Source organism: Chlamydotis macqueenii, chromosome 2 (assembly GCF_036417535.1).
Source record: "Chlamydotis macqueenii isolate bChlMac1 chromosome 2, bChlMac1.mat, whole genome shotgun sequence".
Taxonomy (NCBI): Eukaryota; Metazoa; Chordata; class Aves; order Otidiformes; family Otididae; genus Chlamydotis; species Chlamydotis macqueenii.
Genome location: NC_141557.1, coordinates 117,969,066 through 118,102,492, shown reverse-complemented (window position 1 = coordinate 118,102,492; position 133,427 = coordinate 117,969,066). Strand labels below are relative to the sequence as shown.

The 133,427-nt window shown below is 38.1% G+C and overlaps 1 protein-coding gene across 3 annotated transcripts; it reads right to left on the bottom strand.

Moving 5' to 3' along the window:
* Positions 1-11,734: 11,734 nt before the first annotated feature.
* On the bottom strand, positions 11,735-78,434 carry ASXL3 (ASXL transcriptional regulator 3). 3 transcript variants are annotated; one of them, XM_086742297.1, is made up of 11 exons: positions 78,326-78,434; positions 76,868-76,979; positions 67,082-67,203; positions 54,605-54,722; positions 53,546-53,665; positions 48,855-49,018; positions 26,622-26,718; positions 26,047-26,152; positions 17,875-19,828; positions 12,145-15,489; positions 11,735-12,111 (listed from the first exon to the last, which is right to left on the bottom strand). In XM_086742297.1, the coding sequence occupies exons 1-11, from the start codon at positions 78,401-78,403 to the stop codon at positions 11,782-11,784; spliced, it is 6,546 nt and encodes a 2,181-aa protein (XP_086598423.1). In that variant the 5' UTR covers positions 78,404-78,434; the 3' UTR covers positions 11,735-11,781. The 3 variants fall into 3 exon arrangements, with proteins under 3 accessions (XP_086598423.1, XP_086598424.1, XP_086598422.1); XM_086742298.1 differs by having other exon boundaries at positions 11,735-12,090; XM_086742296.1 differs by adding an exon at positions 69,246-69,248 and having other exon boundaries at positions 11,735-15,489; positions 78,326-78,427.
* Between the last annotated feature and the right edge of the window lie 54,993 nt (positions 78,435-133,427).

Below are 133,427 nucleotides of genomic sequence, written 5' to 3'. Positions count from 1 at the left end.
AATGTCTGATTAGCATTTGTTTCTTCTACACTCCTGCATCTTTCAAAGCTGAGACCTGTCCTGCTCGGCAGAATGATAGAGAATTTATTTATTTCCCACCACAGCTGCTTCTTGGCAAAGTGACAGCAGGCTTTACTGCGCCGGGCTGATAGCAGCAGCCGCAGTGTGGGTTTTTCTGCCCTTTGGTTGGGTGTTCAAATTTGGGGTCCTTCTGCATATGCATGCCAGTTCCAAACAAATCTCAATCTATTCCAAGCGAAAAAATCAAAACATAAATAATGCCAGCGGGTTTCTTTCTTTCCCGTGGATGTGCTTTGAATATGACTGTCCCTCAAACAAGAGTTTTCACTTCGTGCACTTGCAATGCTTTTTCACGAGGTGGCCCAAAACCACATATTAAGGCTAGAGGAAATAGTTTCTTGCTCTTTGACAAGTAACAGAGATCTTTACTCAGGTAAAACAAGCATTAAATTGATTCTATAATTGTGAACTGGTACCCATTTACACTTTTGAACACTGGAGCAAATAACTACAAGCTGTATAGCTGTGGAAAATCAGTCAAAAAATACTAAATTCTGCAAAATTGGTAGTAAAGGAAGAAAGTAACTGAATTAGTCCTTTGAAATGTATATTTTTTGCACAGTATCTAAGAGGGATTTGATCTATTATGTTCTCCATTTTTTAAATGATACAGACATTATGCTCATTATTACTTTATTGTTTAACTATAGCTCATTTTCTGGTGTTCAATACGGACCCCTCTTTTTGTTTCAGGACTAGTTGATAAGAAACATGTGCTGTGTCAAAGTACTGTTTTCTTCATAATGTGTCTTTATGATCTTCTTCCTCTCTTGTATATTATATATTATTGATCTTGAAGATCTTGAAATATATTCAGTCTTTTAATTTTTAGAACTTCTTAATAATGGTTGGTAAGTATTTTAATATTTAGTTTAAAATTACTTTATAGGCTTGGATTGTCCAGAGAGTTTTCTTGTGTTTGTTTTCAGTTTAACCAGTTTTGGAGAAGCAAGTCAATCTTACTGCAGAGAAGTGATAAGTATAGCCAGAGGACAACTTCTAATAGCACTTTCTCTTCATGAGCACTTCTTTCCTCGAGGAAAGGTAGCGCACAGAAAGTGGTCACCTGTAGTACAAGCATGTAAGGGTGCTATTGGAAAGGCCAAGCACAAAATTAGGTTTGACTAGCAAAGGACTTTAAAACCAACAAAAAAAGTCACTCTCGAAATACATCAGTAAGAGCAGCACCAAGGTGGAAGTTGGTAAGAGAGGGAAAGCCATCCCTAAAAATGTCAACTACAATCAGATTGACACAATTGCTACCAGAGACAAGAGGGTGCTATCTCAGCCTTGAACAGGTTAGAGAGCACTTGTATGAGCTGTATGTTTTAAAATGATGTGGGCATAATGGACATCACTGGAAGGCACTTGAAGGGGTAGCTGATTCAGTCGCAGGGCCATCAGGAGTTATCTCCCAGGACTTGTGAAAACGGGAGATGCAAGGAAGACTGGGGAAAACAAACATAAAGAACATCTAGATCTCAGAAGAGGAGGAATGAAGGGAACTAGTATGATCAGCTTCGTTTCAGTCTCTGAAAAAATACTAGCACAAGTTAATGGTTTATAAGCACCCCCAGAGAGAAAAAGTAAACCAGCTACAGTCAACATGAATTTGTCCAGAAGCAGCTGGGTCAACTCAGTCTAACTTATTTCCATGACAGAGTAACAGGCACCATGGACTGAGGAGCAGCAGATGTCACATCTCAATTTCAGTAAAGCTTTTAGCATTACTTCCATGATATTTTCGTAAGTATACTGGAAAAATATGGTCTAGACTAAACTGTTACCCAGATAGTCAAAAGTGGGTGGAAAACCATCCCCACACAGTCGTAGCAGCAACCATAGCATAGTCAGCTCTGGCACGGCTCCAGTTCCTTCCAGCATTATAATTAAGGAGTTGGGTGATGGAGTAGTGACTTCTGAGCGGTAGGCTGGGCTCGATGAGTGACTGAGGGCTCTTTCTAAAGGAACTATCCTGTGATACTGTGGTCCTGTCTTGTGAATATGCAGATAATACCTACCTGGGAAATGCTCTTAGCTTGTTGGTGGATAAGATCAGAATTTAAGATGATCTTAACAAGCTCAAGTTAGGATTTAAAAGCTTAGGATAGTACTAAGTACTGAGCAACAGAATATTCTATGCTTAGAAATAATTCAGCGTTCAAATATGGGATGGGGAAGAAGCAGCTAGAAGTAGTTTTACTGGTAAGGAAATCAAACACTGTTCTGGGACACAGGAGCAGAATTATAGCCTCTAAGGCAGGCAGACCAGTCCTACCATCTCCGCTCGGCCTGAGCTGAGATAACGTAGTCACTCTCGGGAACTGAACAGAAAAAAGGATTTTAACTAACTGGAGAGAGTCCAGAAGATCAACAAAAGAGGTTGGAAAACATGACCTAAAAAGAAAGATCGAATATTAGGATTGTTTAGTTTAAACAATGGAAAACCAAGAAAGACAAATTAACAGCCTATCTATCTAATAGACTGCTGAAAGAGGAAAGGAAAAAGTTATTTTCAATGTCTGTGAAGCATAGATAAGACTTAACAGGCTTAAATTGCAGCAAGAAAGATTTGGGTTAAACATTAGGATAACCTCTCTAATTGTAAGAACAGCAAAGTGCCACTGAGGCACACCACCCTCCGCAGTAGCCCGCGTCTGCTGGGGGACCGCAGGGACAAGTTGGCCTTCAGATTTCTGGTAATCCTGATTTAAGTGTACTTCATAGCCCACTTTCCTAATGCTTTACTCTCCTATGTATATATATATGTGTATATATATGTGTATATATATGTGTGTATATATACACATATTTTAACCACATCACAACCATCAGATGCCGTAAAGAATGACACTCTGTGACTGACACTTCACATGTATTTCTTTCTATTCCTCCCAAGCGTTACTTCATTTTCTGCTGAAGTCTCTAAAAATCCTTTTTTATTATTAACTATTCAAGTACCATTGGCACTGGTGTACATTATCATTCCTCTTTTCTGTCATCTACACACTTCATAAAGATCTTGATATTGTTTCTCTGAAAATTGAGAGGATGCAGAATGGAGAAGGTCTGTTCCTCAAGTCCAGTAATGCTCTACAAAGTCCCTTGAATTACATGGCTATTTTCACTGCCCTTTCATTCAATTTTAAAGGAGCAATTGAAAATTCAAATGCAGATTTCCCCCACCCAGATTAAGTCTGTTCTAGATAGTATGGCATATTGAACAAGAATAGGTAACACAGAATGTATTTCTAGATTACTTTTTGAACCATCCTACACAATGAAGAACATAAATCAGGCTTGTGTGACAATGCAAGAAAGGATTTTTAGAATCAGGAAACTAAAGTAAGGCTCTGAAATTCTTATTTTAGGAAAACAAAACAAAGACTCTTAATTTGAAAAATGCTGAGCATATGGTTACTTTTAATTTTCCTAACGAGAAATATTGTAAAATACCTCGAAACAGCCATTTTAAAAAAACCTAGCCATCAAGTTTTGTAAGTTTATACTATCAACTAGCTGTGGATCTATTTTTTTCCTTAAATGTTTAAACTTCTCTCCCAATTTATAACTACAAAAGATGTTCTTAGTATTTCCAGTTCTATACAGATACTAAAATTATAAAACAATTGACATGATCACTTGTTCCAAAAACATAACTAAACTTTTTTTACTAGTCTTACACTGATTCTCTCCTTACCTATACTTCTTTTCAGTGACAATCTGTCTTGGTTGTGTTTTCCTAATCCTCTGAGATAATTTATTTGGACTTGTTGAACTATAAATGCCCACCTCTGGACTGAACCCAGGACTACGGTCTGTTCTGGCTGCTCTGGGTCAGCTCCTGCTCATGCTCATTAAAACATCTGAGGCTTGGACTTTTCCACTCAAGAACCTAAAGGAAATCAAGGAACCTATGTTGGGATTATTGCATTTTTCACAGCTAATTTTCCTCTCTTCCCCAAAGACTGCGTACCACGCTGCCCAGTGCATAAGTAAGAGTGAAGGGTGAGGCCCCGCGTACAACTCTCTCCACCATCCCCTAGAATTGCTGCTCTAAAAGCCAGAAATGCATACACATCAGTAGCAAAGTTTGTGCACAATGGATGCTGGGCTGAGACTTTATAACTGGGAGCATGAAAAAGTGATTTGCAGAATGGATCTCAGCAGTTGGGAAAGAATAAGGAGCACCTAAGAGCATTTACAGCAAGGCTAAATATTTTCTAAAAGAAAAAAAAAAGTCTCCTTCTTTATATTAATATCAGTAGTAATTTATTTACTCAATATAGCAAGATTTCTTATTAATAGAAGTCAAATATCCAATACATTCAGCTTATTTTCAGATGTGCTTCTTCTAGCTGGGATTTTACTCTGTACCCTGTCCTGCTGCTACATGCATGAGGATGCTCAGCAACATTGGAAGAAAACTCTCATCTTTTTAATCGGAGAGAAGACTCCAAAGACTATGAGACCAGGACAGAGAACACAGAACAGAAGGGCCTTAGAAAGGTGACCCGTACACAGAAATTCACATTTATCCAGGGTGTTATCAGCTTCCAAAAAGTACAATCCAGGTATTTTTCCCCAATGGATCTGTGAAAAACCTGTTGACTTCATCACTGCTGGTGAGTCAGTAGGCACCTCCCGGGCTGGGAGCGTGAACTTTCAGTATTTTAATGTAAACTGCTGTAATTTGACTAAGAAATAACAAAATCCTCTCATCAGAATCTGCTATGTATTTGCAGATTATCAGTGTCCAGGTGTCTGAACGATCTCAACAACTGCTGCTTGTTTTATTTCCACAAAAAAAACCCCCAGCTGTACTAATAGGGTACTCTGCCGCTGGTACCAGTGCCTGTGACTCTGTTCAACTTCCTTATCGTGGAAAGCTGTCTCCAAGATGTGGTACACAAAGATATTGCTATTCAGTGGTCCTTCAGCTGCAAGCCATGCCACCCGACAAAGGCCAGGCTTGATAACAGCACACCCTCTGCTCACCAGGCAGTGAAAATACCTTCATGTTTGTTTGCGAAGTGCCTCGATAAAAAGAGCTGTGTTGCTGTCTCTCTTCACCCATGAGCGGCAAAGGAAATAGCAAGGGGAAAAAAAAAAAAGCACTGGCTCTGGCCTGGGGAAGACTTTTTTTTGAGTGTATCAGTACTTCACTTCCACAGACGGCACAACTCAGTGAGTGCTCTCAAAGGTTGCCAAAGTTGCCAAGTGCAGAAAAGGATGATGTGAGCCTCGGGGCATCATTTCTACTGAAAGCCAAGTTCCAGGACTGGGGGAGGGAAGGAGGGCTTGTTTTGACAACAACTAAAGCTCCACACTGAAGAAAGACAAACCCAGAAAGGCTTGTACTCGTGGTTGGTTTTCTCCATGCTCCTAGCTTTTGCTGAGGGACAGGAGAACTGACATGACAGAGCCCACAGCTGAGCGTTTTCTCCTGATGCTCTCTGCTGGCTGACTTGATGCCCTAAGTCTGGCCTGGCCTAACGAGGGCACACAGACTTAAAGGCCACCAGAATGCTTAACTTACTAATATTCATAAGGTCCTTAGCAAACACCAGAGAAAAAAACCACACATTTATTCTTTAAGATCGAATAAAAATGTGCAGATATATTTTACAGGTTTTAAGAAGAAAAAAGAAGGAAAAGGACAAAAGTGAATATTCAGCTAGTATAGATTTAAGAAACTGATCTGTATTCCATTGCTTCGATTAAAACTTATGAAGAGAAATTAACTGGAAAGGCTATTGCTGTCAGAAGCAGAGCTGGTCCCCAATTTTGTACAGCCCCATGCAAAACCAAATACCTAAGCAGAACTTAACAAGTTAAATAATCTGCATGCCAGTACTAGCTGAGGGAGTTTGCCAGGTGGATATGGGATATGAAAAAAAGGTCATTGGATTATAAACTACATGGGGTGGTATGGTCTTCGTTCTGGGTTTGAACAGATTCTGGTAGGAGGGGCTGCCACTTGCTGCTAACAAGACCCTGAGACGGTACCACATCTGAAATAATGACAGGAGGCTGGACAAAAGATGGTGTTTAGGATGTGCTGTTCTGGTATTTCTGAGCAGACCCATGAACAAGCTATGTGTTGCCCACGGTCTAACACCTACACTCTAACCACCAGAACTCAAAGCTCTTTTTGCAGGGTAAAATGATGACATTTTTTTTTCTTTTTTAAAAAAAAATTAACGTAATGGCTACTGAATTTCCAACTCAGGAAAGTCTTCCAGATCTCAGAAGATAACTGGTTTGAGAAATATAACTTTGACTGGTTGCCTTTCGTATACCATGGACATTTAATTTCTTCTGCTGTGGGGATGAGAAATAACCCAGGTGTATATGCCTGCATTGTTGTTGTTATTAAGCACGTTCTGGGTGGGTTGTAGAGGGAGGCAAAGTACTAAAGGACACCCGGCATTAACTACCCAAAGTAATATAATCACTTTCATCCACAAACTATTCTACTTAAAACACCTAGTTTTATTTTACTAGTATAAAGTGATTAATACTTGAGTTACATCAGAAGTCATTCAGACTATGTCTTACATCATTGTCAGTTAAAAATCCTTTACAAGGGACTGATTTTTCTCTCACATTTCTATTCCACCAACCTGTACATACAATGGATGTGCACAAGCAGGATCTCCTGCCTAAGGCACTGAACATAAAATAAATAAACAAATGACAAATATTATTTGATCTCTTTATTTTTTTTCAGAATATTTTAATATCGAAGCCCAAGTTATTATTTTCAAGGGATAGGGAAGGGGAAAAGGAAAGGGAAAAGAGAGAAGTTATGAAGACAAATTATTTTATTTAATTTATGATTTTGTGAATGGTCATTTCTGTAGGCAACAAAATGTTGTTTTCTTAAAAAAACCCAAAACAAACAGCACCATTAAAGAAAGCATGATCCCTGAATTCTAAACAAAACACTGTCTTGAAACAAAAAAAAATTGCTAAGATGCTTGTTTCACCCAGTCACATCTGGTGGGGTAACAAAGCAAAGCATAACAGCATCAAACTGTCACAATCCTGCTGAAACCAACTACACCCCCTTCTGAAGATTCAGAGAACCACTTTCTGAGCTTGTCCTGTGGGAATAATATTTTCTTTGGTAGAGGACTGAAGGAGGGTATTTACTTCACTGAATGCGGATAGAAAAAAATATCTATGCACATTAGGGATCTCCCCAATAAATCTGTATTTCTCATGCACGTAAGGTACGAGCGGATTTCACGTTGCTGTTATACTGCAGGAGTAATACTGCCCTATAAAGGCATAGAATGGCTAATGTCGAACAGATGTAAACATTCAGAATACTGACAAAAAAAAAAATACATACACACAAAAAACCCTGTACTGGAAATGTGAATCGAGTTAAGTTTCCGTAAAGCAGAAAAAATATTTTACAGCAGTACAAGAGAATTATGGCAACAAAGTAAAGCACTTTTCTTGTAACATTCATGAACAGTACAAATACAACAAAGTTATTCTACGGACTAAATTATTCTTTAACTATCAAATATAGTACAAAGCGAAATATTATGTGCTATAAAAGAAGCAGCTCCTTAAAGTAGACTAAAAAATGCTTTTTTCTCTTTTTGTTGGTTTTACAGTGACAAAGCATGATGATCGAAGACAACAGGATTTCATAGATCAGAAACATTTAGCTACACAGGTCCATGGTAAATTCACTGAATATTTTGTTGCTTCCCCCTCAGCGTTCTGCAGAGCCACAGAAGACGAACCGCTGCGCTGCTGCCCGGAGACTGCAGAAGTCATTCAGTGTTCAGAGCAGGGCCGTTCGTGTGTGTCAGCTAAAATGATCCCTTTCAGTGACGCTTCTCAGCTCGCCTTGAGTGTTTATCCTGGTACTTCACCACACCTTGGAGAAACTGCTAAACCAGAGGCTACAATAACGATTCTGAAATTGTGCGTGTGTTCACAAGGGGAAGGGGGTGCAGCATAAGGTAATTTTACTTCAGAAATTGCATTATAAAGCACCATATGCACCAGCTTAAAAACTGTGCAAGGAATTGCAGGGCCCTGAAAAAAACATCTGCACGTTCTGTAGCTTACCCTGACAACATGCACCACCCTCGAGAAGAAAGTCTATAGTACAGAGCGTATACCTTTTGCTTTATGGCTCAACCTTTAGTTTTGTCTTTTAAATGTTATTTCATGTACTAGACCTCAGCAGATAAATAAAATGCAAACAGGGAGCATCCAGTTCATCATTTCTTAATTTCTTTTTAAACATTATTTCAAAGGGAATTTCTGCTTGGAAATTTAGTTCAGAACAGAAACACAAAAACACACACACTGCAAATGCCCTAACGTTATCTGCATATCTCACAGGTATGCAATTAAAACAATAAAGAGAGAGGAAAGAAAAAGTGTTTCTCCCTCTCACCCAAAAGTGCTGCTCCAGGGGTAGGAGTGGGGGAACAATTCTGGAGATTTAAAAAAAAAAAAAAGGTAAACTATACATGCTGGACATCGGGACACATACGTACGTACACGCAAACACAGAGCAGTGTGTTCTTAAGCAAGTCTTTCACCACTTTTCAGTGCATAAACTATTAACATCCCATGGTGCAAACCCTATGGTCATCAGAAAACACAATGATATTTGGCCTAAAACCTGGACAATAAAACAAACAAACAGAAATAATTCAAAATTAACCTCTAAATGTGACTGTGTTCTTACTGAAGACCAAGGGTCACTCTCCCCCAAGCATTTGTGGGATACCAGAATCCAAGTAAGGCTTTCAGTCCCACTAGGATTCAGTCAGGCTCCTATATCGCCGCAGTTGCTTTTGAGTATTTTAATATCCTAAAATTATAATCTGTAACAACACTTCATGACTGCTGCTAACTCACTGGTCAAATTTATACCTGGTGCAACTCCAGTGACCCAAGAACGAATGGAGTGGAACTGCACTATGGAAGAGTTTGGTCAGTTGTGTAGTATAACATAGCACCATCCAGTCTAATGCCATTTTAAATAACATTTTATCATGACCTCACACATGCAAGTTGCAATCCTGATACAGAAATGACAATATGACATGAACGAGTTACCTACCACATTAGTCACACGCTTATCCTTCAAACAAGGTAAAACTACTTTGTGGCCGGAATTTATTTCTCTATTATGTCAGTCAATACAAGAAGTATTTCAAGATGCAAGTACAAACAAATATCGACTTACGTGCTGTGGACAGGAAAACCTGAGCTAGAAATAAGGATTCCCAGCAGGCTTATATAAACATAGGTTATTAGAAGTCTAAGACTGGTTGGTCTTTTTATTTTAAATAGAAGTATCCTACCTCTACCAAGTATAAATACAATGTAATACAATTCCAATACAAAGGCTCCTCAAATACAAATCTGATATGCATTAACTAACTACACTCATATTTACTCATGAGTATTTTCCAGTCACTGTTTTGCCAGCAGCTGGCGTAGCACTGGATGCTAATTTTCATGTGGTTACCTTTAGGTTTTTGCTTGGCTGGCTTATTTTCCTACCAGAAGACTTGAAAGTGCTGAGAAGCCATTTCTTAACTCACAGGTCATATTAAGGAGCACTTTTGTATAGAAAAAATATATTATTGTATCAGCAACAAATTTGTTAGTGTAAGTATAAATGGCCTTTGTACCACACGGTGTCAAAAATAATATTGATATGTTGCTAATTACAATAAAAGATAACATCAAGGTGCATCATAGAGCTTCCTATGACAGGAATGTATGTTGTAGGTATTCCAGCTCACTTTTAAGACAACAAATGGCATTTAACGTGTTTGTGAAAATGGTCCCACAAGAAAATAAATGTGGTTCCTCCATTCAGTAGAACCTCACTAATATGCACTCATGTCAGGGAGACCAGTTACAGCTTTTGAATAAGTATGCAAACAGAGATCATATTAAAAAAGTATAGTGTAAAATGTAGTATTGTTTTTATTTTTTTCCTAAACCTAGTTCTATCATTCACATTAATATTTCAGAATGCAACAGTATATGCACCATGAAATCCAAGCAGTAGTGCATCTCACACATTCTTACTACATTGCTCTCTGAAAATCCTGGAAGGAAAATCAGTTTTCTTGAGCAGACTGTAAGGTCTTTAGATTAGTGAGGGTCTACTGTAATGGTAAAAATAACATTTCTCTCAGATGCTGACATTTGGATAGACCCAACCACATACTGGCAGATGGATGACTTGCACTCCACATTTTATGTTCTCGAAGTGGGAGTAAAAAAAACCCAAGGTATTTTCATCTCCTCAGCAACTGCATGTGCTTTATCCCTGTATAATATTTTTCTTTTAGGTGAGTAGGTCCTCAAAATTATCATTTTTCTTCTCTGCTGATATGGTGGCTAGCGCATCTGGAATGCAGCTATAGTCCTAAATGTAAATACAGTACTGGATAAATACTGAAGGTTACTTTAAAGATGCAGTATCCCTTTAAAAAAAATGTCTTTTTGCTTCCAAATTTCTAAAAGGTAGAGTAAAGGGTCTGAATTCCTTTGAGAAAAAAAAAAGTTAGTGCTGTAAGTAATTCTAAGAATTACTTAAAATGGCAAAATTCTGACATGTTATTTAAACAGAGTAACTCACATAAGAGGAAAAACTGATAACTAATAGTCAACCAATATGCAATTAGAATCTTTCCTTATTCATCCATCATAAGAACGCATCATTTTTAGGCCACAAAAAACCTAAAACATCCAGAACCTATTAGAGAAGTTGGACTCCATATATATATATTTATTTGGGACAAACCAAGTGGACAGATTAGAGAGACAAATACAAATAAAGAATATTTGAGTGGGAAACAGGAAAACAGGTTTCTAATCCCCAGTAAAGAGGTTACTTTTTCCAGACTCTACTGAAGCCAATGGGATTCCAGTGTTGGTCCCACTAACCCATCGCCTATACGAATCTTTCTCAAGGAATCACGAAGAAGAGATGATGAGTCAGATTTGAGTTCCATAGTCCCTGGCAAGCAGGTATGGAAACTCCTCTAACAATCTAAATTCCTCTTTTTTGGGTTGGTTTGTTTTTTTGGTGTTTTTTTTTTTTCTTTCCCCTAGGTGAATTGACTATATTTTAGCCCCAGATAGTGAAAGTCAATTGAAGGAAACAATCCTATCACCAAAAAAACTGCAAACTGACTTAGAAGCTACAATGGCCAATACCCCACACCCTGCCACTACCCCACTCAAAACAGTCACTACTCAGTGCGTTGCTCATTCTGCATAGTTACTCCACTTCTTGCTGAGAAGATTCTTCCACTGATCTTTAACCTGCAGCTTGTATCAGCTATCAAAAAGTGGAGAAAAAACATGCTGCACTTTGTGCAAATAAATAGAAGCTATGAATGACATGCATTAATGCCTTTTTTTTTTTTAGCACAGCAAGAGAGCTTATAGAAGCTTCAGTAACAAGGCTTTATTTTTTTAAAAAACTTCTTCAGGTTTCCTCTTCTTCCCAGAAAATGGCACTCAGGCAGGAAGAACTAAATACTGAAAGCACCACTTGGAAAAAAAAAAAGAAAATAAAAATCAATCAACTGATTGCAAACCATCAGTGGCCTAACCTGTTCCAATTTCTCCGTTTCTTTATCCTGCTCTCCCATGCTGATAAGGGATACTGCATCTTTGATTCAGCTCCTACCGTACAACCAGACAAGCTACACACAGTTTGGAAGGCCCTATGCAGTCATCATGACAGAAGGCTCCGCAGCCTTTGCACACGATCATGGCTTTCAGCCTGCAAGAACATTTCAGTTCCAGTTCATCGGCATTGCTGCTGTCAGCAAATTTCTGAACCGGGATCTGCGCGTTCTGGTTAGACAGGCCTGTGGCAGTGTTTGAGCCACTTCCTAAAATCCCAATCGATTTCTCAATTGCAGACGCCGCCCTTTTGAAGCTTGTGCTACCGAAGTGTATTGTTGGGTAATTTCCACAGAGCTGCTGTTGCTGCTGCTGCTGCTGCTGCTGCTGCTGCTGCTGCTGCTGCTGCTGCTGCTGTGCGTGCTGCGTCTGTATTTTCTGAGCAGTGAGCTGGGTAAAAGGCTTCTGCGGCTCAGAAAGTAAATAGGAAGAGAAATCTGCATTTTTTAACGCAAATGCTTTTAACTGTTCTTTCACTTCGTTCTGATCATAGGAAGCTTGTTTCATGCCCAGTTCGCAGCTGCTGCTTAAACCTTCCTCAAAAGAAATAGGTTCAGATTTTATATTGCTACAGATGCTTGCTGGCTGAGGCCAACTAAGTCTTTTAGTGGTTTCCATAGTAACTGTCGGTTGTTTTTGATCAGAGGGGACTTCTGCATTTGGGTGAGGAGGGGGAGGAGGTGGCAGGGGCGGAGGGGGAGGAGGGGGATGCACTAATGTTTTACTCTGCAGAGTCTGAGAGGCACTGGCAATGTCATCACCTTCCTTAATTTGAATATTAGGGGAAAACACACTTCCTAGCCTCAACTGGTGAGCTGCTGTAGAAATATTCACATCTCCCAAGCCCTTCTGTTCCAGGTGCCTGCTAAAAGCGAACGCGTTGCAGCCAGGCAGGCCTTTTGAAGTAGTTTGCAACAAAGCTGCTGTAGGAATGGGGCCTCTCGCGGCCATGGACATTTGGTAAAAATGCTGTCTATGTGAGGTACTGGCTTCTGCATGAAAGCTGCCATTTTTATCAACGTGAAATAAGCTCTGCTGGAAACTGCATGACGGCAACGGCCTCTTCTGCTGCTTGATCTCTGGGCTGTGAGCAATTCGGCTCTGAATGGCGTGTTTGTTCAGCCACTCCTGCTTAAATGGCTGACCATGCCCTAGCTGATTCATGCTGGAACTAATTACACAAGGAGCTACTTTAACATCTGTGTCCATTGACACCTTCCCAGGCTCACATTTAATCTGAGCGTGTTCCCCTACAGTCCTGGCCATCCTCTTTTTCGGATGGTTTTCACGCTTTCTGATTTGTAGTGGGGCTATGCTGCCTGCTGTAAATCCTTTACCATCTGGATTAGGAGAGTTGGAAAGATGTTCGATAGTATTTCTCTCGGACACTGCTGTTTTGCATACTGAGGTAGTTTGTAAAGGCAAGGGAAGCCTGTTAATTTCTAGTTTGGCTCCTGATCTGGGCTGCGGCAGCACTTTCTCTAACGGCAGATTGCCTTGCAGTAGCTGTGTGACTAAAGGATTGTTGGCCTCCACTGACGACAAGCGACAGCTAGAGCCCCCGGCACTGGTAACTCTCTTGAGGGTTTCTGTTGTCAGGGACAGGGAGTCTTCCATGGAGTCCATGATGGATGTCTTGGAGGTCTGCGTCGGCTGCACACTCGTGGTTATTTCTGCAGTCTGGGCAGGAACTTCAGATCCTGTAAAATCCTCGGTGTCCATCCTGAAGCACTTGTCAGACTCATTAGTTTCCGATTTAACGGGAACAGCAATGCCCGTCAAAAGACTCCTGGATTGCAGATCTGACATTTGCGTGTAACTGGAAGGTTCGGTTTTGACATTTTTTAAGCAGTTTTGCTCTGTGTATTCCTTATGCTTACTGGAGTTCAGATGGCCGACCACTGGCTGGTCTGTACTCATTGCCTCTTCATCATGCCAACAAATTCTATTGTTAGTGTTATACTGACTGGCACAGGCAGCATCTGCTTCATTCTTAAATGCTGAAGGCCCCCTTAATTGCTCAGCAAAACCTTGGCTGGGAGTAACCACCTCAATCAATTTATCTGGAGGAGCAGGAGGCACTTCTCGAAGACTTGAACAACCTGCCTGCAAGTTCTTGCTGTCTTGCTTTGCTGTAATGGTGATAAAGCTGGAACTGTGCTCAAGGCTTTCATTAGAGACCACTTCAGGCCTGCTTATGACAGACACCTGAGGACAGGCTATACTTTGTAAGGCAGCTTCTGTCCTTACGGGCCTGCTCGGCAGGTCAATGCTGTTCTCTGCATTTTCAATAGAAGGAGGAAGCGACAGACTGGAATTCAGATTTGTAGTGTGGTCGACAATGACTTTGCAAGGTATAGACCTGTTCATGGCAGTTTGCGTAAAGCTCACTGGCTGAGATTTACCAGAGAGATCCATTCGGTTTCGTGCTCCAGAGCTTTTTTCTAAGAGATCAGCATTTAATTTAGTAGCATTATCGTAAGAGCTTATTGTCACCATGTTACCAGTAAACATTGAAATAGGTGGTCTTGCAACAGAATCTGCAAGGGCCTCACCACAACTTAAAGCTGACCTAACGGTAGTGTGAATGGAGACAGTGCTCTGCTCGTTACACCCAGTTATGGCTATCTTATCAGAAGAAAATCTGTTGGTAGTCCCCACTGGGGGAATCAGTACAGAACTACCAGAGAGATGATTTGGCAAATTATTTGCAATAGATGAAGCTGGCACAGTGGCGTAATGACCGGAGACTGCATTATTTGCATTGCTACTTGGTATTGGCAACCTTTTGTCATCGATGGCATTGGATAAGACTGTGTTATCTATGGAGACTGGCACATTACTGTTATCAATACATTTTGGTCCAATGGTTATGCATGGAGTATCAGCCCCTTGGATGGTTTTCAGCATATTTATATTACAAGCTGAAACTGCTGTGTTTGCACTGTCAACAGACATTAAAACAGAGGATTTATCAACAGAACTCGCAAAAGAAAGTTCTTTAATTGCTCCAGACATAGCAGTGCTGCAAACAGACACAGAGACTGAACTTTTATTATAAAGCACTGGCACACTGTTACTTTCAGTAGAGGTAGATGAAATAATTTTCTCACACAATTGTGGCACAGGTATATTTTCATCAGAACTGTGCACAGATAGCTCAGTAGCAGTTTCTGGTAACGTAGCTGTGTTAAGTGACTGCTGCAATAAAGCGGTAGTCTCACGGTGATGAGCAGACTTGTTGCTAGGGGACCTGCAGTTAGGATTAACTATAATGACGCCAGTAGAACCTTCAATCTTTGTGTCAGTAGAAGTTGGTATCTCCAGAGATGAGGTACTTTCCTTTGAGCTGAACTGTGATTTTGATTCTTTATTAGTCTGGAGTAAATGAGCTCGGGCTTGGTGCTTTGCAAATAGCTTGGCCTTTGTTTGCTCCTTGATGTGTGCCAGTGTTCTCGTCTTCCCACCTTCGCACGGGGTCCCCATTGCTCCAGAGACTATACTCGCAGCGGCTGCCACGGCTGCTGCAGCAGCAGCTTCTCTTTGGGCTCTTGCTTGCTGAGCTCTTGCTTTGATATCTGCAAGAGTTCTAGCCCCAGTGTTTCTCCCACTGCTCACTGATGTACTTGGGGAAACTCGAGGTTCTGGTTTAGAAACAGGCTGGCTCTTGATGATAAAAGGTGGTCCAATTTTCGAAAGCTGAATCTAAAGGAAGAAAAAAATGAGATCATTGACTCGCTAAAATCACCAGCTGTCTCTTAAAGGGTCAGAGAAACATAATGAAGGGAATTACTATTCAGTGCAGCCAGACAGAAAAATGCTAAAAATTAATGATATTTACACTTCAGTATTTTATCATCCTCCAGCATGAATAACTGACACCTGTACTAGCCTACTCACATTGATCCTTCTGACAGGAAGAAAGGCTGAACTGGATGACAACGTGATGCTTATCTGAAGCAATTTGTCAGACCTGTTTTATATGCAGTGTATCTAACTGAGAAGATCAACAAGCCCAGTGCAGTGATACTGGAAAAGAGCCTACAACTAAGCACTTGCTGCAGAAGTGTGAGAAAATAACAATCATGTAGTGCTTTTGCTCCTTGGTCTCCAATGAATAAGACATTAGGAACAGCCTGTCTTTCACTTATATACCAGACAGCAAATCTTGCCTTTAGAGAGGATGTAGCAGTGTCTCCACTAAGCCTGTTTTTCATGTTATGCTCAGAGCACTTTACAGAAGTGGTATAAAAGAAGAGAATCACCAAAGGATACGCCTTTCCCTTCCTCACTTGCAATGTTAGAAGATCCGCTTTAGTACATCCCCGGATACCTCCTACACTACTGCATTTCAAAAATGAAATCTTCAAACCTACAAATATTAAAATCCAAATATTAAAGTTTTAAATACCTAAAACTTTAAGCAAAATAATAACCTGTAAAATCACTGGGATTATTAGTATGTTTCCAGTTAGGCACATCTGTTTTCAAGACTAGAGATTAAGAGTCCTGGGACCATTTTATAACTCATACACTCTCTCAGAATACCCAAAGGTTGGCAAAAAAACATTTCAGTTTTGAAATGCTTGCCAATTTTTCCGTGTTCTCATTCACTGGCTGCAGGCTTCAGGAAGACTCAATTCTTAAGACTGTGCAAGACTGACAGCATCTGATTTTCCATAAAAGATCAGTGGAAATCAATATTGAGACGGTATTGTCATATATGTTACCATTTATATAAGCATACAATTCTATGCCTCTCTGGAGGAGTGGAATACTTCACTTTTCCTAGCAGTTAAACTTTGGCTTACAAATAAACACTCATGCCTAATATTGTTAGGCTTTAACACTTACATGAACATATTCTAACGAACAGCACAAACTCACAACTACTTCAAAATATTTTGCTGTTTCAGTAGCAACGTTTTTCAGTTTCCACTTTGCATCACCAGAACTGCTCAAGTTCTAAGTGCTTGATTATTTTTATTATTATACTCATGACTTTTTCTTATTCCCTAGAGATCTATTTTCCTTTGAGCTTAGAGAGTAATTAGAATTTATTAGGCTAGATAGAGACCTTCCCAATATGAAAGAATATCACTAAACTCAGAATGGGCTAACTTCCAGTTGCATCACTGCTCATAAAAATAAATTAGTTGAAGTATGCTGCCGCACTAGTGATTAAAACAGTTAGCCTGTTTGCCCTCCTGGCCATATTAACAATGCTCAGTGATTGCAGCAGTTAAAAATAAATGCAGAAAAGGGCATTTCTGAATAATCAGGAACTAGTATTGCAAAGTCAATGGCTTAAGTTCAGGAAATTGGATCTAAAACTTGGCTGATGTCATCATGTACAAAATTAAAAGGGTCAAAACGCTGAGCCTATATATAACTAGATCTATAGATCCCTGTGTTAGGGAAAAAAAAGCTTTCAACTGGAATTTACTTTCTTACCTAGCAGAATGATACACATAAAAGTATTTACTTATTTGGTGTACCTTTTTTACCTTTTGTTTTGCCATTAACAAAGATATCTACAAATATATCAATTAGACACCTCCCCCCGAGAGCCAGGTCTCTGTTTCCAATTAATTCTACGGGGAAATCTTATACTTCAGCCTACTCGAAGCCCTGGGCTTGCAAAGGGATCTCCAACTATTCCGACTCTAGGTTCCCTTGCTGGAACACTGGTTGTTTTTCTTAATATTGATTATGGTAACATTTATTATTCGTGCTTGCTGTAGAAGTAACCCGCGGGAGAACAGGCAGCTAATGCAGTTGGGCAATTACAAAAACAAGTAGCACTGCGTCAATGACGGGGAAGCTCTTGAATTAGATTAAGCCAATAGATCCTGGAAAACTTCCCCTCACACAAAAGCCATTTTGTAGCAAAGACTCTGAACAACCACAGGTATATTTGTATCAGAAGTAATGTGGCATGGTAGAAATGTAATAGTAAAGTGAAAACATCAGTACTGACACTCTTCACACCTCCACAAAATATACAGCACGCACTATGTCTGCATGCAGTCAGCAGGAGGGAGATAAACCTTTAGTTTCCAAGTCAGCCTGTTTATTCATTACTTTTACCTTAAGGGGTGGAACTCGGGGTTCTTCTCTGGGTGGCTGATCTTTATCAGACGGACTCGTTGATGAAGCACTACGGTTAGGCTGATCATCATCTATTCTAGCTCTCTTCTCTTTGCAGATTCCAAAACTGTGCTGTTCTGCTGTTTTCCTCTTTGGGATCTCTGGGTCTCTACTTTCATTCCTCACTTCAGGTGATTTTGTGGGTTCTAATGACTTGGAAGAATGTGAGCTCTCTAGACGGCTTTGGCTGCTGCCTGTTAGCTTGTGAGATTTACTTCTGCACACTTCAGAGAATGTAGCTTTCTCTAGAGATGAGGTATATAGTTTGTCATGTGGCTTTGATGGAAGCAATTCAGTATTTTTGCCAATTGATCCTTCTGATAAGACAGCTAGCTCTGATGGCAAGAGCGTACCTTTCTTGTCACCTCTTTGCTGAACACTGTGATTTTTAATTTTGATCACCTCTGGAGGAGAGTGTTCTGGGATGGATGTAATGTAGGATTTCTCAGTTTCAGAATGGGACTTACATGGTTGATGACTGAGGTTTTTGCTTTGAGGCTCTTCCAATACTGAAGTATCAGGTATAATCGTTAGCGGACCAACTTTGATATTTTCAGGTGCACTCTGAATTTGCTTTGGCTGAACAACAAGATTCTCTTCTTGAACTATATTAGGAACAGCAGAGCTTTCATCTTTTAAAGTGGGAAGGGAGTCTTCCAACAAACATGGTGATTTCCTTTGTTGCAGAATACGCCTTTCATTGTTTGGGGAATTAGAAACTGGAGATATCTCTGATGGAAGAGGCAAACTATTTGCGACAGATGTTTCAGAAGTTAGAACAACAGAAGATATAGAAGATGTTTCTGATGTTAAAGGCAAATCAGACATTGGAGATGCTTCTGATGTTAAAGGTAAATTAGAAGCTGGTGATGCCTCTGATGTCAAAGGTAGATTTGACATCAGAGACGCTTCTGAGGTTACAGGTGAGGTGGACATTGGAGAGATTTCTGACATTAAAGGTGTGTGCAAGTTTTCATCACTGGCCTTTTGCTGCATATCACCCTCAATGTTTTCAGTACTGGACACTTCAGATGAGCAAGCTGTTTCAAGAGATGCTGGAGTGCAGGGTTCCTCTGAAGTCGACTGGGTGTCTCCTCCAGGAGAAGCAATACAAACACATGGTCCTTCTGGACTTCCAGAGGAAAAGGAAGTTTCAGAAATACAAGCATTCTCAGACAACTGTTCCTCGGGGTCACTTTGAAGCTCCATATCCACCGCAATGCCTCCACCAGTGAACAAGGAGCCTTCCAGAGCAGAATTTTGCATTTCTGGTGCAATTAGCTCTTTTGCAGACTCAGAATCCTTCTCTGCTGTATCACTGACAGAGTTTGTAGATGAAGCTGATTGTGCTGGTGATACAGAATCCTCCAGCTGATCTATCACAACTGACATCTCCTCCTGAGGGCATTCTGACTTCAACTCCACTTTAATTTCTATGTGAGATACAGTATCAGTAACATCATTCATCATGACACAGGACTCAGTGCTGTCTGCAAGCTGTACTGCCTCTGTTTCTTCATTTGTGCCAGCTGGACTTACTGACTCCTCAGAAAACTCATGTTCTGTTTTATGGTTCTCCTCTTGGCATTCACAAATACTTGTCTCAACCTCTTCAGCAATCTCCTCCTGAATGATTGATTCTTCAGGTACCAGTATATCCTCTGAGTCTGCCGTTAGATCCTTAATAGGAACCTGTTCCATACTACAAAGAGATGGACAATAATCTTTCTCTGGTAAAGGTGGAATTTTAGCGCCTTTCTCTTCTTGGTCCTCAAAGGTTGCTTGCTTAGAAGGACCAGGTGTGCTAGAAGATCCACACAAAGAATTGCTTTCTTCTTCATCATTGTTCTGCGCTGCAGTGAGTTTCATTGATTCCCCTCTTGACATTCCCAATCTAAATAAAACCACACAAATTAAAAAGGTCTTTTCATCACAGACATGATAAAGGAATAGGATTCTCTTTCTTGCCACATCTTTTATTCACAAAAAGGACGTATTTTCCAATTTAAACCAGTGGTTTGGTTAAGTGATGGCTGACTAATTTATATATGGTTTTATATACTTTGGAAACCTAACTACCTAGATTTTCTTACTAGTATTAAAAAACTTAAATATTTTTAAAGCAAGCTACACTACTCATACTCTGTTTAAATTCCTGTGTTTGTTTTGTTGTTGTTTTTTTTTTTTTTAATACTAGCACAACACTGCAATAATAATACAGTATGCATTGCAGAGGAAAGGCACAATATATCTTCTTCAATCAGTAACAGTTCTAAAGGAAATCCCAGTTTTCCTTCTACACCTGTCACAGCCAGCAATATGGCTTCAATGCTGCGCTTTAAAGAAAAAAGCTTCGCCTAAAGCTAATTAAGACAAAGCATGCGTTTCAGTTTTGTAATTTGACAGTCCTTTCAAGTTTATGATGAAAATCCAAATAACTCCATTTCAGCCTCATTTTACAACTCAAGAGTCTATTATAAAGATCTCATTTGATAGCTTGTGTGTTTTTGCTCCATTCTTTCAGCAAACTTAATACTTCATTTAAGATAACACAATTTGTAAATAAACAATCTATGTATATACTATTCATTCCATTTCACTGTAATTAAAAAGAAGTTTAACATTCTTAAGGAGCTAAAAAGATGACATATATTTATAATTTATACATTCATTCCCAGGGATGAAGTGCAAAGGAAACATTCCTACGTATACTTCCCTTCTGAAGATTTTCTTACCTTTGATCCTGAAAATATTAGTTTTAAAAAAAGGTTTTATTACTTCAATGGAATTTTTTAAAACTCACAACAAACCAAACGAAAAGTGAAAGGCTGAAAAATGATTATTTTAAAAAAAGGTATGTCCTCTGACATCCTCATTTCCTTCTAAGGACAACAGGAGTATAGGTGTTCAGCATCAGTAAGATTTTCCAAGGAGACTTTGTGCCTCAGCAATTCCATAATAGTAGAAAATATACAAAATCTTAGTTGGAGGCCTTAAAAGAAATTTCATAGTAGTAAGGACCTTCTAATGCCATTAACAGAATTTTGATATCTGTTCTCATTTTAATCAGAAAACAAAGAATAATATGAAAATAAGAGAGCATAAAATATATTCAGAAATTATGGAAACCACACAACTTGGCAATGTGCAGCCAGAGGATACGGAGATCACAAAGGCCCATGCACATAGGAGTACAGAATAAAGATGGAAAAACCCAGAATCTGTGGTTGCCCATTTTAAAAATACTGAACAGATGCATTACAGTGATATCTCTGAACACAAAAAAGCCCCAAACAGTCTGAAATTGGCACCCAAAAAAGGACTCTCAGGGTAATTATTAATATTGCCTACTACTAGTCACTTAATATGCACGTAGTCTCCCTACGCCATCAATACGCTGAGGAAGGACCCTCTAGAGAGCAATTCAGAGCAGCAGATTTACATCTCCCACATTGAATGCACTTCAGAAGATGTGCCTTTCTTCTATAGACCTTACAGGGAACCTATAGCCTGCAAGTCTAGGTTATAAGTTTAGGTGAGTAAAGTTTAGTTTACCTAGGTTTAGGTAACTTCCTCCTCTGAAATTCCTTGTGTAAATGAGCAAAAGTTATCTCAGGAAAATGAAGAGGGGAAACAAATCCACTGCATTACTGAAAACTAAATCAGTGGTCTATTTTCTCTAGCTGGCTTACATCACAAAAAGATATTGCCTGATAGTTATCTTTATGGAATAAAAGTCAGCAAAGGAATGAAGGACAGGATAAAGGTGAATGTCACATAGACACTACACATATATACACATTCTAGCAACATATTGAAGAGGAAGAAGTGTAAGAAAAGTAAGATAATGCAGGATTAAGGCCAGCAGAACATGTATTGGATCTTAATCAACTTTATGCAGTATTTGAAATGCTAATATCTTGAAGAAGATACTGCAGTGAAGAAAAAGGCTTTCAAAAGGAGAAGGCTCAATATCAGGATATTTAAGGCAATCTCAGATTACAAGATAAAAAGCTGATCTGTCTTCTTCCTTTGAGAAAAAAAAAAACTGAAGTTTGCAAAACAGTTCAAAAATATGAGGACAGCAGTAAATGGCCATTAGTGAAAATGCTGATAAGGACAGGATTCAACCGGTAAAGTAAGGGCAGTCAGTCATCAAATAAAAAAACCCCAAACAGCTACTTAAGGACACAAGGACGATGATATTCTAGTGCTGTGATAAGCAGCACTGGGGAATTTTTTTTTTTTTTAAGAAGGAATAAATCAGCAGTAAAATTTAGAAGAGGGCTATCCAAAATTAAAGCTTTGATTTAGTGAGCTGGTAGCACTATCTTGACACGTCACTCTCTGAAGAGTGAGAGAAGAAATAATGTACTGAGACAATAGAGTATAACCCTTGTAATCCTGGGGCAACAAGCCAGAAGAATGTGAATTTCTGGAAACACACATCGGCTGATCCTGGATAAATGACTGCAGAATGAAGTTTCTGTTTGTGTTTGGTTTTTTAAAGAAAGTTAGAGAGAGGAAAAATGAACAACCAGAAGGAAGTGGAAAGAGAACATAAATGGATGCAAGTACAAGTACTACAACTGAGAGTCGCATGATCAACACCCTGGGTACAGGCAAAAGCAAACACAAGGAACATAATGTGTAGAGGTGACATGGAAGAAGCACTCTAAAGTCTTTGGTGCCATGAACTGTGGAGTATGTAAAAATGTTTACAAAGACGGTGCATCTGTTAATGGTCCTTGTTGTGGTTTTGTTAGTGAGGGGGGGCCTAAGGTGGTAGCTTCTGTAGGAAACTGCTAGAAGTCGCTCCCCTTTGTTCAGTGGAGTCGGCCGGGCCTAGGGCGGACCCGCTGCTGGCCAAGGCCAAGCTGATTGGTAGCAGAATGGTCCGTGATAACACCTCTGCGATAACGTATTCAAGAAGAGGAAAACACAAAAAAAAAAAAAGAGAAGAGAAGATGATGTGAAGAAGCTGAGCGGGGGCAGAGGCGCAGAGGGGGAGGCGCAGGCCTCATGGGCCTTGCAGGCCTCACCCTCTGGCCTCTCGCCAGGCAGCCGACTGGGCCCGACTCGGTCCGGCCTGGCTGCAAGAAGTGGAGAGGAGATGAGAAGTGAATAAGATGTAAAAAGGATCCTGAGAGGCATCTGCCAGCCTGTTGTGAGGAACGGCTGCAGACGCCAAGGTCAGTGAAGAAGGAGGGGGAGGAGTAATGCAGCTCCTGGCCAAAATTCCCCTGCAGCCTGTGGTGACAGCCATGGTGGAGCAGGTTGTCCCCCTGCAGCCCATGGAGGTCCACGGAGAAGCAGAGATCCACTTGGAGCCCGTGAAAGACCCCACACCAGGGGAGGTGGATGCCTGAAGGAGGCTGTGGCCCATGGAGGGCCCACTGGGGCAGCCGTTCTGGAGGGACTGCATCCCGTGGAAGAGATGACCCACGCCGGAGCAGTTTCACGAAGGACTGTGGCATATGGGTGGGACCCCACAACGGAGCAGGGGAGGAATGTGAGGAGTTCTTCCCCCGACCATGAAACAGCGGCGTAAAACAACGTGTGATGAACTGACCACGACCCCCATTCCCTCTTCCCCCCTGTGCCGCTCGGGGGGGGAGGTAGTAGAGATAATGTTAAGCTTGATAAGAGGGAGGGATGAGGGAAGGTTATCTTGTTCTCTGTCTCATTATCCTGCTGTTTGTAGTAATAAATGAATAGTTTTCCCCAAGTCGAGTCTGTTTTGCCCGCAACGGTAACTTTAAGGATTTTCTCCCTGTCCTTATCTCAAACCTCGAGCCGTTTTTCTTATATTATCTCTCCCTATTCTCTCGGAGGGTGGGGGGAGTGAGAGAGAGACTGCATAGTCTGGTCCCGATCGAGGCTGAACTATGACAGTCCTTTACTAAGTATAAGGTGAAACTTGAATTTGCTTATTGAACATCAGAAGATCAAATTAGTTGAAGTCAGAGCAAAAATACCACATTGACTGTAGAGTGAGTAAGTTAGACTGCAAGAGAGATCTACTTTGCAGACAGTGCATGTGAGAAATAGCTCAGGAAGCTTTCAAAATTTGCTACTTCAATCAAACTGAAAATAGACAAAGCCCAATCATACTCAAAGCAAGTTTAAAAAAAAAAGTGAAAAAAGGTGAGGGAACTTACACAAAGCAGAAACTATAGCAAAAGCTACCATTCAGTCAGTAAATAACGAGAAAAAGTACTTCAATCTCGCCAACCAGCCAAGAAATAGAATCTGCCTATTCAACAGCTAGGAAGAAGAACGCAAGTGAAACAATGCAAGCTGGAGAAAGGGCAGTGGGGATCAGATTCAATACTGTAGCCAAAATGGAAATGACGTGCAATATGACATTTTGCATAACAATGTTGATGTCAGAAAACTATCAAGCCAAATGACATGTATCACCACAGACTAATTATCTGCAAACCATTACAGTGTCCAGCATTAAGCGGGCACGGCAGGACTGTTGGCTCTGTAACATCAGGAGCATCGTTCTCTGTGCATGTGACAGTCATTTGTAACTGAGGAATAGGCTTCAGCTAGAGTGAGGTGCTCATGCGTTGCTGGTACTAAACTTCTACTTCTTGTGGAAGGCCCTATGCCAATACTTTACATACCCCTTTTCTACACGAAGAGTTGGTAACCAACTCTTCTCTTGACATGCATAATGAAAAGCCATTATGTTCCATACCTAAAAACCTAATTAATTTTTTTTTAATACTAAAGAGATCAACATGTGGACTACATTAAGGTCTCAAAGCTGTTAAGTAAGAAATTAAGCACTTGACAATAAGAAAGTCTGCCATATTAAGAACCTAGAATTTCCATTATATGTAAAGATCAAGTGGTATAGAAATAGTATTCACACTGGAAGAAAGCACCTAGCAAGGATGTGCAAAATAAAATACGAAAATGAAGCTGTCCATTTGCTACCTTGTTTTCACTACATTTCCCGGTGGTCCACAGCAGTGGACTGTGAGAAGTAGCATTCTTACTGCAGAAACACTTCAGTTAATGCCTTAATCTTTAAGTTAATCACTTAATATGAAGGGTTCCATCTGCCCTGTATTTCCTAAATAAAAAATATCTAACAACAAAACTAAGACATGTCATCGATGATGGTTCCCTTGGCACATTTTTGTCTGATAAGTATTATTCATAAATTCCACTAAAACATACCTGAAAATTAAAGAAAAAAAATCTGTAACTTTAAAATAATTAGTTTATACTTCATAATAATTAATACTTTTAATACTTAGTATATTTATATACAGATGTAATTGTAAGTATTGATGGATTAACTTTTTAAAGCAATTTTTTAAAGGAAGATTCTTGAATTTTAAAAACACAAGAATTTCCTTAAAATTCGCTTTTTAAAAAAACAGAATATAAGAACTAAATCTTCAGCTGCTGCAGAATGCTATCTCTGCATCATCATCAACAAAATTGTGCTGACTCACCCCAGTTGTGCACCTGGAGTGATACTATCTAATTCATTTTAGTCAGTTAGGGGTATTTATTTATTCTTTGCATCTCACTTCTAAAATTAGACTAGTCATTATCATTTCATCTGTCTCTAGTCAGTATTTCTTCTGTGTCTTCTATGTCATATATTCTACTCCAGCAAAGGTCCATCTTAGTCAAACAATAAAAAACCACTATTTGAGTTTATAAACTTTCCAAATAGCTTAGAAAAAAAAAGAAAATAAATAAAATCATACTACAGAAATATCTGTACCTGTCTTCTAGTCTGTAGAAGCTGTATTTATATTTTGCAAGAGGAAAGAATTACCCTAATGCAATCTTTTACAAGATAATAATAAAATACTCACATACTTGGGCCAAGTGTCTTAAGCTCCCCTTGGAATGAATTTTTATGGATGAGTTATGAACATTTAAAAATGCAATTGTAATACAAGTGCAGACACACCACTATAATTCTACCCACAACTTATACTGGGGAATGACTGCCTTTGATAACTCCTTTATTAAGTTTTACAGCATATGACTGTGCTATGTGAAGCAGAGAATTATATTTTCATTTCCTCCTAAAAGAAAATGAAAAAAAATGCCTTTATTTGCTTCAGTACTTACTTTTCACCATAAAACCTTTCAAAGAATTTTTCTTTCCAAGGTTCTGTTTTCTTTTCCTTTTCAATCTCTTGTCTGATGCGCAACTGCATTTCTGGTGTAAATTCTCCTAAAAAACAAACACTAACATATTGAATAAAAGTTGTCAAGGATTAGCTTAATATGGGTAATTAAAAATGAAAGATACAAAGATGACATACAGTGATTTTTGTTGCAGCCATCCAACAATTCCAAATGAAAATAATGAAAAACAAAAGTGAGTGTGACATAGCAAGATTTAATTTACCATATAACATCAGTATTTCAAAAGTATATTGGTGGGATTTAGTTGCATGCATATGTTTCCAAGGCTGGAAGTGATGAAAACGCTTGTTTTTTTTTAAACTGTCAAAATAAGCTGCCAGAGCAAGCTGTAAAAATGTACACTAAATTCAAAATGGAGTCATCATTTTTCCTTTTGCTGAATTACTGGTGTACTACACTTGCTATTCTGAAAGTACTTCTCAAATGTAGCAACAGAGGCATTCTTCATAAAAACAATTAACCTTTGGTAAATGTGAGAACAAGTGGAGAGTTACCTTCTGCCAATCGCTGTTTCCACCCTTGTGCTGCATATGCGAAGAATTCATTATTTAGAGCGGAACTACTGAGGCGCAAAACTCCATCACTTCCCATCTAGAAAATAAGCCGATGGTAGCAGAAGATAGTGTCAGAAATAGCGTCAGCTAAGATTACATAAAAACAGAGTTCCAATTAAGGGAAATGGGGAGGGATAGGGAGTGGGAAAAACAAAGAAAATTACCTACTACTACTAAACCAGCATTTTCATTATAGTCGTTACTGTAAATGCAAGTGGGCTAATTCAGCAGCAGCGTGCTCTCTTCAGTCATCAGTATTACTGATGATAACTCAGTCTACAACTGATTGATGTGTTTTAATCACAGCCCTCTATCTTGAGCCCATGTCTAGAGCTATTGTACACAATCAAAAATCAAGATCATTACTGTACTTGTGCATCTGCCTGGAATATGGTACAAAACAAATTAATTAAATGTAATGAAGACAGTAACTTTGCTGTTTCTAAATAAACCTAACGCTCATGTTAGCTAATATGCTGTACTTGCAGAAGAGTGGATAACAAGTAACCTTAACAAAATAACTGGTATAAACTCAGCACTAAAACTAAAAACAGATATACACATAATTCTGTAGGCATCAACAAACACTGAAAACTGTAGAAGAACATTATAATTATTTTTCCTTTTACATCTGTCAAACATTCAATGATAAAACACCATTAAAAGTCTTAATCACAATATTTTCTACAATAACTTTTAAAAGCAATCCAACTACGGAGCTTTCTTTTACCATAAAACTTAATGCTTATTTTCACGTTGTGAGGATATGTCTGACTATTGAAGGAATTCTCATAACTGAAAAAAGTAATTATATAAAACAAATTAGCAGTGGGTATCACCTCTAGTATAATAAATAAACAGACAATAAAACCAAATCAGCAAATAAAAAGAGAAAGAGAGGAAACAGCAGAAGAGGCAACGTTGCCAGAACAATCACTTTCACTGTAGTTCATTTTACATCCTTTAAGGTAACTAAGAGATAAACATTTGACAACACCATTTGTGATCTAACAGTAAAAACCAGCACATTTTCCAGCATATTAACACATGGTTTAGCTATGTAATATCCCCTAATTCTCAGTGCTTGTTTCAAACTGGAGCCAGAAAGAAGCAGACATGTCCAAAACATTAAACAATAATTAGCTTTATCTCCCTTTCTGAGCTCTGTATTTCACCAGTAATACTGGCCCTACTTTCAGAACTGTCTTTGCTAATTTACTTCTTGCCTAGCTGACATCCTGTCCCAGAATAATCTCACAGGAGTAAAACAGAAAGATATGACGCTGTAAAAAGACAAATAGAGTGAAAATAGACTCGGAAAAATAGGCAACGCTGAAGGCATTTGATCATAGCAAGAAAACTGTATGTGAATGGTACCAGGGTCCTTCAGCACGATATGAGCCCACAGTACCACTGTCTGAGATTTCCTGCTATATGGCATTGTTTCCCCAAAAAGTCACAGGATTTGCATTCATGTAGGGTGGATGTATAATGTTTCTACACTTCTCATGATGTGAGAGACGGACAGGCTATGACTAATGCTGAAACTGGAGAAAAACTGGAAAGAAACAGTGAAACATAGCAGAAGCAGCAGGAAAATAAAATTAGTGAGACAAGAGAAAGGCCATAAAGAATATGCAATTACTGTACAAATTAACTTTTCCAGAAATATTTAAACTCCAGTATTAAAGGGAGATTTTTAGACAACAGTGCCTCTTGCATTTGAACAAACCAACCAGTATATGGCCAAAATTAGTGTAAGCTAAGCACTTAGACAATTTCCCAAAAAGCTAAGACGAGAAGTTACAAATAAAAGAATCACAAGTCACTAAACAAACAGTTCTTTGCTCCTCAAAGAAAGTGCTGAAGCTAACTTTGGTTTCAACATAAAAGAAGATGAAATAATAAAACCAGTCATTTCAACATAGGTTCTACTCCAAACTTCAGTAAATTCAAGATTTTATCCCTAAGCCTGACAGTGTTTTGCAGGAAAGTGTAATACAGACATGAAATCGCTATTATATTTAACCTCATCTAACTGCAGGCTGCCTCTGAAAGGCACAGTCCTGCTGAAACTCCATTGCTCAGCTGATGGCAAACAGTGTAGCCATATCACTAGCCCGATCAACAAATCTCATAGGAAAGTAATAATTTGAGGACCATAATTTTCTGTTAAATCAGCAAAATGATCCAAGTTATCCTAAGGTCATACGATCATTAGGTCTCATGCGGAGTTGGAATGTACTGCAAGAGGCAGAAAGAGAATGTCGCTTTTCAGCAGCAACCCACTTTCAGATTGCCTTAAACATAGTAAGAAACTGTAGCCAAGTGTGATTGGGCTATTTCACTAGGCTGCACAAATCAAGAGCATTATGAAGACTGCCAAGTTATATTACCATGTAAATACAAGAAGAATAGTATTACCTTCGTCGTAACCCTGTTGTTGTAAGGACATGGGAAAAGCAAGTTTTGTAGGAGGAGTTACTGCATTATTTTACTGGCTAATATACTTGGAAAAAATCACCAAGTTTTTAGGTCCACAATTTCTTATAAAGTGTGAAAAAGAAACACACTCCAAGCTAAATGCTAGAAAGAGGTTCAACCAAATTCAAATGTTAAACAGTCCACCTGAGACAAAAGCACAGGCTGGAACTTCAGCGAATGTTAGCAAGGTCATAGGTAAAGTTCATTAGTTCTTGTGGACCATTAAAAATGCCAAGTAGTAAGTACCTGTCGAAGGAAAAAGGAATAGGGGAAAAAAAAAAACAGAAGGAGAACAGCAGAAAGGGAAAATGAGAAGATTGCAGTGGGTTACCTAAGAAGAAAAATTAGTATAGGTCAGCTAGCAATGGAACAACAGATCATTTGTGGACTGCATCAGAAAACAGATGCACGCTGCACTGACCACTTTAGATATTAATTGTAACAGCTTAAAAGTGTTAGAGAACTATGTCCACAAGATTGAAAATACGATGTTAAAGATGCTTAGGCTAAGAAAAGTAAGAAGAATAAACTCCAGAAAAAGTCACTGTTGACTTCATGATAGTCATTGCCTTTGATGAACTGGCAGAGGAGGACCTTTCCTGAGACCTATGCTCATGGGACCACACAACTTGTGGAAGATTTAAGGAGCTGGAACAGCTGAAATAGAGACAAAAGAGCATATAACGATATAGAAGGTGAAAACATATAATTAATTAATTAAACTAATTAGAGGAGAAGCTTCCAGTGATCTATTTTGACACGATATGAAAGAATCATTTCAGGCTAAAATACTATGGAGGGATGCATGAAAATAGTCATCATTATCTAGACGACTTGGTACACATAATTTAGAGTAAGAGATATGAATGGAAAAAATGCAGGAAATAGAGTTGGCCGGCCTCAGTGACTTTGCCAAACTTGCTCGGAAATTTGAGATCATGAAAACCTGTGTTGGGAATAGAACAGGAAGAATTTATTCAGTCAGTTAAAGCTCAAAGTGAAAAGGATGAGTACAAAAAAGCTAAAGAAACTCATAATGGTTCACTTTAGCTAGTGAACGAGACAGAATTTTTCAAAATGTTACAAGAAAAAAGTACTAAGCAGAAAGGAGATCCACTACCAAATGAGGAATACAATCCAAACTAAGCTAACAAGAAGTTCAATCTAGCTATTTTTGATTCATTTAAAGCTTTCTACACAACGAAAAAAAATTTGAACAAGTTAGAACAGACACAAGATAAGCAATTTTACATCTAGGTTTTTTTTAAAAAAGTCTATCAAAACCAACACCACTAACAAAGATGTTTTAGTCCTTTTCTCAATACCCTGGCCATGTGAAATCAAGCTGACATTTTTTTTCTGCTCTGCTAAACTTGGAAGGACTAAGAGGTCTTCCTCATACAATATCAGCTAACAACCTCTACTGAAATGTTCTTTTCTTACCTCACCCAGAGAATGCATTTTCACCTAAGTCAAAATGTTAAAGTGGAAATTGAAAATTTTTAAGCCAAAGGTTGTATTTACTTCTCTATGCTCTGATGATAGAGACAGCACAATTAACCCCTAGGTCTAAATTACAATCTGAAGAAACATGCCAATAAAGCAGTTCTTAAATACACTATTAATCTTTATGGTATTTTAAAAAATGCTGTCCAACAGAGACAGTGTGCTAATGAGCTGGAACAACAAACATTTATTGGAAAGTTTATGTTTTATTCTGTTGAGGTTTAAATTTCTGTTTTTCTGATTAAGCACAATGGTAGAATTATGTTTTCTAATTAATACTTCTGTGCAGAATTCACAATGGCTTTTAAAAGTTCCTCTTTTTATTGAAAGCACACAAAAAATCACCCAACCCCCAAACATATCTGCTAATAACCAACATCTGTTTGCATTACAAAGCAAATGTCAAACACTCTTATCAAAAGGAACTGATGATTCTACTTCAACTATTTTCCTCCAGCTTCCACTGGAGATGGCTGAACACCTGCCTGCCGATGGGAAGTAGTAAATGAAATCCTTGTTTTGCTTTGTGTGTGTGCATGGCTTTTGTTTTACCTATTAAACTGTCTTTTATCTCAACCCAGGAGTTTTCCCACTTTTACCCTTCCAATTCTCTCCCCCATCTCACTGGGGAGAAGAGAGCGAGTGGCTGTGTGCTGCTTAGTTGCCAGCTGGGGTCAAACCACTACACCAATTCACAAGCGAGTCCCCAGGTGATACTATCAAATATCCCTGTAGACCACCAAAACTGGATGCTTGTCACCTGTGAGCAGCGGCTTCAGGTCACTACTCAAAGTGCTTTTGGGATTCTTTGAGGGGGTGAATAGAAGAGATGACTGCTAACTTTCCTAACAAAAACAATATCCAAACTCATACTTTGCAAACTATAATTTGATGACAAAGATTAATATTTGCTATTAATGATTTCCATAGTGTTTGCGCCAAAGGCACGGGAGGGTGGTGGCATTCCTGGCTGGAATTCAGCTTAAGATTAAAACAACTAACGTAAATGTCTAGACATGGCCTAGGTTTCCAATTTCCTATGACAGTCAATGGATGTCTAGCTGATGCTGTCAATGGAGCCTAGAGGACTATTCAGCTGACCAGCAAGTCGACATCTACTTTACAGTGAGACAAATAGCTCTTCAGGCTCTTTGTTCACGTATTGACTTGATCTGCATCATCTCTAATGGCAGTTCAGACATTTAGCACACTTGCAGACATACAAATTCAGATGTCTTTATTTGGAGGTGAATCTTATGCTGCTCCACGTCAAGCAGCTCAGAAGCTGGATACAGGAAAGGAACAAAGAGGTAACACACTGTAACAACAGGAAAGTGGAACAAGAAAAGCACTTACCAAATTAATTCCTGTTAATGCTTATAAAACATAACAGAAAAGACGAGGCAACCAATTTCTAAAGGCTGTCTACCTTGTCATTAACTACTGAAAACTTCAAAAAGACACCCTTCTTCACACAGAGCAGAACTAGACACAAGCTCTGCAGATCCATCTGGACAAAATGTTCCAGGTATAAGCAGTCATAAACGTGCTCCTGAGCATTGATACAACATACCATAAGCCCACATCTGTTGCATTAGGCACCTAAGACTACATTCCTATTCCTCTTGAAACAGCATGTTTAAAAAGGGGACATGTAAATTTTAATTAGGCAGCTTCAGGCATCAGCAACTAGTTTACCTGTGCAACTTTGGCAAATTTGAAATTCATATATAACAGCAAAATGCACCCAAGCACACCATCAGAGAATAAAAAGCTCTCTCCACGCTAAACCCTCCAAACCTTCATATGATCTCTATACACAGAGAAAGGTAATCTCAAAATAAGAACCTGTTCTGGAAAAAAAAGAGAAGAACCAATCCCAAGAACAAATTAAGAAAAGCCAGTGCTCTCAGTCTCCAAGACAGTCACCACCTACAAAGAGGATTCCAAAGGGCAATGAGGACAATAGAGACCATGTGATTAACCTCATGAAGGTCTTGATAGGTATGATGCCTGTAAAATCTACCCATTTCACTGGTTATTTAACTTTGATGCCCATCTACCTTCACTCTAATGATACAGCCAGAAATGGGATTGAGTGGATCAGAAGTGACAAGGAGGCTGTAGGACTCATCATAGAATCTAGGGATCTGTCGATATTTTTATGAGCAGTGGCATATACTGGTAATGAAGTAGTGGTTTAATAGGTGCTATAGGCAGAACAACTTTGGCATCTTCACCCATGGGATGATGCCCCAATAAGGTTTAGAGTTATGGCAATAGATAAGCAACGATGGAAAATAGCCCTCCCAGAGGAAAGGAACATGCTGTGAAGAAAGACTAGCTAATTTCTCCAAAATCTGAATACTGAATTTATATACGTGGCTCCATAGTGTGGGCAAATAAAATAAAATAAAATATTGTTCTATGGACCACTGCCAAAACAAGTTTATTTATAAAAGGAGGGGTTAAAGAAGGGGCCAATGTGATGACAGTGGTACATTTATCCCAGTCTTTGATGCCTGAACACTAATGCAAGAACTACAAATGGTACGTAGGAGGACTTGGAAGATTTAGCTGACAATCAACATTTTGACTTAATTGGCAAAATGGAGATCTGATAATTCATATGACTGATAGTAATATAAAAGACTAAAGCTTGTTTGGGAAAAAAGGAAAGAAGGAATGACAACAGAATTTTTTTTTTTTAAAGTATTTAAAGTGGGCATACTTTCATAAATGCAGAATTAGTTAGGAGAATCCCCAATAATGTGGTGCTAGCGAAAAAGGAGTTGAAGAAATCTCACCATTCTTTAAATAAGCAATACTGACCACATGGAGTGCAAAGCCTCCTGCAAAGAAATAATGTGGTTTGTACAATGAGACCACATTGTCTTAGTTAGGACCTCACTGTTGATCTCACAGCATGCAGGGAATAGAAATGAGGTCAACTTACTAAGCAAGAATGCCACAGCAGAAGATGGTATGATGGGCCAAAATTAGACACAGTTGGCAAGGGACACATCAAACTCCAGAAGAAATAATTCCATATGCGCATTGGAGCAAGAAGATGATGAAAGAAAACTTTAGTCCACTGTGAAACACAGGGGAAAAACTAGAGAGATATGGAGACAAAGCTAATGTTCATACTGCTTTTTTTTTGTATCCATCTTTACCACAAATGCTGCATTGAGGTGCTTAATACAACTACCAGCAGTAACAAAAAGCAAAAGGGTAAGATCTCACCCCGAAACAAGCAAGGAGCTGAATAAATGTTACTTAAATGCATTCAAATCATCTGAGCTTGACAGACTGACTTGCTAAATCCCCAAATACGAATCTATTTAATAAATGTTAAAAGATGGATTTCAGAGCGGTAAGAGGAAAACGGCAAAATTATATTTGCCAGCTATATGTATACAGCACGTATGTATCACCTGTGTTGAAAGAAGGGGATAAGCACAGCTAAGGATTTACAGACTTAGCCAGCTTCAGAAGAACTCTATGGCCTACACATAGACAAGTGATTCTTTTCTGAGATGCCCTAGGGTGTCCTAAGATGTTCCTGTGGACACATTCTGGGCAGATACAACCCAGAACCAATAGGGGACCTATAACCTTTTCAAGAAGAAGCTGTGTACTAAACCACATACCACAGCACATCTCAATTGTTTAAATATCTTGCCTGGTCTTCCTGTCTTCAAGCTCTGGAGAATATGTGCAATGATTAAAGCAGAAGATACCACACTATACACAAATGCCTGCAAGTTAAGAAGGAACTGAGCAGCAGCCAACACGAATTTGTCAAGAATAGGTCACGTCAAGTCAGTCTATTTTCTTTCTGACAGCATAAAAGGCCTTGTGATAGAAGAGAAACAGCACAATTTTCGTATCGTGATTTTAATAATGCTGTGTCCCATGACATTTTCTTAAGCAAAGCCAGGATATATAAATTGTAATTAGGTGGCTACCGAATTACTCAGAACTCTTTACTTAGGGAACTATTGATTATTTATTATCAACTGGGAAGCTGTAGCCTCTTAATGGCCTTCTTGTGTAGTCACTCTATGCAATCTAGAGTAACTGACCATAGCTCATGATTCATATCTGAAACAACCACTCAGCTGGGCAGAATGCCCATCAGAAACACTGCAATTTCATAAGATAATGGCTTAGCTTTGCCTGCTTGCGATTTAAGCCTTAGACTGCAATTAGCTCCAAAATATCTTAAAAGGATGTCATAGCATGGAGCATTGCACTGTCTTCTGGCTCTGTTTGTATTGTGGACACATTCTCTCAGTTTCTGGAACCATCTTTCTCAAACATAAACCCATTGTATCAGCCACCACAATTATGCTTCATGACGGCTGGAAGGAGCCTTACTCACTCATCAAAAACTCCTTTGCTAGCAGCTGATAGCTTGAGGCATATTAAAAGCCAAGTTAGATACTTTCTGCTCTTGAGTCTGAGTGGCATCCCTGTAGAACAGACCTCACATTAAGCCCAAGAGTCAGAAATTATCACAGAGAAATACAGAATGGCTGCAGAGAGTAGTATTAAAAGGTCATATGCTTTGTCCATACCAATGTTGTCTAGAAAAAAGTGCTACCATTGCAAAAAGGCCAGGGGACTAAAAAGGGGAACAGAAATTATTACAATTATTATTACTTCTTCTTATTATATGTGCTCTTGTCAGTCTCTGGATTGTTTAAATTCTGACACATTCTTCAGAAACTCTAACAAGATCCACTTGCACTTATTTAAGCCTAAATTCTATATAATAACGCAAAACAATGATTCTCCTGTTCATTATTTTGGCTAATGATCGGGGATCCAATTGTGTCAAGGAGTTCTCCACGGCTAGAGCTCTCCGTGCCAAGTAATACTTAGCAATTATAAAACTTAACTTTTACCCACCTGAAAAATAATTTTAAGTGAACTTGCATGTATTTCTAGTATGAAAATCATTGAAGAAGTTTCTCCATCTCCTACAGAATACTGCTGACTGTTCAGGTATGCCATTACCTATCTATAAGTAATTTTTCCACTTATACAACTACCATTCAAAGCGATTGTGATAAATGCAACTAAACTAAAAGGATACTCTAACAGTTGGCAAGTCTATAATACAGAATAAGTGCGAATGCTCTTGGGTAAGAAAAGGAAAAGTAGCTGTAGTTGTCACCAAAAAATCTGTAAATTCTGTTAAACAATGGCTGCAATGTTAAGCCAAGATACTATATTTTTCATCAGTCAGTAATATGTGAGTGGTGCCACATGGTAATAATATCAGGTAAAATCAGAGGCTGAATGAACCCTTGATAATTGCAAGGAACAGATTATCTAGATGAAGATTGTGAAAGGTCACATAATAGCCAATTACTAGGAAAATTGTCAAATGAAAGATTTCTATTTCTATTTAGCTTAGCTGGCTAAGACTGAAAAGGGGGATTTTTATTTACCATAAATATTTCAGTCCATTTTATGTAACTGTGGCTGCTACTCATATGTATGCATCCACTATCTTCTGTTTGTATCAGTTAAACTCCGCTAGCAATCAATGCTAACTTTTAGTATGCAAAAGACTTCCATGGGTTAGTTGCCTATTGTATGAAATACAACATTTCATTGTAACTAAGTTGCCACTCTTCACATTTAATTTGGCTCTGGTAGATCAAAAAGCCCAAATCCCATAATTTTTCTTTAGAATTTTTTATGGCTTATGTAAATTTTGGTGCCCTTCTTCAGATTCTTTCCATAGCTTCTGAAGTGAACTGGCCATACTTAATATTCAAGATGAGTACTTAATACTATTTATTTAATTAAAGGGTATTTTCTTCACTGCAGCCTCCCTGTTGTTGTTGCTTAAAGGTTAACTGAACAGATGTTTCTGCTGAGCTGTCCATAATCATGACCATATCTTCTTTTCAAATCTGATTTAGAAAATAACAGTGGAATAACCCACATCATTATTTCCAGTCCAAAACAGTGTATGCTTTCCTGCACTACAGCCCCACTGCAACCATTAAGCTTCAAGGTCCAGCTTAGACTGCCTTACTGTAGAACTCCTCAGTATTGGATTACCTCTGAACTTCTGGGTGAACCTCAGATGGGAAGGGAAATGGCCACAGAAAGACAGAGCTCAAGAGTCCACAGGAACACCTGTAGGTGTGATAGATAATTCCTATTTCCCTCAGAACTTGCAGGGAAGCAGAGTTTGGAGATCCAGAAAGAGGAATTACATGGGATAAACCAGTGGCATTACCAAGCCCTGAAAAAAAACTGTGTGAAAGGCCCCAACAGAAAAGTTGAGAACAGCAAAACAAAAACATCTTGAATGCAAACTGCCACACAGCAAACAGCAAAATAAAACCACTGGACTTCAATAAACTATTAGATTAGTAGCTGCACAAGCTTGATTCAAGAAATTAAGAATTCTGTAAATTCTTCACAGAAATGACACTAAGGCAAAGTACACCCTTGCAAATTACGTCAGTGTAGGCGAAAAGAAAAAAAAAAGAAACAGGAACCTATCAGCTCAAAGCACAAGGTTTTCATTACTCTCCAAGACCAGAAAGAACTGTATTGAAAGTATTAACCTGTCTGTGTTATTAAACTATAATAATACACTTCAGATGGGGGTAAAAATCAGAAGCCAGGCAAAAAAAAAAAGAGATATACTAACAAAGGAAAACAAGAACACTAACAAATCCTCTTAAATCACATTCAAGAGCTAGTCTGTTACTGAACAGCTAACATGCTGTGCTTGTTCTTCTCCAGTTTTCACACATACAGAATGTAGATTTCAAATCCTGGGGAAAAAAACAACAAAGAACCCAGAAGATTATAAAGAAACAAGCACCAACCAGGACTGAGCTCTCAAGAAATCATGACATCAATTTAAATGCTTTCTCTGATAAGCGGTCTCACGAAAAAGGAGTAGATATCACCTACAGAATCATGTGAGTTGGGCACAACCTCCAGAGGTCATGAAGTTTTCAAAGCCATTCCACTTACAGTAGCTTGTTTAGCACTTGAGTTCAGAGTATCTCCAAGAAGAGAGCTTCCACAGCCTCTCTGGACAATGTCTTCCAGTGCTTAACTACTCTTGTCATGAAAATATTTTTTACTGATAATCAAACCAGAATTTCCCATGTTTCACCTTGTTTCCATCCTCTCTAATACTATTACTGTCTGCCTCCAGGAAGAGTTCTGTCTTCTGTACAATTTCCCATTAGCTAGCTGTGAACTGCCATGAGATCCCTTTGCAGCCTCCTCTTCTCCCGTGTGAACAAATGCAGCTCTCCTGTGTTACAGCCCCTTAACCATTTGGGTAGACCTCCACTGGACTTGCTCCAGTATGTCAACACCCTTCTTGAAAGAAAGGGTATCAGTGATCATTTCTCTTGACCTGCTGGCTCTGGGCCTGCTCATTCAGCCCAGGACACTTCCAGCCTTCTCTACCGCAAGGGTGCAATGCTGGCTCTTATTTAACTGGCGGCCTACCAAGACCCCAGGGTTCTTTTGGCCTTTTTTGAAGATGGGTGGAACATTTCCTTTCTCCAGTCATTGGTGACCTTCCCTGATCTCCAGGACCTTTCAAAGACAATAGAGAGTAGCCTTGCAAAGACATTACTCAGCTCTCTCAGCACCCTTGGATGCAGTCTGTTGCACCCCATGGACTTCTATGGGTCAAGTTCTCACAAGTAATCCTGACTTGGTACTTATCTACTGCTGGCAGTTCACCTCTTTGAAAGCTTTTACAAAGCTCAGAGGCCTGGGAGATCCTGCTGGTGAAAATGGAGGCAAACAAGGCATTATGTCAGCTGTATATGTGTTCACAGCCATTGAATCACACACCCCATTCAGCAATGGTGCCAAATTTTCTTTGTTCAGTCTACTACTACTTATTCTTCACTTCCCTCAGGATCTTGAACTCCACTCACAGTCACTATAGCTACGGCTAGCACGGTCATTTATTATTACACCCCCAACCAGCAATTCTATGCTATTGAAGAGTAGATCCACCTGTGCATGTCCCCCAGTTGCCTACTTCATTACCAGAGTCAAGAAGTACCCTGACACTCTCTAGAAATTCTCCCCATTTGCATTCCACTGTGTTGCCTTTCTAGCGAAGAAACGGAGGTTGAAGTTCCCATAAGAACCACGTCTGTAATACAGACTTCCTCAAGTTATTTAAACAAGAGTTTATCCATTTCCTCATCCTATCAAAGAATATATGAGGTTAGAAAGGACCTGTGGAGGTGGTCCTCTTGTCCAAGCCCCCTGCTCAAGCAAGATCACCTGGAGCCAGATGGCTTTTCAGTATCTCCAGGATGAGAATCCACAACCTCTCTAGGCAACCTGTGCCCTCAGTAAAAAAAAAGTTTTACCTTATGTTCATACGGAACCTCCTGTCTTTTGGTTGGGTGCCCATTGCCTTCGATCCTGTCACACTCAGCCTTCAGATATTTAATTTTACCAAGAGACTGGCAAGATTCCTCTGACCCTTCTCTTCTCTAGGCTAAGTCTCACCTCTCATAGGCTCTTCCTCACATGAGAGATGCTCCAGCCCCTTACTCCTCTCAGTAGCCCTTCACTCTAGTCTCCAGGAGCTTCATCTCTCTCTACTGGGGAGCCCAGAACTGGGCTGGTACTCTAGGTGTGGCCTGACCAGTGCTGAGTTAGACTGGATGGTCTAGCAAACTCCCATCACAATGGCGTCCATGCCACTTGCCTCTCCTCTGGCCCTGACCCCTAAGATCTGAACCAGACTGTAATCCACTGGGTAGAAGAGCTCCATACACATACGCTGCTCCCCTTGAGGGCAACCACTCCTCTTGTTTTCTCTGCCTGTCTTTTTTTAAGAGAAGAAAATTTTCATCAATGGTGTTGATACACATAATAAAAGGCAAGAGAAACATGTGCAGAGAAAGGCACAGTGTAATACTGGAGAGGAGCAAAAAAGGGAGGAGAATGAATAGTAAAGGAGCTGGTAATTACCAAGTTTAATATAAAATGTTGATGATTTCAGGTCTTGAGAACACAGATGGTAGGAATGTGGAAGGAGTAATGCAGTTGGAAGCTACAGAACATTTTAAAAAACAGACAGGGCTTGTCAAAAAACACTGAGACAAGAGGATAGCAACTGTTTCTTTGCCTGAAGATAAGGAACACTTGGAGGCTCATCTCCAACACAAAAATGCATGCACACATTTACACAAAGTGCTATGACTTTGCAGAAAAATCTATCTTTTCTTAAAATAGTTTCCATTTTTTAAAAACCAACAATGGAAGAGGTTCTGAGTTTAAAGTCGGTAAATAAGAGTACAAGAAATTTGCTTCTGACAAGATGCGACTGTCAGGACCTTTTTGCTGTTAGGACCACAAAACAGTTATAGTAATGCTGAGAAGTACACGAATGATAAGACAGATACATCCAGCACAAAAGAATATAGACAGCAATACATGGATCTGACTGAAGAGCTGGTCCCAGAACAGCAAACTCAGACACCCCAACTTCATGTTTTAGGTAGGTGACATGGAAAGATACCAGTTTCCACTGTGTTTCTCACAGCAATTCTGATGTAATACAACTTGAGTGCTAAGGTTCACTCTGTATAATCTTTTGTCCATGGGTCTCACCTTTTCGCAGTAGAGTGTAACCTGACCCAGAATACAGCTGGATTTTTTTTCAGTCCTGATTATACAGTTATCAATCCTTACAAGAAAAACTCCTGTCATTCCCAAGTGATCATCAACAAACAGTTTCTCCTCAAAAAATACTAAATGGAAAGACAGATTCTGAAGACAGATGGTGAAAGTAATTCTGAATATTACTTTAGTCCTTTAAAAAATAACCAGACTAAACTTAGAAGTAACACATCAAAGGATGAAAAAGAAAATATCTACTACTATAGGAATAATTGCTTCAGACAAGAGGAGAAAAGGAAGTGTCATTTAAAGAAAGAAACAAAGACCTTTTCCATCTTCACTAAAGTGGAAAATATGCTGAGAAAGACTGAAGAATTACAAACATATGTTTTCAAAATGAAATGTGACTTGTTAATTTAGAACTTGTCTAAATCAAGAAGACAAGTGGGATAGCTATATTCATTCCAATACACTGTAGTGTCAAAAACGACAACAGAATCCAATCTGGTTGAGTTCAGATGCAAGAAATTAAATGAAGAATTTAAGTAGAATAACATATCCGGCAAAGTGAAAAGATAAAGCATGTTTTGAAATCAAGCAAAATATAAGGAAAACCAGAATACACTGCAAACAATACCTTCTAACCGCATTCAAATTATAGAAATGACAACTAAAACTTATTTTTCTATTACATCCATCACACAAGTGCCAATCCCAAGTGTGTGTAGAACATGCAACAAACAGCAAATATTTATAAAGGTACTAGAAGAGGCACATAAGTCTGGAAAAATAAGTAAAATAGAAAAACATACAGAGATAATGATGAAGGCAAGCATGTACGAAACTTGTTTAGAAAAAGATGCTTGGAGACTTTAAGAAAGTGAAACATTATTAAATTATCCAACTATGCTCATATGTTGGGGTACGTGTAGAAAAAGAGATGTAAACAGCCAGGGTCTCCTTGTCTAGCTTTTGATAAAAATAAAAGACGTATGCGTCTGACCCCGAGAAGCAGAAGGTGAGGGGATGTTACACGTAAACAACTAAAAATGAGTCAGTCATTTTTTATGAGTGTCATAAATTAAAACTGTGCATCCAATTCATTTTCTCTAGACATTAGAAAACACTGCCCACCTATGCGAAAAAATGGCTGTATGTCCTTAACACAAGAGAGAACAAGCTAAAGGAAATCTGAGTTTAAGTAATTCAAGATGAAGAATAGCAATGTTCTGAAATAACTAGGGAAAAACCCCTCAACCTCTTTTTTTTCCTTTTTATTTAAGTAAAACAAACATAGTGAAGGGGGGGGGGGCAGGGAGAGGGAGAAAGAGATTGTTGCAGAAGCATGGATGGATCACTTCAGCTTGCTCTTCTTTTCACTAAACCTGCTTTCCAGATCCTGCTTCAAGTCCTTGGCTGTCTTCAGATTCAGAACTGTAAGGAACCTTCTATTCTCCATCTAATTCCAGTGCAGCCCTGCAGTGGCAACACTGGAGGCACTGCAGACCAGCTCATATCACTTAATTATTGGCACTTTGCGAGGACGGAACAGCTGGAACACTACACACTGCAGCAGTGCAATGCACCCATAACAGCCACATAATTTGAAGCATGTCAGTCCCTTGTGTCCATACATGTTACCATTTATGTCCATATTAGTTATACTCTCATAACACAGCACCTAGGAGAGTCATTTAAAAAAGCACTTGTGCAAGTGCTTTCCCACTGCAAGGGAGGTGTTTTATCAAGTATTTTCTCTTTTTAAAGTACTAATAATTCTGTCAAATGTAAATGGAACTGGTATTCCATACAAGGTCCTCTTTTTTTTTTTAAGCACTAACAGCTGTGTGCTGTACTTCATAAAATTCATTTGGAGGGAAGGAGAGGGGAACAAAAGCTTCACCAGTTTGCGTCAGAACAACCATGAGCACAGGGCCCCTCACACACTAGAATGACTTACGGAAAAGGATGCTGCAGAGACAGCTGTGTCTCTTGTATCTTCAGATTTCAGCGGCCACAGCACTATTGCTGTGTCCTACTAGATGTTCGGAGTTGAGTCTTGCTACAGACAAAAGCAATTGCAACAGTTCTGCTAACACCTCTGCAAAACTTGTTCGTAAAGGTGAGACATGCTTTAAGTGTGACAAGAGCTTGGAACTAGGGCTTCAGAAATTAAACAAGAACTTCAACAACATGGATGCTGCATGGTAGAAAACACTGATTCACACTTCTGAAATAGTGACCAAGCCTGCAAGAATACAAAAACATGACACTTAACCAAAAATGTAAAGCTTCTTATTTACATATGTAGAAGTACTGATATTGAGAAGGACCTCTAAGGATTATTGGAAAAAAAGCAAACAAAAATTCCACTACCAATCAACTGGAGCAGCCAGATTGCAATGCAATTGCACTGAGCCTTATGGGACAGCACTAGGGAAACTAAGAGTATTCCTGTAGCTAAAGCCAACAGGGATTTTTAAAGTAAAATCCTTCAGCCTTCAACTCACGTAAAGCGAAACTGATGTTTGTTGTTAATACATGACTGTGAAATGCGCAGATACACCATCCATACAGCTGCATTTGGTAAAAAAGGTATTAACTTGCAGCACAAAGACAGAGAGGCCAGCTGGGGGTAGTAACCTCTCTGAACACCCCTGGCTCGCTCAGCTCAGGAATCAGAGCCCCAGAATCTTACTGAAAAAGCAGCTTAAATGCTTTGGAATTTCTTCATCCATCTAGTCTACAAGATAACTATATTAAAACTACCCTAATAAAACTGTACAAATAAAGCACATTACAACAATTCCATGCTATCCATATAAACCAATAAAACCGAAGAAAGAAATGTCAATTAATGGGAGAAAAGTGACATAAAATGACCTTCAACTACTACACACACAGGGGTGCCAATTTAACAGCTTTTTAAATATGCTTAGATGTAGAAGACATATGTTACATTTAACCTTCTGCTGCAAATGTTCTCCTCTGAATTAAGTGCTTTTGTTACAACCCTAAAACTATTTCAGTGTAAAACTCAAACATTTACAGGAACACAATAATAAAGATTTGAAAGCTACTGATGGTAGAGAATTGAAAAGGACAGCAAAAAAGTTGCAGTATTAGCAGAAAAGGCAGCTAAGTAAGATAAGGTAACAATTTAGCTACTGTTACACAATAATTCCATGGAGAGAAACATAAAGCAAACCCGGGAGTAAATAATACACACAGGACTGATATCTACAGTTTCATATCTTATAAAGAAAATGCTGGAAAAGTCCAATGACAAATATAATCCTCAAGTACTGACAAAGTTATGAAAGCAAATAGGAAGATTATTACGCTGCTATGAGAAAGGAATTGTGAAAATAAAGCTTCACTTACTCTCTTTTAATAGAAAACTAATACACAGTAAGATATCTACTATTTATTTTATCCTTTTGATTACAAATAATAAAATAAATACTAAGTGTCAGCATGGCAGACACTAGACCTTGCACAGTCACCTTTTGTTATCATTGCTCCAATGGCAGGAACAGGTATTAAGCTGATTCATACTACACGAAAGCAAAGAGGTTTTAAAATGGAATTCTGTAGATAACCTCCCAAAATTACTTCTAACTATTTTAAACAGAGAAGATAACTAACTGACATCAACCTGTGCCTTTTTGCAATGCAAAGTGAGAGGGAATCTTTGCAAGGCGATACAATCAGCCTGGAAGCGCCAGCACCAACCTCAGTTGAGTAGGGCGAGACAGAAACACAGAACCTGCGCTGACGTTAAAATGACAGGACGCTGTAATGCTACTACGTAACAACAATACTGGCACTGACCCCAGAGACAGTTATTATTTTGGGATTCACTGATCTGAAAACTAAAAAGAGGATTAAGGTGGATTTTGACCCATTTTAGAATCTTTTGATTTATATGCCACGTTTTTCTTTTTAGTAGTCTAGCGTACTCTAAATATTCACAGACACTTCTGCAATATGACATGGCTTAAGTATTTCCTTAAGAATACTTAAGTTTAGAATTTTGAATTTAAGTAACTACCTCAACTATCTATAAACTGTAGATTGATTCAGAAAATAAAATAAAAGATTGCTAAATTTCATTCACAAAACAAGTGAAGCTAAGGCAAGACATAATTTTTACTAAGATATCCTTTACTGTTTTAAATTCTCTTCATGAGTAGGTTTGGTTAGATAAAATAGCACTGCTACCTAACACATAGGCTGGAGGAGGCTTTGAGATCCTTCGTTGATGTTTTTTCAGGAGGAAATTTCCACCCTGCGTGAAAGGACACGGCAGGTACAAACCACAAGAGGCTCAGAAGAACCCAATATTACCAGAAGAGAAAATACAGGACAGGGAGTTAAATTTCCAAAGATCAGAAAGTTGTTAAGCATTTGTGGAGTCTGGAAAGACACATTTTTTCAGAGCATTCAGGAAAGAACATTTTGTTTTAGCTCTCTAAGGATAAGTAAAATCACTTAAGCTTTCTACTACTGTTCAGAGGAGGCAGCACTTCTCTTCTTGGAAGCTTACTACATAGGTGTATTCCTCTCCCTTTTGCCCGTAACCCAGTGTTAATAGCAGGAATTTGACTCTCCAGCTGCAGCAAAAAGGAAAGCTGGTGTAGACAAGATATTACCAGCTGCCATTCCTTTTCAGCAACCTGTCATACAGACCTGTTACTCATCCTTCCACAACGTAAGTTGTTTAATTAATATTTAAAGAGGCACTGATGCATGATAGCAATCCATACACAGAGAGAAACCTCCTTCTTTGAAGATTAATATTTGCTGAGAGGTGGTCAGGAAAGCTTCTGTTACATGTAATTATCAGCCTGATGTATTAATATTAGAGGCAGGTATTTGTTTGATGAAAATTCCATTGTTCTTCAGCTGCAGAATGTTCTAATTAGAGCTGAAAAGAAAAATACTATGCTAGGATCTGTGACAACTGAAATCTTTTGTGCAGAAACTTTGCCTTCCATGTAGTTTCTATTCCAACATGTTTTCTTTATTGCCAGTTCAGTCATCTAGGTCTCCTGGGGAATCACCCAACAGGCTTCTGTATCAGCTGAGCTTCAAGGTTTTTGGAGCCTTTGAGTTCATATAGATGAACAAAGAGATGAAAATTTGTATGTTCGAATTCCAGACATAAGGTTCACGGTATCCAATATTGTGACATTTTGGAGCAGTCTGCTAAACAGACAAGTCTGGGTCATAGCTGCTTCTTTGAACAATGTCCACATACTATTTCACCCTGAACCCAAATGAAAGCAAATAAAATCCTTGATAAAACTTATCTACCATAACTGCCTACTTGCTACAATTTCTTTTATAGGCATTTTGAATACAGAAAATTACACGCAGGCCTCATTGCTGAAATATTATAAATATTATAAATATTGCTGAAATAAAATTTAAGCTAATATACAAGCTGAAATAAATTTCACATGTGAATAACTGATGACACAATTTATCTTTTCCTAATGAAAAAGAAAGGCAATGACCCTACACTTCCACTTTGTAAAAAATCTAGCTGGAGTAGGAAAAATGACAGCACCAACATCAGCAGACTTGGTCTCAGTTTCTTCCATTCTCGGGCATCTTTCCTAAGGCCCTTTGTTCTATGGGCTCCCATAGCTCTTGTTCCGTAAGGGGCTCCCACGGCTCCCTGCTAGCAACCACAAAACTTGAGAACGAAAGAAAAATCAGAAAACACATCCCATGAAGCTCTTGACTTGGCCCTGAACTTTTTTGGAATGTATTAGACTAACTAGGATTGAGAGAGAAGTCATTTATTTATAATAAACACTTGCATGCAAAAAAAAAGAAAAAAAAAGAAAACAGAAAACCTCAACTCCCTTAACTAATGGTTTTCTAAAAATGCTTATTCAAACTGACATATGCATGACAAGTTTCAGCTCAGTACGATTTAAGAAGGAGGAGTTATACCGCCCAGAAAAATGGTGTTTATGACAGAAATGACAAAGGATCATTCATCATAGGGTTTTTCTATGTGGTGCAGTAATAAAGCCTAAATGAGACTGCACTTCATTAGTAATTTATTTCACAGATCACTATATATACACAAATAGCATAACTCTATTACATTTTTATAGTGTCATTCATTACACTACTTCACATACTATATCCACATGACAACACAGAAATGTAGCTTCCTCATTTCTCTGGGGAAGACAGCAGCAGCCAACAGCAGAGCAGTGCACAAGGAGGAAACACTGCAGAGCCAGAAGAGCAGGAGCAGGAATTCTCAGGCAAAACAAGAAAAGGACAATATAAAACAACGAAATGGAGTCCTTGGAGATCGACAACTAATTCAAAGAAGAGTTTTACACCATTTCTGCTTGCTTGATACCCCATTTGATTTAGACAGTAGAAGTAAAAAGAGGAAGACTGAATACCCTTGCCTCGTCCAGTCAGAGTGACCAGAGATTCCCATCAGAGCTCCCTGGCTGGAATTCTCTCTCCCTCCCACTTGATCCTTGAGCACTACACTGGCATTTTCCACTTGCCACAGGAAGGAAAAGAATATGAGTTCAATGGCTTTCATCAGTCCGTATCTGGGATGCTACTCTTTAGGCATAGCAAAGGACATACTCTCAGATATCAAGACAAGGGATGCAAGTCTTTCTCTACTAAGACCTTTACAAAATGAGGATTCAGGGCTATTTCATTCTCCACCAGAAAACAATCCTCAAACTATCACACTTAGAGGCCAAACATCTCCAAACCCACAGAACACTGTGAGAAGATGACAGACAGGACATCTGTCAATGTCTCATGACAACTGCTGTGACTAGTTCACTTGTGAAGTAACAGTGTCCAATCATTTAGCATTGGGCCTTTGAAATAAAGACCTGCAATGTGTACATTATGTGAACACTTTCTGAAATAAAAATTAAAAAGAAATGCATTGCTTTTATCTAGTGATGTATGATTAAATTCAACAAATATTCTCTTGATTTTCTTGCCAAAAAATCTGCTGTAAGAACCCTGATAAGAAGGTAAATGGCTTGTCAGTTCTAGAGCCTCCATTTAAAAGAATAAATTTTGAAGTAAGAAACTTCTCAATAAGGCCCCTGTACTTGAAATGTGTTCATGAACACTGGGATCTTTGATGGTTGGTGAGAAAACATGATTTTACCATGCAGATTTTTCTTTTTTTAATCTCTTCTGGTCAATGAAGTAGGAAAGAGAAAAAAAAAATCAAAACTATCAGGAAAATGTTTGCTGGGCACTAAGTGAAAATCTGTTTTACAGCAGTGAAAAAGGTTTTTTTAAAATTTGTCAATATTGACTTTGACTGCCTTGAGGGAGCCTGAGAAGAAATACATTTACATTGTTTCTCCTGTGGCTCTGGTGTTAATGTTCTTTTTCAAACATTCCATTATCCAAGTGCATAGCGTTAACCCACAACATACAGTATCTAATTTGATAAGAGGCTGAGTAAATGTACATCAATACAATTTTTCCTTCTCTTTTTGTCTCATATTGCACTGCTTTTGCCTGTGTTACTGTGGTAGCCACTAACTACTACCAGTTCATTAAATGAAACCATGGCATTTTACAGACTGACTTAAGATGCAGGTTTTAATCAGTCATTTAAGTGACTTGCATTCTCTAGTTACGACATAAAGAGATGGATACTGGCTACCTGCAAAAAATATAGTGCCCTATTTGGGTAAGTCAATGTGTCTGAATTAAGTACCCGAGTATTCTCCACTGAAATTGGTAAGACTGTTTAAATCCAGAAGTGAGGCAAGTGCATAAATGAAATTGCTTTGGGCTCTCTTTGCTATTTTAACTGGACATGCTGGAAAGATTTTTTACTTGCTCTGAGAAGCCTGCAATCTGACCAGCAAATGCAGGAAGGATTAAAGACTGTAGGAAACAGCAGAAAATTGAACTTTTATTTCCACCCTGTTACTCACCAAATCATTCTCCTCAATGGAACTGATTAACAACCCATATGAGCCTACAGCCATGAGCTTTGAACAAGAGCTTCCTTACAGAAGGTGGGAACGAATGGATTCAGTGCACTGGAGCTGAGCAGATGCACATGTAGGCATGCGTAAAAAGTGAGGAGGAGAAGAAACTAACAGAACTAATATTGACCTGGATGTTGCTGGCAGAGTGCCCAGGAAGATCACAGATGAAATCAGACTCAATGTAAATAAAGTTGAAGATGAGAAGTTTATCTTCAACGCCATAGGTAGAAAAGCTAATTAAGAGATTTGGCAAGTTCAGAACATCTGCTGGCCAGTTTCCATTTAGACAAAACAGGTAGCTGCACAGTTTTCAGAAAGAAAGGAAGCAGGAGCTGGTTGACACTTAGATAAACTACAGTCATTCTACAGCTTTACCCAAGAAAGTATGGAAATTTTCTTCTTATTCTTTCCTGGAATAATTCCTAGTCAATCAAATCAGCCTATGCAAACACACTGTAAAAAAAAAAACTCATTAAAGATAGAAATATTGCACGATACTACTTACCTGCCTGTCTACTTCTGGAAGTAAAAGCAGGAGGTATTGTTGAAAATGCTGAGGTAAAGAAGCAAAGGTGTGTTTATTTATTAAAGCCCTCAGGTTAGTGTTCACTAGAATAGATCCTGGTGTTTCTATGTCAATATCCTCAGCTTTGGTCCATTTCAAATGTCCTGGAGTAAATAAACAGAAATAACTTTAAACATAAGTAAAGGAAGAGAGTAAGAACAATTCTTTTTACGTTTTCAGCCTTTATTGTACAATACAGTAAGCTCCAGAGAAATGTTACTCTGAGAAGGGTAACACAGCATTTTCTAGGTGTCTTAACAGCTTCTTTTATATTCCCCTGTATTTGTTTCTCGAGCTCTTACAGGATCCACGTTCCAGTCAACATGACAGCTGACACATTCTTACTTCCAGCTCAAGAGATCAACTCATCAGCAGCAGAGTATTTTCCTCTCACTTCACCAACATAATTATAAGCATCTATTTCCAAGCAAAAGGCTGCTTGACAAGGCTGATGTGAATCAACCATTACAGAGAGCTTCTCTCTCCACTGTGCTCTGCACCTGCCGTGCACTATGGCCTATGGAACTTGTCCCATAGCACTTGCTAAAAACTACCTGTGTGAATAGACAGTGATCACAGAGATGAGAATATTTAATGTGTTAAATCGGTGTCTGAAAACATGCATTTTTCAGAATTTTCATAAGAACCTATGATCTAAAATGGTCAACACACAGAAGGCGGCAGCAGGAATTATCAGAGATTTAGAAAACTGGGTCTGTGAGGAAAAATACAAACCGAGGAACGAGTAAGATAAAGACTCAACAGAGGGAAGGAGAAATACATAAACAGCTGATGCACAGGGGTGAAGAACAATGTCTTCTTAGAGTCCACAGCAGATAGCAAAGGTAACGAGCTTAAACTCTCGCACAGTAAGAAATATTTCTGTTAAGATACCGGAAAAAGAGAGCTTTCAGCCACCAAGGACAAGGAGATACTGGATTAGATTCATAGGGAAGCATTACAGTCTCCATCAGCGGAAATCTTTACGAACATGTTAGACAAATACCTGTCAGGAATGACAGATGTATAACTGATTTTGCCCTATGACTGACGAACAAATTAGATGACCACTGGCAGTCCTGTCTGGTCTCATTTTGTTATTTTTTTCCAGAATAATATTTAAAAGATACTTTTTAAAGCTCCTTAAAAAGCAATTACTGCTACTTGCTTCAGGCTATATACATACTGCTGCAATTCTTTTTTTTCGTCTCAGTCCTAACATATTATGATACTCAATACAGAAATGGAAAAAAGTGGAGGAGTCCACTGGCTGGAAAAACTGGAATGCTTCTAACCTCTCCTAGGAAACTCTTTTAGGTTTTGGTCTGTTGTACTTTCAAATATTTCAAAGATGCTACAAAAGGGATCTTAACTGAATCATACACAAACTCCATCAGAATCTCTAAAAAAAAAGCAATTAAAAAGAATATTCCACTGCTGTGAGCAATGATGGCATTTGGCATTCACATAGGATCTCTCAGCAAAGATTATAACTGACATGTTAAGAGTAAAAAATGTATTTTACAAATGAGGGAATTTGGGCATACTGATTATTAGGAACATCTCAAATGCTACAAGGTACTTAACAGTAACATTAATAAAAATAATGTAATTATGCTTTAGATTTCTTGGAAGGCCTACAGTGGTCTCCCCTTAAAGGCTGCAACATCACCCACAATATGTACAAATCACAGAAAATGCAGCAGATTTGTAAATTCTAAACACTCCTCTTCAGCCATAGCCTCCCACAAACATTCTTGCAATTTCCTTTTACTTTTCAGCAGACAATACTAACTAAATGAGACAAGTACTTTGCACTCAGCAAAAGATAACCTTTTCCAACACATTGTATTTCAGTACAGCAAAGACTCCATTACAGACAAATGAATGCCCTGTTATAAAGGACAATTGTATGGAAGAAGTGCTCATTTTCATGAATGCATCACAATAAACTGTCCTCACCATCTGTTCCACCCACTAAACATAAATGCAAAAAGAACACAGTCCCCAAGTGTAACACAAGAAGTAGGATGTATCCAATTTTAATGCCTGTTTGTATACTCTTTTCTCTAATCAATATAGAATACACATCCCCATCTTCTAAGTGACTCCAAATTGGCGTAACATTTTCCCAGTTAATGCTTCACATCCTACGGAAACACATGCACACAGAGATGATTCATACTACAACAAGATATATGACTGCAAAGTCAGTAACATCCTTCAGTGGCAGATATTTTAATAGTGTGAAATGCCCAGGACAGTATCAGAAAGTCAAACCTAATTCTGTGTGCCTGGGTCACACATTTTCTGATTTATTTGACCAACTACTGCTTACAGGCTAAATGGAGGTTTTATCAACCTGTAGAAGAAATATGTATATTATTCCTAGGATCACAGGCCAGGAGCTCACTGTGGATGCCCAGCATAGCTACACACTAAAAAAAAAAACAAAATCTTTTCAGAAAAACAACAAATTCTGTCTCCTGCACTTTTCCTATGGCTACTGCAGGTCTTAAGTTTGTAACCAGATTTAGCGAAGTATCTGGACATAGCACGGAAAGTAGTAGTTCTGGGGAATACAAAACCAGTATGCCACTGCTGCACAGCTAATCGTAACTCTGAGAGGAGTTTATGACAAAACACATGCCAATGTTTTTCATATTATTTTCCACAGAGAACGACATTTTGAATCCTTATATAGCTGCTACCAGCGTTTGGGAGGATCACTGCTCAGATCAGAAATAGAACCTGGAAGATGAGAGAGAAACTCAAGCTTACAGTGTTGCAAAGGAGAGATTAGTCTCCAACACAGAAAATTAACTAAGAAAATGATGGGAGGACCATGTCTTTACATCAAAGTATAAAAATTAAAATAGGAAAAGTATAGAAATTCCATAGTCAGCAGAATCAGTTAACTAAAAGGGGAAAAAGTAATAATATTTAATGGGAGTTCAGAAAGTCTACCAAACACAACGCACAGTGTTGCTGATCAGCAGAGTTTCAGACAATCAAACAATGCCTGGTACTGAATAATGCACTATATAGGACACCGGACCTATTCTCAAAGATGATCAACAACTGTTCTATTAGTATCCCAAGACATATTATTTCGTAAGAGAAACATTTCAGCAGGGACAAGAACAGAAACCCCTAACCTTACACAAGGTTCCCTTCATTCCAAGTCTGGTGTCCTAAAAGGCCAGAGGATTTTTCCTGAAATCCTCAAAGAAATCTAATGAATTCACTCTACATTTAGTATCACTGGCCAACAGTTGATGAAATATCTGGGGATGGGAGGGAATGTATACATCAAACTATGTATCTCCAGTCTGAAACGTAGAGAAAACTTACAGGAAATAATTTAAAATGCAACGTATCTTTGCATAGCAAAAGCTGTAATATTGAAGGAGTATTTTTGGTTTTGAATAATGCCATTTTCTGAGATTGATTAATAATCTGCAGAAAAGTCATATATGAAACCAAAGTACACTTTCATAGGAGGTTGTGATATAAGAAGGCTGGCAGGAAACAGTTCATCAGGAACTGGCAATAGCATATTTAACAACCAACCTATGATAAAGTAGAGAAGTAAAGTACCTTCAAGCTATTTTACAGAATCATTATATATAAAAATAGAACTAGGCTGCATCATTAATAAAGAAGAACAATATTATCACGACACAGACAGACATAAAATACTTTTTAGGATGATCCAGCCACTACAAAAAGCTTGTTTGCTAACTTTTCCAATATGGCCATATTATAAAATACTTCTCTAAATGATTCAGCAGTCTGCTGAATGCAAAAGGTCCTTTGTAAAGATAAAGAAACAGTTATGTAATTACTCTACTTTACTTTAGCTGAGACAAGAGTCTTAGTGAAAACTACATTTTCTGCTCCTTAGGGAACATTTCCAATTATATTTCATGCCGAGCAGGAAAATCTGCCTATCACACGGAGCTACTGAGAATTTACCCTTAGCATCTCTTCAGAGAAAATTCTTCATTAATTACAGATCATCATGTATGAATCTTACTAAAAAACACAGAAAATAACACCAGAAACTGTATCTACCACCTCAAGAGATGTAGCTGTAAAATAATTAAGGATCCAACTGAAGAACCAAATCAACCAAAGACAGAGAATTGACCATAAATGGTACGCCAAATCTCTATATGATACGGAATAATTAAAATGAAGAAGAGAGGGTTAACTTGTAACACTGTAGGTGTGTAACTAAATATGCTCTTATCTTTGGCAATAAAGACCTATTAGACTGCAAGTAAATTTACAGTAAAGAAAGAATATTTGCTAAACCCCATCCCCACCCCCCCAAAAAATCATAATGCAGCAATCAGAAGCTAATTGCTAAATAACCTCTCTGCTTGCAGTTGCTTAGGTCTGTCAAACTTTAAAAAGCAACTACAGAAAAGCTTTCTGGGGGGAAAAAAATTACCCATGGATCTTCCAGGATTCCAGAAAGAAAGATGCCTTCTTGAGAAAGGGTCAGCTGAGTTTGAAAAAGGGATAGATAAACCAGAAAAATAAAACTTCTAAAGAGAACACAGAGTTTAGAAAAATATCAGTATTGCAATAACAAGTAAGATATTTATTTTACTCCTACTCACCTAAACCAGATTTTTTTAACCTCTTTAAGTGCTGGCTTGTTTGTTTTCCAGTTGGAGACTTTTGCCCATGTTTCATCTCTTTATCAGAACCATCTGCTTCACCATTTTTAGATTCAGACCCTTAGGGGGGAAAAAAAAACAACAAACCCCAAACATGACACTGATACACTTGTACCAACAATCCCCCCAGCACCCCCTCACTGTAAACAAAACAAAACAGAAATAGGATTTTAAAAAATCTGACATCTACTTGCTGAAAGGCAATACACCTTTCTGGTCACAACACAATTCCTTATCATCAGAGGAAATAGGAGTAAAAGCTCAATAAATCAATTAAGTGCTGAAAACTGAAGTTTACTGAACGCTGCAGTCAATAGAAATATTCACTGATCTAATAAAAAGAACATTTTCCTATAATGCCCAAGAGATATCTTTAAAAATATTGTAACCTCAAGTTATGGGGCAGTAAAGGAATCTAAGGGTGAAAAAAGATCACTGCTTTGTGAAGAAACATTTATGGAAGCGATATGCCTGGAAATACAATTGTCAATTTGTGTTAAACATAGACATAGAAATCTCTTAAAATGAAGCAACTTCACCACCAGAACTAAAGGTCAAGGTTATGCTGCAGCGATACGCATGGTACCAGAAGAAGAAAAGCTAACAAAAGAATCCGAGTATTGCAATGCAGAATTGAGACAGAAATTCACATTCACAGAGAAGCTTGTCTTTTTTTTTTCCCTCTCCTTTCTTTACGGTATTGAATACCAGCATGGGGTCCTCCATTAGAGTTCCTGAGCCAAACAAAATGTTACTTTGCATTCCTTTAAAGCTGCTGCTGCTATTACCAATTGTCATTTTACTGTGACTTCACTTCTTTATTAAAGTAAAATCTCCATCCTTGAGACATCAGATTTGCTAAGGAAATAAAGACGTTAAACAAAGCCACCAAGTGGAAATATTATTTCAGCAGTTCCAAATTCTGTGTGCTACACAGCTGATTCAGAGGAAAGCTCTGTGACTACAACTGATCTTGCAAATGGTCCTTTAGCTATTTACCTGAAGGTGAATCCGACTGCTCATCAGACACCTTTAGTGGTGTCAAAACAACACGAGGAACAGTCTTGTTTACCATCATTGAGACTCCATTTCTTCTTTTCTGCTGTTGTCTTAAAGCCTACAAAAACGATAACAAAACATAAAAATGTAACAAAAAATAATGCTTGTAACCGAACTGCATGAGACATTTCTCTACCATTAAGCTGAATCTCTTAAAATAAGCAGAATTTAGACAGCTACTGACTTGCCAGACTTCACACTCGTCCCCTTTATGTCATTTTCCTTTAAAATATAAAATCAGGCTTTTGGTTATAAAGAGAAAGAAGATGCACCTTAGATCATTTTCCAGTACAGTCTTGACAACAAAGAAGCACGTAACTGTTTGCTCTACCTTAACAGCACAACGTGATAACCCATGGAATGTGAAACAAGACTTCCAAGTAAAAAAAAAGGTAAAATAAATGTTTCAAAACCAGAATAAAAATATATATGTCTGCACATCTCTCGCAGGTGCATCCTCTCCAGTATACTGCTCAGTCAATCAAGTTAACACAGAGTGTCATCAGTATGTACAGCATGTAAGGACTACAGTATTGATGCACTCACTCAGCCGTGAGTAGTGCTGCACAAAATCACTGAACATGGCAGGAATCATTTATTTTTGTGAAGGGAATCAGCCCTAATCTTGGAAACCTTGCAGCACTTGGCTTCTGTCTGCTTGACTTTGGGCATTAACCTTCAGAACACGAACATGACGGTGTTCTGGCAAATCTGGGGAAAAATGATACAAGAATAAATCTCTACAAATGGGAGTGCTTTGTGTTTCATAAATGAATTGAGTATGGGGTTGATAACGTAATACAAAATATTTAAAGATCAGAAATAGCAAATACCTATCTGAGTGTTTTATATGGAAAATGATATCTGATTCAGAAGATCTGAAAACATACAAATATGAATACTTGCCAATCAATACATTTGCAAGCATTAAAATTCTGGAATTAAACAGAATGGGCTGGGCTTAATACAGATCTCTCCTATCCTTCTGTCTATTTTTCTCCAATCTTACTGTGCTCTCTCTTTTTATAACTGTGATTTGTGTTATGATCTTGAGGGGGATTTATTAAAGTAATACTATATCAACAAGGAACATATTTGGTATAAATTAGCCCTGTAGGTTTATGAGCATGAATGACTGATGCCTTATAAGGTTTAAGTCTATAATTTCAATTAATCTGTAATATCTTTACAAAATGTACACATAGCTAAATAAAAAAAAATTCTCTGAAAAAAATCAATATCACTCTATTCCTCTAAATAACACACTACACAACATAAAATACACCAAGCCACACAAAAGCTATTTCATCGATTAACCCATTTTTGTAGTACACTTCTTAAAAGACACATAAGCACTGTGCAATAAAAGCAAATTAGAACACTTGAAATCAAACAAAGAGAGGAAGCTGGTCAGATCTGCACTGAACCAAAGAAGCAACTAGAAAGCCATGAAGAATAGCCTATACTTGACACATTTTTGAGACAGAACATTCATACTGGTATTGAGCAAGCACAGTCAGACTTGTGGACAGAAAATTCCAAAATGTTAACATTTCTGGAAAATTCCCCAAAATTCCCCAAATTACACTCAGTGTACAGTCCCACCACCAAGCTAAGTGTCATACCAGGTAATCCTTATTTAGTAGTAAAACACTGATGCAGTACCAAATAGTCCACTAAAAATTAACTGAAAAGACAGCTAATTTCTGCACTAATAGCATACCAATATAACCACAACCCAAACTTAGTATTGTTATGCCCCACAGCCCGATTTGCCTGATGAACAGCAAAGAGAAGAAATATCCATCCTCAGTGTCATCTTCCCTAGATAAATGAGTAAGAGCCTGAATGATGCCTCATGTTCTCCTCCAGCCTCCTCCTGACCTTTCAAGACAACTTCCACCTCTACCAGGGACCATAACCTTGTTGCCAGCATCCATAAGGAAATACTATTTCAATGACTTATACAGCTACCTTGACAAAGGTAGATTCTTTGTGAATCCTCACAGCTGATTTTCAATGCTTTAGACAGGTACCCTCCATCAATGACAGGCAGCGTTTGTACACCTTAGGTGATACACAAGCTGCTGTAGCGAGGGCAGCAGTACCCAGTCTTTGTCAGGCGCACCACTTACCTTCTTTCCTGTTATGTGAAGGCCACTTGTGGACCTTAAACACACATTTCTGGAACTGATGTGGCACTAGCAAGAAGCACAGGCCACCCCGTGCTCACAGAGCACTAACGCAAGATAGCACAGCTCATCCCAGCACTCCATGGACACTCAGAACCACACAAGCGAGCAACACAGCTGGGAGCAGGCAAACATCGCTACCACAACTACTTTGAGGCATAGCCCACTTCTGAGCTACAGGCTAAGCTCCTCAGCATGTGAGGATCAAGCACAAACCTTAAAGACACCATTTCCCTTTGACATACATTTGTTTTTAGGTTTTCTTTTTCTTTAACATTCATTGTTTCACTGCCAGTCCCTCCTCTATCTCCTCCAGTTTCACAATGCAAGGAACTGATCACCACGCAGGGCCCATAGTTAAGTCTGAAAATCAGTCAGTACTCAAGCTGACAGTAAAGCTAAACACACATGGACATCTGAAAGATAGGTTGTAGAATGAAAAAAAAAAAATAAACAAACCATGTAGACATCAAAATATGAGTCAAAGATTTAACACAAAGTGCCAATGAATTACGCTGTGCCCAGAGAATAGACGAATAATCTTCCCTATGGCTCTCTATCTTTTCTTTTGTCAAAGGAAAGATATGAGGCAGGGGTGGAGGGTACAAAAGTATCAAGTAAATAATCTAAGATTTGATTTGCAGTGTAAAGAGATGGGTGAGATTTTGCTCAATCATCCTATTTAGCAGGACATATTATTTCCAGATAATCACAATGATTTTTCATTAAATTCTCCTTTGAATTTAAAGCTGCATGGTCTGAAATGTTGAACAGAGAAGGCTTTGCAAGACAACACTACGAGCAACCCAGCAGAGGGAGAAATTGCACACTGACGCCTAGTTACTAGTAAAGCCAAACACCAGAAGGAGTTAAGTATAAACCAAGGGCACTCTGTCCAGTCTCTGCTGAGGATGGATATATAACTTCTCTACACTTAGCCTGAGGGATACTAATTTTAGGATACAAGACTACTGCAGGATAAGACAACAATCTTGTATCCCAAGATTCATTCTACTTAGCTGGGAAGTCAACGGGATTACTCAAAGTGAAACATACACCAAACACTTTGCTATATCGAGCTTTTAGTGCACCAAGCTAATATAGTGCTTTCCTACTCACCACAACCAAATAAATTTCTAGTTTTTGGCTCTTCTGGTAAAGGGAACAAACACAAAGTAGATGAGTCAAATTTGTAACTAGCACTGAAGAAAATGAGAAATTTTATAACTTATTCCAAAGACAAACGGTTCCAGATCTCACTGTAGATACAGAAACAGTAACTAACACAAACCACATTGGCATCTTTTATCGACACAGCCTTTTGCATCTCATCCATATCTAGAGATATATAAGCTCCCAGCTGGGCTTCCTACAGCTCTGCCAGAAAGAGCTGATGATTCTACCAAATGATAAGATGTCATTTCTACTATGAAAAGTATGAGAAAAATACATATAGCCCATATGATAGCTTACATAAAGTATACTTTTCTTTACTAAGACTAGATGTTTACATTTCAAATGTATTCAATCACTTTGTGCTAAATGCTTGAGTTAAAAAAGCTGCAAGTTGTAAATTCTTACAACCGATCACTGTTGAAGTATTCTGCAAAACATCACTACCATCCTACCTGTATAGCACATAAATAAAAAAGGAGAAAAAGAAAATGAAAGTTCATGTGGTACACAAGTTAAACATTAAAAGCTCTCTTAAAATCACCACCAAAACACAGTACTTACATCCGGCCTTTCGCAAGCAGTTTTGCAAAGGACATCTGTGAATCTTTCGCACATAATGAGTATGGAGAATTCCCAATATTCCCATTCATAAAAATGAACCTGTGACGATCTGTTGAATAACACTGCCACGGTCATTATACAGGGCTTGGCATAATAATTTGTTTAACGACATTATTTTTACTGCCAAAATCTTTAAGTAACCCATCAATCCACTTTCATCCAAAGAACTCAAAATAACATAAAAAGATGAGTATTAAGAGAAAACAAACTCTGAAGACAGATGGCAAAAGAAAAACACCATGCAATTAACAGTGATAATCTAATTCCAAGCCATTTTTTATAACGAGCGAGTCTCCTCCTCTTTTTCAGGGAGTTTATGCCCCTGCTGGAGTATAGCAGTGTCGGAAGGCTTCATGAATGTCATTATCTGTTCTTAAGAATAATAATTTCTTATTTAGCTGATCTTAACACAGGAAAGACTTCTTCACCCATCTGACAAAACGGTTGACTCTCTTCAGTAAAAACTAATAAAGTCATCTTTGAAGTAGGAATGAAAGGAAACAATATAAACTAAAAGGTAACTGGAGAGAGCAGAAAAATACATCCCCAAAAGAGCACCAGAAGCAAAATGTCAAGTTCTATGCTCTGATTTTACTGCTGCTCAGGATTTTTTAAATTATTTTTCTTTCCCACATCTTTTCAACTCAGAATGAAAAAATGCAGCATACAGATAAACCATTAATGCAGAAAAGCACTTTCACTTGAGCTTAAATGCATGACATGCTGAGAATGTTAAAAATTAAGTTAATAAGAACAAAGATATGTAACACTTGGTTGCGTTAAGCAACACTGTCCCAGATTTCTATTTGTTCCATAAATGTCAAGTCTTCATTCTGAAACTCATCTCATGAAACATAACCTTTGAAATTTCACACATTATGGATCAGAAATATAAAGCTATGGAATTCTTCCGTTCTGCCATGTGAAAAACACAAGCTATGATACACTGAGAAAAGTCTATTGCACAAAATAAATAGCAACTCTACATCATGGTCATGGGTCCCAAATTGGCAAAGATGAAACAGATTTATAGTTTATCACTGATTCACTTAACACCACCATAAAATTCATTCTTTGCCCTCTTTCTCACATTCATTTGGTTAGTAAAATTCAGACAGCCTTTAATTGCAATGCCTCTAGTAAATTAAAATTTCTCAGCAGCAACTTGCTTCATGGATACACAGAGCAGTTAAAATAAAACAGTGAGCACCACAAATCATAAAGAATAAACACATTATTATTTTCAGGATGCCACTACTTCTTATATTCAACATACATTAAAAGTACTCAGTTATAAGCAAATGTAAGATTAAAACAATAATAAAGACGTCTTATGGAAACAGCTACCAAGTGCCATTTCCAAAGATAGAGCAAATTAATTTACTTACAACCAGACTGGTACACCAAACATAACAGTATTGCTGCTATGTGTACAAAACCAATCATTCGGAGATGAAGAGTAGGGGAGGAGCAGCAGGCTAGGAGTTTGGAGATCTAGGGTTTATTTTCAAACTCTGCTAATAACTTTTCAAATTAGCATCTGTTCTTGTCCCATGCCATCCTCCTACCCTGCCACACTTGTAACTCTATTTGGAATAAAAATAATTTCTTGCTGCATATTTGTTCTTAAGCTCCTAGCAGTGATCAGCGTCTTTCTGTGCAACTACCGGATACTTTAACAACTGAACATTTATCTGTATATCAACCAACACTGAACTACAGTGCTTGGACACTCATGGTGCAGAGACAGAGATTTGTGTACCTTTGTGCGCGTTTGCACACCTGCAGGCCAGCACTATCTCCTATAGGATTCCAATAATGCATTCACTGCTACAGTTGCTACAGATCACGGTAGACTGCAAAGCAAATATTTTTTGTTGCTTTCCCAAGCACAGAAACAAGAGAAGGACAAAACCCCATGTAATGTGTTCAATGTCTGTTCTGACTTGCATGCGAATGGGAATGATGATGGCATGTGCATCGATTCAGTGACACTTTTTTTCCAAAGAGAAGAGTGTTGGTTTTTTTTAAAAAATTGCTTGTGTAGTATTAAACTAACAATATCTATCAACTGAAAAGTACTTTAAAGGGACATCTATTTCTTGGCACAACAAAGCACATGTAGGTAAGGAAACAGTTTACAGAAAGCAGTTTAAAAACTAAAACAAAGATAGCACCAATTTACATTGCACCAATGTCAGCAGTTACAGTGCAATGCCTTTCTGCTAGACATCCTGCTGCAGCCTGGGTGCTGCCACACGCCCATGCACCCTGAGCACGCAGCCTTCTGGAGACCTACCCAACAGCTCCTGAAACAGGATTTGTAAATAACTGTAGATAACTGTTTGTCAGCATTTTGTAGAGGCTTCCTAGAGCCCTGAAGAGCTGTGAGCTGTTCCAACTCCTGTCTTTCCCTGAAAAGGCCAACTATTTCTAGGACGCACTTCAAAATCAAGGCATGATTGATTCATTTTCACCTGGGTATAATTTCCTATTATAAACTATTCAAATCAAAAGCTATTCTTTTCATATGGCCCAGAAGAAGATATTCATTTAGACACCCACTGTCACTATGTGGAAAAAATCATGCAACATCATCAGAAAAGTTTGACTGAGACTCTTATCTCCAGTTATGATATTTGTCATTAATACAGTAGCAGTGACCAATCTATCTTAAATAGTTGCCCAGGTTACTTAAAGAAAAACATTATCAGACAAGTGCAACGCTTTGAACTAGGTCACTGTAATCAGACTGATTGTCTGAGACTTGAGAGAAGCAACTGCATCTACAGAATAGAACAAAGAGAGCACTTTCGACCCATATTTGGGAAGGAGATTCCACTACGTAGCAGTGGTAGATTTAACCAAAGGTAATGTTCATGCCAAGACATATCTTAAGTGTGGGACACTGTCCTACAGTGAGGCAGAGGGGCAACTACACTTCAACACAGTACTGTTCTAAAGTTGCTTTAAAATTCTTCTATGTTATTCTCAGAGTAAGAAATTCTGGAAAACACACTTATTAAAACAGAAAGCATGCAGGAGCGCTGCAAAAAGCATGCTATGCAAACAACCCCAGAGAAAAAAACAAACAAGCAGAATGCCCCAGAACTGAGAGCTAGTTCTTAAAAAGCAGTAGAAAAAGAATATAAGGACTGTGTGGATTCCTGTCCCTTTCTTTCATCACAGGTAAGGGCTGAGGACCATGGGGATGACCCAGAAGAAAGTCTCATAAACATTGTCTTGCGTCTTACCAAAGCACTGTGCTGAGCAGCTGGTACATGCTGCCCATGCATAGGGACCTTTAGAGGGACATACCGTGCAGCCTGCCTTCGGGCAATGCATGTACTCCCTGAAGAGCTCCTGCTGGAACTCTTGCTCTTCCAACTTCTTTTCCCCATTATGCAGTCTCCCTGCCATAGTTTCTCTGTCCTCTTCCCTAGACTTGTCTTGGCAATCAGAAAATCAGTTTAGTTTATCATCTTCGAACTTCCATTTTCCTGAATGCATTTTGTAAATTCCACTGTCCCTTCCCATGTCTCTCTAGAAGTCAAAAAGCAACATATTTTTCCTTGTTTTCCATTTGTTGACAGGAAAATTTGTCAAGAATCATCACTTATGTGGCCAGACATCTGATGAAATGCTTCAGGTAGGGAGTCAGAATTCTCCAACTGTGGCCTTGGTAAATCTGTAGCATCTGAAATGAAACATAGAAAATGGTTAAGACACTGAGAAACTGTATACTCTCTATACCGAGGAATTCAGTAGAAAAAATACCTCTCAGTTCACAGTGGATTTTCAGAGCCTTTCAGGAAGACACCCTGTGCTCAAATTCTAAGTGATAAGGACATAATCATAATAATCTCGTCTGTCACCTTTGTCTCTTTGGGTGCGAGGAAGGGAAAGGAGGGCAGGCAAATATATCAGGCTTATATCAGAACATGTGAGTGAGCAGTTGCTCAAATGAGTCGAAGGATAGACACCACAGACAGACTCATACTGAATTACTTTCTACGGACAGCAAAATGCTTCAAGATAACCTGCATCTGGCTGTAGTCAAGGAATGAAGTCCTAACAGAATGAGTGTGGAGGGAGCAAGCCTGGTGAGTTTGCTCTTGTTCTTCTCTCAAAGCAAGATAAGCAGTGTGCCTGAGCTGAAGACAGGAAAGCAAATCCACACCAGCATCAAGGGAGATCAGGATTCTACCTTCAGTGGCAACGCAGGCACTTGGACACCTGTGTCCTTAAAAAACAAACAAACAAAGAAATCTTGATAAACTAGTCCTGTGAATTTGTGTAAATCAGGGCTACTTTACACTGTCCACCATTCTGTTCTGAAATTTAGTCTCTTGTTGCTTCAGGTTGTCAGTTTGTTAATAATAATAATTACAGTTGTGCTAGAAAAGTCAGCCTGAAATGTTATTTGGAGCTGTACAGGTCTAACATCCTATAATTCAGAAGCAACACATGAGCCAAACCGTAACTTCCCCATAGCTTTCTTAGTGCTTGGGGCTTGACTGCATCAACTGGAAAAAAAGAGGTGTGGAGTTGCCACTTCTACTTTAAGAACAAATCATATGGATGGGTGCCTTCCTTCTCCATAAAAAACTGCATCTACCCACTTTATGAATAAAATAGTGGCACATATATTAACCCAGCCACCAAGCATGCAGACAAAGCCCAAAGTTAAGAAAAACAAAACAAACCATGGCAGTAACATACCTTGTGTAGATTCCCTTATATCCTGAGCTTCTCTCCTCCCAAACCCACTTGGCTGCTGTCTCTGGAGTTTGTGTCTCTACAAAGAGATCTGGATGCCCAGCACAGTCTCAGACATGTCCTGGTCTGTATTCAGATCCTGATTCTGAATGGAGTATCCTTCTCTTCTCCCAACAGAAAATTTATGGGTACCCTTCTTGGTGCTGATTCCAAAGTGCCAAAAGTGAGGCAGGATTTTCTTCCATGTCTGGGAGGTCTACTATCATCCCAGACATTGTTATAGTGCATCTTCAAGTTCTTTATCCTCTCTTGGTACTGACCCAGGAAACAACTGGTACTGGTACACTGATGGACAAGGTGCTCTTATACTTGGCTATCAGAGTCCAACAGACACTAACACCACCTCAAAGTCCTGGATGTTCACACACGCTCAGTGTTACCTACATGAGGCCAGTTTGCAGGTATGATCGTTTCTTCTGAGAAATGTTTCAAGAACATCTTGACAGATACTGAAAAATCTGTACACAGCGGAGACTTCCAAAAAAAGTATCACCTCAAGTCAATGGAACAGACACTGGACCAGAGAGGAGCATGGTAGATACTATGCCATGACTTGATGTCCATACTTGAGTTAGCCTTGTCGAGAGCAAGAATAATTCACACAGTAGTGTGACCATGTACCACTGCTAGCAGATGCAGATGTAGTGCAGTACTGTCCCAGGAAGAGGTCCTTACATGGGTCTGCATGCCAAAACTCTCGAGTGTGAAAATGAGGCAAATCAGTATGGAACTCATCAGTACTGACAGGAAATCAGTGTGGGACAGCATGCCATAAACCTTTCTTTCAAAGGTACTAGATCAGCAACAGCAGGGCACACATACCCAAGCTCTTCCAACAGCAAAAGGGAAACAGGAATCTGTAAAATCTGCCATCAGAAAGCCAAGCATAAAAGGTAGCTCTATACCATGGACTCTTGTCTAAACCCTCCTGAATGGGAACTACATTGGACATTACACTCAGATACTACACAAGAGCAAAACTTCAGCTCCCTCAAAAATGAAAAAGAAGCATGAAACACACTCAGTGGTAAGACACTCAAAACCTTTCTCCCAACAAGGACACAATGGAAGGCGGTGAAGCTACAAAGTTTCCAGACCAAAATGGCAGCGCAGCCTTTGAATGGTGAGGAGATAAGGTCTAGACTGTGACACAGAGGTTGTGAGACTCCACTGCAACTGCAAACCTCCTTAGCACCTGTAAAGCACCCCAGATCCACTGCTATCTGAGAGAAATCAAGACCAAGAGCCAGGGCTCAGAAAATGCCCTTTCCTCCAAGCTCCTAGCATAGGTCAAGAAATGCAGTGTTGTAACAAATTTGACTCATGAGAATCCTAAAATCCAAGCTGTTACAAGGAAATGTGAGATTGCTCTTTGCAATCTAAACCCAGGAATACACCTCTAGAATTCATGAAAAATCAAATCATACGTAAATCCAGCACAAAATACTTTAAAGAGAATCACACATGACTAGAGTGGTTAGTAGATAAACAGTGGAGAAAATCTAGTTCTGTCTCAGATCTTCAATCAGCATTGCAAATTATCAACTTGCCTCTCACTTTAATTTTAATGGATTACAAAACAAATACACCAAAGGATCAAGCTAATGCAAAGAACCAACTGTTTATAAATACATTGAGTAGGAAACTGTCTGAAAGACTATCTTGTAAGTTTTCATTCTGTGAAGATGGTTTAATAATAGAAAAAAGCAAGAGCTAGGGAAGAGTCCATTATGACATATATACAGTATATATATGCTTATATAGTATAAGCACTTGCTGAGAGCATGATGATGGCTCATCTTCTGTTACTTTAGCATGGAACCAGCAAGTTAGTATCAGTTGAGGAGCAGTGCATACAACTGTCTAGAGTTTCTTGCGTGTTCAAAGGTACTATGAGTTCTTCTTTGTACAAATTGTAGGTATTATGTATCCATAAAAGCAACAGAAAGATTGGGAAGCGAAAGAATAAATTTCCAACATCAATTTTAGAAATAAAATCACTGTTAAAGTTTATCTACCTCTGCTACAATATCAAATTACATAAAATCTGCAACATGTATATGGCAGTAGCCAACACCTGAAACTTTAGAGAAAACAAAGCAAAAATACTCTACTATTCCTCAACACAAATGTCCATTTGTCTAATACTGTACATAAAGAAAACATTTTACTGATAGCTGTAATAATACTCTCATACTTTGAAGTACAGGATCTAATTATCATCAACTTAGTTCAGGATCTAATTAAAACTAATTTATTGATTACTTAACTTTGTGATGTTGCTCTAACCTTGCTGCTTTAGGGAATGTTTTCAAAGATTTCAATGTTATCACTTTTTATATTAATTAAGCTATTCTGATTAGTATGCCCTTTTAAAAATTATTCTCAATGCTATACATCTGCTAAGTGACAAATGGTAGACTTTTAAACAGCTATACAAGTTCAGACATTTGTGGCTTTGCTTTTTTCTCCCTCCTTTCCCTTTGCCCGCTCCCTCCACCCCTATGAAATTTCACGGATCGCAAAAGATCTGCACAGAAGAGTTCCCAAAAAGTATGTCTTTTTCACAACTATCCACACAGCTAGTGAGCTGCTTTGTGCCCACTGCTCAATTTTCCTGACCAAACAGATGTAAGACCCCAATCTAACAATCCTTTCCAGTCCTCAAAGCCTCTAAGTACAGGATAACCTTATGTGAATGACAAAGGTCTATTAATTTTAGTGGATTTAAACTCAAAACGCATGAAAAACTAAGCACAAATACTTAAGTGTTTCAAGGAGATGTGGGTAGGCTTTGCTTAACTTAAGCCTAAATCAACAACTCGGTAATAAACTACCCCATGAAATACAAGATCTCCTTTAATTGTAACTGAGAAAGCAGTTATGAGAAAAATTAAAACAACATCATCTCATTATGCTAACGCTTTAGAAAAGTTGTATTTCATTTTTTATAGTCTTTACAAGTCTAGAACAATTCCTACATACTCAAAATTGAGAGAAGATAATTATATTTTTTTTAATTAGAATTTTTTTGGTTTTTATTTGCCCGCTTGTAAACTGAATTAATTTGGCACTGTTGGAAAATAATTTTCACATTGTTATGCTTTCAGTTAATAACCAGCTACTTTTGCCAAGCTTTACTACTAACCATGCAACCTAAGTCATCCAAATAATAATTTATTTAAAAAACAAAAACTATCCCACTTTTATACACTGTAGTGTCAAATACAGTATGAAAGAAAAAATACTTAACAGACCATAAAGAAAAACTGAACAGCAAGTAAACCCAGATTCTTACCTATCTGCAGAACTTCTTTCAAAATATTTTTTTTTTCATTTTAAGCCTCACAGAAAATTTCCAACATAAATGCTTACATAGGAAAAGCACGGATTTGATAATATAAACAATTCTGCTTTCTTGAAAAGCACTTAAAAAACCATCAGATTCACAATTCCAAGCAGGACTGCACCATCAGTAAAAAAAAAAAAAAAAAAAAAAAAAAGGAGAAAAGAACCCCAGCAATACACCACTAAACAAAGCACTGAAAATCCTCAGAAACGCCTTGAAATTCTGCTGAGATCTTACTCGTCTAAGACTGACACAAATCCTAAAGGGAAGCCAATTGATTATCAGTCAATACGAGCTTACCTGCTTAAGTGCTTTCTTTGTGTGCTGCTGGAAGGAAGATACTAGCTTGCTCTGCACCGCTGCATTAGTAAGGCTCGAATCACGATTGGAAGACATTTCTTCAGATGTCTGCTTTGGGCAAACTTTATAAAAAGAAAAAAAAAAAAACAACAGATCAGAATACTGTTACAGGGGTTATCCTCCCTGTATCTTGGAAAGTCCTGAGGACAGGAAAAAAAGTAAGCAAGTGCCTGGAAAACAAAAAGCTCTCTCTAAGAAATTCCACTGATCGTGCAGTCCAGAGGAGCTGAAAATCTGGCCATATTTAAATAAATGCATTGCTTCACAAATATTTGTACCTCATCAAACTCTTTCTATGCAGTTCTGAAGGTCTTGCATATTTTGCCTTTCAGGTCCTGAAAGGCAACTGAAATAGTTAAACTATGGTTTTCACACAGAAGCTAGACGAAAATGATCATCCTCACCAAGACACTTTTAATGGATTATGATGTGTCTAAGCGTGTATTTATACAGGAGACACTGATGACCCTGTGTTCTAGAAATATTTATAAATACATAACTTCATGCCAGATTGTAATGGCTTCTTAGGAGCCAGACTAATTTATTTTTTAAGTACTTCTTGGAAAAACTAAGAACACACACTTTCCTGTTTAACGGGTCGACTGGAATATCCTGCAAAGAGTAGTTCTGGTCTCTCTGGTAATACACAGTGCTACTTGTCAGTCTTCTAAATAATACATGTTTTAACGAACAAATACTACAGTACTTGCATTAAACAGCCTCTCGTATACATGTCGCCTGAGACACAGAAAAAGTCTCCTGGCGAAAAATAAAAGAAAATATGATTTCCTTTATTAAACAGATATGAAAGCTGTGAAAATAGCTGGAGGATCCTACTAGTCTTGGTGGTCAGCAAGTTTGACTAAAAGGGCCGTAAAAACCTTTCTGCTCTTAATGCTTTGCGTTACTGTTACTCTCACTGGTGTCCTAAGACAGCCCAGCTAAAATGGCATTAGCATGGATGCAAAAATTAAGCAGCTTTTTGTACCGTTCTCCTCTGCTGACTCAATTTAAGTCTGTCTTCCAGCACTGCTCAAACCTGGTTTTAGTGTTGACATACGTTCTTTATAATGCTTTGCAGCTGTGTATGGTTTTCCAAGGTTTGCCATACTACACACACCTACCAGAATAGTTTGAAGATATTAAAAGCAGCTGCGTAGACACGTGCCAGAAATAATTTTAGCCCAGTGTTTCTGTTTGCCTATGGTTTTCTCCTCCCACCCTTCAGCAGGATGAGCAAACATCCAAACTACCATTCTCTTGCCTTTAGCAATGTGTCATTGAAGAAATACTGTAATGATTTTTTTTCTTTGTGTTTGTAAGAAAAAAAAGATAGAGACAATTTAGTTACCAATAATTAATGACTACTGTAAGATGCACGTGATATTAAACATTTTTTTCGCACTTAAAGAAAGAATAATTAATGCTTACCTCACAGAAAACACACTCCAGCTTACAGTATTGGCATTATGTCAATAATGCATATTGGCACAATTTTCATATTAGATTAAAACTTTTCATAGGAGATAAGACAAATCCTATTTTGTCACCAGATTTATAACAGTTATTTGTCACTTTTTTTCCCTTATACTTGAAGGATTTGTCAAAATATACAAAGAAGCTGCAACACCAAACAGGTTCTGAGTTTACAGCATCACTTGGTCTGAATCAATCTTTTCCACATGATGAGCAAAGCTTACTACCAAAAAAGACAACTTAAAGGAGCAGCAAAGTGTCAGCAGAAAACAAACAATAGCTGGTGTATATAATCTAAATTACTACAATAGCTAAGCTGCTGTGACAAAGAACACCTACACCAAAATAAAAGCCTGACATCTCAAATTACCCAGCTTTTGTCTTTTCTTTAAAAGAGAATTTTTAAACTGTTTTCTGGCAAAGTCTGAAAGTTAAAAACTGAAGGAAGAAACAGAAACAGTGTGAGCACACAAACAAACCCCAGAGTTAAGGAGAACAGAAAAAAATGTAAAATGCCTAAAGAATGGAAACTGTTATGTACTTAACTGTCTCTCCTAAGACAGGATACAACGTGACTTGTCATGAAAAACCTATTCCTGTTCTCCAGGATGACTGCAACTCCTACTACCTTCTTGTTCAAATGGGAAATTCTGATTTTCATTACTCTGATCTAGGACATCATCCAAGAGTCTCCCCTATTTATTTTGGTGATAATGTTCATCCTGGAGAGGTTTGGCAACCGTAGCTGATGACGCTCAATGCTACAACTGCTAAAGTCACAATACAGCACAAGAATAAAAATAAACATAGCTCTATATTAATTTTGTGCTTTCATTCATTTTTCTTTTAACAATGAACCCTGAAATTGTGACAGGGACTTAGAGGCCACATGTCTTATTTCTATCATTACTTCAATCTTACATAAAAATATTATGAGTGTATTGGTTTCTTTTGCTTCTGTTTCTTTACAGCTTTGACAACAAAGTTAAACCAAGGATTGTTCTAATGGGTGAAGCAACTGGAACTGAAATCCACTGAAACAATAAATAGCTTTCCACTGCTGGAACCTCTGCTGCAGGTTTGGTTTAGTGCAACCCAAACCTAGTTCCTAGAGTTTAGAAAACCAAACTTTTTCCTGTAGTCTATGATGAAAGAAATAGATACGTGAGGCTGAAATTCAATGCTTAAAAATTTTAAAATCATAGAATGGTTTGGGTTGGAAAGGACCTTTAAAGGTCATCTAGTCCAACCCCCGCTGCCTCGTCCAGCCCCTGTGCAAGGAGCAGGGACACCTCCAACCAGATCAGGTTGCTCAGAGCCCCATCCACCCTGTTTCCAGGGATGGGGCATCTACCACCTATCTGGACATGGTGATTAGAGAAAGTTAACTTTATTTGTTAACAACAAATGATATTTTCTTTCTAAAATAGATTTTGTACATTATAAATATATTCCTTCATATGTCTAGTAGTTTAAAATAGTAAGAAGTTATTTTAAGTAGTTTTCTATGTTTTAATTAAATTTCCATTTCCATTTAAAACCAGCTTGATACAAAACACGACTATAAACCTAACCATCTAGTAAATAAGAGATGTCTTTGCCTATTTTCCAAAAGTAGAAGATACAAACAGTAAAAATCTAAATACATTATGTTAATTTATATAATTACTTAACAACTTAAACAGTCTATTCAATTTATTAGCAAAAAGCAATACTAAAACTGATATACAGGCTTTATTTAGAGGATAATGAATACATTAATTGTTTACAAAACAGTAGGAATTGATGTTTCTGTAGGAAATGAAATATGAGACAATGAATAAATTTATTCTTTAAAACATGTTCTGCTGCTTAGTAATTTAAATAAATCTGTCCCAAAATCTCACTATACTCAATGCCTGTGACCACAGAAAATTGTATTTATTTATTCATTGATTTGTATGGATAAAGTCCAACTGCTTTTCTCTGAATGAGTCAGAAGTAAAAAAAGGAGAAACTATGACAGAAAAATATGCAAGCGTTTGAAATGAACATTGATGATCTTAGTGAAAAAAAAACCAATGCCTTAAGAACAGAGCAGGCAGGCATTTCTGCTATGGAAACCAAAGAACACAGTAAAAAATAAATGCATGATGAGCCAGTGGTCTTTGTACATACATATGACTTAGGAAAGCTGCAACTACTTTGTCCATAAGCACTGTAGATGCATGAATATTATCAGATCCATGTTCACTTGAAAAGCTTTATCAGAAAAGAATGCTAAAAATCAACTGGACGGTGGGGAGGAAAAAAGAACCCTGAAAGAATGTGACAGATGAAGGAAAAATATTTGGGTAGCAAATAAAGAGGATTCATCATAATTGCTACAGCAGAAAAAGAGAACAAGAGCAGTTTTAAGCCTACAGGAGGCATTTCCATTTAGTGGAGAATAATTAGACTTCTTCAAGGGCCAGGACTGAGTGAAGGAATAAAGCAAAAAGCAACTACTAAGCCATAAACTGTTAGGTTATGAGCTGGAAGAGCAGCTGGGTTTCTGAAGATAAGACTTCCTTAGTGAGTGTTCAGAGAGTGTTAACATGAATGATAGAATTAGAATTACTTAGCAAAAAGAGCATGTTAAAAAATGTTTTTGACAACCTCCATTTAAAATAACTTCCTCTCCTCCATTTTTCCAGGACCAGTTTTGGTAATTATTATAAAAGGCTATAATTTATAAAAATCAGCAATGCTATCTTTTAACTTCAAATTTTATAGGCTCTGTAATTTTTTATTACCTTTTACCTTCCCTGCCCAAGAAATATGACACCTACATAAAACATATTACAAGATGTTTTGAAGAAACAATTTTTATAAGACTATAACTGAAAGTTATTAGAAATAATTATAAACAGATTTATGTAACTAGATAGACAGAAAAATTCCTGGAGTGCTTTAAGGGACTTATTTTCCCAAAATAAATAGCACAATTAATTCCGATTTCAGACACACCATACTGACTTAAAATCAGCAGCAGCTCACTTCCTTCTTTGTTACACAAACCGCAGCAGATGAGAAGGATTGTTTACTAATGGCCACATTACAAAACACAAATTAATATTGCTACCATATGCTAAAGACTAGCATCTACCTCAAGCATAAAATGTATGCACACACTCTGGAGATACGAAACTTCAGAGAACTCCTTTAGGAAAACATACACACAAAAATCTGTCTCCAAAATATCCATAAAATTCAATATTTTATTTGAGTGACACAGATCTATATTTTATTGACATAAATGGTCATGCTCTGCCAACACAGATGTATTAAGCAATTCACCTCCATCACTCTTTGATCTCTAGAGCCCAACCTGCAAAATTTGAACAATTCAGAACTCAACTGTTGCCATCAGCTCTTGAAAATGAAAACCAGTTTGGGAGTTAGTTAATTGTACAAGTTCGCCAAAGCAAGCAAAAACAGATGCATATATCAGGGGCAGTACTGCAATGGTAATATTCTTTTTGAAAAGCAATACTAGCACTGTGAAATGATAAATAACATTGAATAGTATTTTTTTGGAAAAAGACATCAAATGCAACATCAGCTTGGTAGCTTGCACTGAGTCACATTATATTCTCAGCATGCTTTTGAGCCCAAACATTTCACAAAGCTTTGAAAACTGTGAATCCTTACTCCAAAGGAAGTCAACATTTTCCACTAAAAATACACAGCCTGTCATCACTAAGCCACCGACTTCTTAGGCCTCATTAACTGTACTGTACAGCAAAAAAGAGATGAGAAAGATCTCCCTCTCAAGCTCCACAGTATCTTCTCTCACTCTTATGACTCCCTTCTGTGGCAATGAAACAAACAGAAGTTAAACTCGATCCTGGGGACAGTATTTTTATTTAATAGTGACTTGCGGGGAGATGAAAAAAATACCCACCGTAACAAAAGTGAAAAATTGTCTCTTTCTGATGTGTCATCCAAAACTCTGTATGTTCGACCTGCTATTCTGTTACTGCCCTTCTGCTTTTAGAAGAGTCTGTCCCACATCCAGGTGTTGCCATGTGCAACAGACACATTCAGCAGAATTATCCAATATTATTCCCAAGAGACAAGATGCTAAGGATAACAGGTTTCCCTGAATTGCCAGAAATTCCATTCCTGGAAAGGAACTGAACATCTAAATGTGGATTCAGGTTTCAAACAACGGTGAATATTAATTCCCCACAACAGGAGTTACCCTGGTGGCTTTTTAGTCCAAAAAGGACAAGGTGGTCAAGAGCACTGTAGCAACAAAGCAAAATTTCACGATTCAGCATGAATCTGATCCTCTGTCATCCATCATTTCGTCTACTATCTCTAAGAGAACTGCTTAAGAAATTAATCCTGCCATTTCTTGTTCACAGTTGAAGAACCTACAGCTTCAGGAAGTGCCGAAAACCAAAGTGTCTCAGGAAGAGACATATGTTGCTCATATTTGAGCAAACATCAGAATCTATGTTTGGGTTGGGTTAGGGAGGGAAGTCATGCTACTGTAGGGATTGCTACTTCCTCCACAAGATCATTGTGCATTCCACTGGCTTGCATGAAGACAATTTTTAATCAACTACGCTCCGTGGCTGATGGATTAGCTCTGCCTTCAGAAACCCTAGGGACAAATGCTTTTTGAGAACAGAACATCCTATTGATGGGCCAAAGGATATTACAGTCATCATTTTCCCAGGCAACAGTAATTGGGATTTTAATTCTTTTACCGACTGCATCTTTACATGCTGCCCTATATTTGAAAGAAATGGAATTTATAAAAAGACATGAGATTGCTAGAGAGCTTCTATAGAAATACCATTCCAAATAAAATCAAGTGTAGCATAAAGAGTTTCTTTCTTTCACACATGCCTTTGGAAAAGGTGGGGAAAGAAAGATTTCTCTCCAGGATCTGAAAAATCCTGAGGTGTGACCATTCCAAGTGTCAATCTGGCAATACTGATGTGGAGTAAGAGCTTTCGCCAAGTCATGTGTTTATAACTGTGTGGAATTTTTATATTATTATGCTAATAAAATTGTTCAGTAGCCTGCATTTATACTGGGAAAAATGTGCCTGCTGGGGAACAATGTGATTCTTCTCTGTTTGAGCATCAGTTGGCACTTTTTACTCCGAAAGCTGAAGACTATAATCTAAAAGCCCACAAATGGACTGAGGCTGTTGCTTAGGGTTTCATCCTCTGCTTCCAGCTGACTTTAAAGCGGCACTTAAAAAAACTATTACTAAACAATTTCTGATCACTCTGTCAGAACTGGGGCTTCTGGACTCTGCCACAGTGGAAACAAGAGCAAATAAAAATGCATTCAATTGAGCAATTAAGAATACAATGTGCAAACAATGTCCATCCTCACATGTATCACACATACTACGGCTGAAAGGAGACATCATGTCTATTGACTGTTTCTAAAACACAAGTCAGAGAATTTCATAAAGCATTTTTTGTACTGAATCAAATGTTATTTTTATGTCACAGAATAGTTTCCTGGAAAGAAAAAAAAATCCCAGTTTTAGTATTAAAAGTTTAATTGATAGACATCTTGTTAGATTTTGCCTGATAGACCAAATATTTTCTATAGAAATACCTTTTCTCAAATATTTACAACTGATAAAGTCACCATCTCATCTTTGATAAACTAACTACACTGTGACTATTAAATTTCACAGAGCAAAGGAGGTATTTGTTCACTCAGGAATTCTTATACGTCTTTTCTAAATCCTTTGCTATTTTTCTTAATTCTTTCTTGCAGCTATAATGAATGCAATAGACTAGTAATCATTTAATGCTATACCCAAAGGAAACACTACATTCTTCAGTCAGTACTACCAGCATTATAGTTCAAGAACTACATTGGACTAATTAGCAAAAACATCTTATTCATGTTCAATTCATTTTCTACGGTGATCCTTAAATGCTTTTCAGATTTATTGATTTATTGAATGTATGTTTCCACTGTGCAAATGTGACCTTTTTTTTTTCGCTTTAAACTAAAAAAAAACCAACCAACTTCATGCTGTTCAACTGTAATCATTTACAAGGCAATCAAGAGAAGTCTCAATATTATTATTTATTATCAATAAATTTAATCAAGAAGGATTTTATACTTTTCAAAGAGTATTGACAAAGATATGGAATGAAGAGTGATCAAATCACATCCTCAAGAGAACAGCAAAAATACCTACTGTGGATGGTGATTCCTATGCCTTTGCTGATCTAGTAGTTTGTAATTTTCAGTCTACTTAAAACTGGCTGCATTCCTTAGGCACGATCCCCTTTTTAGGTAAAGCATTCTATACTGTAAATGAAATAATTTATAGAATTCTACATATATATCAATAGATATCTTTAATAACATGACTTTCAGTCTCAAGAAAAGCTATTCTCAAACATGTTTGACAAAACTACTTTCTGTATCAACTGACTGATACAAGATATGCTGTCTTCAATTCCTTGTTGATCACATCCAGTATCAGCCTTTCTATATGCAATATAGACTCATTATTGCCATCCTATTTACTCTTTCTAAATATATCCACTCTATGGCATAAAAAAAAAAAAAGTTTTGTTTTCAAAAAGTTAAATAAATCGGAGTTTTCCAGGATTTGTTAAAGATTAAACATGAGGGAAAATTCTCAGTGTTAAAAACAGTCTAGGTGTAATTTAGTGCTCTACTCCAAATATTATAAAATGGTTAATTTTAGCAGCTGCTCTTTTATGTCTTCACAAGTGCTAGAATTATTTTTATTACTGTAAACTGTGAAAATAGTGTGCAGCCTCCTCCCAGTTAAAACCCAGCAATTTTCTACTTCTGGCACTCTGGCATCCTTATTTACATCCTACCACTCTTAAATAATTGCCAGGTTTTTGCCATGATTTTTGTTTGTTTATAACAAGTAACATCAACTTTTGCTTTCCTATCTGTAACTGTATTTACACTGCTTTTCACCGCTGTATTCTTCCTGTGACTTAGGGAAGTGTACATCAACAAATTGTCAGAGTATCCAACAGGAACTGCTGAAGAACTACAAGTATCTATGTTCATTATATATGCAGTATATGCTACATAAGCAAAAAATCACTGCACATGCAGAGTCTGTTAAGTTGTAGACATAATATATCAAAGAAAATGAAGAAGCAGAGTCATTTAATAATTCCTGACTTTTGTTTTTCCACTGAGCTTCAAAACTTCACCACTAGATCCACAACAATCTGTCTTAGGTTATTCTGTTACTCCTATCCCTGAGCATCTTGTAATTTTTCAAGGCTGCTAGTGAGCAATACTGAAATAGCAGTATCCGTCCTGTACAGGTGTAGCATGAAAGCTAAATAAGTTGCTCAAGATCAAAAAGGAAGTCTGCAGCAGAACAACATGAGCTGAGCCTTTTTAAGTCCTAGTAGTAAACAGGACACGCTCTCATCATATACGAAGAGAGCCCAAACAGTAAGCTGCAGTCCAGCAGTGGGACAGGTTGTGAGAGGGCAGCAGAAGAGAAGAACTAATCAAGGACACTTTATTTCAGAGGCCCTGGGAAGCTTGATTTATGTATAAAGCATTCACTTTATAAGCATTACATGAGTGTACTTTTAATAAGAAGAATATTCTTTTCTATTACTCGCAAATAATTTTAGATGACTGAAGAACTGTGTTTTCTTTATGAGCAATTATTACCTCTCAATAAGAAAAAATATTTCTAAGGTTGCCATTTTCAAGTTCTTGGAATGTTTTGGTCTGTCATTATCTCAGAGGAAAAAAATGCACAGGATTTGATACTTCAACATGTCTTTATGTCAACATGGCACCCAGGAGAATCTCTGTCTGAAACAAAAAAATACAAACCTTGGTCCTGTGCCCAGAACTCTACTGAGGGACCAACCCCCCATGCCCACACTGAAATCTGTGAGATGTCTATCTGACAACTGCAAGTCTAAAGCCTGGTAAAGCAAATTATACTTTAGCTGCGGGGCCTAGAACAAAAAAAACTGTAAGCCAAAAAATTACCTACTTGAAACACACCCAACTCATTGTCTTTTACAAATCTAAGTCAAATAAAGCACTTAGTGCTTTTTTGCTTAGGCCAAAAAAGGGAGAGTCACTCAAAAATACTTTCACTGAGTACAAAACATTACTTATACTGTTTAGAAATCACACCACGAAAATCTTAAGTAAACAATACTTTCAGTTTTTCCAAAATGTGCCCTCTAATACTGAAATTAAAACACCTACCACCATTTTCTTCTCCATTATTATTGTTTGTCTCAGCCATTTCAGTGCCATCTAACTCAGATTCACATCCTAAATCCAATGTTCCATCAGTAGGGCACGTTGATTCTTCTTTCTACAGTTAAAAAAGAAAAAGAAAACTAAAATTAACAAGAAGAAAATCAATCATGATCTTGCTGCATCTCTGAAAATATATTACTGCAGTGTATTCTCATGCTTACATTTCAAAAAACAGAATAAAATAAAATAAGCTTGTGAGTTACTTCAGAGAAAGAAATAAAAACAGACCTTCATGAAACAAGTTGCAAAGCAAAAGCAAAAAAGCTATTTTGTGAAGTCATAACAAACTCTTTTTTAAAAAATGTCAAATAAAATGCACGATCTTCCACTTTTTTTTTCTTTTTTTTTTTTTTTTTAACAGAAACAGACTTGTTTGGCTGTTAAAAATCCTACTTTCCCAGTTGATTGTCCACAACACTGCAGCAAAACACAAATCCTTTAATGTTTCTTTTCTGCCTTTGCCTGTTTCCTGAATTCAAATAGCTGAAGCAACCTGGAGCTCACAAGCATGGGAGTGACTGTGAATACTTGGATTTGTGCCAAGAATATCTCTCGATTTAAAGAAAAACAACAGCATTTGTTTCAGTAAATTAGGAAATAAGAGTTTCTGAAAACTATTAATTCAATCTCAGATACACAATTTTTAGTTATCTGGAGCCAGTAAATCTATATAGTTTTATATTTTTTAAACACGTACATAAAATAAGTCTGTCATAAATTACAAAAGATCCTTCCCCTCAGCCCCAAATTTTAATTGACTACATTTAGACTGCCAAACAGATAATCTCACTTTCACCTCTGCCTCACGTTCCTCCACTCCTATTGTGAAGCCCCTCTAGCTTTGATCATGTACAGCAAGAAAAAATTTTCACCCACAGAAATCATTATATACATACCAAAAAGAAAAATAAAGACAAAAAGGAACAAAAATAGCATAAAGACAAAATTCTATCACTATAATTATAATGCTTCTCAAAAGCAATGATGCAATCTGTAAATTAAAAGCTGATTTATATTAGACTTGCAAATAATTTGCACTATTCAAAAATCAAATTCTAATGCAATTACTTAAAGAGAAACTGAATGATACTCTTGAGCTCACTGCTCATAAAACAAAGGTCTTTCTGTGAACAACTCTGAAAAAGCAGCATTTTAGCTAAGCTACATGGTTTTTTATACCATATGCCAAATTCAAGAACACATATATGCTTTCTAGGATAAAACATTCAATGTTTACTTTCATTATAAATCCTTTTAAAAGAACATCTGAAAGCAGTTAGAAGGACTATCAGGTCATTTCCTCTCCAAAGAATCTAATCTGTTTACCTATATATCTATTGAGACATTCATAAAACGGATTAATAGTGCTATGTACTTTCCATATATAAAATTTAAACTTACTTTGAGAGCGTAGAGTCCTGATTTCCCAGGGATTTTGAAGAATGTTCCATCACCTACACGAGTGTTAGTATGAAGCATTGCATTCAGGCAAGCTAATGGAGAGGTTCCACTGAAAAATAAAATAGTGCAGTCCAAGATTGAGTGCCTCTTGTAAAACTATTCCCTCGGTCTATTTTTTTAAAACTCATGCTTGCCTGGCTTTTTTTCTTTTTTCCTTTTTTTTTTTTTTTAATTCTCTCAACCCTGAAAACATCTACATTACAATAACAGGCCAGTTTCAAACTTAATCATATGCATCTGTCCCCTAGGCTCGAGGCAAAAAGTCTGTGAATTATAATTATGCTTTTCTTCATACAGCAACCAGCTCCACATTCTAGGGGAACCAAAGTCCAAATATTTATGTGAAATTACTTTGTAAATAACACCATGAAGCTTCATTTTTAAAATGTTACAGACAATGTGGCTGCTGCACATGAATGATCAAAACAGTTTTAAGTTCAAGGGCAGCTGCATCCCATAGGATGAAAGGCAACAAAAGAATAATAAAGAGCCCAGGAAGAACACATTTAAAATTAAAAGTGATATATAGCTTAGCCGCCTTCTGGCTTAACATGGTCAGCAAGCATTACTATACATAAATAGAAGCACATTTGTACCTTCTATAAAGCACTATCTTTTCTAATTAGAATTGTTTCAGAGATTAAGAGATTGACCTACTCAAGGTAGTGATTGTAATACTACTGTGGAATGCATGTTAAGGGACACTATTTAAAAAGAAACACAACGCATTAAGAAAAAAAAAGAGTACTCGTATAGAGATGTCTTTGTAATGTATGCATGTTTACATGAGAGACAAAAAGCAAATGTTTCTATCCTAGCTACACTTACACTATTCTGAAAAGTTGATCTAAGAAATTATGGGGAAGAAAGTAGCCATTAACTGTTTTATTTCATTTCAATTTAAAAGTTAAAGTACAAGATTTATAGATGTACTATCACATCTTTGTCCCCATTTACTGACTAATGTGCGCGGTGTACTCAGGGACTGAATCGGAAACTGTGCTTCTTCCCTGGGGTCCCTAGCCTGCACGCATGCTTATCTTTAGCCACATAAATATATTCCACTTGGTTAAGTGGAACAATGCCTGTGCATTAAATTAAGTGTGCTGCTAAGTATTTCAGGATTAATTATATACTTAACTATAAACCAGGAATAGGGCTTCAGAAGTCCATCAGAAACTACTATTCTTTATTATGCAGTCTTATAAAACAACATCCAATCTTTGTTGAAAATTGCATGACTGATTTTTTTTTATAAATAAAATGAGACTGAAATTGTCATCTTTCATATGATGGTGCTTTCTGTTGATTTTCATGGCTCCGTTACAAGAAAATTCATCCTTACTGTACATGTATTAATTTAACGGCAAGATGGATAGTCGTAATTGCTCTTCCAGTAAAAATTAAACTGTAAAGTGTCCTCAGGACAGGAAGTCCTGTCCAATATAATTTATTTACTATTGGTCACCTAATGCATCACATTACTATCTCTAATATAAAAAAATACAGCTATAAATGCTGCCTGCTGATAAACACATCGGACATTTAGCAAATATCTGCTTTATGAATATTCTAAATGTAATCATGCAATATGAAAATTCTGACAAGTTTTTGTTGTTTTGTTTTTTTCTCTTGCAAATAAAACTAATTCCACATCTGGTTTTGATATAACACTATAACAGAATACAAAACTAAATATGGTAGAAATGTAATGATACTGCTAGCAGTAGCATAGAAAACACTAAGAGATTTTATTGAGTTTAACAATCACTTAAAACAGTTCTGGAATAAGTAGAATGCTTCTCTTCACACATTTTCCTTATTGTATTAATGTTTGACAAGCAAAGACACAAAGCGTTTAGTAGAGCCGTTCTAGTTGCATAATTTCTTCCATATGTTAATATACATAACGTGAAGCAATTTCGACTTTCACAGTCTTGGATCTTTTTAGTGAAACATTATCACAGATTAAGACTTTCTCTGCAAGACAGAAAGAACTTGCTGACTCTGCAGTGGAAAACAAACTCAATATATCAACAAGAAACAAAACTGTGTGTGCATGTATGCATGATTTGTATCCTTCTCCTATTCCGATGTAGATATTCTGGCCTCCACACTAACTTTTAGATATCATTAACTAATTAAAATGATAGAAGATGAATGAAGTCAAATAGAAGATTTGGTAATATCTCATGACCACTACTGTGCTCACAGCAGATATCTTAATCTTCAAAGTCCAGCCAACTGGCAAGTGGACAATAGAAACTATTCTCTGACTTACAAAGAAATCCGTATCAGCTACTGAGCCCAGAAATACTTTAACTACTGTTATGCTTGTTTTGTACAGATATCTGCAATTCCTAAATAATTTGGCATGCAACGAAAGGGCCATATCCACCCTTCTTGAAAATTGGACTTGGGTATGTCTATAATGAGCACAAATCAAACCACACATACTTAACTTAAGTTGCAAATGAAGTAATAATCTGGAGACTGCAGAGTGGGATTTATTTTGAGCTAACAGCTCAAACTGAAATTCCACGGTGTCCTTTACTATTGCTGTTTTGACCCATGTTAACCAACGATTTGCCTATTCCTCTGTCAGCACAGGCATCCTTAAAACACTGTATTAAAATTCCTAGATGTTACCTACAAAGGATGCTGGAAACGCTTGCAATACATGCTATCACAACACACGGACTGCAGTTAGAAAAGCCAGCAATCAAAGATCCCATGATACAGACTGATGTCTGAATCGTAGAGCAGTTTCTAAGAGATCCATACTACTTATTGCATGCTTTCTAAATTCTCCTACAGCCTGAGGACATATTCGTTCTGCTCAGAGCTGCTGGCATGGATTAACAGAGCAGCCAAGGACTGCCAAATATAAGGCTGAGTATCTTTGAATGTCAAAACCGGCACAGTTTGACCTAAGTTCTTGAAACACTCCAAATCAGTTCAACTTTGATTCGGTTAAATCAAATTGGATACAATAATATTCTACTTTGCAACTTGATATCTGTGAATTTTTAGAGCCATGACATATTTTAAACCAATATGCTGCAAGTTTCGTTGCCATAATCTACACGCGAGGAATATGTTTACCATTTGTAGCCTTCAGATGCAGACTTTCATTGTATTTATTATCTTTTGGGTGAGATTGCATTAAGTCATTGTGGTATTCTAAAAGTCATTCATGCATGGGAGTCACTCTCTGTAGCATTGTGTCTCTAAGACTGATCATTTTCTGCTAGTGTGTTTATTTTATATACATGTACATTTATACATACATACAGACAAGTAGTATACCCATATCTGCACACTCTCAAATAGACTTAAAAAATGAAGTTACTTACTTTCTATAAAGGTGATATGAAGATACAACAACCAGCAACATAGGAAAGAGAAAAAAATTACTGATTAGCCTTCCAATATAAACGTTGTTAATACAATTTGATCACTTCAAAGACATCAGGCATTTCAACGTTTCATAAATGTTTCTTTTTTTCCAGAATCACTGGAAAGTTGGTAGTATTCAAGTTGGTAGTATTCAGCACATCCTTCCAAATATAATCACAAAATTCCTGGACATTATCAAAGCAAGCTTCTCACCCCAACTCCCCCAGTTCAAAAATATCTCCAATATTTTGTGATTCTGGGCTCCCTCTACCGGCCATGCAGCTGGTGTCACCTACATCGAAAGGCCAGACCACACAGCCTCTACACACAAAGCTCTGCAAAAACAGGTAGGGGAAGTACAGATTTCAGTTACTTTCTCCCCTGCCACCTTCCCCAAAAATCAACTGTAAAAATACCAGTAAACACACTACTTATTTTCATATTTTAAACTTCTCAAACACACAGTTTTGTCAGAAAAACTCTGAAAACTTCTATGGTTATACTTTATTATATAATATAAGTAAGTATATATTATTATATATGTATATGTGTGTGTGTATATGTATGTATATATATTATTGTAATATATAATATAATATACTTATTCTAATGGTCTTTGCTAGACTGCTTGCCAAGAGAAAAAAACTATGATCTTGGCAAAAAAAAAAAAAGTTTTAAATATGGAAAATAAATTGACTAAAGCCAACCTGTCCAGACAACATAGCATGGCAGCCAGTGACAGTTTCCTGACAGCATGCAGAGAAGGTGCCTTGGGTCCTGCAGCAGCAGGCAGCGTTTCAGCTACTCGGCCCCCTGCACACGGCATAGCCCCCTCCCAGAGCTTACAAGGGTTCCTGATGTGTTCCCAAATTGAACAACGACTGCTGTTAAGAGGAGCACTTAGCTATCGTAAATGCAATCAGTATTTATTTGTTCAAAATCATCTGCTCATTTTATACAGATTCATAAATAGTCACAAGGGAACAACAATTTTTTACTCAGTGCTGGAAACAAAGTAAAACTTAAAGGCTTCAGAACTAATTTCTAGACCTGATATGAAGTCATACAGAGTAAAATCTGTTTATAATGCATGTACGTTACACCAGTTTTGGAGCACATGAGTGATCATAGATAAAGAAAATAAAACCTATGAGGCAAGGCTGTAGAAAACACATTTGTGTGGTCCAGAAAACAGAAAAGTAAAAGAAAGTCTAATTATAATTTTTCAGAAAAATGTAAAAGGCTGTTGAAGTCAATGGAGATAAATGTTCTGCATCGCCACTGGGGTAAGGAAAACAAAGTTCACAGGTCGTCTAAAAGTGTGAATGTAGCTGTTGATGTTTTAATCAACATCAGAACAGAGCAGGGAAGTCTGTAAAATGAAGATCAGAAGACCAAATACACACCAGTCCTGCCTGGTACATATATTGGAATCTGTCCTAGTGTTAGCGTTTGTATTGAATGATCTCTTAAGCACATGTCCAGCACTGTATCCTACGATAAATCAAAACAGTCTTTAATAAATCAAATTTTTTTTTTTAAGCCTGAGGTTAACCATATACCCTAAGTATACTTTTTCTAACATATACAGCAGCGAGAAATGCTGGAGAATTGACTGGATGTCTAGATGTGCACTGCTTGCTGAAGTGTTTCATAGAGCAATGCATGCGGTACTGAGTGCCCAGTGCGATGAAGCCGAAGAAGCTTTCCCAGAATTTTGAAGGAGTTGTGTGCCCATGGTCTTGCTATCACAGGCCAGCAAAAAGTCCGAACTTGCCTTAGAAGACTGTAGCCGTGATCTAGCTTGAGAGTGACACACAAAACCACCAGGAACCTGAGCAGTAATATCAAGACAAGAAGACAGTAATCCTACCTATCAAGAAGAAGGGCAAACTGCCACTGATGGCTCTAGAGCCTGTGCAGGCACTGGATCCTTCCCTTGGCGCAGAGGGAAGTAGAGAGCACAGAGTAAATGGCTGAAAACAATGCTGGTGAGTGCAAGATTTCCTCCCAACCATCTACAAACTTTTCACCAATAAAAGCTTCAAGTTAGTCGAAACAAATCAAATGACATGATGATGAAGTCTCCGCTGTCTTCCCCCTGATTTTTTCGTAGATCCCTACACAGGAAGACTGCAAGCGGTCCATTTGCTTCCTCATCCAATGTTAAATACAGACTACGTGTTCCAGGTGAAATTTCATTCAGAGCCATCCTTCTTTCAACAGACAGCAAAATCATGGACTAAACATGTTAATCCAAACTAAACCAATTTAAATTATCAAACAGAAAACTAGATTTGAACAATCAGTTTAAATCTTGCTTTTGAATTTTTCCATTTATTTTCCTATTGCAAGGTTAATTCATTCACTGCTTGAAAAGATTAAAATATCTCAATCGGCAAATAAATAGAGGTTTAATGCAATATTACTTTTTGCTAATCAGGAGACTATAAATGCATTCAGCAATTCTCCAACTTAACTTACAAAAGTTAATCTAAGTCCTATTTTCTGATGTTAAAATAGCAATGACATCTTATTTACTAAATAATTACAAGTGTACTTATTTCTGTTAAGTCATTTTTGGAAAGAAATTGGAATTTGATTAAAAGATTGGCTTTTAAATGCTGACTTAAAATACACTCGATGTGTTGGATATAAAAGTAAAAAGGAGGCTTTTCAAAATACTACATATTCAACACGATTTATTAAACAATAAAATGTGGGTAGTAGGTAGCTAGGGAATAATCTACTATTTTTATATAAAGACTAGTGAAACTGTAAAGCTGGTAGATATCAGCCTCTCACACGAAGTTTTTTTTCATAAACTGGAACAAGAAAAAAGCATTTTACTTCTTGAGCTTCCAATTGGCACCTTAATTTTAAAGAGACAACTAATGAGAACTACAGAAAATACTCTTGATACCTACAGTTGGTATGATTGTCAAAACTATTTTTTTTAAAGTTTAAGTTCATTTTAAATCAATTTTATCCATGTTAGTAAAAATTAACATCAGTTTTATTCTTATTCGGGCAGCACGCTAAAGAAAATTTTTACATCTCTGGTCCTACTTATGCTTCACACATGGCACCTGACTTTCAGCCTCCAAATATCACAAACACAGCTACTATTCTTGAGCAGCGCATGTAAACCAGAAAGCTCACAGCTATTAGGCAATGAGACAGGCTAATACAGCTGATTTGACTGTAGTTTCACAGATGGCAAACAAATCCCAGAAGATGATAGGGAAGAAATATATATACTACTGACATCGCTTCATACTCGACCCTCATACAGATTTCTTGTTTTTCTAAACCAGATGAAGATAGTGGCAAGAATATTATTAGTAGGATGGAAAAAACAAGGACCAGTACAGACATGCTAAAACGCCACATATCCGTCACAGATAGCTTGCGTCTGTCTCACAAGCTAGCAGAACTTGCCTATCAGCTTTCACTGCAGTTAACCAAAGTAGTGAATCCCAAATATCTAAAGTAGAAGAATGTAGTGAGGAACTTGAACCTTGCCCTTTGTAGCTTGTGAGAGAGTTACAAGCAGCTAGAATCACAGTTGACTGAAGTGTCTGCTACATCACCAAGAAACTGAATCTTTTCATTGTCCCTCAAATGTGAAATAACCTGAAGCAATACTGGAGAGAGATTCAATATGGATAATAACTCAAGCCAGACATCATGAAAGGGTATTTTTTGCATTCCTTAGCAGGAAATCTCATTCACAAACTCACCTACTCTGATTTTACATTTTGAATTCACCAAACCTGGTATCAGAGAAGGAGTCGGGAGTGAAGCTGCTTTCACAGAGCTAACAGGTGTCCTCTCTTACCAGATCACCTCCAAAGCATTAAACAATGCTGTCTCTCCTTGGAAGAGTGTCAAGCAGCCACCCAGAGAGATACACAGAGATTATTCAAGTTTTGTTTCTTTGTTTAAGAGTTTGCCAGACTGGTTGCATTCACCCACAGTCACAAGCGACTGACCACACAATCTAAGGTGATACTTGGGTTTCTTGGCAAAGCAAAGCTCTCATGCATCACTACCCATAATTTTTCATTTTAATTCTCTCTTAGTAGCTAAGAATTTGGCTTATTTGTGCAAATGATGGCATAGATTTAGGTTTCTTTCACCTTTTAGCTGTATTGTAGCACTATGGTATATCTTTCTTTTTTTTTTCCTCAGAGGTAAAGACGACTGAAAACACATCACATCTGCCCTCTGCTCTGTACAATGGCCTTTGATAGACATTTCAATCAAGTTCAGCATTTCCACCCTTACCTTGAGAGCATTCTGTGGTCTGAGGCCAGGGGCATATGAAGTTCTGGTACCCTACAACACTGATAACTCATCTTTTTGATATCTAGAGCAAAGTGGATTGTGTCTCCCAGTGCCAGCAGCCCAAGAAAACTTCTGACGGTGTCAAACCTGGTGACAACAGCCACAGTAATATACCAGAAAAAAAAAAAAAAAAAAACAACAACCAAAAACAAAAACCAAAAACCCCCCAAAACCAAGGAGTTTATCTGTGGTGAAACGAGAGCTTTATTACAACTGATCTAACATAATAAAATGAAAAGCCCCGGAAATGAAAGTGATCACAAATCTCAGTACCCTGTAAGCCAGTGAATCCTTTTCTTTTCTTTTTCAAACAATTTTCTCTCACAAGAAAGCCCTTATATACAAATGTTCCAGAACCTGTGTAAAATGTAAGTGTTCCTGAATAGAATTTTGCAGAGGTATTGCCATGGATTTTCCCCTGAAAATATTTTTTCTTCAAAAAAATGTTTTTGAAGGAACAAATTTCCTATGGAGACACAAATTTTCTCTAGGTTTATAATGTACTTGAAAACAAGATGCTAGCAGTATAACAGGTAAATTTGAGAAGAAAAAATAAAAAGCACACAAACATATCATACCAATGTCACATTATACACTGCAGACGAAAAGATACAAATACGCTTTCCTGAAATTTAAATATCCCTACCCATAATTTTTGCTGACTGCCCCTTGCCCTTTGTCAGCCATGCCTCTGAGTAGGCCTCCCTGGATATCTTTAATGTTCTGAAAAGTATGCTTGAAACACCAGGACACCTCTTTAAATGATATTCACATATGGCAACAAGCATTCCACAACCAGAAAGGAAATGAGAATACAAGTTTTATAGAGAATGTTTACTCTTTTCTGTGTTCCCTAACACCTGGGAAAATCCCCAGTTTATGAAGAAAAATCTCAAAGAACAGATATATAGTAAATGTATCTCTGTACTTTGAATCCTTCCTACTTCATTAGATGTAGTACAAATAACAAGAGAAGAAAGCAATGCTAACAAAAAAAAATTGAAGGACACAGGCAAAGATTAAAAGAGGACCTTTCGAAAACATCCTAGAAGAAAAATGTTTCAGAAATAAAATTATCCCAAAAGAACAAGAAATCAGTGTACATCAGAGATGGTGACGAGAGCTTAGGTGTCCTCTGGACTGAGAGCATTCTCCTCATTCAACATCACTTGAAAGAAACTATTTAATTTCTTTGTGTAACAAAATACAGTTCTCTGACAGCTACTTCCTATTCAAGAATATGTGGGTTTTTTTCTGTTAACTTTTAATAAAATATTTCATTAAAAAGCAGCAGTACATTTTCCATTTTCTACTCTAATACCAATGATCATCATGAAGGACAAAATTATAAAAGGAAAAAAATGAATTCCTGCTACATTAAAGGAACTCTGGAGTAGAAGTCTAAAAATGGCTTTCTTAAAGAAACTATGGGTTTTGATATATATGATGTCTTATTTTAGTATCAGATTTCACAGGCCCTTGTGGGTTTTACATACATATGTTTAGAAAAATGAAGTAATAACTGTGCTACATTCAAAAATGTACTAAACCCAAGAAAAACATTGCCACAAAATGTGCAATGTATAAAATAAAAAAAAAAACCACCCCACCCTTCCAAATATTCTTGGCTTCAAGTGGGGTAAAGCTTGCTCTTAAAAAAAAAATTAAGGTGGAAAGTGAAGTGACTATGTTGAACAAGACATAGTCAGTAATCACCAATGCCTTTTGGCCTCTAAAATTTAATCATCCTACACAAGGGACTTCTATGAAGTTTTCGCAACTTGTCTTGTTTTATTTGGCTTTTTAATTGGCCAGTGTCCATAACTTTCTCTGCAGTGCTTTAAGAATATCTTGCGTGTGTTATTAAGATATAACTAGTTAGTTATATCTTAATATATTTAAATATATAAATAATATATAAAAAATACTTCCCCCACCTCAAAAAAAAAAAAAGAAAGTTCTAGATATTTTTAAGAACATTCAGCTCCACCAAGGTTCACACACTCATATAGGAACTTCCAGAAGTCATCTAGTCCGATCTCCTGCTCAAAGTGAGGCCACTTGGATCTGGGGCTTGTCCAGTCAAGTTTTGTGCAATCTCCAAGAATAGAGACTTCACGGCCTCTCTAGACAGCCTCCTCCCGTGATTAAGTGCTCTCACTGGGAAAGTAGTTTTCTTAGTATCAAATCAGAATTTTCCATGTTCCAGATTGTGTCTCTTGCCTCTCATGCTTTGCTTCTCATGCTGTCACTGTACAACCTCCAAGAAAAGCCTGGCTGTTTTCTCTGCACCCTCTCAGTAGTGAGCTGTGGACTACCATGGGATCCCTCTAAGCCTTCTCTTCTCCTTTGTGAAAAAGCCCAGCTGTCTCAGCCTTTCCTCATACATCATCCACTCTAGTCTCCAGCCATCTTGGTGAACCTCCACTTGACTCACCCTGTTATATCCATCTCTTTCCTTTATTAGGGGGCCCAAAACTAGATACAGTGCTCTAGATATGGTCTCACAAGTGCTGAAGAGAGGGGAAGAATAAGTTCACTTGAGCTGCTGGCCACGCTCCTGCTAACAGAGCCCAGTATGGGTTTGGCTGCCTTTGCAGCAAGGACACACTGCTGGACTAACACCCAGTTTGATAATTCTCAGGACTCTCAGGTCATTTTCTGCAAAGCTGATTTCCAGTCAGTTAGTCCCCAACCTGTACTGGGTTACTGTGTCCCGGATGAAGGAGTTTGCTCTTCCTTTTGTGGAATTTCATGAGTTCCTGCTAGCACAATTCTCTGCTGTCTTGATCCCCTTGAACAGCAGCCCAGACTTCGAGGGTACCAACTGCTCCCTCCAGTTGAGAATCATCTCCAAACTCACTGAATGTGCACTCTGTCCCATTGTCCAGGTGTTTAATAGCAACATTCAACAATAACGGCATCAGTATCAATGCCTGAGCAACATCACTTAGTAACTGGTCACCAACCGGAGTGAGCACTTTCGATCAAATCACTTTAGGCCTTGCAGTTCAGGCAAATTTCCATCCACTTTATTGTCCACTTACTGAGTTCTTATCTCACCAATTTGACTGTGAAGATACTCCGGGAGATGATGCCAAAGGTCTTGCTAAAGTCAGTATAAACAACATCCACTGCTCTCCTCTCATGCACTGAACCAGTCATCTGATCATAGAAGGCGAAGAGGCTGGTCAGGCATTATTTGCCCTTGCTCATTCATATTGGCTTTCTGCCACACTTGCTTGACTTTCTGTACATTGGAATGGGTCATTCTCATTCACCAAGGAACATAAGACAGCTTTCCTAGGCCCTTTTGTCCACAGTTTGATCATCAACTGTGGCCAGAGTGGTCATCAGCCTCCACACCTTGAATCAGTTCTTCTTTGTTCATGTGTAACAAGCCTAGGACGGCACATCCCATAGTTGGTTCATCAATCATCTGCATCAAGAAACCAACTTTCAGGAATGTCCTGGCTTGCTCCCCATAACTACTATGGTCTGCAATAATTGCAAGGCCCACAGCAGTTAAAAGCCTAATCTACTTCTTGGCCAGATGGTCTGCAACAGATGCCTATCACAACTCCACTCATGTTGTTCTGCCCTCTGATCTCTCCCTTAAATGCTCAAGAGGCTCAGTACCTACTACAAGGCAAAGCACTGTGCACTCCTGCTCCTCTTTGCCAGCTTGTATCCATCCATCTATGCATGGCAGCACCCCATGGTGTGAACTATCTCACCATGTCCAAGGAATTCTGCAAGTGCGCACAGACTTGCAGTTCCTCCTGCTTGTTTCCCATGCTCTGTGCATTTGTGCACAGACACTTGAAATGGACACCCCACTCATACTGCCTGCATAATGAGAGTGCAAGTTTTCTCCAGTCATGTTGTTCCCCAGACATTTCCTCAATGCTCCCCATGCCTTCACTTCTCTTCAAATGGCAGCAACCCTCCCATTAAGTAGCTACTTCAAAGTCCTCCAGAAAAGGTTAATGAGACTGTCAGCAAAGATGCCCTGGCCACATTCCATCTCATGGATCCTGTCCCTGTTCAGCAGTCCTTATTCCTCAGAGGGTATCATGGCTCTGCCTCTGATATCAGCCATCGAGCTACATTCTGACTTGAGGAATGTGCCCTCTGCCACCTGAGCACTTACACCTCACTGGCAGGACTGAGGAGAACACCACCTGGGCATTTGTGCTCTTCACCCTTGCCCCTAGGGGTCTGTAGTAATTTTTTATATACTTGGGCTCACTCTAGTAGTATCATCGTGGCCACACAGATGAACGTGTGAAGGGGTGAAGTCTGAGAGCTGGACAAGTCTGCAACATCTGTGATTCGAGTATCCAACAAAAAGTAAACCTCCAGCTATAGCAAGTACACCAGCTTGGCAGATGGGTGCTTCTGTCAGGATATGGTCTCAAATAACTGTCACTCTCCTTTTTCTTCTGCATGTACACATTTGGTTGAGCCTCAGCTGGCTCTGATGTCTCCCCTAACAACCTTGCTCACTGCCTTCCAGGGCCCTATGCCTATCCTCTGCAGGCAGAGAATCTTCCTTCTATTGCCAGAAGTCATAAACTTCCAACTTGCCCATCTTAGGAGCCTCTATCCACTGCTCATTTGAATATAATCTCCAGCTGCCCCTACTTCTCATGAAAAAGCTTGAGTTTTTGCCTCTGCAAAGATTCCATTCATCTCGTGTTTGTCCCCTCTCATGCTGCACTGTCTACTCATCTCCTCCCAGAGCTCCTTCACCTGGCAACTCAGCACCTTGACTAGAATGCATTTCCCATGGGTGAGGCCACAGCAGTAACCAGTGTGAGTCCTAGACCCAGGAGCGGAGCCCAAGACCTGAGGTTCTGTCTGGGCCAAGGCCTCTGATGTGCCAGGACAGTTGCTGGCGACCATGCCCTACAGGACATCACTACCATCACTGCACAATCTTAAGCAGTTCCACATTGTCCTGAGCTAATTTTCTGCACCCCATTGTGTCTTTCTTCTACTAACCGCTGTGGTAACTGATAGGTCTCTTAGTTTCCTCTGTTTCCTGGACTCTGGGAGCTGCACTCTTGCCCACCAGTTATACAGCTGCTCCTCAAGCATTCATTGAACTGGTGCTTCACACTGCTTGATCAACAGTTAGCGGAAGACAAAATATATAGGTAGTCCACAACCAGCAAGTAGCCAGCAAAAGCTGTCTGTAAGAGCCGAAGGGGGCAAATGCCTTCATAGGCTGGCCCTGACCTTTATCAACAAGCCACCTGTTCTGGTTTTGTTTAGTGAGGGGGGCCTAAGGTGGTAGCTTCTGTAGGAAACTGCTAGAAGTCGCTCCCCTTTGTTCAGTGGACTTGGCTGAGCCTAGGGTGGACCTGCTGCTGACCAAGGCCAAGCCAACTGGTAGCAGAATGTTCCATGATAACGCCTCTGCAATAACGTATTTAAGAAGGGGAAAACAGAAAAAAAAAAGAGAGAGAAGAGAAGATGTGAAGAAGCTGAGCGGGGGCCTCATGGGCCTTGCAGGCCTCACCCTCTGGCCTCTTGCCAGGCAGCCGACTGGGCCCAACTTGGCCCAGCTCGGCTGGAAGAAGTGGAGAGGAGATGAGATGGATGATCTGCCAGCCTGTTGTGAAGAACTTTTCTTGTGAGAGGAACGGCTGCAGACGCCAAGGTCAGTGAAGAAGGAGGGGGAGGAGTAATGCGGCTCCTGGCCAAGATTCCCCTGCAGCCTGTGGTGATGACCATGGTGGAGCAGGTTGTCCCCCTGCAGCCCATGGAGGAGCAGAGATCCACTTGGAGCCCATGAAGGACCCCACATCGGGGGAGGTGGATGCCTGAAGGAGACTGTGGCCCGTGGAGGGCCCGCTGGGGCAGCCGTTCTGGAGGGACTGCACCCCGTGGAAGAGATGACCCACGCCGGAGCAGTTTCACGAAGGACTGTGGCGTGTGGGTGGGACCCCACAACGGAGAAGGGGAGGAATGTGAGGAGTTCTTCCCCCGATCATGAAGCAGCAGCGTAAAACAACGTGTGATGAACTGACCCCATTCCCTCTTCCCCCCTGTGCTGATCGGGTTGGGGGGGGGGGGGGGAGGAAGGTAGTAGAGATAATGTTAAGCTTGGGAAGAGGGAGGGGTAGAGGGAGGTTATCTTGTTCTCTGTCTCATTATCCTGCTGTTTGTAGTAATAAATGTTACTTTTCCCCAAGTCGAGTCTGTTTTGCCCACAACGGTAACGTTAAGGATTTCTCCCTGTCCTTATCTCAAACCTTGAGCCGTTTTTTCCTTATATTATCTCTCCCTATTCTCTCGGAGCGTAGTCTGGTCCCGATCGGGGCTGAACTACGACACCACCAAAGTTCCCAGAAGCGGGAGCTTCCAGAAAATTTTCCCTGAAGCTTCCTGAAGAGGAGGCTGGAAACTGCTGCAACTGCTAGGTCTTTGATTAGCTGCCTCTGCTGGAGATCTGAAACAGAGTGACAAAATGCACTGCAAAAGAACAACAGGACTTCTGAGCTGCTGTACCACCCACAGAGGAAGCCTATGCAGCATCTGACAGCGGCTTTATTAACTCTGTTGCACAGCGAAAAAGGGAAAAGAAGGCACAACAAACTGTTGCCAGAAAACCACTGTGGGCCAGGTCTAGTTCAGAAGGCTGAGCAGAACTCCTACTTTATCATGCTGTACCAGGAACGTAATCCTGATGCAGTCACAGCTTCCAGCCACACTCCTCTCCTGATAGACTAGAAGAATCTCCAGCCTTTCTTATCCGCAGCAGGGGCTTTTGTTACTGCAGCTGTGTCAGTGACAAGACACCACCCTGCAGCTGTGCCAGCAATAGTGCATCCATGTACCTGTACGTAAGTAAACAGAGTAGTTTCTTTCACCAACATGCTTTGCACCAAGATTAATACCAGGCTCATGTCACTTTCAGCCAGCTCTGCCACTCAAAGCAGCAGACTAACTTCTCTCTAAGGCAGACGGCACGTTCCTGCCTCCATCCTTTTTTTTTTTTTTTTTTCTTTAAATCTTGATTATTTCCCCAAACAGCCACGTGACTGCTTGTGCCAGCATCCAGGGAGGTGGGCAGCCTGGAACAGGAAAAGCAGCTTGGAGAGAGCAGGATTATTCTTTCGGGTGCAATATTGGTTTACAGTAACTGGAGAAGGATGGCCTCAGACTGACACAACTGGTTCCCATTTCAGACTCCTCAGAGCAAGGCCTGTATTTCACCCTTTGTCAGTAATACAACGCGCTCCTTCCAGCTGCTCCCAAACCTACATGCCAGACGCAGCTGGCTCGCCTGAGCTGTAGCCCCTTGGCTTCCTACATCTGGTGCGAGAAGATGCAGAGGAGGGGAGAGGCAGAAGTACCACCCTGCTGAGAGAAGGCAGAATTACCAAGCTTAAAGGAGCCCCGCATATTCTTCCACTCAAGCCTAAGGTCATGTCCCTGCTCTCTCACACGATTTCAATGCAGTTTTCCAATTGCTGCCGTTTAAACCAACTGCAACTAAATTTATAACATTAGAATAGGTACTTAAGTACAGACATCTCCTTCCACCTTCACCCAGTAACAAAAAAGAAGACACAAGAAGCAAAACACAAGATGCTGTTGTCATCTATTAGAATTAAATTTTAAGAGATAAGTGTATTTCAGAGAAAAGGCTTAAGTTGTGGCAATATTTAATTGTTTAAAGGAAATAATCAACAAGTATTGCTGAGCAAAGTCCACTAACTACTGCACAGTTTAAAACGATTGCTTATATTTTATGAGAATTATGGATTCCACTTCATAAATCTTTAAATCTTGCATGTTACTCAATGTTGAGCTACCAGACTATAATACGAGATTACTTTATTAAATAATATTTCTCCCTGATAGAAAGGACAGCATTAAAGCAAATTGCTATGCTGAACTTAAAAGTGATTTATTTTTCTTTCTTTACCCTCACTAGCAAAAAATCTTATTAAGTTTCAGTTACCCTAATTAAATTGCCTTATCAACTTTGCCCATTCTTAAAAATTGACACATGCAGACATGCTGGCCTACCAGAGTTTGTTACGTTGTGCCATTTCAGCCACACCATCCATCTGTCTAGGTAATCAATTTTCCAAATCAGTAAGAAAGCTTTTTAATACTTATTATAATTTCTATGGGATTTTTTTACCTGGAGAGAATTTATCTATTCATTGAATGGCAATGCTGAAGTTATTTTAATATAAGGATTTCACAGTTTTTACTTGATGGAAAGTAATTTCCAGGGTCTTGGTTACCACAGATGAGTACCACATACAAGCTTTTCCAGTCAGTTAAAAAATTTCACTTTGCTGCTAACAGCATTCAGTTACAGAGTCCTCCACAGTGGACTTGCTTGGACTTGTTCCCTTTTCATTCTATCTTTTCTTTAATTTTCCTTTCTGTCTCCTTTTCTTCTGTTCTTTCCTTTCTCTTTGTTTTCCTTCTCTCTCTTCTCATCTCCTTCTTTCATCTCCCCCCCTTCTCTCTCCTGCCTTTCATTTATCTTTTTCTTTCCCATTTTTCTCTTTTCTTTCCTTTTTATCTCCCTCCCTGTTTTCTCCTTCTCCTCTCTCTTCTCTCATGTTCTCTCTGTTCTTCCCTTTCTGCTTTTTCTCTTTTCATTCTCTTCTCTTTCTCTGTATTTTTCTCTCTTCTACTTTTCTTTTTCTTTCCTGTCTTTTTTCATTCATTCCTCTTTTCTCTTTCCTTTCTACTTTGCTTTTCTTTTCTCCCTTTTTTCTCTCTTCATTTTCACTCCTCTCTTTTTTCTTTTCCTTCTCCTTTCTTTTATCTTTTCCATCTGTCTTTTTTCTTCTCTTTGTCTTTTCTTTCTCTTTTATCTTCTCTTCCTCCCTGTCTTTCTATCCCTTGTTTTCTCTTTCTTTCCTCTTGTGGTGGGTTAGCCTTGGCCAGCAGCCAAATGCCCACCCAGCTACTCACTCCTCCTCAACAGGAAACGGAAGAAAAGGCATGAAAAAGCTCGTGGGTTGAAGATAAAGGCAGGGAGATTGCCTACCAGTAATCATAAGAGGCAAAACAGACTCTACTTGAATAAAATTAATTTGTTGCAAATTAAAAGAGATTTGAATAGAGCAAAACAAAGACAAAAAAAAAAACAACAGGGAAAAAAAAAAAAAACCACAAACAAAAAACAACAGCTCCCTGCTTCCAGGCTCAGCTTTCCTCCTTCACTCCAGATTTCCTCCTTCACTCCAGATTCCTCTGCCTCCCCTTCACTGAGTGCTGCTGAGGGATAAGGGGGTTACAGTCAGTCCATAACAGCTCCTCTGTTGCTACTTCCCCCTCGCACTTTTTGTCTGCTCCAGTGTGGGCTCTCTATGGGCTGCAGTTCCTGCCGTGAGCCTGCTCCAGCCTGGGCTCTCCATGGGCAACACCTCCTTCAGGAAACATCCAACTCTTCCAGCCTGGGGTCCTGCACAAGCTGCCGTGTGGATATCTGCTCCAGTGGGGTCCAGCACAGGCTGCAGGGGAACCTCTGCTCTGGAGCACCTCCTCCCCTCCTTCTCCGACCTTGGTGCTCACACTGTTTCACACTCTCTGTTTAACCGTCCTCCTCAGCCTGTGGTTGTTTTGCCCTTTCTTAAATCTGTTGGAGCCGCTTGGAAAAGGCTGTGCCCAGCACGGGGCAGCCCCAGCCGCTCCTCAAGGGGTCACCCTGCGGCCCCTCACTGCCAACACCTTCTCACATACACCTCTTCTTTTTCTTTTCTCTTTCCTTCTTTTCTTTAATTTCCCTTTCCTCTCTCCTTTCTCTTTCTACTTCTCAATCTTCTAACTTCTCTCTCTCTCTATTCCCTCTTCATCTTCTCCCTTTCTTGTTCTCTTTGTTGCTCTTCACTCACTCTCTCTTGCCATCCCCTCTCTCTCTACCCTGTAAATCTTGTTCTGATAAAGAGTATTTATTTTAAAGTAGAAGTATAAAATAGAAATAAACCCTTTTATGAAACATGAACAACTGAAATAACTAGACCTTATTTTATTTTTGTTCATTTCTATTCCAAACAAAGGAAGTGTTATCATATCTTACTCCTCCTCAGTCACAAAAATTCAGGGAAATCTCCATAGCTTTTTTCTTTGTTTCTTCTCCCGAGTTTTCAATTAGGGTAAGACTACTAACTGAAGGAATTCAGAATTTTGAAACTAAACGCCAGATTCTGGAATAATTACACAAAAGTGTCATGTTTATTTTTAGCATCCAAAACATTGTATCCAATTCCAAAATAGAAAAAGGAAGTTAGAACATATGAGAACAACCTATTTCTACATCTTTAGTTCACACTCAGTTGGCAAAAAAAATAATTTCTAAAACCTAATGTATCATATAAATGAATGAATGAAAAGAAACATTCCTTCCTTAACAAAAGATTTTTCTCAGTATTCTTGTATTTGAAGAGTAATTCAGCACTTGAGAATGTTTTACTCAACCACCAATACAGGCAGAAAAATCAAACTGATATAAATAATAAGGAAGCTGGGAGTAATCCTAAATAAATAAAGATCCAAAAGTAGATTACTGTTTCTAGTAATATTTATTCCTACAAAAATACTTCTGTATGCAAGATGATACTTTCAAACTTTACATTAAAATAAATGTAACTACTACAATTTTGCTGACTAATAAGTGTCAATTATGTCCTTCAAATATTTTTCCAAAGAGCTCTGACCTGTAAGGAAAGACTGAAAATAAATACAGAATGGGCAATCGCAGTACATCCTGTACCTTTAAAAATATAGCAACATATGATTTATTGTATTAGTTCAAATTAAAATTTTGGGTGGATGTGAAATGTTTAAGTTATACTTGTACATAAGGGAGTTTAACTTGGCAAAACAGCATAACAAAAGGTTCTTTCCTTCCCTCAAAGGACCAAGCAGATACTTTTATTTTTGTGTTTTAACTTAATCCAGCTGTTGCAATTCAGTAGATCTCCTTATTCTTTTTTGAATTACAACAGCTCATTAAGTCTGGAACTGAGAGACTTAAGTTTCTATTTAACTTATAACTAAAACTCAATCTAATTTCAAAATCTCAAAGACAATGTTTTAAAATTATAACAATAGTAATCATCAAATAATTTGTAAAAACAAAGCACTGATAGCTAAAATAAAAGTTTTAGACCAGTCATTCTTGATAGGCATATAATTCCATCTGAAAATAAGTTTGATTCTCCTGAAGTCATTAATAAAGTCCCTTTGAATGTAGGAGCTAAGACACACAAAGAAAGAGCTAAAGAAGCATAAAATAATGTGGCTTCACAAACAAAATTTCATCTTAATCAGGAATGGTTTTCTATTAGTCATCCCAATCACTGTGTCTAAATATTTTAAATAAAGAATTAAACAGTAAGTATAATATTAAAGTCAATTGACAGTACTACTGTATTTTATGCAGTTCAGTACATCATCTGACAAAATAACATTTTGATGTAATTGTTTACATTAATATCCTTAAGCTACTACTACAAACGGAGGAAGATTAATGCTTGGATTTGGTTTAGTGGTGTTGGTTTTGGATGAAGGCGACAGACAGTTAAGAGTATACATACAGTTTGAAACTGCCTAATTTTCACTGGCCAAGAAAAGATTCAACACAACAATTTTCTGCTTGTCATATACTCTTAAAGATTTCTTCTCAAAAAGCTCCTTCCTGTCCTTTATAGGTTGTTTTTTTTTTCCTTTGTGATTATTGTAGGGGACACATATTTTTGACACAATGATTCCATATTTGATAATAGCTACCTAAAGGATTTAGCAGTCTATAAAACAAACACTCCAAGTGTATTGGTAAGATAAGAAATGAAAGGAAGCAATAACAGGTAATTGGGACATTTGCAAGAGAAAACAATAGTCGTCTAGATCCTCTGCTTATTTTATTTGTAAATGAAATATAAAAGCATGCAAGTGAAGGTCTTTCAGGAAAAAAAAAGGTCCAGAATGGTATATCTTGATAGATTCCTGATAATAGATAAACATATCTTAAGCAATGTTATTGAAACATATAAAAGATACAGCAGTAGCTATGGATGCTATAAGATGCTAAATAGGGTGACTACAGTTAGCTATTTTTGCTTGTTTTTTCTTTACTACGTACTACCTTCCAGCAAAAGAGCTACTAGATCCAATTTTCCTTTTCTCACACTACAGATAAAATGAAAACCAACAGAAATGAGGAGGGAAAAAATAATCAATTTGTCGTCTTTTTTTTTTTTAGCTATTGAGGGTAAATTGCAAAATAGTTCTTAGGAATCTTTTGAGCTCTTTCCCATAGTCTTTGTTATTGGAATAACTGAGCAAAGGATGTATTTGTGTATAACTTTGGGGTTTACAACTTTATATGCACGTAAGTGTATGTGTGCAAAGGTGAACTTGTGTCTGCAGGTGTACGTACACACTCAAGCACATAAACATGCAGTATTTAAGTTCTTTTATTTATACTTTTACTTGATATATATGTTTTGCTTCTCAGTTCTCTGTTGATACTGCAAATATTTGCCAGCCACACAATCACTGGTTCTAGCACACAGCTATCATAAAATAGCCTCACTGAGAAATGTTTATTTGGATTAGCAAGAAGCTAGATTAGCAGAAGATGGGAGCTCTCTATACTGCTGAAGAAAAAAAATCAGATCATGCATAAAACATTTTTCCTTCACATGATAGTATGTAAGTAAGCAAAAGATGTTTAGGCACATTTTAAATCCTGTTTTGAAATGAAGAGCGTGCACGTAACTTAATTTCACAGTAATTAAGATGACTACCTATGAGACTCAAAATAAGTAAATGCAACTGCTATCAGCTAGCCTTAGATGGAAGAGAAATTCATGTCTGTAACAAATTTCCTGAACAGTTACATCTAATCTTTTTCATAATTCTTGGACAGTGAAATCTTGAAGATTTTTTTTGGTCTTGATTCTATAAAAACATACATCAAAAATTTAAATGAAATATGCCAATGTATGACTATAAGGGAACTAGTACGTTTTTTAGCTCATGCAATACAAAAAAAAAAAAAAAAGAGAAAAGAACTATTTCATATTTTTTCCCCTTCAGTTAAGAAATGGTTTAATTACAGGTAGACTGAAACACATACCCATATCTTTATAGAAACATAAAGACATCCAAAAAAAAAATTATTACTAGAAAATGATGCTTTCATAGAAAGCTTGACAATGTTTTCTTCTTTCACTTTCAAATAAAACACATTTAATTCAGTCTGCCAGAAATGGATATGCTTCTGCTCTGTGAAAAATATGCTAATGATGAAAATAAGGACTTGACAATTTACTGAATACTAAGCGGAAAATCTGTAATGAATTGCCTGTGTTGTAGTGTTCAGTTTAGGCATTTTTTTTCCCCCAGTTGCTATGGAGTACTAGAAATAGCATACAAAAAAGATTATACCATTTTGTAGGATGTTGTGCATGTCCCTTAAGAGTGCTTAGAAATAAAGACAAAAGTCAGCTGTGGGATAAATGAAATACAAAGCAGTAATAAATAATAGGTTTAAATACTAACTTTTCAATGCAAAAGAGACACATAGACAACAAAGCAGAAATGTCAAAAAAAATCCAACCCCAGCAAATATATCTCAATCAACTAGCAAGCCGAAACCTAGAATAATTCATTTTACATTTACAGGAAAAAGCAGCTTCTTAGGTTACTCAGATGTTGCAACAAAAGCTCATAAATCCATTAAACCAGGCATGTCTTCAAGTTCCCAGCCAGACTTCACTTTTCACTGCAGGTTTTAAGTATTCAACAGATTAAACTCTTCCTAAGAACATATTACCAGAGTGTTCATTCAAAAGGTGACTTCTAGCTAAAGTCTCTGTGTTTGAAAGTGTGATATACATGGCTGCTCCTGACAGGCTTATGTGTTGAATTGCATCTGCCCAAATACTTCCCAAAGGAAATACAGTAGATTATTCTGGCCTTTTCTAAGCACAAGACAGCTAAACAAGGTTACTGGCTACTCAGCAACAGTTCTTGCATTTTGCCCCTAACTAGCATTCACTGATACTAAGCTCTCCTGCAAGCCTTGTTTCTGACTTTTATTTTAAAATTTTAGTTTATTACCTATGATTTAATGTTCATATGTGACATCTTCATTTCAGAACAATGATGAAAAGAGAACACATTGTGTCAAAGCTCAGTTTCCCACAGATCTTTTTGAAAGTTTTGATTCTGGAGAACAGGGGACAATCATTACTGGAAAGCTCTTCTATATCCTTGCTCCTCTTAGAAAGATGCTGGCAAAGCAGGCTGGTAAAGGTAGTAAAATCAAAGAACATATATATATATATATATATATATATATATATATATATATATATATACACACCTACCTTCCACATAGTCATGGTTTAGTTTATACAACGGCAAGCAGACTTTGGATAAAAGAACAGGAAGACATTCTGTAGACTGTGGAAGGTCTCATCTCTTCAGTCATTTGTAAAAAGACATCAAGCTTAAAGCACTACACTATGGGGAACATACTATACACACATACACAAAAAACCCCAACCACAACAACCACCAAAACAAACAAAAAACCCACCTCAAACAAACTCAAAAACTTGCACTGCTGGGAGGATGGATTAAAGATCTGGTGAAACTTTCCTAACATAAATTCTGTGAGTGATTGTTTTGAACATGTTTAGATCTCCTGGATATCCTTATTTAATCTCTCTTTCTGAGAAGAGACACAAACTTTAACATAGAACTACTCTTTGAAATACAAAATCATTAAAGTAAAAAAGATCTGTAGCATACTTTCTTAAATATCAAGAAGTTAGACTTTCTAGGAGAAATGTGGGAAGACAGTTACACAACATACACTTTAGGATAATGCTATGGATATAGTAACACCAGTTTACAATGCAGGAGGTTTCTCTTTTCATCAGCCTGAACTACATTACTGCTTCTCAGTCTCTTTCAGTAGTAGTCTATACTGAGAGACACAACATAAGAAAATACAATTCAAATTCTTACATTAAACATCAAAACATATTGATAAAGGAATTGCTACACCATGCAAAAAAAAAAAAAAAAAACCCACTGAATTTGTTGACAAATTTACACTAGTCACAACTGATGTCCATCTCCTACTTCAAAATGAAATGTTAAGTGTTGCCATTACTGCAAAATATAACAAGTAAATCTTAAGATCATCAGCATCTGTACTGCTATCCATTATTTGTTACATTTAAGTCACTGGATTTGCTCTTTTATTAAAAAAGGAATATCTTTAATATGGAGTTAACATATTATATGGGCCTTAATTTCAGCAAATTAGGCCCATATAAAGAGGACTTGGGTATGCATTCAAAGATAAAATATTTCTGCAGTGTAAAACTTTAGAAGTTGAAATACATTTATCACATCATTAAATTTAATGACCATAATTTATCCTTTTACAATTAAATAAATTAACTTTTAAAATTTTGGCACTTGTGCTGAATTATTACAACTTGAATATCTAATAATCATATGAGCCACTCTCCCTTACCAGGAAAGCATCAAACAAATTAAAAAAGCATCACACACTGCACTAGCTTAACATTCTTTGAGAGAATACAGGTTAGGCTTGGGTGGGAGGAGCAGAAACCTAAGTAACTGCACAAGTGAAATAAAAATATTTTAATAGTACCAAGGAAGTAAGTGTGTCATGCAGATTGGATTCCTGTTTTCCCAAGATTTGCAGACACGTTTTGCAGAGCCACTAATAGATTTAAAGCAAACAACTTTATGGCAGATCTTTTAAGAAATTTAAATTAAAAAAATAAAATAAAAATCAAGGAGCACTATTTCCTACTACTGCCATGAAAGGTGGAAAGGTGGTTACAATGTATGTTTTAGCACCCAAAGACAGAGAACTATTGTATGAAATGGAAAAAAAAATAAGTATTGAACACTGTATGAGAAAAAAATGTATATGGAAAAGTAGCAGTGACATAACAGTCTTTAAAAAAGGCAATCAACTGTTCTGAAATGTCAGTTCATCTGAGCATACAGAAACAGACTTCAACACGATGACAAAACAAAAGCAAAGTACAAAAGCAAAAGCCATATGAACTTTTCTAAACTGTTGTATATCACCTATTGAAGGTCCCAGACATAATAAAATGACCAAATTGTGTTTTTATTTCCTCATAATTGGTGCTGGAACCAAACTGAAGAAGAAAGCTTGGTTGGTCTTGAGCCAGAATGTGAAAAAAATACTGAAATCTAGGATGTCCACGTTGCATTAAGAAAATTTCAGGTACATAGAATGGTCAAATGAATGCAGTTTGAGTCCTCATACATGGGAAGGGAAAAAGGATGACAGTAGATTGGATGAACTGGAGACCACGGGACTGGTGACCTAGTTCGAGCTAGAGGGAAGATTCACGCAGCAGAAACTCGTGGGACAAGTGATTGCATGTAGATGGGAACTCTTAGAGATTCTGTACCAGGAACATCAATTTAATGGACAGGGTATTGGGAGCGGAGGAGCAGAGGATCAGGATATATTCTTAACTCTGCATTTAGCCTTTGGAAAAAAATTACTTTGCTTCTATCTCCACTCTCTTTTTACATAGGCTCAATTAATATTCTTAACAGTAAGAACAGTATCCTCCAAAGTATTCTGGGTCATACTCAAAAGATTCTTACTATTTACTTTGTGCCATTTACTATCTGAAATATTTCCAAAATTAAATCCACACCTTAATAATATTAACTAGCAAAGGAATTTGCATCTGTGATACAAGCATGATTTTTTGCCTACCTGTAACAGCTGGGGCACCTGTCACTACATGCATCAAGGAAAAAAAAAAAAAAAAAAAGCCCCCCAAAAAGCCCAAATCAAACAAACAGGTAATTTTATAGAAAATGCTGACATGCAGGTGTTACTGGACTGTTTACTGAAGTCCCTAGACAGAGACTCCATTGTCCTGTGAAAGGAAGAGCAGCAGCAAGAAAACAACAAGAAAAAAAAAAAATCTCAAATACTTTCTTAAAATTGAAATATGGAGTAAAAATGAAGATAACGGTGGTTCAGGCAAAAAAAAGAAACAGTATAAAAGTAAATGGACTGGGAAAGAAAAGTTACTCCATTGTAACTTTTGGGATGAGTCAATGGGCTGAACCTGTCTTCTCCCCCACAGGGACACCTATTGGGCAAGAACCTTATCCTAGACATGCTAAAATAACTAACCTAAGCTAGCTGTGATTAGTAATTAGAGTTTGGTTGTATATTGCTTCAAACTCGTTCTTGCAGTCAGTGTACTATCACTAGCAACCTTTGAACCTTATCCTGTTACAAATCTGTATTTTATATAATAAAATTCACTTTGTGCAAATTCCCAGGGCCTTGAATGATTGAAGTAAGGGGGTTTGACTCAGTGGCTCTGTCAATGTGGATCCCTGAACAGGTTATTCCAATCACCCTTTGATACGGTGGTCTGTCCAGGGGGTTCGGACAGACTGGTCGGGCATAAGGGTCTCGTCTTTCTTGGGATATTGACAGACTAGGCAGACATAAAGGGTTTGTTGGCAAGCCCCTCTCTTAACGTGACACTGGTCTTAGGTTTGAGTTAATACCATAGTAGTTTTAGGGCTACATCACTAACAAAACCTGAAATAATTATCACAGAGATGACAGGGGTGTGGTTATGCAAGTTCCAGTTCCAACGCTGGAATGCAATACTGTAGGAAACCCATCCGTTTTTACCAGGTTAGCCTGCACTGTGGCGTAAACCATGGTGGGAATGCCTAGGCAAGAAGGAGTAAGCCTGAGATTTTCTGCTGGTGAACTGCTGCTATCACAACTGCTTACCAAATTAGGTGGTTTGTTGTTACACTGGGAAGAACAGCATTTGAAAGAGGTGTCTGAAGTGAATTTACACAGAAACAATTTACACTCTACAGCCAAAAGCCACATCTGTAGAGGCATAAAAATCAACCTAATAATGCCAGGGAAAAGAATGTGAATAGCTTTCTCTCTCTCTGCCCATCAAGGCTTTCTTTCAGCCCACTGCATGGAATAACTATCTTCAAGACAAAACAATGCACTCCTTCAGCTGAAGAGGCTCCCAAATAAATTCTATCAGACACATGCAACCACAGAAGCCTCTTAACTCTATGCTCTTCTGTTAACAATCAGAGCCTTAAGATAAAAACCGCGGTTCTTTCAGTCAATTTTTTAAGAGCTTTTGGTTATTGGAGGGCATTTGCCTTTTTTTTTTCCTTAAGTGTAAGATAAAAACTATGACTTGTTAATAATTATGAATCACAATGACATCTTTGAATGATTTTACAGAGAAAAGAAGTAAAAATTTATCATTTCTTTCTTTGTGTATAGATGTCTACATGTGTACACAATAAAACAACGAACTCGAAAATGATAAACAACAGAAGACAGTTGCCAGCTCATTTAGCTTATTTACAGAAACAGCAGCATTCAGAAAAAAAAGGTTTTATTTTTAAGTCAATAGCTCTAAGGATGAAATATGCAAAGACTTAAAGAGACACTGTCACAAAGATCAAAGGATTCAGAAGTGATGGTAATATTTTCAGGAGTACCATCTCGCTTCAGAGCTAAAGACAGACCTTGCAGGGATCATGGGTTTTATTCCATTGATGACTCCGCTCAGCAGTTCAAAGTGGGTTTAACTCTAGCTAACCCATTAGTTTAGTATTTCTGCACAGACAGTGTAAATCTAATCAGAATGTCTTGAGATTTATTAGGGTCATACTTTGCTGCCTTCCTAGGCTCAGAAGACTTAATATGTTATGATATCATTCATGATAGATATTATCAACACTGTGAAGTGCAGAAGAAACAGCACTATTGCCAGTGCCAGTGGCAAGCATCTCTTCTGCGTCTTCTGAAAGACTACTGTCACAACAATAAATCAATAGATAGCTTAATCTTGCACAGCAAAAGACAAAATATGCAGAGGGAAAAAAGGAGGAGGTAGGACTGATGCCGTGATTCTCATAGTTGAAGATCAACAAAGAAACATCACCTGAAAGAAATTTAAGATTCCTACTGGGAAATGAAAAATTGAATGAGAGGAATTTTTTTTTTAAACTTCTTCTGTGAATTATCTGAACAGAGTAACCAAAGTTACTTGACAATACAGAGATCACTTATTCTAGCTGAAGAGCAAAAATACTATGAAATTATCCCATTCCAGGGTTCACAGTCCTGAGTCTAATGGAAGAGGAAAGTTAATAGCTAGCATAGCTGTGGGCTAAAGTTGCACTCCAAAATATTAAACATTGCTTGTCCCATTTTGAAAGTTTATTGGCTTTTAATTCATACTGAGAATCTTTGGCTTTAATCTTTTCCAGACAAGTCCATTTCCCAGCCTCACCAAGCAAAGGAGAAGGGGAACTACAGAAAGGCTAGACATAATCTAGGATTATTAGCATCAAACATTTATCAGAATTTGGCTGGATATTCTCCCCTAGGACTCAAACAATACATATGGCCCAAGTACCGCAAATTGATCTTAAAATAAATAAATAAATAGATAAATAAAAAACACCACAAAAAAAATGGATCAAGGGATATGCTAGTTCATTCCACTAGTTCAAGGCAGGATGAATCAAATCTACATAATTCCTTACAGACAGATATCTAAATTGTTTTTAGAGAGATCTAGAGATCTCTCGCATCTCATGACAGAAATCAATTATACTTGTTACAATAAAAAAAAAAACTTTGTATTCTATAATCAGAATGTTATCTTGCTACAATTTAAAGGCCTTATTTCTTGTGCTGTCCATATCAGACATGCAGTGTAACTTATTCCCTTACTTTTTTCCTATCTTTTATGTATTGGAAGATCTACTATGTCTAAACTCAGTCTTCTCTGCCTTAATCCAAACACCTAATTCATACCAAATGCTGTCTTGTTTTTATCTCCCTGATAATTTTAAGCAGTCTTCAATTGGTCCTTTCCTTCATGAACACACAGGGCCCCAAACAGAAGGGAAAAGATAGGTTATTCCTTGTGGTCCTACAGGCAATATCTGGGTAATGACAGAAGAGTGCAAAACCAAGGACGATATTAGGGTCAGAGTTTAATACAGCAAGAAACCAGGAGAATTAGAGAGACAAGTTTTTTTCTGTAAGAATCAGCAAAAATTTTTAAAACACATGGCCTATTTAAATACCCCCATTATGATTGCACACGCAGCTCTTGGGAAAAGAAAGACAGGCAGAGAGCAGCACCTGGCAAGTTCCTGGGACTGTGCTAGGAACAAAGATCCTTAAACAGAAGACGTAAAAAGTGGTTAGGAAGGAAGGCAGTACTAGGTTTGACTTGAACCGGTGGAAAAGAAGCAGCTGAAAACATTGAGTATTCATGAAGGCATGATTTATCAATTTCAGAGAAATAAGGAAGAACACGAAAAGAAGAAAATGGGCTTCAGGAAATTAAATTTCAGTAAATTCACCCACCCACCATGCACAAAGACATTTCTGTAAGCACACCAACAGAGGGGAAATCGTTTTGCTCTTCTGTGGGGATGGCAGTGAGCACTGACACCAAAAACACAGAAGTGGTAGTGCCTTTTCTCTGTTGACACCTAATTAGAAAGGTGTCTATGATTAGGCAGCTACCAAAACCAACATCAGGAACAAACATAGGAAAAAGGATTAGATTATAATTAAATAAATTAGATGTTCTCAAATCAGCTATATCTGTTGAAATTCACCATAAGGTATTTAGAGCTGACCGGACCAGTCTCAGAACCATCAACAGTCATTTTTGAGAACCTGTAAAGGGCAGCAGTGATACCAAAAGACTGGAAAGCATCTAGTGACTAGCTTTAAAAAAATGAGAAAAGGGCGAGACCAAGGAAGTAGAGATGCAGCAATTGAATTTCAATTCCCCCAAAATATGGAATAAAAGTTATTTGGAACTATTTAGCAGATAAGAAGTTCAGTAACACAAAGGTCAGTGAAGAACAAATTTCTTCAAATCTATTAAAATATTCTTTATGACATAGTATCAGACCCTGTAGTTAGAGAAGCAGCAGTAGGTATCATATAGTCTGAATTAATCAGTCTTTGGATATTGTTTCTCATGGGATTTTCATAAGCAAAGAAGACAAATATACTGCTGCAAAAGGAAACTAATTCTAATTAGCAGATGACACTAAACTTGAAAGGACCGCATGCATGCCGAAAGACAAGACAACATGTTAAAGCAATTTTAATAAATTTGAGAAACAGTCTGCAGAAGACCTGAATACCACTCAGAAAGGGGAATTCTAGACCTTAAGAGGAATAAGTAACAGCAGAAATAGAAGATGGAGAACAACTAGTGAGGCAGCAGCACAGCAGAAAGAGCACAGAAGCTGGAGTGGATTACACTCTGACTAGTAGTCTACATCACCCTAGCAAAATCTCATGCTGGGATGCATAACCAGAAGGTTGCGAGTTAGAAACATGCAATGGGACAGGGAACTGCTTTCAAAAGAACAGGCCAGTGGATGCTAGGAAGGAAAATTCAGAGCACTGTGCATTAGAGGGAGTGGCTGTCTCCTTTGTAAAGAGATTTCAGTGTCTAGGACTATTGGTCTGACACTGTTCACTATCAACACAGGGATGAATGTAAAATAAGTAATTCTCCCTCCTGCCCCTCCACCCCTAGAAGAAAATAATGTATTTTAAACACCTCAAAAAGGTTCATCTTAAAAGTTTTTACTCCTTCTAGGTAGCAGAAGAACTGTCTGCTTGCTGACCCTTTCATAGCCGACCATTGTAACAGGAATGATACTTAAAAATTAAAATTGAGCTGTACACCCCCCAAGATACAGGAAACAGGGGAGGTGTGTAACCTCTCACAGGAGAGGTCATTAAGTTTTTATTGTAATTTCTATCTGCTTTGTAACTTTGGAATTTTCCTCCTATTGTATTTAATTGTTTGAGCAATAAAAAAAATAAATGTGCAACTTGATGCCTTTATTGCAAACAAACAAAAAAAAAAAAAAAGAGGCTGAATAGTCTGACAGTGTCTTTTTAAAGATTACACATGACTACAATGAGATTGCTGAAAATCATATGTTATTCATTCAAACTTACTGCCACAGCAAAAAGCTTTAGATTAATTAGTGCTGCAATATATTTGAAAAATGACTAAGCCAATTAATCTCGTTCATCTATAAATGGAACAGTAAAGAGGAGAAATTTTGAAGAACTTCATTTAGTATTGCCAAGGTTCTACTGACAATGATAATCAGTACAAAGGAATAAGTAGTAATATATTGCTGGTACAAATTCAGACTTGAAGAATACACAAATCAATACAGAAAAAAATATGCTAGTGTCATTCTATTGCTTATGACCAGGTGACTGCACATCATAAATTTACATTCCTTGTTCACCTTTAGCTGGCTGCAGCATAGAGAACAGGAAAGATCATCTTTAGTAACAGCAAACATACCATACTGACAGAAAGGTACCGAAAGAAATTGCAGAGCTAGATTAAATAAATGGGAGACTCTAAATTCAAGGTCTATGAAAACAAAATATTACTTACATACCTATGCCAAATCAACAAATATGCGTACGAAGTCAAATATGTTATCAGCTCCTATTACGAGTTAGGCACTCGGGTAACTTTGCAGGTTTGTGCCTAATCCATATTAAAATGCAGCAGAAACACAACTTTTATATGAAATCAGAAGTTAAATGAGAATCCAAATACTTTTTAAAAATCAATACAGAATCAACTTTTTTTTTTGTTTTTTACAACTGCAGAATTTAGAATTTTCAGGCTAAACAGTTTAAGATGATCTCGCCTATAATGCAGCACAATCTTTCAAATGAGGCATAAAGAACACTGACTTTTATCCTTCTCAGTTATCCAGATACTCATGACCACATGTGGCATTCTACAATCTACTACGCATTCACACATACCTGCACATACCATACCATGAATAAAAATCAGAAGGAATATGAATCTCCTTCCTATTTCCCTGCTATTCTCAGTTTCTTAGTAACTGAAGAAATGAAAGAAGATCTAGCTTTGAACTTCTTTAAAGGAATCTTTCTCTTACTTTTCATTCTGCAGCAATTTAAAAGGGCTTCCACATTTTCTATATTTAAATCATAAATACGCTGCCTTCATTCCCTCTCATAGCTTTTGCACACAAAATTTTATTCGTGCACTCTTCAGGGAAACAAGAATTTTTAAAATTGCAAAATGCTCTTATCAGGCATGCGAGCTTCTCCCATGCAGTTGTCTCATATGACAAGACAGAAGAAGAAGAAAGCAATCTATTCACTGCTGTGAGAAATGGTATCTTAATAAAAACAGATTTTCAAAGTTGGGTTTTGTTGCTTTTTTGATGTTGTTGTTTGCAAATCCTTGCAGCATAACACACGTTTGGACATTCATTTTCAAGAGTTTTCATCCCCTTGTTTCCTTGGTATCATTGCCAAATATACTTGAAGCAATTTCTTGACAGGAACTAAAGCATTTTATGTCTGGAAAAGGTGTCAATTTCAACTTTGTCTTACTTATCATCTCTTTTGCAATTTTACCAAAATACAGCTACTATAAGTTTGTTATGAAACTACCAACAAAGCAGTGCATGGTTATGCATTGCATATGATCACACAGAGTGTTCTTTTTCTTCGGAACAACAGTGAATTCGGTCAAAATATGTCCCATGGTTACTTCCAGTTCACCAGAATAAACTCAGAAGTAACAGACATAATGTGTTACTACTCCCCTACACAGGCTTTGAAGTTATCTTGCCCTAGATTTTAGATTCCACACCAAAAGAATATAATTAAAGTTGATGTCTCCCTCTGCTTTTAGACATCAACAAGTATGACAGCAATTTATTAGAATAGATTTTTTTTTACTATAACATTTGGAGAAGAGGAAACTCCATCTTGTAGGAGATCCTCATCAAGTAATCCATTTTTCCTTAACTTACTTTCACTTCCCTGTGCTGGTTTTGGCAGGGATAGAGTTAATTTTCTTCATAGTAGTACCAGGCTATGGTTTGGATTTGTGCTGAAAACAGTGCTGGTAACACAGGGATGTTCTAGCTGTGGCTGAGCAGTGCTTACACAGAGTCAAAGCCACTTCTGCTTCTCACACTACCCCACCAGCGAGCAGGCTGGGGGTGCACAAGAAGTTGGGAGGGGACACAGCTGGGACAGCTGACCCCAACTAACCAAAGGGATATCCCATGCCATATGCTGTCATGCGCAGCATACAAAGCTGGGGGAAGAAGGAGGAAGGGAGGCATGCTCGAAATGATGACGTTTGACCTGCTTTCCTGGAGATGGCTGAACACCTGCTTGCTGATAGGAAGTAGTGAAATAATTCCTTGTTTTGCTTTGCTTGTGTGCACGGCTTTTGCTTTACCTATTAAACTGTCTTTATCTCAATCCACAAGTTTTCTCACTTTTACCCTTACGATTCTCTCCCCCATCCCACTGTGGGAAAGTAAGTGAGCTGTGTGGTGTTTAGCTGCCTGTTGGGTTAAACCACAACATTCCTGCCCAAGCTTCCATCTGCAGGTCACTAGAAGACCTACCAAATAGTCAGTCACCTTGGAGAAATAAGAAGCTGTACACCTATCTGAACCACAAGTTAATGGAAGACAACTATTGCTTTCCATAGGCTCTGGATAACTCACCTATACCCTAACAGCTTAATGATTATAGTGGAAATCTAAATTCCAAGTACGATATTATTAAGCAACTCAGTATCCAACCTCTGCAGCCATACAGACCAGCTCCCAGTGTCCAAACATCCCTCTTCTTCCATTTCCAATTCTTTAGCAACACAACCCCTGTTACCACAGGCAACACCAGCATATCATAGCAGTTATTTAAGTGCCAGAGCACAAATCCAAGTGAGAGAAGGAGTGTATCTAACTCCATCTCACACTTTCTCCATGCACATGGTGGCAGAGGCAACCTAGTTGTTAAACTTCAGTCCTTAAGCAAAAATGAGATGTAGCACTAGGCTGTCTCAGCAGATCACACCACCTTTCTAAAGAAAGGCCACTGGACTGGAGCTGACCCACAGATTCCTTTTTCAAAGGTACAAAGTTAAGCCAGTCACTAACCATTTTAAAAGCCTTGAACTAACAAACAAACAAAATTCATCAGCTATATTTCCCATGTCCACACTGGAAATCAATTCAGCCATTAACCAGCACTTTATGTTTTGTAAAAATTATACACCATTCCTAGATGGTTTCCAAAGAGATAGCAAAAATACAGAGCATATTAAGCACTGACCTTGTTTCTTTTAACCCTTCTTTCTGAATGACTTCCAGTATTTGTTTTGCAGTCATTGGTGAGTTGGGATACTTTTCCAATGCCTGAAAAGAAATAACAAATGTGTAAGTGACAAGGCACAGCTGTCCTGTGAATCTGAAAGGTTATGCAATCATGCAGTTGTAGTTATGCAGTTATGTAGTCATTTGTAAAAGGCAGGGAACGGTAGTGTTGAAACTAGAGTCCTCTCTCTGTTGGAAGGCCAGATACAATCCAGGAAACTGCAGCAAGAATAAGATTTACTTGCTGCTTTTGTGCATCATGTGCAACATCTGCCTGGGAAAAATTCTTACCAGGTTCCAAATAAAAGAGTTGAAATATGCAACTAATTTTATGATACAGCAATAGAGTTCCTTTCAGGCAGGAAGGGAGGGGAAAAAAAAAAAAAGAAAGAAAAAAGAAAAAAGGCAAAACAAAGAGAGATAGCTAGTCATCTTCTTTAAAATTTTTATTACTTTAGAACTATTCAAGGTCATTTGAATATTCCACACTTAGGTTTTGTCACGACCTCAGAACAAAATTAGCGAAAACCTTCCATTTGTAGAGCAGGAGCTACCATGAGAATTGATGTAGATAGGTTTAAATTTTAAAATGCTTTTTGTTTCTAAAAACAATGAAAAATGAAGTAGTCAGAACAGTCACAGCACACAAGATGCTCCATGACAGAGTGCAGTATATTTTTCCAGTTCAGCTCAGTTTTCCACTCCTTTGCCTTTTCCAATTGAGCCCAAAGCAACCCACTCCTCTTTCCAGATACAACCATCTTGTACAGATTTTTCTGGTTTTCCACTTCCTTTTTGTCCCCATGAGTTTTAAGCTGTTAAACAAACAGCCACTCTTTTGCTCATGTAAAGTGCCAGACTGACAGCCCTGGAAAATGAAACCTTTCAATCAGCAGTAAAAGGTGCAGCAGAGGCCACGGCAATCAAGCCTCCCAGAGCATCTTGCCAACATATCTCAGCCAGAACTTGCATTTCTACCCCGGGTAAATAAGAAACCAGTTTGGTCTCCAAATTCATCCGATCCTGAGCTTCTCTCTAGTACTTACCAAATGACGGCTGCTACTGTGTGGATACTTGCCCACTTGGAACTAGAGACACCACCACATCATATCATGCAAGTCATCAAACTGTGAAGGGTGCTAGCCAGGGCCGTAATTCAAGCAGTTCACCTAAAGCCAAAGCCTCCCTGCTTGCTACAGCTTGACCAGCTCAGCCCTCTCCTGCCATTTTACAGTTCTCATTTACTGCCTGTTCACCCCTTTCGCAGCCAAAACACAGTTTACCAAATCCTTTGGTTCTTTGTTACAGATGAGCTTTGTATCCTTTATCTTTCAGTTCCACAAAGGAAAATGCAGATGTGAGGGCTGCACTAAAAAGGTCTGGGAACTGAACTGAGCTTATCTCATGTACATCAATAGGCGAGATTCAAAAGGGACTCATCAGGAAAGGAAAACCGAAAGGTGATTCAAAAGGAGAAAGAAGAGTGGGTAGGAAAGAGTATGGCAATGAGTAAGGACAGAAGGAAGTGCACAGGGCTGGGAAAAGGGCCATTGCACAGCAAAGGAAGAGAAATGATACGATGTATTAGTGACAGAACCACAATGACACATTGGAAAAATGACAATGTGTATAAAGATTAAGACTGGGATGGGAAAAGATTAATGGTGTGAAGAGACAAAAATGGAAACTTTAACCTTCAGAAAGAAGACAAAGAAAAAGGACAAGGTAAAATGAGAATACACCAAAATAAAGGGAAAGGAGAATTGAACTGGGGACATTCCGGAGTGCAAACTGGAAAGGACAGAAGAGCAAACTACACTGTACTGGACACGGCTATGAAGGAAACTGTGTGCACTTGAAAGTGGGGTTACTCACTGTGGAGGATTCCCTGTTTCTCTTCCTGAGTACAGGCCCCTCAGCACACCTGGGCAGCTCCTCCCTGCAATTGAGAAAATTTGGGTAGCCCTGTCCCCTTCTCTACGACATCACATCCTACCCTATAAGGTCAGTAAAAGTGCCAAGTAGTACCACGTGAGTTTGACAATAATGGGAAGGAAACAACAAAGCTATGCAAGCATCAGAAGTCACTCTGTTCTGGACAACGGGAGAAGGGAGAGCAGTTTGTGCTGAGGAAGCTGCACTGAACTGGTTGTGGAAACAATGGCCAGACATACAGATACAGAAGATCATCTTCAGCAAACAACAATGAAACCAACAAGAAGGATGTGTAACACCACTACGGAAAGTTTAATCAAACCCACAAGGCAGATTTCAATTACCACAGTATGAAGTGAACACATTCAGAGTATAATGACAAATTGAAGTGCAGAGTATGTTAGACAGGCGGAAAGTGCTGGAGCAAACAATTGCCCATTGTGTGGACTTGTTTTACGCTGGACATGTAGCGTGGGCTGCAGTTCATATACTCCATGAATTCAACTCTGTTCATCTAACCCTTTACATCCTTCAAAGTCTGTTGTTTAAAGAACTGTTCATACTCAAACTTAAAAGCATTAATTCTCCAATTCAAACACTGCTTAAGATTAAAAGCCTGTTATTTTGTATCTGATTAAGATTCTTTATCAGAATGAAGATTAATTTAGCAGAGAACATTAGTAAGGATGTTTTTTTCCGCCCCTCCCACCATGCTATCATCCATCCCCCCCTCACAGTTTTAACCTAACTATTTATCACAGTAAGAAAATAAAAAATAATTGCATTTAACAACATTTTAATGACAATCTCACTTTCTTCTTCCAGTTATGGAAAGCAGTGTCAGAGTATTATTTAAAAGTCTGTGAGCTAATGAACACACTGAACTGATAACTGCACTAGCGTCTCTTGCCTCTGCACCTCACCATTAACATTGCTACAAGCAGTTTTGCATTTCTGAGACTTTTAAAAATAATATTAAAGATTCAAACTGAATTAATAACTGTGCCTTAAGGCAAATAAAAAAAATGCAGAAGCATAGTTAAGTCAGAGACTTCTTGGTCAGAAAAAGTAACACACATCAGGGGAGGAAGCCTTTATCTGTTTGAAATATCTTTCTCCTTTCTCCCACTCCATCCACCAACACTCGTATTATATATGGGCAGTGACTAATAATGCTGAAATTAAAACATGTCAAAGTACTATCATGGAGAGTATGATTGTTTCAATATATTTTGTTAAGAAGGACAACAGCAGAAGAATGGTTTGCACTGACTGCAACCTCTATCACAGAGGATCAAATATGCCCTATTTATTCCCGCCATTCAACCACAGACTTAAAAAGGGACAGCTGCTAAAAATCTGGGACAAATAATTTGATACCCATCAGGACAACCTGGAAGGGAACAGAAGTAGTCATTGCACTGAATGCATTCTTGGTGTTCACTCAAACCATGGTTAACAGCTCAAAGAGAAAACTACTCACATCCTACCAAGCACAGTGGAAATCAAACCTCCCAGCAAATGGTAGCAGCCTGACAAATTCTTATGTTTGTATCACCTACACATATCAACCCACAACTTCAGAGATATGAAATAATTACAGATGCCAGAAACACATACATTCCTAGTTTCATTGGAAAAGTCATGTCAGTTATATGGGACAAGAAGAAATCCAAATTCCTTTCATCACCATGGCATCTACCACTTTCTGTGCATCGACACCTGCTCAAAAATACAATTTGCCATGCTGGGGAAAAAACGCCTTCCAGTGAAAGAAAGCCCTAGAGCAGAGTCAAGACTCTCAGCTTTGCATGAGAGAGAAACCCTGAATGCTCAGCTCACTTAAAAAAATCAAAAGGGAACCTATATATAATTGACAGAATGATCAGTTTAATTTACATACATAGCTGCTTGTATATACTTTAATATATACCTGAATCAGACCTGCTCAATCATTTGCACTGCATCCATCAGAGGCAACACAAGCAGAGGGACAGCATGAAGAAAGGCAAACAAGAAAGTCGCCCTTCTTCCCACCAAGAAAGATTCCTGCAGAAAGTGGGAAGCTTTGCCAGGGAAGCAGCCGCTACTCCTACAGCTATTATGCTGACAGAAAATGATTCTTCTAAACAAGCACCAAGTGTGTTGTGGTCCAAAAGCAGCAGGCAGATCAGTCTGGTGGGCTCGTTGATGCTAATGGTGTGGCCAGAGTACAGTTAGCTGGAACCAGTCAGAGCCTCTTCCATTTCTGGAAGCTGCCTGCAGGGACCTGAAGGTCAGGTACCTGACAAAAATCAGGATAATTTTATCACATCTGCTTGGTCAAACTATAGGCTGAGCTACCACTCACAAACTGAAGCATTTCTCTTTAGAACATTATTTAAATAATTCAGGAGGAGAAAGAAGAGCAGTACAGTTATTGCCAGTGCTCCCACTCAAGTGCTAAAATACAAGTCAGGCTAAACTGCACAATAGACAATGTTTACTGCCCAAAGACAGGAGGGTGAATAAAAGAACAGAAAAAAAAATTAAGTAACTTTCCTTCTCCTAAGCAGAGAATACATGATATTTTCTAGCCACCCATTACTCAATTAATGAATTGAAAGATGAAGTCCTAAATAGGGTACAAGAACAGTATCTTGGAAAATATCCAGCATTGTCTTTTCCAGCTGCTTGTGTGGGGTTAACAGGAGGACTGACTTCTATTGTGGGAAATGTCCCACTCGAATCTTTGTATTCATTTTTGATTAACGGCCTTAGTCATTGGGGAATTATCAGCAGCTTGGTAAAAGTTCAAAGCCCTTTGTGTGAAGAAAGATGGATAAATGGTTAGGAGAGGATGGTAGGGTAGGGTACAGAGTTGGGGAAGAAAGGAAGTCCATAGAGATGTATGAAGAGGAGAGAACAGCAAGAAGACTGAGAGGAGGGAGGGTACACAGTACATGAAAAAGAAGAAAGTTATGAAAATAAGAAGGGAAGATGCACTACAACCTATTAACATAAGTTCTCACACAGATATTCACGGAGCTCTTGCTGATGGCAATGAAGAGAAAGGTAAAGAGTAGTTTCCAAGTACTAAAATATTAAAAGAAGGCAAAATGGGAGTAATAGTTGTACTGGTAGGACTTTTGTCTTTGAGCAGTTGCAGTTAGAATAAGGAAGTTATAAAATCTGAGTAGAAAGAGGTGTATTTCTTAAGACATCTTTCACAGTATCCTCCATACTACAAATCTGTATCTGTAATCCATGCATCACTACAGATAAAAAAAAAAAAAGAAAAGTAAAATCAAGCAAGGAAAGGAACAAAGGTGTAGCATGAACAAGAAAGCAAACATAAAAGTACCTAAACCTGCTGAAATACATTAAATTAGTTTTAACATCAGTTACATGCATGCTTGCTAGTCCACGCTTTTTTCAGGTTCAGAAGTAATGCTATGACCTGTAGAGCTCAAATGGTTTCCCCAGCCCTCTTTCAGTCAAAAGCACTTTACAGTTCCTTTAGCATGAACTACGGGGAACAACTGGGAGAGTGTTTCCTGCAAGAGAATTTCTACTACAGAATTTGTGTGCAAGTCAGTCTGAAATCACCTAGCTTTGCTAACCTGCCAGATGTATAAGGCAGTGTCATCTCCTAAAATACTGAATGAAAGGAAAGAGCAAGAAAGAAGACGAATTATTTGTTTGTTCATTCTACTGCTTTGACTGGCTGGTTTGAGGCTCATTCTGAGATATCTGGACCCTTTTACTGACTTTGTAAAATTTATTTATATTATCATATTTTAAATTTATAGAAAGGCAGCAAGAGTGCTTCAGAAATTCCAGATAAACCGTAAACTTGACATTTTGAATTCAAAATAAATCGGATTACAATTCAGTTAAAATTAAACACACAATTGTGTCATTCCTTTAAAGACACCAACTCTAGCAGCAACGACACCTTGCCATTGCTAGCGGCCCCATACATCACACCAGGAAATGTAAGATAAAGTTTTCAACCTTAAACAACTGACTTATAATAACTTATTGATCGGGTCTGACATACTGAAACAAAAGGAAACCTTTGTATTTCTCTCTTTATTAATGTAATCAGCCTGTCCAAGCAACCAGGAACTTTCACTTTAAAGGCTCTGTCAGCACAGATCCATAAACACCTCGGTGACTGTAACCGGATGAACCCAGTGAGCGCACAGAATCCCATCAGATTTCGGTAAGATCAGGATCAAAGATACATACCCCAGTGAGCAGGATGTCAAACTTGCTACCGTGGTATGACTTCCATTATTAGCAGCCAGATGACTAGCTATGACCTCAGTTCAAGTAATGGAGCACCCAGATTCTCATAATGACTGTTCAATTCTGACAGTGCAGTTCGGCCTCCAGACTTCTGCTTAGCCATGCAAGCCATACCTCTTTGCATTGCTTTCTATCACAATACCCCGTTGCCTCTCACTCTGTCCAGCCTGTCTCTACTCTCAAAGTGGTACTCTCACCTTTTGAGGTGTTGCAATACCCCTTACTTCCGTCTCTCCCATCTTTCTGCATCCCTACTGAAATACCTTTCTTCCCTTGTCCTTACCATAGTACATTCCCTCAATACATTCCTGTGTCCTCTACCTCCTGAAACATTAGCACATCCATACATTGGCATAGGTTCCCCAAAACCCACACACAGGTACACAAGTGCTGCCTAGGTAGACAATACTGAATAGCTAGCTAGCAGTACACTATATCCCTTAGGTGCTGGTAAGACTAATTGTATTGTGAACCTTTTGTGGCTTGCACACCATATTCTCTGCTTATTTAGTTAAGACTAGAAGTTTCAATTTCTGTATCAGTGTACCCAGCTAAAAAACCTGCGTGAAAGCTGTTTATGACTACAAGTCCTTATTTCAGAGAAAGGGCCAGGAGCAAAACACAGCTTTGCCACCCGGAAAGATTACTGAAATCTGCACTCATCTGGTGATCACACAGGCCACGATCCTGAAATGCCTCTAATTCCAGCAGGGATGAAAATTCCCCTTTGGCACCTACCCCTGTGTAAAATGAAGGGAGGCCATCCTTAGGTGACTGGAACTAATGGAGCAGAATGGATATGAGTGCCCTTTCAGCTGCCTTTATATTACAGATAACAAAGGAAAGAACTACCACCAGTGTGAATACATTCATCACTATTAAGGAAACAAGAAAAAAAAAAACAAACCACTAAGAAGCACCAAACCCCAAATATATTTGCTTCCATATATGCTCTTTTCTCTACTGAAAGCTGATACAGATACTTTTTTGTTTTCCTGAGACACTGAAAGGTTTTCTGCATAACATTTCAGCATAGCAAAATATAAAAATAAAAATATGAAGAGTAAAATTTCCCAGAAAAAAATTCAACAGAGAGAATGAGTATGTGTTTGTTTTAAAAGCCTTTGTTGCTTAATTTCCCCAGGCAAATGTAATGTGTAAGGGTTACTTTTAATGTGAGAAATAAAATTCCTACTGGCCACGCTCTGAACGTTCCAAATTTAACAAGACGTGACAGTTATGCCGGTTTTCTTGCCATTGCTTTACTATAAGAGCTTATCTTGTTAGACAGTGTCCTAAAGATACAGTCCTAAAATTTCCAGAAGGCAAAAAAGAAAAGAAAAAAAAAAAGAAAGAAAAAGGAGAGGAAAAAAATAGAAGGATAGCAGAATGCAAACAAAATATTTTAAACTACGCACTCTACCTAAATATTCTTACATATTAGTTTTGGCCATTTAAAGTATTTCATCCAGGTAAAACTCATCCATTTAAAGGGTAAAACAAGTTTCATGCTGCAACTGACATTGACGCTCCATTAATACTTTTAACCAACCGAAAAGCACCTCTATCCATGTTACTAAAATATGGTTAAGGACAACTAACATAAAAATAAAACTGTAAAAATTATACTTCCATTTTAATTCTGTCAGATAGATGGCATTACAGTTCCTCATGAAACTTACAGCACATTTTGATGCTTTGGTGAAAAGCCAGTATAAGTCACATTGATCCTCTTAAGCCCACAAGGGAAGCCCATAAACTTCATAACTCAGTTGTTTGCTCTGCTCCTCACTCACAGGATACACAACATCACTCCCTTCAAATTAATAAGCCAGCAGAGATGTAGAAAATTACTAAGAATCTTTCTTAGTAATTTTATCCCAGAAAGACAGACTAGAATGTGTCTAATGCATGGAAAACCTGGAAAGAAATTCTTGAGAGGTGTAGACCAAGTGATAAAGCTGAAAAAAATTGCCACTTTTAGCTCCTTAAGCCCACCTGTTCAAGTACTGGAGGCAAAATGGAAAACTGAAATCTCCACAAAACGAAAATTATGAAAGCTTTGGGTTTGTTTTGCTTTTTTTTTTTTTTTTTGAGGGGGGGAAGGGTGTTGCTTGCTTGTTTGTTTTAAATAGGAGAGTTATTCTTTCTTGTCAGAATGAACAATACAAAAGAGTACAGTCTTCAGAGTCCTTGGGTGTCACGCACAAAAAAACTTGCACAATTATTTCACATTAGTTTTAATTCATCTGAATCATGACATCATTGTGCACAGAATAAAGTTCACTGGCACAATCCAGATCTACTGCTTAAATTGCTCTGAGAACAGATATGGTAAGTCATGTTTTTGAACTAAAGCAATACAGCCTTCTCATAGAATGTGCAAAGAGAGAATTCTTTTGTTAGCTGTCAGTGGGATTTTGCTATCTCTGTTAAATATATAATGGTTAGTGTCATAACAAAGATCAGCCATCGTGTTATGGCATTTATCTTCATGAGTGAAGAGAGGAAGGGCTACTGTGATTTATTCCATCTCTCCTCATGAGACGATTAATGTCATAAGAGATTAGGTTTCAGTACTGACTTGTACACAGAATAAAATACAGGGCTGGAGTGGGATGCCAGGCAGTTTTAATTGCCACAAGTTTGGAAGCCCACATTACCTACAGATGGCACAGTTGACAATTACTCATCTAAGACTTTCAAAAATAGGAGAATATTTTGCGGTTCACTAACTCATATCCATTTTTTGTTATTTATTTGTTCAGTCCTTCTCATCAATCTTTCCAAATAGTCCTTTCCCCCATCTCATCACCTAAGTCCACCCACACTTGTCCTGCTAAATACACCATTTATTGTAGAATTGTAAGTGCATATTGGTGATTTATAGTGATATTTGGTAGCATCTGTTTAAAGGTTTGAAAAATACAGTATTTAACAACTATCACTAAGAAGCATTTGTCACAATACAGGCAGATTAGAAAGAACATATAACGGCTCTGTACCTGTGTTTGCATTAATATATATAATACATAAACAAAACTCATGACAGAAGGAGCAGCTTTCCTCAAGTTCTGAGAAAAGTTACATGCTCACTTCTTCCCAGGAACCTTGTAAAATAATGTGATCATCCTGAATTTACATTAATAATCTTTCAAAAGCCTACCATTTTTGAGAAATACATACAAAACATTTTGTTTACATGCTCCTGAACTCCTTCTTATGAAAGAAAATACTTCAGATAATACTGTGATGAAAAAAAACATGGTAAACAAAAGTTCTGTTACAGAGGGAAGAATTATTTTTTCCCCCCAAAGTGGAACATGAATTGTCTGTATTTTCTTAAATTCTCATTTTCTGGATACTGCTAAATCATGCCAATCTAGGTAAATTTTAATCTTTGATATAAAAGTTGTTTTCTGTTAAAAACAGCAAATCTTTGCCATTGGTTTACACCAAATAGAACACATTATTAAAAAGCTCTCACCACAAAGCATTATCTTTACCTAGGCTTCTCCAGTATTGACTTCAACATTTTTATCAGGCTGTTAATCACATCCACATAGAATACAATCAGCAACTGAGCCCAGCCAGGTAACAGGGCAACACTATGGCAGGGAAGAAGTATCATGAAAGCTAAGGACATTTCTTATTGATGGTAAGTGGATAGGAGAGAAAAATCAATGGGTCCTCATCAGTACAACTGCCTACCAGGTGGATGCTGATTTCCCTTAGAGATTTAAACCAATACGAGCAATCACTTGGCATAGGTCAACAAATTCAACAGGACCTCCAGCCTATAAAGAAGAAAGGTGAGCTGTGACTTCAAAACTGGAGTTCATAAGGAGACGAAATGCTGGTTGTTAAATCGATAGCTTGTAATCAGATCTCAAATGAAATACAGAACACATCTTCCCCCACGGGGGAAAAACCTGAAAATGTTCAGGATAATCTGCAATTGTTGTGGAGGCTCCAAACTCCTGACCCTGCTAGAAGGCATTATTCCAAGCTACAAGACTGGCTGACCCCTCCAAGTCAAGCTGGACAAGCACTGACCAGGTTACAGCAAGAAATTACCATCAGCCATACACATCATGCAACTGCCACCACTGAACTCCCAAATCACAACAAAGTAACTGGTCAAAAGAAAGGAACCACAAAGGATTTTATAAGAAAATAAAACAAGCTTCTATTTTTAAGCATCCTTAACATGATAGAATATTTCTTATCCTAAGACTCACTATGCATTGAACAGATTCAATTGTTACCTGTTGGGATGGGAACTGTAACACAAGAAAAGCAAACCAAGAGAGAGTAAAACACAGCTGTTACACAGTATATTCAGTCATGGGTTTTATTCTTCTTCTATGAGCACCAACATACATACACATGAGGATCCGAGTTTTCCCAAAGTCACACCTCAGCAAATGTAGCAGTAAAAATTGTCAGGTCCTATGAAGTGCTACTGGCAAACAAATTCAATGTCTATGGTGTTTAGGCACATCATTTTAGATTTACTGTTTTAGAAGTTGATAATAATATATATTTTAGCTATATCTTCCATTTCTGTCCAAAAAGAGCCAGCAATAAGTGAACAGAAAACTGTTTTATGGAAAAGTTACACTGCCTCAACTTGGGCTTCCAGTGTAACTACTGAACTCATACTGCACCTTTGAAACAATGAGAATTAGTAATGACATTAGGCTTACAGTCCAAATTCAGGAATGCAATCTTCCTTTAATTGTACCAGGCAATCTCATACAAAGATAGAGATTTTATTTTTTTTTTACTACTCTAGATCAATTTGGATAATTCCAATTGGAGATATTACTACCTAATGGATGAGAGAATATTTCAGAAGACAAATTGGTCTTTTCAATTATTTCAAAGGGATTACTTAGAATTTCAACAACACTCCTTTGGCTCCGATAGCTCATAACAGAACTTGTTCTAAAAATATGCAGAATGCAACATAATCAAAATACAGTATTTCATTTACAGAACAAAGGCCCTGTCTTTTACTGAGGATAGAAGACAGAATTGTTTTTGTCTTGGTGTTTCATTGTGATCCTTATACTACCAAAGTCTGGGAAGAATCCAAACTTTAAAGATGAAGGTTTGGGGACTTTAGCTGGTTATCTAATTAAGTGAAATGGTAGCTAAATAAATAAATAAACAAATGAAATGAAATTTTATCCTAGAATTCTAAAGGTTTTTTTCCCCTCATTTCTCTCATTTTCAGTCATAGATTTTTTTTTTCCTCCCTTCAGTATATTTGCTATTCTACTTCTCATTGGTACAAGAACATCTCCATCTCTTCCTCACCTCTTTCCAATGTAGCACTACCATTTTTTCTCCCCAAGATTACATTAGTATCACCCAGGCACATACTCTTTTCACCACATGACATGCCAGCAAGACATAAACCCAGTTTCATTCTCTTCTACTAATCCCAGAAAATGTATGCAAGTGCTAAAAGTAATAAGCTTCATTACTATTATTATGTATGTATGTATGTAGCACTTAAAACCTCATTTTTTCAGAACATTAATCCTCAGAATGCTTTCCTCAGACTTCTTCCCTCCCCCTCCACACCCATATTTTTCTATAAAATTAACTCCAACATTTAACAACACTAACTAACACATGAAGCTTCTTGCCATAACAGCTCTAAGAATGCTGATAACAGCTAACAGGTGCAGTGATTTTAATTTTTTTTTTAAACCTCTCATTCTCTTTGCAGCTCTTCCAGAAGCATTCCCCAACCACCATGCATACATACCAACCTCAGTTATCTAGGCAGCCACTTTTGTAGATCTGGCTCAGAATAAAGACAGCAGCACTATTCTACTTTATTTAACATTACTTTAAATAGCTTGAAACATTCTCCTCCAGCTCAGACACTAATACAATGACTTGATGCATGAAAATTACAGTATGAAACCGAGTCAGTCCTTGCTAAGGAGAGTTAAAACTGACTACACAGACAGAGATTTTCTTTTTTTGTTGTTTTTCTAATTTAATAGAAGTTTTAAAGATTTCAAGAATTATAGTAAGATAAGAATGTTTTGATAATGTGTCAAACAATCTATCGCCAAGCAGTAGATAACTCTACAAATTAATGGAGACAGAAGTGTTCTCTTTTGCCACATGAATCTACAAAAAATTCTAACAGGTCCCTGAAAAAAAAAAAAAATCCCATTTGAAAGATTAAGATATCTTAGATTTTTTGGGGGGTTGGTTGGTTCTTTTTTCTAAACAGATTAAAAGATAAGACAAGACAATGATGCTTTTCTGATCTGACATCCAAAATGACACAAAACATTATTGATCAACTCCTTTGACTCTATTACTCCAAATTCTAGTTTCCTACCTTATATTAAAGTTTTCAATCATAGTTCACAGACCTTTTTGGAGTTCACAAAACACAGCAGCTCAAATGATGGCTGAGACACTAACTTTATCTTCAAGGCTTTTCACTCTGCCCACTCCTCTTACTGCTTATCTCTTGCACTGTATCCTACACCCTTCAGTCTGTCAAGCATCTGTTTGTTCACTTATCCCACATTTATGATCTCCTTCTTTGGAAAACTCCCTAGACGGCCGTATATGAGTTCTACAGTCTCCTCCTCAAGTGCGGCTGCTTTTGTGGGCCTGGAGGCTAAATTAACAATCCACAGTGGCTACAGTGAACTTGGGTAGACAGTTAGCAAATCAAACATTTACTGTGAAGGGCTCATCATAGCACAGGTACTGAGAAGTTCCTGTGGAGATACTCAGTAAATGCAACAATCATCAGCAGTGCATGTATGCAGCATGCAGTAACTTGCACAGCCAGACGGACAAAAATCTCCAAGTTTACCCTTTGAAGGCACAGCCCTCTAGTTCTTAAGTGCTTCTACAACTCAAAAAAAAAAAAAAAAAACCAACATTTTTTAACATCACAGCCACTTAGTGAGACTCACTGTCATTGGAACACTGTATCACAAAGAGCAGGAAAGATCCTTCTTCATAAGATAACTGCAGACTTCAAGCTAGCTTAAAGCAGAAAGTCCATTTTCTTTCAGCATCTGCTCTTTAGGGGCTGATCCCATGCTCTAGAAACTCTTACTAAGGACAAGGAACATCGGCCCAAGACAAAGACATAGGGTTGGTTATCATTGATAAGTTCCACTCAGATGGGTAGCTGTCATTCCAAAAGTGATAGGGGAAATTGGCAGTGAGTCAGCTGATTCCTGAACACCAACTGCAGGAACAGCATTTTAGCATGAAAAATTTGATTTGCAAGATGAAACAACTGGACCAGCCCAAGAGCTGGGAGCAGTGTCCATTTCTTGAGATTGCTAACTGTCTACCCAAAACATGCTGGGGCTTGTTCTGGGCAGACTGAATGTCCCATGCACGTAGACTTGTTTCTATGATTCTCCCAGTCAGTCTCACAGGGCTGTAACCCAATACTTGTCATGATAAATATCTACAAGATTTAGGCTGCTAAGTCAGGAATTTGAGGGACCACATCAAAACATGCAATCCTTCCTCTGTCCTCCCATCAAGTATTTCCTTCTGGGATAGATGGCAGAAAGTACTTCAGCTGTTGCCCAGGAGGCCACTGTTGTACTGTGATCTGTATTCAAAGCCTCCATCAGCTCCACTGATGTACTGGGCAGGATGAAGTAAATCATCACAAGAATCTCCACCATTATTTTAAAAGATAAGCAGCCTTGTAAAAGACAGCTTATGCTCTATACTACCACTTACCCTTTCCTTTCTATGATCTGGCCTGATGGACCCAAGCACTTGCTGAACTGTCCAGCTGTTCTGCTGACGTGTGCTTAACAGACAGGAGATGTTTAATAACGCAACACTAATTGACAGCACAGCATCCCAGAAACAGGACAAAAGGAAGACAAACAACCTGTTTGACAAGGATTGCCAATGTAGCAAAAATGGCTGCACATATTTTTCTTATTCTTGGCCAAAAAAAAAAAAAAAATTATCTCAAACTGAGAGATCTCAGTACAAGAACAACTCAGGCAAATGCTTGGTAGTTCCTGACATCTTCAGGAAGGTACACACTTGTGGAGCCAAGGGTCATCTTAAACAAAAAGGTATTAACATTTCTTCAGCAGTACCTTATTTGAAAATGTCATCAACAGTGATTTACTGAACTTATTCCACAGCTAGACACTAAGCCCCCTAAGTTATTCTACTTTTTTTCTTTCTAAAACAGATGAGTGTCTCCAACATGTTTCAAAAATCTGCATTATGAATTAAACAAATTACAAAATAGATTAGAATGCATTAAGCACTACTGCTGTAAGTACGAATCTGCTGCAGCATTGCTACATCAAACTGCTGAAAAAACCCAGAGACTAATTCCAAAGAAGCCTCAAAAAAGCAGAGAATATGAATAATCACCATTAAACAGATACAGAATTCTCAATCTGTACAAGGAAATTTATATTTTCTGTCTAGTCACCGATAGAAAAATAGAGGAAACAATGCCTTTGAATTCTAAACCACGCTCATTGGAAAACTTTTCATAATCATTTTATTATCCTAATTCTCCCATTTTTTTTAAGTAGGATGTGAAATTCCACAAAAAGACCAGATTCTGGTAAAGGCCAGAGAAGTCCTAGCTCCTATGGGTAACAAAATTTACCAAGTGATTTTACTGATTTCACAAAACTAAAACTAATTTGAGGCATGTGACTTATTTTCAAGTCTAAACAGACAAAGTGACCTTGGGGTCCTTTTCAACCTCATCTTCTATGATTATCAGTCCTTAGCTTATCAAAGTAATGCCCTAGTTAAGATGCTTTTCCTGCTCTACACAGATTTCCAAAGAGGTTCTCATTGCTCTTACCTGTCAAACGAGACGAAAGAAGCTGGTGTGACCAGAGTGTCATAATTTTGAGACAGCTGCCAGAATAGTGGTCCAGAAGAATGACAGCAGGCTATGGCCAATAAGAGCCTATATTTTTCCATTACCCTTGCTAGGGAATATTGGCAGATAGGCGTAGTGACATGGAATATCACATGCTTCTCTGATACAGCAATGCCAATAGATATCCCAGCAGCTGCTGGATAACCAGGAATTTTGAGACATAAAAAGAATTAACATTTATCCAAAACCAGACATCAATAGATGTATTGAAACATCTGCATGTGGAATTTGTTCAGTTAAAACTGATGGAACTGAAAGAAAAATAATTGAAACAGAAAGTTATTGCTTAATGAAGGATGAAGTCAAATACTTCGGCAACACAGTGATAGTGATAGAGCCTCATCGTATACAAAGAAGGTTCAAGTCACAAAGGCAAAAACAAATCATGTGGGACACGAAGACTGACTGTGATTTACTAGACATTTCACAAGGCATCTTGCCAACTGTAGTAAACCACTATACACAGTTAGGCAGGTTCTTCAGGTTGCTAAGAGTCAGCTGAAATGGAGTAAAACTTTGACCTTCAAATACTTGAAGTAAACTTTAGTTAAGGCTCTTTTTCCTCTCTAGACAAAGTTATACAGGAAGCTAACCAAGATAAAGTAATGTAAACCCTGACTAAAATGACTATTTCACTAAATTCCTGATCCTGCCTATACTTAACCAAGATCACAACAAGAAAGAGAGAAAATAGTTTCAACATTAAGTTCTCCAAACCAAATAATCTACTAGCTCAAGACACTTGTCTGTCCAGGAACATGTCTGAAGTTGCAGATCTTTAGAAAATGTGGTCTGTAAGTCAGACTATGATCTAGAGGATGCGACTGACACCCACAGGATAAGGATCTCTGGAGCTGAGCCAGGTCAGGTTGGACGGGGCTCTGAGCAACCTGATCTGGTTGGAGATGTCCCTGCTCCTTGCAGCGGGGTTGGACTAGATGACCTTTAAAGGTCCCTTCCAACCCAGCCTATTCTATGAAACACCAGAGTTTGCTTAGACCAAAGTGAATGGTGTTACTCTAGATCCCTCCAACACTAAGTGCAGTTCCCAACCCTAATCAGTGCACTGACACTAAAAAGGGTCTAGGTAGAAGACATGCACTGCCAGATGCCTTATTAATTGTCTCCTGATACTCATTATGTCTGTGCTAAAGTAGAATAGTTCTAAGTGTATATATTTAGGTAGTGGTCTGCTTGAGGTATGATATTCAGAAAGATGTAGGTCATCCCTTCAAACCAAGGTTAGCTGCAGGTAAGAAAGCATCTCTCGAGCCTTTGTACATTCCCAGCAGGTACATCTCCTCCCAAGAAACTAACTCCAGCAATGGAAACTATCTAGCAGGACTTTGCAAAGATAGAGCAGCCTCAGAGAGCCAGTACATCAACGATTTGGGTTTCTTTGGAAAGGATGACTGTCATTCAGTGTTGATAAGAGATTAAATAGGCCACCTGTGGCCAATCTGTTGTCCTTGAGCAGCCTGGGGATTTGCTACTCGAACTAACATGATGAGCATACGGGCTGAACCAGGTTGTGCTGCTTAGAGCTGGCTCTATTCCAGGTTGTTCTTCTGCTTTTGCATTGGAAGCTGACTGTTCAGAGCGAAGGCTAAGATATTTCATTACTTCAGTCTGTAAGTTCCTCAAAAGGAGGGTTTGGTCAGTTTGAACAGGAACCGATGGAATCATAACAAAATAATTTCCACTAACCACATCTTCTCTAAGGTCTTTATAGCAGAAAAGGAGGCCACTATTTAGTTATTGCAATTTACAGAGAATGCAAGATTATCATCATCATCCTCAGGAAAAGGGAAAACATTTTGAAGCTTAAAACATTTAAAAAAGCAAAACTATTACTCCAAAGCCACGAGGTCGAGTTTACCAAATGACTCTCCAAGTGACTGTGATCTGCTGGTCACAGTATAAAGAACAAAGAAAGGCTCCAGCAGGAAGTACAGTGAGTTGGGCTTTTCGCCTTGAGGACAGCATACTACTTGGTCCAGACTAGGATGCTGCAATGACACAGTTTGATCCAGGGAATTGGTGAACCGGGCTAGCAAATCCAAAGCAACCTAGCTTTGAAGGGTGGGTAAGGCCTTGGGTGTGGTTAGTGGAAACTTTCACTGTGATTCCACCAGTTCCACATGCAGTTGACTAAATCTTGTTTGTGAGAAATTTGTCAACTGCTGGAAGAAAAAAAAAAAAATGGATCCGTTATTTCAACAGAAACATGCAGTACAAGAGAAAGATATTGGTTCTCCAACAAAGACAGGTAAGCCAGGAGCCATTGGAAGCATTCACTGTAACAGTGAGCAATAAATTATACCTTAAGGCATTGTTAAGGAATGCTCATATTTAAGTTCCTGTCAGAGTTTTCTCCTATGTTACCCCGCTTTGATAGAAGTAATGTGACATTACTGAGAACAGGTCCCATTCCTGGGTTGGGTTCCTGCCTTACTAAAGGTCTGTGATGTCAAGGGTTAAAGGGCTGTCTCAAAATAAGAGTTAGAATCTCATTCCTCTCCATTTGCCTAGAAGAATGCAAAAGGTGAGCTGAAATAGACTAAACTTATATTTTACATGTAGATCACCTTTTAAAATAAAAAAATTAAACCACACTGATTTCTGTATTATTTCATACTAACAAAATAAAATACTGACACTTAAAACACAACCACAGAAGGTAAGAAAAATAAGTGCAAGTTCAACCTTGTCAAACAACTGCAAAAAATTACTTCAAATAAAAAAAAAATAATTGAAGGAAACCCTAGAGCAAACCCAAATAAAATATAGCCCTTCAAAGCAGCATTGATTGTGGACCAAAGGGAAAAGCCATCAAAACTTCCCAAGCCACAATGTTTCTGCATGTCTGAAAAAGAATTAACTCAGAACAAATATGGAAATAATAGTAGGTCTCTGTTAAGCCAACAACAAAGAAATCCTTAATACTATAAAACAAAGTAATGTCAAATCTCCCATTTTTAAAGATACACGAAGCTTCTTCCACACAATGCTTTAAAATGTTATTTATAGTAACAAAAGCAAAGACTTAAGATAAAAGTCAAAGGGATTATCATCAATGGTCTAGCTACACAGGAGTTACTCCTCTAATTTTTTGCTTCGTTTGTGGTCTTCAAATATGAAGATGTAACGCAAAAATACTTCCATACCGCTATACCATCTGTTTTAACCACACTATCTTAGCAGGCCAGACGAAACAACAATCAGCTTTTGGACAGCCCACCACATTAAACAGTAACAAGCAAGCTAACAATTCCAACGGGCTTTTGTTGCTTTTCATGTTTGTTTTTTTTTCTCAGCATCGGTTTCCTTTCATTAATTAGTATAATTTTCTTAAAGTTTACAGGAGCAAGAGAATAACTCTTAATTAACAGCTGGATCCTGTCAGGAGACTAGTGCAAGAAATATAGGAATTAAGGTTTGAACATTACTCACCCTATATGCACACGTCACCTGAACCACAAGGCCTCCCCACAGCACTGTAAAGCACACAGTCTTCAGTAACACAAGAAAACCTTTATTTCAGAATGAAATTCGGAGAAGAAAGAGCAAAAATATTGGAGAGGAGATCCAATACACAAACAACCCAACAAGCACTACTGTTCTCATTTTCTCATTCTTGGGATTTTCTTCTGCTTTATTGTCAACTAGTGGTAGAGACTTAATTGAACTGTGTTTCAAAACACCACTTACAGGAAAGAGAATAGGCCAATATTAAGGGCAAGCTATTAATAAAAAATCCTTTTAAAATGTTACCATAAACTATCACCCTTCATAGGCAGATATTCTATGCTTCACACATACGCTGAGCTCTGCATTTCCGAAGTAAGCAGCCTCCAGTCATTTTGTTGAGGCCTCTTTCACCTCTCTATATCAGAAAAAACAAAGGATCATGTCTAGCAGTCAAATGATAAAAGTTGCATCACTGCTACCTACTTAAAACTCTTACCAGTTCTTGTGTGGCAGACTATTCTTGGACACATTCGGTTCTTATTATTTTTCATTTCAATATTTCTTATGCAGTACCTTATGGTAAGAAATTATTAAGAGGCAGAATTCACTATTTCAGGACTTTCAGGAACTGCTTGAGAGTCCTTGTAAGTTTAAGAATAGCTGAAACTAAACAGATACAAGTTTTTTCAAGCGAAAGGAATTACTAAAAATTGTTTAAACTACTGAAGTGTTTAACCTTTCTATTCAATTTTTATACGTTCCATGACCAGAAAACAACAATATGGTTTTATCAAACGAGGATCAACTGAAAGACAGAGGAAAGACAGGATATTTCTCCTCCTTTAAAGATTTTCTTTTGTTCTTGTCCTTTTAAGTGTTCTATCTTAACCTACCAGACACAAAAAGCAGAAAACTGGTATGGAGATAATGCCCAGGTTGTACACAAGCATTGCAAAGTACAAGGTGAGTGGACATATCAGGTCTACATCAAAGATATGCCCTTTGGCAGGTTGTAAAGACAGGTAACAATTTTGTCCATAAAAATGCATGTTCTACAAAATGGGTTCTGTAACATGAACTGTTAGTGGTATGCCACCATTCCACTGATCCTGCACATGCGTTCATTTCTCAGGAATGCTTGTAAGCTGGGCTATGCCTTGCCCTAAGATAAGCAGACTTGCATGAGGAAAAAAGCAGTGTGTCGCAGACAGAAAGATTCAACTCTCTGCAGGAGACGTCTTCCACAAAATACAAGTTCCAATACAGCACATGCCAGTGGCTCCTGCTTTACTGCCTCTATCAAATATGTGGTATTCAAAGCAAGAGCTGAATATAACAGGAGTCCTTTCCTGCTTATGTTTTAAAAATTAAGGGAACAGCTTGAAAAAACACTGCATTGCAGGAACTTAAGTTTTCAAAGACCCTTTAATCAAATACCAAGAAACAGCAAACGCAACACTGACTGTCAGGAGACTTACACATTACAATGTATTTTAAGACTGTCATGTAATATATTTTTCTACCGTACTTCTGCTTCTTTCATTGTGAATGTGGGAAATGGAGAGCTGTGTAATGATTTCAGGCTCGAGTCCAGTTTTGTACTCCTTTTCATCCGTAACTATTACATGGTGCATTATGAGTTTCAATAGAGATTGAATAGAGAGACATGACCATATCCATTTCTCTCATAATTACTGTGAGAGAAACAGTAGTAGAGAGTGAACGAGGCAAAAGTGTAGCCACAGAAGGATGATGATTTTATGACTATGAAACAGAACTACCACAAAGATGCTTCTGGTACCACAACTGCCTCTCCCACAGATTTCCTGCACAGCTTTGAGTAAGGTACTTAATCTTTCCACGCCTCAACTCTGCACAGGCAAAGCAGAGGTAAAAAAAAATTAACTTCATAGGCATGTTATAAGTATAGAAACATTTGCTTTTGGGAAGCTACTGGGTGTTGCTAATAATACTTATGTATGTATGATTGAAACACAAAAGAAAAATAGATTTTAGCACTGAGTTTGAAAGGCGTATAGAAAATTAAGTATGGCATCTCACATCAAACAAAGAAAATAAAAAATCAGCAGCTCTAGCAAGTGAACTTTTGAAGTACCTGGGAAACTAGCAAGCAAGTACATCACTTAAAGTCTAGATTGTAATATATGGACATGTAGAACAGAGTGAAAAAGCAGTGCCAGCGATGTTACCTCTGTCATGTCATACTTTTTCGCACTTCACTTTGAAAGCCCCATATAATTGTAATATAAGCGCTTTTGCAGAAAATTTAACATGTAAATAGCCATATATTCAGCCTCTTGTTGCTAAAATAATTCAGCAGCACACAATTTTACAACATATCGATCTAGGTAACTCATGAATCGTTTTTTGTGAGTAGGTATCAATCACTTCATTGTTTACTTGTCATTGGAAAGAAATTGATTTAATCAAACCTTGCAGTAATACATTATTGATGTATCACAAGAAAACGAAGTCATAATGAACCATCAGGGTCCTAACGTAAAACACTGTAAGGAGCGGCAATTTTGGCTTCAATATTTCGTTGTGATTTGCAAACATGTTACTACAGAAGTAAAGCCCAGTGCAAGACTGCAGTTGGTCTGAGCAGCACTCTTTATCACTCACATAATAGACTTGCGACAAGTTCTCTGTAACTTGGCAACCCCAGGAGGCTAGACAAAACCACACCGTGGACTTCGTGTATCTCCACCACTTACATACAGCAGTGTATCATCTTCACTCGATTTTAGCAAACCATAACCCTTCTGAGGGGAGCATGAGGCGATATGACATGATGAAAATAACAGAGAGTTTTAGCCCTTCTCCTCAGCACTGGCTCAGCCTTTGTTCTCCAGAAGCTTTAAACTTTTCCATATATTGGACCACATGGGAATAACAATTTTTACTCCATACACAATAAAATTCCTTTATGCACGTTTGTCAAAAAAAATACAGCTTATAGTGGCAACTGCAGCAGCTACTTGAAAGAGTAAAATTAGAATAGTATTTGCTGTATTTTATAGACTTTTGAAAGCACGGAGAAACAAGCACTGTAGCAACACCCACTGCCAAAATTATTTTGGCAAAGGTGTTTTACTGCAGTTAAACTTTTGTTACAATCCTGAGACATAAGATCGGACAGTAGCAACACTGTATCAGAACAACTTCACTGAGGACTCATTATTTGCTGTATGCTGCACAATGAGCCGTATCAGAATTTAGCACTGACCAAGCATACGAGAATACCCAGGTACAGCTTGCAGAGACATCTATAGGTAG

Coding starts and splice junctions, on each gene's coding strand:
- ASXL3 (XM_086742296.1), bottom strand. CDS start 78,403: ATGCTTCATACTAACACTCGTGTAGGTGATGGAACATTCTTCAAAATC. Junction 54,723..67,081: donor CAAAGAAAGCACTTAAGCAG/GTAAGCTCGTAT, acceptor TCGTTTTTGTAG/GCTTTAAGACAACAGCAGAA. Junction 26,719..48,854: donor TTCCAGAAGTAGACAGGCAG/GTAAGTAGTATC, acceptor CTTATTTTCTAG/ATGGGAAGTGATGGAGTTTT.